This window comes from Arvicanthis niloticus, chromosome 4, assembly GCF_011762505.2.
Source record: "Arvicanthis niloticus isolate mArvNil1 chromosome 4, mArvNil1.pat.X, whole genome shotgun sequence".
Classification (NCBI taxonomy): Eukaryota; Metazoa; Chordata; class Mammalia; order Rodentia; family Muridae; genus Arvicanthis; species Arvicanthis niloticus.
In genome coordinates, this window is record NC_047661.1 from 20,480,750 (window position 1) to 20,624,928 (window position 144,179).

Consider the following 144,179-nt stretch of genomic DNA (forward strand, 5'->3'; position numbering starts at 1 on the left):
AGAAACAGCAACAGAATGGGGAAATCAAGCCAGCTATGCGTCAAGTGAGAATTCTAAATCTAGAATTCAGTTTCTAACCACCCCCCAAAGCATTTTCTTCCAAAATAAATCATTCAATCAATGCTTTAAGGGACTTAGTGGACAGTTCTTAAAAGAAAACCTAATAGCCAATAAATACTTTTAAAGGTTTCCAAAGTTAGAGAAATGCAAATTAAACCAGTAAGTTCTCATCTTTCTCTCAGAAAGGCTATCACAAAGAAAACAAAGACAGCAAATACAGATTCAGAAACAGAGGAAACTTTATTCTCTGTGGGTGGGAATGTAAACCAGTGCTGCCACTCAGGAGACCAGTATGGAAGCATCTTATCAAGTGAAAACAGAAGCATCCTACTACCACTGTGTATCCCAAAGCACTGAATGTCCTACCACAGAGACACTTGCACATCACATTTATTCACAACAGCCAAGAAATGGAACCAGCGTAAATCATCACAACACAGCCCATCAATAGAGGCGTGCCTGAAGAAAATGCAGCACACGTATGCAGAAGAATTTTATTCATATGCAAAGAAAGATGAAATTGTGACATTTTCAGAGAAATGAACAGAGGTAAAGATCTGGAAGTCACTATGTCAAGCTGTGGTAGTTAGAATAGGATTTGTTCCCCAAAGATTGGCTCATAGGGATTGGCACTTTTAGAAAACCTAGCCTTGTTGGAGTAGGTATGGTCTTGTTGGAGGAAGTGTGTCACTGTGGGGGTGGGCTTTGAGGTCTCTGATGCTCAATCTATGTCTTGTGTGGCATACAGTCTCTTTCTACTACCTGCGGATCAAGATGTAGAACTCTCAGCTCCTTCTCCAGCACCTGCGTGTGGCTATGCTTCTCACCATGACCAAACCTCTGAAACTTTAAGCCAACCTCTATTAAATCTTTTCCTTTATATGAGTTGCTGTGGTCATGGGGGTCTCTTCACAGTAATAGAAACCCTAAGACATAAGTTAAACAAATCAAATTTATAAAGACCAATGCTACATGTTTCTTTATATGCTGAAGCTAGGTTAAAATTCATTTGTATATATGATGAAATTAGAAGGGGACCATGAAAGGAAAGAGATCTCAGGAGAGAGAGAAAGGGACACAGTAGACACAGAATACATGAACAAAATGTTTCTCTCTAAGTTGCTTTTGTTCAGATACTTTATCCCTGCACAGACATTAATCTTGAGCATCTTGCAAGAAAAAGTTTAGTGTGATGTCAGGTCCTTGTAAGCAGAGCACTGAGGAGGGGCAAAGACAATCTGATACTCAAGGCTTGCTTCAAGCTAATCTACTTGCCTGGTGAGTCCTAAGCCAATGAAAGGCTTCATCTCAAAAAATAAGATGGGTAAAAAATAAAATTAATTAATTAAAAAGCCAGGAGTGGTGGTACAAGCCTTTAATCCCAGCACTATGGAGGCAAAAGCAGGTGGATCTCTGAGTTCAAGGATGATCTGGTCTAAAGAGTGAGTTTCAGGATAGCTAGAGCTACACAGAGAAACACTGTCTCAAAAACAGTACAAATAAATAAGTAAATAAAAATATAGTAGATGGTACTTGACAATTTTGCTTCTGACTACACACACACACACACACACACACACACACCCCACAATGAAGATCATTACTTTGTATGCAGTGTTTCAAAATTAATAAAAGTTAGTCTATGCTTTCATGAAGAATATTTATTCTGTAAGAAGTGACTGGTAAAAAAAAAATACTGTTATTAGCTGGGGAGTGGTGGTGTCATGTCAGCATTTGGGAGGCAGATGCAGGTGAGTCTTTGTAAGTTTGAAGCTAGCCAGGTCTACAAAGTGAGTTCCAGGATAACCAAAGCTACACAGAGAAATGAGTCTCTGCCATAAAAACAAATAAACAAACAAAAAAACAAAAACAAAAAAACCAAAAAGACAAAAGAAAAGAAAAGAGAGAGAGAGAGAGAGAGAGAGAGAGAGAGAGAGAGAGAGAGAAAGGAGAAAGATACAGTCATACAACCTTCCCAATGAATCATATAGGATATAAATGGCCAACCTGATATATAGGATATCTGATATGCAATCCCTGTGAAAAGCTTATTTATCCCCCAAAGGGTTCAGAACCCACAGGTTAAGAGCTACTTCTGTGGATGATTCAGATTAGGACTTTTGACAAGGGTGGAGGGATGTATCAAGGAAGTAGAGTGAAAGGACACACACACATATGCACACACACACTCACACACACACAAAAGAATTAAATCAATAAAAATTCAACAAGAAATAAAGAACCAATTTCAAAAATATCCACACACTAAACTAGCAAAATACCTTGGGGATACACCTTCCTGAATATTCCACTAGATGACAAAGATGTGCATATGTCATTCTCACCGATACAACGTTTGGCATTAAATAAAAACTTAGCAATCTAAAAGTCAGTTAAAAATAAGGTTACAATGTGCTGATACAGAACAGTTAACCACCAGGAGCTGTGACAATCGGCTACTGTGCAAACTGACTCCTCCCCCTTGTCCTCTGCCCTCCTCATGAACACTGAAACATGTGCTCTCATGTAAACACACATGAGCAGGAAATAAATACATTCAAAATCAAAACTCTACATAAGTAGATTCAACAGAACTTCTTCCGATTTCAGAATCTCCACGTGCATTTCTGGGAAGCACTCTGTCATAGCCACATAGACAGAATACTAACAGGTAAGCAACAACACTCTGGCTCCTGGAACTGAAAAAGAAACAAAGGGTTTGTCCCACATCTGATCCCAGAGCCAAGACATGAAGGCTACAGTTTGGCGCACCTGTCCTCGCTAGCAGCCGTGCAATATGTTCACAGGGCTATTGCACGAGTGTGAAGAGTTAAGTCAGAAGGAAACAGGTGTGGGGAGTGGAATGAGAGACACTGAGACCTATGGGGACACCAACATTGTTTCTCAGCCCCTGCACTGCTCAGGATACTTGCATACTTGCACACATACAGGACTCTGCGGTAAAAGCAAAGACAGTTTCTTTCTTTTTTTCCTCTCAAGGCTAAATGGTAAAGTGGAAAACTAATTTAATGTTGCCTTTGTATTACCTTCAAAATAAAATTAAACTTTCCCTTTTATAGAAATGTTTTCGCTTTTCCAAGGTTAAGAAATAATGAACAGAAATCCTATGAAATTATTTTCTTTCTCTGTGGTTTTCCTCTCTTTTGTTCTTCTATAGTTAGAAAGCTTATTGACTTGTAAGTGACTCTTCATGCTAATATGCACAATATTTATACATCTATAAGCAATACCCACTTGCCCAGTGCCATTCCACACAGGAAAAATAGAATTTTATGTATCATTAAGCAGTTTCCAAGGTGTTGGTAATCTCACTCGAGGCATGAATATAATGGCTAGTAGCATGCCTACAGCCAGCGTGTTGTTCGGGAGTGTGGCTTAAACCACTGCAATGGGTACCCCTGAACTCCCGAGCTCAGTGAGGTTCCTCCATATCAGCCAACCGTTCAGAGCCCTAGCCAGGGCTTCTTTATATGGCAAAGGGCCTGGGCAGGGGGATATGTCTGGGATTCCACCATTCCAAGTGGCTCTCAGCAGAGAGGTTCTGGCAGAGTCTAAGGCAAGCAGCACTCTTGCAGGGGGAAAGGAAATGTGTAGGTTCCCTTGGTTAAGAAAAATGAAGAAAAATATGCAGTTCAAAGTGTTTTAGGAAAGGAAAGGAAAGGGAAGGGAAGGGAAGGGAAGGAAAGGGAAGGGAAGGGAAGGGAAGGAAAGGAAAGGAAAAAGAAAAAGGAAAAAGGAAAAAGGAAAAAGGAAAGGAAAAGAAAAAGCATTCCCTCTTTTCCCCATGTTTCCTCTTGACTTGCTAGAGTGACTTGTATTTGCTATCTAACATCTTTATAGAGCCGGGGTGATAGCTTGTCAGTAAAGTACTTGCCATCCAAGTAAGAAAACTTTAGTTGGATCCCCAGAACTCACATTAAAAAGCAAGGTGTGGGGCATGCACTTGCAGTCCCAGGGGAGTGGAGAGTGGTGGGTCTCTTGGGCCAGTGAGAGACCCTGTTTCAAATTAAGCGTGTATGGCACCTTAGGTGATCTCTTACACACAAACACACACACACATTCTTTATAAATTATGAACAAAATTTAAACGATAAGGATTGCCATTCATCTCTGTCTTACGCAAAGTGAGTTTTATTAAATGACATTGCACTACTACAGTGTCATTGTCAAGACACAGTTTAGCATTTGAAGCTCATACATGGGCTTTCTTCTCTAGAACAGAAGCTGGTTTCCATTGTTTTTAATTTGTTTTGTCGTGTGTGAACTTTCTGCTACTTCCTTTGGCCAGCTGATGAGCAAGGATGAATAGGAAGGAAAGGGGACACTGGGTCACCCCATCTTTTCCTTTTTTTCCTGCTCTCCCCTCAGCCGGACTGCATACCACTGAGGACCTTGGGGGAACACTTTGATTCTGTGTGGTTCACCAAAGGAGGAGCCCTTTATTTGGTATTTTGGATTCTTTTTCTGTCTCACTGAGCCCCCTCACCCAAGGGATCCCCAAGATGTCAGTACTTCAAGAACCTCAGAAATTCTTGAAAGTGGGGAGAGAAGGCACTGTAGGTAGCATGCCCATATGTACAAGCTCAAGTCTCATCACCCCTTGCATTTAACTTAGCAAACGTAAGTTCAAAGATAAACGTGAGAACCCAAGAAGAGTGGCAGTAAGCAAAGAGGCCTTCTGTGGGGTGGGTGGGGTGGGTGAGGGGAGATATCCACTGGAAACTTATCCTACCCAGCTCATTCACTGATTACTATCTAGAAGCAAAGGGCCCTTTGAGGAAGTGCCCGTGGAAACATGTCGTACCAAAAAGAACTGGACAGTTATACACAAAGTGTTGTTCTGCTTTATGTTCTTCTTGTTCTAACTAAGTGGTTGAGGGAAGTTTGTTAGAACATTCAAAATGACTAGAGCCCATCAGAAAATCATAGCTTGTTGCCATGCCATTTATAGTTTGTGTATGTGTGTGTGTGTGTGTGTGTGTGTGTGTGTGTGTGTGTGTGTGTGTGTGTGTGTGTTCACGCAAATGCTATGTGCTCAGACACAGCAAAACATTCAGTTCTGTTACAAGTAAGTGAGTGGTGGCAATATTCATCCATGGCTGATCTAACAAGTCACAGTAAAATGCTAAATGTTTACATGAGAATCCTAGCATAAAACTCCCAAATTAGAGGAAGCAGGAACATTTGAACATGACCCTGGGTATTCCACGATCCTGAAGTTACTGCTGTTAGACAATTAAACAGACATTAGTAGGATTGATTAGAGGACACTGGGATAGAGCCCCCTCCCTCATAGTCATCAGTCTGTGAAACTGAGGTCTGGCACTTAAAACTCTAATTATTGGTCAAGGGAATGGGGCCTGAGTCACATCTCTGGCTCTGGGAGGAGATATGTCATCCTGAACGGCCCAGAAGGTCATTCATTGATAACTATCTAGACCTGACTCCAGGAGCCCTGAACCTTATAAGATTACTATCTAGCAGGAAACTCTGTGACGCAGAACAATGACATCCTGTTGTCTCTTCTGTAAGAGGTCCTTCAAATGGGCCTGTCAATCACCTGACAGGAAATCCATCCTGGGAAGGCTGTTTGTTCCAAATACTTTTCAAGAGTGTGAAGCTGCTAAAGGGTCTCTTTGGCCATTGTCTACTCTCATCCATGAGATGTCCCACCTCCCTCTGTCACGAACTTTGCCTGTCCTCTCCATGATGCCTGCATCTGACCTGACCTCCTTCAGCAAATACCACAGGGTAGGAAGCCAAGAAAGGCAACACAAAACTACATAACACTGTCTTTGCTTCATTCACTGAACGTCTATTCTATTCCTGATTTATTGGGTATTGTTGCATAGAGAAGAAACTTCACTGACAATTACTTCTTTGGAGTTACTATGTTAAGTAATGAGTAGAAAAAGAAAGAAATGCAATCTACTTCCACAAAAAAAGTGCACAAATCATTTGATTAAATTTGTGATTCAGAAAGACTGCTAACTTGTGCATATCTTCGACTGACTATCCAATATTGGTGAGTATGAAGTTTTCATGATCCCAGAACTCCATGTTCCATGCCCATCTGAACTACAGTGTTTCCCAGCCACAGTCAGGGTAGAATGTTCACTATTGAAGGGACTTCATGTCTTTGTTTGGGGTGAGACCTTTGACCCTGTGTCAGTCCTGACTAACACTGTTCACTTTCTTGTTCCTTTTTATTAACTTAGTATGTTCACTTTTAATTAAGTCCGAGAAAATCTGATAAGAATCACTTGGAATGGTACAGAGAGCATAATATCACAGACTGTTCACGCCTTCATACACACCTTAATCAAGCAACTGTTTTCTTGGCACAGTGGCAGGTACGAAGGATGAGTCAATGAAGAAGCAATATGGGGCACTTTGCAAGTAGCTTAGGGACTGATACAGAGGCAAGCATTAAACAGTGCACGATGGACAGAAGTAATTTTCCAAAAGCGTACAGGTATGTGTGTGATATGTGTGCGTTATATGTGTAGTATATGATATGTATTCATAGATATGCATGTGTATGTTATGTGTATGAAGTATATGTGTACTACATGTAACATATATGGTGATGGGCATTTATATAGATGGGTGTGATATGCATACATGTGAGACAGATGCATTTATAAAATGAATGTGTGGATATATATGAGTATAATGGTATGTGTAGAACACATGTATATAATTTGTATTACATGATACATATATGACACATTTGTGATATGCATGGATTTATGTATTTTATAATAGGCATATGTGTGTGATGTATATGGTATGTGTGATACATACATTGTGACATAAATGCATATATTTGTGCATGATGATATGTGTGTGGTATGCATATGGTAATATAAATGTGTGAAATATTATACCTGTGCTATGTTTGTGTCAGATATGTACCTGATATGCATAGGTTATATACATATTTACAATATCTGTATGGTGATATATATATATGATATGTATATTATATGTGTATATATGGTATGCATGTGAGTGATATATCTGCACGTGATACATATATGTATGTGTGTGTATGTCATAAGTATGATGAATTAAGGGAAACAAATGGTGTCAAGAGAGATGCCCATGGAAGGCCTGGGAAAAGAAGAGAGGCACAAAGAGAAAGTAGAGAATGGGCAATTGATGCTCAGCTTGAAAGCCCAAGGCTAGATGCGGGAGGTAAGTGTGGGCACATTGAAGTCTCCCAAAGCAGTCTGTGCTGCTGTGATGGGCGGAGAGCCTTACAAAACCATATTCAGAATATTGCACCTCACCGACAATGGGGACTCAGAAAGCGAAGGTACCACTGACACAACAGACCTGAGGAATGCTGAAAGACAATAACACTTCACTCAACTTAAGTCAGGCATGTCTCCTAGTAGAGAGTTAGTCTAAGGCAACCTGTGCATTGCAACCCCTTTGGGGATCAAACAACCCTTTCACAGGGGTGACCTAAGACTATCAGGAAACAGACATTTTTGTTATAACTCATAACTGTAGCAAAATTACCGTTCTTAAGTAGCAAAGAAAATAATGTTATGGTTGGGGTCACCATAGCATGAGGATCTGTATTAAATGTGGCAGCATTAGGAAGAGTGAAGCCACTGGTGTAAGGCTTTTGCCCATTGGCAGATTGACTTCTCTTTATCCAAAATGGTGCAAGAATCAAGTACTTTTTTTTGTCCTGAGAACACTTTGCTGTTACTGATCTGATCTATTACAGGAGAGAAAACACTACAGATATAAACACCAACTTAGCTGTTAATATTTTCCAAATAATGTGTATTCAAATTAGCTTAATTATGGCCAAACTGTGAGCCACAGCTTTTATTTCTTAATACAGACATAATGGGAGTACATTTTAGCAACTGGCAACAAAGATTGTCTATGTCTTCTAAATTAAACTCATCTGCTCTTGGCTTCTTAGATTACAGAGGCCTCTTTTATAATGCTAGATTTAAAAAAAAAATGGTGAAGAAAGTGGAATCTCTGGCTCTACGTGGAGACCTAATATTCTACTTAGGCAGGGTTAATCACTTCGTCCATCCCTGACCCCGCATTCAGGAAGGCAGGTCACACTAAACCATGCTAAAATTAGGCAGAATACTTAGTTCTTTAATGAGATACTGAACTTGTTCCTTCCCAGAATCCCTGCTCCCAAAGCAGCAGCTTAGAGCCGTGTAGGATTGTAAGTCTGCCCACTTGTGACTCTTCCTTTTCTTTTTACTATCTCTTAGGAAAGCATTCTAAGCACTTGGGGCTTTCCCTCCAACATTTTGGGCTTCCTTACTCTCTCTAAAACCTCCCTTCCTGCTGGAGTGGCTGCTTGTGTGTCACATGTCACATGTCTGTCCCCATGTCAACCTCTACATGCTATTTTCCCTTCTGTCCTCCATTCCCCTCCTTTGGGCACTCTGAGATTTACAACCTGTCTGCTCTGGACATTTTCTTTTTCAGCTCTAATTTTTCAGCTCTCTTTTCAGCTCTTAGTTTTACAGAACAAAAAATACACAAATCAAGACAAGTTTACATTGATAGCTACACCAGAGAGGTGGGTGCCTTTCTATGTTTCCAACACTTCCTGATACCATCCTTAGCTTTTGGGTTGTGGGAGCTAGTGGTCTTCTACATCAATAGCTTCTAGAAGGTTTTTTATCTGTTAGTCACAAGTTGTTAGTTTTGACAGGAGGTGGACAAGGAATGGCTATTTATGGGGCTAAAACTAGCCCGAGGTAAGGCACATAGCCTCCAGACAGTCCCCCTTCTTGAAAGCATGGCAGTTCTAACCAGTCATTAGTCCCAGTGGGCACAGTTTCTTCTCTGAAGTTCTCCTTCATAGGACTTTGTAGTGTCTCTGCCATTTATCCACTATTTTATCCAGGTATTGGTGGCAGGTAACAGAAGAAAGAAGGCTGCCCGAGCTCCAGGATATAACAGGAGGTCATTTCCAGGGAGAAACCATTCCTCATTGCTTTTCATTCCTAAACAGACCACATTCCTAACTGCTAGATGCCTGGAAAACCTTTCAGTCCACAGTGATCCTGATAGAATCATTCGCAGCCTACCTGATGTGGTCAGCCACTGAGCCCTGACCAAAGGCTGTTTGTTCAGCATCCTGGTCACATGATCACAAAAGGCAAGAAAAATTGGATCAGGCTGGATATTTCCAAGTCCAAGTGATATGCCAAAGGGTCCAGTGTGCTGATGACACCAGTTCTGAATCTGCAAAGTTCAATTTCTGCAGTAAACTCTGGTATAGTCTTTCTTTCCATAACATTTGGCTTTTGATGAAATTTCATAGGGGAAAAATGATTACTAAAGGCCGTCCTTTCTTACAGCTCCAACAAGCGCACAGTAGATTCAGATACAAAGCTGTGGAGTTAAAGAGTTGTGCATTTCACTCTGGGTGGGCCACTAGCTCAGCATTTTGCTTAGAGAAGAAAGCGTATTTAAATAATGTCTTGCCAAGGAGTGTCTATTCGAAAAGGACAGCTCACGCCTTTGCTAATTGTTTCACTTCTCTTATAGGCTTTGGTTTTATTTATAGCAATCAGGGAGGAAAAAAGCCTCCTTTCTGTATTTTCCTGCAGAATGTCCACTGAAAATTTTCAAAAATGACGTATTTTATAAGCATAGTCTAAGCCATTTCTCTGAATGATGAAAAATAAACAGAGAGAGAGAGAGAGAAAGAGAGAGAGAGAAAGGAAGGAAGAAAAGAGAAGAAAAGAAAAGAAAGGAAAAGTAAAGAAAAGGGCTAGGAATGGTGGTACTTAACTGTAATCCCAGACTCATGAGGCTGAGGCAGGAAGATCACAAATTCAAGTTCAGCCTGGGCTACAAACCGACTTTGTCTTTAAAACATAGAAAAAGACAGTGTTAGCATCAGGTGCATCCATGGACAGCTAGAAGCATCTTTACAACCAGCTCTCAGACCCAGAGACAGGACATATCATCTCTAGATGACAGTGCTGCTCCTGTATCCATTACCATAGCACCTGCTGCATGTCCCTTTGCACATGCATCACATACATCATGCTCGGGATAAAAAAAAAAAAAACACCTCATATCCCAAGCCCCCACTTGCCTCCTCCTCTTCTTCTTTCTTCTTTCTCTTCTTCTTCCTTTTTTCTTCCTCCTCCCCTTCTCTCTTCCTCTTTCTTCTCTTCTCACCCCTTCCCACTTCACGGAGGCCACGTCTGCCAATAAAACCTCTCATGTGATTTGTCCAGGACTGCGCAACATATTCTAATAGACAGTATGGGGAGAATTCTGTGGTCAGAGAAGTTGGGAAAAGTCTGCAAATTACATCTGTCTTCTGTTCCCAGCAACAGACATTAACAGGAGAGAATGCTGGGAAGTCCCACAGGGGGGGAGCTCATGTGCTTTCGGCTCCCAGACTCCCCAAAACCAGGAGAAAAAAAAAACATTCAGCTAAGCCTTATTTTCAGGTCATGCCTTCCAACAACCTGTGGTATGTTGGCTGCAGACTGTCCTACAGAAAGGCTGCATTAAAGCCAGAAGATGCTCTCCAGAGCCTGGATCCGTCCCCAGTTTTCCTAAATAAATGTCTCATTCCCACTGTATCTGTTCAGGTTATTAAATATGAACTCACTTGTAAAGTGCATTTTTAACATCCGCTGTGTTGTGGTCGGGTTCTAGGCTTACCCACACAGAATTGTCCTTGTGGGAGTCACTAGCAATTCTAGAAAGAAAAGAAATAGCTCTTTTAAAGGTGGCTGCATAGGAGAGCTAATGTAAAATTGGGTGCTTGTACGGGAGCTCCCCCGGGATTAAGGGGGCCAGCCAAGCAGTGCTCACTGACACTTAAGAGGCAGTGGCAAACTGTTGCATAACCTTTGTTCCTCTCTGCCTTTGTTCCTTTCTGTCATGATTTCCCCCTTTCTCAGAGACACCCAGAATACAAAAATGTGTTATTTGTTCTGTGCTGTAGAAACAGTTTGGGCAGACTGGAACCCCTACATTATTAAGCCAAAGTGTATTCAATATTGGAATTTTCTGTCAGAAAGTCATAGATCTTAAAGCCATAGATAAAGGAGAACCCTTGTTCCCCTGTGAGCCCCTGCCTGGCCCTGAAGCTCTTCCAGCTTTATCCTGGGTCCCCTCTGGCAGGTTCCCATACTGATTCTTTTCAGATGTAAATTTGAGTGGCTTCCCACAATTAATATAAACCCAACTACTTTCTACCCTTACTGAACTCTCTACCTGTGCCTCCTACTTTCCTCCAGCCACAAGCCTCCCTCCTTCAGAGAGCCCAGTGCTGTAGCATCAGGCTTGTGGCACTGGTGACCCTTCCTGTGTCATTTCTCTTAACGTCCCCAGATCTCATTTAAAATAACCATCTCCTTCCCGGCTCACTCTTGTTGTTCCTTCTGCTCCCTGTCTCCCATTTCTGTACGTTAATAAGCTTGTTTTAATTTTAAAAGTATTTGTCTGTTTACCTGTACACCTCTATGAGGGCTGGACATGATTCTTCCCTATCCAGCTCTGAAACTGTGGTGCTCGACAAAGGTTGGTCACTCTGTAAACGGTTATTGCATGAACGAGACAGTGGATGGATGGACAATAAGATGGATGAATGAATGTTCAGTAGAACAAACCTGCACATCATGAAAGACAGGAACTAGAAAGTGAATGGTTTCAGGCAAAGACGTTGAAAAAGAGTACTGAACTATCAAGAGCCAAAACAACACAGAGTAGCAGCCTATCCCAATTTTGAGGGCCAAGTTCTCTGTTATTTATCCACTCTTGTTTTGGTTATCTTCCTTGTTTCTTAGCCAGGAGAGAGCTACATGAAAAGCTAAAAGTAATAAGGTACTCTGATTTTATAATAGTTTAAGTATCCCAAAAGTTGTTGTAACACACACACACACACACACACACACACACACACACACACACACACATATATATATATATATATATATATATATATATATATATATATATATATATAAAATGTAACCTCCATTCACCAACCTCATATTCACCAAGGATACTGAACTTGGCCATTGTCTGTGTCAGAACCAGGAATTAACAGGGCATTCCTATTAACTCAAATAAAACACTTATTCAAATATATATAAAGGACTGATTTTTATTCAAGAGTTAAGAGTTAATTGGGATAATATCTTTATTCCATTCATCAGGCCAATAAGACCCACTTGTATATTAACCTAGAAAGTAGTATATTAAGCAACTGTCTATATTTTCAACGCATTTTAAGATAAAAGAAACTAATAGTTCCAATCCACCCACAACTGGTCTTACTTTTGTGGGAAAACAGAACACAAAGCCACCCCACCCCCCACCCCCGCCCCAATTTCAAGGGAGTAGGGACAGAAGAATCTTTGCTATTAATCCCTAAAACCAAAGCTCCTCTTGCCCTCCTGTTGCCTCCTTTCCTGTTAGTTTTGTGACTGTGTTAGTGTCCTGCTGAGAGTTGATACAGAATTCAAGGAGAACCTCAGCAGTGCTAGGCAAGGATCCGGCTCAGCCCATCAGAGACTGATGTCATGGACATAAGGTAGCTCTAGTTTCCCCAGGTCCCCACTGGTGCCCCTCAGCCTCTGCAGGTGCCAGAGCCACGTGCAGCCATAAGTCACATAAGCCTGCTGTCTCCCCCAAACCACAGTCCCTTTGCCCCACAGCCTTTACCCACTGCTTCTGCCTGCTTGATCAAGACAAACTAGTGTTCAGTGACATTAGTTAATTGGATGGAACAAAATGATGTACGAAGATGCTCTTTAAGAGGAGAAAATCTAACATTACACAGACAACATTGGCTGCAGCAAGCTGTGGACAGCTTTTGTTCTGTTAACTAAATGCATCCAGCTTTCCTCTTTTGAGCAGCCCAGCTATCCTGAAGAGCAATTTTTTAAATATGATGGCCCTGTGGCCTTGAGTGTCTCAGCTGTAGAAGACCCACGAGTGTGGCTTGAAGCACAATATGGCTAATATAGGGGCCTCAGAAACACCCCAAGGATTCAAGATGGCCCATTATTGAAAGGGGGGAGTGAGAAGGCTAGGCTGATTTTATGATGGGCTTCAGATTGGGAGTTAAGGAGAATATGCCTAAATCTCTGTTTTCAAGAACTGAGAAATTCCAGGCAAGTCCAGGCCTCAGAAGCTGCCCCACCATCTGGCCTGAGGCAAGAACAACGGGTCAGCAGCAGTTTCCAGACTTCCTCAGCTACTTCCTCAACAACAGTTCCCAGACATCCCCAGCAAATTGCCAGCCCCCACACCCAGGTAAAGAAATGTCCATAGAGATGGACCCAACAGATTAACAGAGAGGTCACCTACCCCAGAATCCTCTAATGTGCTTTAAATTATGCCTGCAAGCTCACTTGGGTGTCTGAATCTTGGTAATGGCAGATCCCAGCATGCTGGACTTCTGCAGAATAAAACACTCTTTGAGTTTACATACTATTTAAGTCTGGGGTGTTATTCTTCATCGAATCGTGGACCCTTACAGTATATACCCTAACTACATGGCTTCCTCTTTCTTTTCTTCCCCCTTTCTTCTTTTCTCTTCTTTTGACAAGACTAAAGGAGTGTTTAGAGAAGGAATGGATGAGAAAGAAAGCTATTTTTCTTACTAGAGTTAACAAAATGTGTTATTTTATCTCTGTAAATATTCTCCACTGAAGGCAGTAAACCATATGCAGATTTATGTGTAGAATCTAGCCAATAATGCATGTATCTATGTAAGCAAAGACCACAAAGAGAAAAAGAAAGGCTAAGTATAAGGGAATGAGGAAGGAGTGAATGTAGACAATGGATTCTAGTATATAAAAAATATATAGTATATATGTTTTATATATAATATATATATATAAGATTGAAAGTGTACAATCTAATGTAATACTTTTGTTTTGAATGCCAATCAAACTGCATACAAGTTCATTAAGTTAAGTAGCCTTTGACTCTGGTTAATTTTGGAATGAAATGTTTTTATCTACTTCCAATTCTTTAAAATAATAAAGCAAAATTAAAAAAAAAATTCTCCACATAGTTGTGCTTTCCCCACTGCCGCTGTAAAAAAAAAAAAAAAATCATGAAGGACAAGCTTGAAGCCAGACAGAGAACATTTTCCCAAGTCTTCCTGGTAATGAGAAAAAACAACTACAAGTTGGTGAGCTAAATTAATTAAATTTACATGACTGTCATTTACCCTGTGATTTCGTCCTTCTTGCGATAGTTGGTGGAACAATCCCCTTTCTCTTCCGTGGTGACTTAATAGGGGATGACACTTGTTTTGTTTGCATTCAATGGTCTTCCTCTGTGTCAGGCCCCAATTATGTTTTGAGATTGGACTGGCAGGTGACATGGACGTCTGCGGGACCTGCAGGTCTGGAAGGCTGATGGGAGGTAGCTAGGAGGCAGCTGGGAGCTGGTGTTTCTGGGGCTAAGTTCTGTCTGTTCTCATCAGGCCCATAGCATTCTGCATCCTGTACCCTACCTTTCAGTCCCCCTCCACCTCCCCCGTGCACCTCTCCGCCATACTGGCTCCACACCCCGGCCTCCGTGCCCCACGGCACCACAGGCTGGCGTCGCTACTCTAGATGCAGCTCCCTGAGTTTGCCATGTGCAGTGACCCGGTGCTGACCCAGGGCCATGATACAAACTGTGGGACTGTAATGAATCTCTAATTGCCCACGGTACCTCATTGAGATGTCGGGCCCGGGGCTGAGCTGTTGAGCTATTTTCCATCCCGGTGTGGCTCGCACTCCTTCCTGCACCTTTATGCTGGAAGCAACCTTTGCCTTGGCCAGAGCAGGTTGAGCTCCTCCACAGCCAGGAAGACCAGAAAGCAAGAGCGATGAGTCTTTCTGCTGTTCATAGGGACCTTGCTATTGGTTTCCCCAACTCCAGCGGGCTTGGCTTGGCTGAGCAGTGCTCGGATCTGGGATCTGGGGGATAACCTGGGGTGGGGGTGGGGGTGGGATTGGATATGGAAGTGAGATGTTAAGTATTTTACTTTCAGGAGATAATTCTAAATCTCGAATTGGTATTCTTAAGTAAAGTAACTAGTAACAGATTTTGATTTTTCCAGCAACCAACAGGGTTGGTAAGACTGACAGGGACTCCTCCTAGTGTGGTAGGGATCGGGTTCTCAACATCTCTAATCTTGACTAGGTCAGCAACAGCACTGCATAAGAATGAAGACACACTTTAGACAGGGAAACTGAGGCTGGAAGGAGTTAAGATACCTAGCCATCCTACACATTGCAAAAAGTGTCCTGGGCCCAGGACACCTGCTCTCCTGGAGTTCCACAGCCAAAGCTGGTGTGCAAGCAAGCACACAGGCAATCCTTGTTCATGCCAGACTTCAGGCGAGGAATCGCTTTAGATCTCAAAATAGCACATAGGGCTTTATATTTTAAAAATAAATTAGGTAATTAATGTGAAAATATCGACTCGAGATTGAGTTAAACACCCAGGAAAGGACTCAGCTAACGCAGGAAAAATGTGAGCCCAGTGTTCCCTTGCTTGCATGTGGCAGACACAGAGGTATCGGAGTCGAGCATGCTGTTTGGAGGGTTGCAGAGCCCCTTCCTTCTCCCTGTTCTCCCATGTGCCCTCTAAGTTACTTTTAAAGTGCCAAATTTGAATTTTCCCCAACACATTACTAAATTCTTCTGGCTTTCCAGATCTAAGGCTTGCTATGGCATGAACTGTGCCCTCCTGACCATCTGTGAGGTAGACATTTCCTGTTGCTAGCCAAGACCCCGATTTTCCCCTCCCCCTACAATCTGAGAAAGATTGACAAGGAGGAAAGACTTCTCCAGTAGCTGAGTGTTGAAAAGAAAATTAGTGAGCCACTGCCAATGGCCACATAACTGACTCTTTTCTTTTTGTTTTTCTTTTCTTGTTTTTTTTTTTTTTTTTTTTTTTTTTTTTTTTTTTTTTTTTTTTTTTTTTTTTTCCATTTTTGGTTTTGAGACACAGTTCTCTAGCTCAGGATTTCCTTAAACTCATAGCAATCCCACTGCCTCAGTCTCCCAAAAAGTGAGATTACAGTTGTGAGCCACCACAGCTAGCTTTACATTTCCTAGCTTTAGAACATGTTTTCAGATCAGAGGCACCTTTAGAGGCCCTGCATTCTTTGAATATGTAAGTATTTTGTACTTTCTCACAGAGTCTCCTGTTGAAGATTCTACTTCCTACTACATGGAACAGGCAACGGGAAGGATTTGCTTCTGAGAAGATGGTAGGTTTCCAGCCGAAATTTCCAGTTTCTAAAACCCAGGACCTGAATCTTGTCATCCTTGTAAACAAAGTGAGATTTTAGCTGGTAGGAAATGTGAAGATGAGCTAACAGGTTGGTGCTATGATGCACAAAGACAGGGCTTCAAAGACACCATGAAAATCTAGCTAGAGCTGGGCATGTGACTCGGTTGGGAGAGTACTTGCCAAGTGTGAGAAGCCTTGAGTTCCACACCCCGCATAAACCAGGCATGGAGGCATGCACCACCCAGCAGGAGAAAGGCTGAGGGAGGAAGGAGATTCAGGAGTTCAAGGTCATTTTCAAGTACATATCATGTTCAAGGCCAGACTGAGATACATGGAGATGCTGTCTCAAAAAAGAAAAAAAAATCTGACATGCAAAAGAAACACATTCTTTCTGGGACAAGAAGTGAGAAGTCTGCATCTCTTTACTTTCAGAGATGTATTCTTGCCTTGTGTATGTCCCTATAAAGGTTGATAGTGGTTTCAAACATGTCTCAGGAAGAGTGTGTTAGTCCAGGTCCACTAGAGTGGCAAAACTTCTAGACTAAATCTCTCTCTTGCTCATGTATGTCTATGTGGACTGTATATGTATGTGTATGGTATATGGAATTACAGTCCAACTAATCCCACAATGGTAGGCTATGAATGGAAAGTCCAAGAGTCCAGAAGTTGTTCAGTCCACAAGGCTGGATGTCTCAGCTGTTCTTCAGTAGACACTGGAATTCCAAAGAAGAAGGCTCTAATGCCAATGAAGGAATGGACTTGATAGCAAGGTGAAGGCAAGCAGGTGAAGAACAAAAGCTTCCTTCTATGTCCTTATTCAGGCTACTAGCCAAAGCAGTGGCCCAGATTAAAGGTGTGTCTTCCTATCTCAGGATCCAGATCAAAAGCGTGTGTCTTCATACCTCAAAGGTCCAGACTAGAAGTGGATTCATCCACTTCTGTCCAAGCAAAAATAATTTTGACAAGTGCACCCTTCATTCCTGGATTGTAGTTCATTCTGTAGGTATCAAGTTGACAACCAAGAACAGTTACCACAAAGAGCTACTTCTTAAGAAGTCTGATAGCATTAATTAGGTGGTTCCTACAATTGCCACTTACCCAGCGTCTTGTAAACGTGGTCATATGCATCACTTGTCACAATGCAGAAACTGTTACAGTGGCCACTCTGCAAATAGAAAGATAAGTAGCGTGCTGAGAGCCACAGACTTGAAAATGTAGTCAGCTTTGCATTGGAATTCATTCTAAGAAATGCACCATCAGGTAATTTGGTTGTTGTGCGAGCATAAATGAGTGCACTTATATGAACTTGCTGTGATCTGGATTACACAAAGTGAACTCAAAGTGAACCGAGGCTGTGGACTCTCAAAACCTGCTCCAGTGGCACCTGCCCCAGTGGCACCTGCCCCAGTGGCATCTGCTCCAGTGGCACCTGCCCCAGTGGCACCTGCCCCAGTGGCACCTGCTCCAGTGGCACCTGCCCCAGTGGCACCTACTCCAGTAGCTCCTGCTCCAGTGGCACCTGCCCCAGTTGTATGTTTCCCTCAGCACATCTCTATGTCCTAAAAGTTCCATCATCTCCCACGCAGCACCATCATCTGTGGACCGAGTGTTCACAAATATGAGTTTTGTGGAGGATATCTTTCATTCAAATCAGCATACTCTACTCTCTTTCCTCACAGGCCCATGGCTATCTCATGATTTTAAAAAATGCAGCTAGTCAAACCTTAATTGTGAATTTCAACAATGTTTTCAGTGCCAAGGTCCAAACTCTCTTTGGAGACACAAGGTAATTCTTTTTATTTATTCTTTAATCTTTTTTTACAGTACAGACTTTATCCTCATCCTGGTCCACCCACACCCCTTTCCTCCTCCCCCCGTCTTCCAAGAAGAGGTCCCCACCTTCCCACTCCCACCCCACCAGACCTCAGCACTCCCTGGGGCCCCAAGTCTTTTAAGGGTTAGGTACATCTTCTCTGACTGAGGCCAGAACAGGCAATCCTCTGATACATATGTGTCGGGGGCCTCATATCAGCTGGTGTATGCTGCCTGGTTGGTGGCTCAGTGTCTGAGATATCCCGAGAGTCCAGGTTAGTTGAGACTGTTGGTCTTCTTATAAAGTTGCCCTCCTAAGCTTCATGGGGCAGTCATGATAGGCCCCTGTTTGTAAGCACTCCATAGCATCAGTAATAGTGTCAGGCCTTGGAGCCTCCCCCTGAGCTGGATCTCAATTTGGGCCTGTCACTGGACCTCCTTTCCCTCAGGCTCTTCTCCATTTTTGTTCCTACAGTTCTTTCAGACAGGAACAATTCTGAGTCAGAGTTTTAACTGTGGGATGGCAACCCCATCCCTCCACTTGATGCCCTGTCTTTCTATTGGAGGTGAACTCTACAAGTTCCCTCTTCCCACTATAGAGCATTTCATCTAAGGTCCCTCCCTTTGAGTCCTGAGAAGTCTCTTGCCTCTTAGGACTCTGGTACATTCTAAAGGGTCCTCCAACTCCTACTGGTTTTGATTTTAAAGAGGGAGTATATTTAAGAATTACCTTGATTCAATTCTTTCTGTTGTTCCCTTCCATCTGTTCCAGTGTAGAGCAGGTAACCTTGACAACCTTTGTTTTTGTTGTTGTTTGCTTGTTTGTTTTTGTTTTTTTAATGAATATTTTGCTTGTATGTATGTATGTACACTACATGAGTGCCTGGTGTTTGTGACAATCAGGAAAGGATGCTGAACTCCCTGAAACTGAAGCCATAGATGTCTGTGAGCCATCATGTGGGTGCTGGGAACTAATGAACATGGGTCCTCTGTAAGCAGGACGTTTCCTTGACCACTGAGCCATCTTTCTGTTCTCTTTAGGAATCAGCCTCACTTTAGGCAAACTTTTGGCTGTAATGTTAAGGTTCTTGGTATTTTTCTCTCCCTCCAAACCATACATTTGGTATTTCTTTCTTCCCTGCTTGCTGTTTTTCCACTGTAGGACTGCATAAGTATGATCAGTAAAAACCATGCTACAGACTCAATGCGATGTTGTCTTCAAATCACCTCCACTAAGGAAATCAGTTCATTTCTTAGGAAAACTTCTGAGGATGAGGGCAGAAAGTAGCCAGAGTCTTTGCCAAAGCAGCACATGAATAGCCTCCAGCACAGTTTCTAAGGAAATCTATGTCCCCTCTGAAACTCTACCCTTCTCAGCCCTACCATCTCTCAGGATCCTACTAGAATAGCCCAGTAAGCTCTGCTTTTCTAGTTCAAGCTTTTCCACATTTGTCCTAAAAATAATATAGTTGGGTTCTTCCTACTCCTACCCAACTCCTCAGTGCCAGTTTGTGTCCTAGTTTGATTTCTGTTGCTGTGATAAATCTTTTGACCAAAGGCAGAGAGGAAAAAAAAGGAAGTCAGAGCATCTACAGTTTGGCAGGAGCTTGAAGCAGAAACCACTTAGTAACTTGCTGTGGTGGTTTGAATACGCTTGGCCCATGGGAAGTAGCACTGATAGGAGCCGTGGCCTTGTTGAAGGGAGTGTGTCCTTGTGTAGGTGGGCTCTGAGAGCTTCTGTGCTCAAGCTCCACACAGTGAGAAAGAGGGAGCCTCCTTTTGGCTGCCCGTAAAAGCCAGTCTCCTCCTGGTTGCCTTCAGATCAAGATGTAGAACTCTCAGCTTCTCCAGCACACTGCCATGCTTCCTGCCATGATAATGAACTGACCTTCTGAACCTGTAAGCCATCCCCAATTAAGTGTTGTCTTTATAAGAGTTACCTTGGTCATGGTGTCTGTTCACAGCAGTAAAACCTTAAAATAGAAGTACCTTAACTAAGATTCTTGCTATGTCTGAGTTGCTTAGTTATCTGCATAGCCCAGGCTTATCTACCTAGGGATGACACTACTCACGGTGAGTTGGTACCTCGTATGTCAATAAACAATCAAGAAGTTGCACCATGGATGCATCCTGAGGCTAATCTGATCTAGGCAATGCTTTGGTTGAGTTTCCTTTTTCCCAGGTGACTCTATATTTGTATTTGATAGCTGAAGCTAACTATGACATCAAGGCAGGAAGCAAAGGGTACAGGGGTGCTGTTCTAAGGTAGATGGTGGAGGGGTTTCTTTTCGGGGGGGATAACACCCAAATGTAGGTCTGAATGTAGTAAACAAGCTAAGGGGACATGAGACCAGTGTTCAGATTCAGAAAGGAGTCTGGGCAACAAGCCTGGGAAACAGAGATGAGACCAATATGATCAGCTGCCCACGGACAAGGGAGAAGGGAGGAGAGCGGTCAAAAGAAATGGAGGAAGAGATCAGGGGCCAGATGACAACGGGCCTTAGAAGCAGTGAGGCTATAATAGGAGTTTGGAGTCTCATTCTGATTTGATATAAAGTATAGGGACAGACATCATTTGCCTTTGATAAAAATTGCTCAAGTTATAAAGTACCAAGAAGGACAGAAAAACAAACAAACAAACAAACAAAAAACCCATCATCTTCCAACACCGTGGAAAACAGCAACAATATCAATTCAAGATGAATCGTACACACAAATGTAACAGCCAATATTACAACTCTAGCAGGACATAGCGGAGGATGTATTTACTGTCTTGGAATGGAAAAAGTTTCTTAAGACACAAAAAGCTCTAATATAAGAAATTTCATAAATTGTGCAGCAGCAAAATTAAAAAACTTGTACACATCCAAAGGCATAATTAAGAAAGTTAAAAAAAAAGTCATGAGCCAAATAATAAGAGTGACATAAATATTTCTAACCAGCGAGATACATACATAAAATACAAAGAACTAAAATCACGTTAAAATGGGTAAAAGGTCAATAGATATGCCTTAAAAGATAAGCAGATGATAAGAGAGTGTGCTCAGTAAAGTCACTGATCATCAGGGACACTCTTAGTTTGCTTCTGTTGCCATAGAAACAAACAAACAAACAACTTGGAAGGGAAAGGGTTTATTTGGCTTATAGGTTATAGTCTATCATCGAAGGAAGCCAGGCCAAGAGCTCAAGGCAGGAACTTGGAGGCAGGAACTGAAGCACTGGCCATGGTACAATGCTGTTTCCTGGCTTGCTCACCTGCTTTCTTACTCAACTCAGGACCACCTGCCAAGGGGAGCACTGTCCATCATGGGTGGACCCTCCCACATCAATTATTAATTAAGAAAATGCACCACACACATGCCCACAAGACAATTTGATGGAGGCAATTTCTCAGGTGAGATTCTCTCCTCCCAGGTGACTAGTTGGCATCGAGCTGACAAAGAAGACTAACCGGCACAGAAACACAAGTTGGTATCACAAATAGACATGCTATTTGCAGCTGGAACTGAAAAACATGATGATTCCAGACAGACCCGCAGCTGAGAACAGAGTGATGCACTCACTTATTAATTGCTTACAGAACCCAGAGATTTCTGATGAAGTGTAAAATAGTAAAAACTGGTTTGGAGAATTTTACAAGCACCTTTTACTAAGTTTATTTCTCACCTACTCCACAACCCACCAATTCTGCATTCAGCTCTTTGTCCATTAAAAATGACATATGCACACAGAGACTTGTTTAAAAGAAAAACTATTCGTGGCAACTCTGTTTGTAGCTGCCAGAAAATCACTGTAAAGGGTTGAGGCCTCTTGTGCCTCCCCCATCCAGGTTATAAGGCCTCCTGTCACCCTTGTCCAGGCCATGTCTAGGCAGTCTTGTTGGTGAGACTTTATGGGTATTGCCTCTGACGTTACTAGGAGACACAATCTCATTACAAACTTCTTTTTCCTCTGGCTCTTACAAGCTATCTGTTTTTTCTTCCACAATGTCTAAGATGCAGAAGTTGCAATAGAGATATACCAGTTGGGATTGGATGCCACAACTCTGAATTTTGATTGGTTGTGGTCTTCTGAAATGGTCTTTATCTGTTACCAAAAAAAATTTTTAATGGGGGATTAGCACATCAATTGGTTTTATACATACATACATACATACATACATACATACATACATACGTATTAAGAAACAAAAACATGGCACAGTAAACCAAAACAGAATATTCTAGAATACACATACTACAGAGTACTACTTAGCAACAAAACTATTGATAAGTACAACAATATAGAGAAATATCAAAAATAATTAAGAATCCACACTTGAAGGAGTACATACTGCATAATTCCACTTATATTAAACCAAAGCTTAGCAAGGCTATGGAGAGCAGTAATAGGAGAGTGGACAAAGGCTCTCAGAGGTCAAGGGCTGGGCCTCGTCAGGAGAACTCTCTGAAGTCAGGAGATGTTCTGTCTTTATGAATGTTTTCTACACAGGTCATATAGTTGTTTAAAAATTTCAGACTAAATGTGCATTCACTATCAAGAAACAGGGCACCCACCCCCAAAATGATCCAAATTGATGCAGTAGTTATTGACCTTTTAAATGGGTCTTAACAATAGCCAAAAATGAATCAATTGTTAATAATCTCAAAAACCAATTACCACGTCCTGTCAGAAAAAGAGGACAGGCTTCTCTGTTAAGTAAAAAGATCTTGACATGAAGAGAAATGACAAGGACAATAAGAAAAAGCTAAATTACAGGCCAAGTTTATCTTCAGACTTCAATGTAAAAAAGAAAAAAAAAAAATCCCAAATGCAGTGCTGTGAACTCAAGTCTATCAGGATCTTTTCTTTTTAAAAGATCTTGCTTCCTAACAAGTCAGATGCAATGTGAGTTAAGCAGGAGACTGCATAAAGGGGAATCCGTTCCACAGGCTCAAATAAAAAGCCTCTTTCCCTAGAAACAGATGAAAAGACAATATGTCAAAAATTGTGGAAATAAAGTCAAAAGCATGTAGTATGGGCTTGTAAACATTAAGTAATCAAAAACACAAGTATATGGGGGACTTGCTTCAGTCATGGCATTAAAAATAAAAGAATGAAATAAGCTAATGTTGGTTCTGTCTACCCACACGCTATTACTTAATTGTAGTCTATCAATATGCTGAGTTTATCTATATGGACCCATGGGATGGAGATGCTGGCTTTAATTTGATAGCTTGCACACTTAAGGTGCCAGTACTTTGTCAGTTGGTTGGCAGAGCATGTGTTATAAGGCCTACGGGGAAATAATGCCTGGTCTCCCTTGGCTTCGTGTTGATGGAGGGATTTAAGGCTCAGGGAAATTGTGATGCTAGAGTGGAAGACAGGGCCATGCCTGAGCACCGCATGACACAAAACGGAGAGAGGGGCACTGGCACATTTGAGAGCCTTGCCATTGCTCTTCCCAACTCACCAACAGGGTCGGAGACACTGCTGCTGAGTTAGATGAACTAAACATGACGTGCAAAAGGCCCCCAAAGTAGGCAACACTGAATTGCTAAAGGCAAGGTGAGTGAAGCTTTCATACATAGCACAGGCAAAAAACAGTGTCTATAATGGACGAACCCATAATGGGCAGCACAGGAAAAAGTGATTTTTACGATGACATGACTGATAAGGACCACTGGCACTGGCTAATCAGTCATGACATTCCCAATAATTAAGTACATAAGAAACCCATTGTGGTTTTGTTTGATTTGAAAACAGAAAATTCTCAAACAAATGAAGAAAATAATGGTTGCATTGAGTTGTAGCAATAGGAAATCTTGACCCCTGAACCAATTTCTCAGTGAGCTAGTTTGCAGACTCAGAACCCTTTGAAAGAAGGGAAGGCCAGGTCTCCCAGAGAAAGGATCTTGCTACAACACCAAAGTTTTACTGTTATCCTTTTGGCATTCTCAGGAGAAACTGTACACTGGGGGAAAGGAAACAATCAGAATTTTGGGGCAGTGCTATTGGATACTAGTTCTAACTTGACACTGATTTCACAAGACTCCCCAAATCACTGTGAGCCCCAGTTAAAGTAGAGGTTTATGGAGGTCAAGGACTGAAATCTGACTCCTAGTGGTCCACCAAGTCCCTGAATTTATCCTGTGGTTATTTCTACAATTCTAAACATAGTTTGGGATGTGTACTCTTAGAAATGGACAAGACATAGGTTGTGTGGATTGAGGGGTATTATGATTGGAAAAGCCAAATGGAAGCTATTGCAGTTATCTTTGTAAGGGAAAAGGTGAACCAAGACCAATATCAAATCCAGGGAAGATTTACAGAAATTAGTGCCAAGAACTTTCAAGTACTTGAAAGATGTGGGGGCAGTGGCTCCCATATAACCATTTCATTCTCCTATCACAAACTTAAACAAGTACTATCTGTAGCTGCTGTACTAGGTGTGGTGTCCATATATGAGCAGATTCTAACATCTCCTCATACATGGCATGTTCCTATTTATCTAGCAAAGCCTTTTCTTGATATCTGCCTATCAGGAGCACCAGAAGCAATTTCCTCTCAGTTGGTGTGGCCACCTTTACCTTAAGGATAGAGTAACTCTCAAGCCCTGGGTCATAAGTTACTTAGTTCAAAGGGAACTTGGTCATATAAATCATCTGCAATATTCTTCTATTATATTAATCCACTATATTCATGAGATTATGCTGATTGAACAAACTAGCAGGAGGTAGCAACCATGTTAGACTTGTTAGCAATGCATATGACCATATGATGGAAAATAAATAAATTCAACCAAAATACGCAGACATTTCTAGGAGTCAGTGGTGTGGGGCATGCAGAGATATTCTTTCTAAGTTAAAGGTTATGTTATTGTTCCTGTCCCCCCACCACCACTACCACTAAGAAACACAAAGCTTAGTGTGAATATACGGACTCTGGAGCTAACTTGGGTGTGTTACTCCAGCACACATACCAAGTGACTTGGAAAGCTGCCAGCTTTGAGTGGGTCCTGGAATAGGAGAAAGCTCTTCAACAGGCTCAGGATGCTCTACCATTTGGACCATATGATCCAACAGACCCAATTGCACTTGAGGTGTCTGTCAGTGACAGATAGGGATGCTGTTTGGAGCTTTTGACAGGCCCCAGTAGGTGACTCACAGAGGAGACCTTTGGGATTTTGAGAAAGGTTTTACCATCACCAGCAGACATCTGTTATCTCTTTGACAGACAGCTATTGAGACTGAGTGAAAAATGAATGTTAGAGAATGGGCCATCAGGGTACCATGTGATTTAAATTGCTCATCATGAGGTAGGTATTATATATATATATAACCAAGCCATAAAGTAGGACAAGCACAGCAGTAATCCATTATCAAATGGAAGAGGTATATAAGTGATTGGGCCTGAGCAGGTCCTGAGGTACAAGCAAGAGGTTTCCCAAATGCCTATGACTTCCCTTCCATTACAATGTCTTGCAACTGTAGCATCATGGGGTGTGCCTCATGATCAGTTGACAGAAGAAAAGATGACTAGGGCCTGGCTTACTGATGGTTCTGCTTGCTGTAAAGAAATGGACAACTGCAACATCGCAGCACTCTTCTTGACAACCATGAAAAACACTGGGGAAAGGGGAATCTTCAAGTGGGCAGAACTTAGCCTAGTACACATGATAACACATTTTGCCTGAAAGGAGAAGAGGCCAGATGTGTGACTGTTGCTGGTTAACGGGCTGCAGCAAATGTACTAGCTGGATGGTCAGAGGGTTAAAAAGAACATAATTGGCAAAATGATGAGAAAGGTGCCTGAGGAAGAAGCATGTACATCTCTCTCTTTGAATGAGCAAAGGCAATGAAGATGCTTGTGTGCCATGTTAAATGCTCATCAGAATGTAAGTTCATCAGAAGAGGCGTTCAGTCATCAAGTATAGAAGATCCCCGTTCTCTGGTCAGCTACCTCTTTCTCCAGCCATTTCTCTCATTGCCCATTGGACCCATGAACAAAGTAATCACTGGAGAGAATGGATTTTTTTTTTTTTAGCAAGTAATTATCAATTGAAGACAGCACTGCAGCCCCAACTGGCTTGAGCCCAAGAAGGTCCTGTGCATGCCACCATAGTCTCTGTGAGTTTATATTACATCAGTCCTGTTGTGTCTGGAAGACACTGTTCCTTGGAGTCATCCATCACCTATGTTTGTTAAAATCTTTCTGCATCCCCTTCTGCATAGTTCTCTGAGCCCTGAGGAGAAGGGTTTGATATCCCATTTAAGACTTAGTGTACTTCTATCTCTCAGTCTGAATATTGTTTAGTTGTTGGTCTCTGTTTATTTCCCACATACTGTAAGAGGAAGTTTCACTAATGATGGCTGAGCTATCATCACTTATCTATGGAAATAGCAGACTGTCATTAGGAATCATTCTATTACTGTGCTCTTGTGGCAGAACAATGGCATTTAATTTTGCCCCTGGGAGCATGCCTGTGCAGTCTCAAGTTCTTAGTCATCCAAGCAGTGACAGGCATGAGTTTCATCTCAACCATGGGCCTTAAATCCAATCAAAGAGTGGTTGGTTATCTCAACAGCGTTACTGCCACTATTAAACCAGCATATCACGTAGGCAGGTCACCACTGAGTTTGTAGCTGGGTTGGTGGTTGCCATGTTTAATGAGGTTAGTGTTGTCTTCAGCAATAGGCCTTACTATGAGTTTATGGAGAGCAACCAATAGCATTGACAATAGCCTTAGATGTTTGGGGTTTCCACGGGGTACCTTTGGCCAATAACTCAACCAGTTGTAACTCATTCCTGGCATTGGAGGGATCACTTTATGGCAGTAGATATTTAGCTGAGGCTTTTTCTCCTCATTATTTGGGGCTTCCATTTAGATTTCTTTCACATATGTATATGCTTGAAAAACTTCTACAGAAGTAGGCTTCCATATAACCTAACAAATGACCTTAGTGCTAGTAATCCCTCCCTGTATTCCTTACCATCCCCAACTTTTCCATTCTTCTACCTGTTTAATCCACCCCCAGTCTAATCTCCCTGTCTCTCATCTACTACTGATCCATAAGCTTGGGAGATCTTTCCATGTTCCGATATCTTATTCAGTATCTTTCTTCATTGACTTGCTTGGTTAGAGATACCCCAGGATTTTTCTTTCTGAGGCTGTTCTGAAGGGTGTAGTTTCCCTGATTTCTTTCTCAGAATTTTTGTTACTTTTATGTGGGGAGGCTACTAATTTGTGTGTGTTGATTTTGTATCCTGCTACTTTGTTGAAGATGTTCACTAGCGCTGGGGTCTTTTATGTATAAAATCATATGATCTGCAAATTAAGATATTTTTACTTGTTTCATTCTTGAGGTCTTCATTTGTCTTATTGCTCTAGTTATGACTTCAGGTACTGTACTGAGTAGGTATAAAGAGAGTGGACGTCACTGTCTTGTTCCTCATTTTAGTGGAAATGAGTTGAGTTTCTCTTCATTTAGGTTGATGATGCTATAAGCTTGCTGTAAATTGCCTTTATTATGCAGAGGCATGTCCATTGCATCCCTAGACTCCCCAGGACCCTTATCATGAAGGGATGCTGATTTTTTATAAGCTTTTTCTACATCTAATAAGTTGATCATAAGATTTTTTTGTCTTCCAGTCTTCTTCTGTGATAGATTATGTTTACCTATTTATATATGTTGGTTGAACCATTGCTGCATCTCTGGGATATAGATTATTTATTTGTTCATGGTGAATAATTTCTTGATGTGTTCTTGAATACAGTTTGTATATATTTCATTGAGAATTTTTGCATATGTCTTATTTAGGGATATTGGTCTGAAATTTTCATTTTTCTTTTTTTGTTGGGTTTTTATTTGGTTTCGGTATCAGGGTGATTATGGCTTTATAAAGAGAATTAGAAAATGTTTCTTCAGTTTCTATTTTGTAGAATAAATTGAATGGGTATTGATGGTCATTGTTATCTCAAGGTTCAGTAAGATTCTCTGCTTGCCCCTGTAGTTTTTACTTTTATACTTATTTATTTTCTGCTTCCATTTCACACAGGGTTATTCGTCTGTTTAAATTGCTTATTTGATATTGATTTAACTTTGGTATGCTGTGTTTATCAAGAGGTTCTATTTCTTTTAGATTTTTCCAGTTTAGTGGAGTATAGATTTTTAAAGTATGTCCTTATGAGTCTTTGAGATTCTTCCATGTCTGTTGTAAAGTCTCCCACATTCATTTGTAATTTTATTAATTTAGATTTTCTCCCTCCATCTTTCAGTTAATTTGGCAAGATATTTGTCAATCTTAAAGATTTTCTAAAAGAAACAACTCTTTATTTATTTTTTGTTCATGCTGTTTCTGTTTCATTAATTTCAGCTGGGGGTTTGAGTGTTTATTACTATCTGCTCTTTTTTTGGTATTGTTTTTTTTTCCTGTTGCACTAAAGCTTTCAGGAGTACATATCCTGTTAATATGAGATCTTGACTTTTTTTTTTTTTTTTTTATGCAGGTACTTACTGCTATGAACTTGCTTCTTGAAATTGCCTTCATTGTGTCCCATAGGTTTGGGTATGTTGTATTTTCCTTTCCAGTCAATTCTAAAAAGTTTTTAATTTCCTTCTTAATTTCTGTCTTGAACCATTTCTTGCTCAGTAGTGAGTTAAGCAGTTTTTATGAGTTTGTATACTTCTGTTGTTGCTGACATTCAACTTTTATATATGGTTTAATAATAGGACGCAGGAGGTATTTAAATTTTCATGTATCTGTTGAGATTTGCTTTGTGTCCGAGTACACAATTTTGGAGAAAGATCCATGAGTTGCCAAGAAGAAAGTATATTCTTTTGTATTTGAGAGAATATTTCTCTCAAATACGTTTTTCCATCCTTTTACCCTGGAGTGACTATACTTGACAGTGTGATTTTTGGATGCAGCTGAAAAATGGATTTGTTTCTAATTCGTTTTGTTTAATCTGTCTCTTTTTACTGGAGGATTGTGATTATTAATATTGAGAGTTATTGATGAGCAATATTTATTAAGTCCTGTTATTACTCATTATTGTATGGGTCCCATCCACCCCACCTCATCTTTTGATTTATTTATTCTTTGTGTTTTCTTGGGTGTGATTAACCTCTTCAGACTGAAGTTTTCCTTCCAGAGACTTCTGTAGAGCTGGATCCGTAGATAGAAATTGCTTTAATTTGGTTTTATCATGGAATGTTTTTCTTTCTCTTTTAATTGTTAGTTTTGGTGGGTATAGTAGTCTTCAGTGATACCTCTAGTCTCTTTCAGAATTTACAGAACATCTGTCCATGCTCTTCTGGCTTTTAGTCCATTGAAAAGTCAGGTGTTATTGTAATGGCTCTGCCTTTATACGTTATTTGATCTTTTTTCCTCTGCAGCTTTTAATATTCTTTCTTTGTTCTTTACATTTACTGTTTTGATTTTATGAATATATAATCAGTTCTGTTTCTTTAGAGAATTTTGACTAGTACAGAATGGCAATAGCCAATTTAAGACATAATTTTATCATGTATGTATGTGTGTATGTGTGTATGTATGTATGTATGTATGTGTGTATGTATGTATGTTTGTATTATGAGCAAACTGTGACTCCTTCAGTTCTTCTTTGTCTCAGCCAGGGCTTATCTAGAACTCAAAATAATGATCTGGCTGGGAACATTCTGAGAATGATCTCTCTATCTGAGAGTTACATGCTTTTGGTGAGCTGTCTGAGAGAAGGTCTGCACAGGACCACTAGGAAACTTTTGACATAACATTAGACTAGCTCCCATTAGCTTCCACTAAGCTTCACCCAGATAAGTAAAAATCTAATTCTAACATTTTTTGTCATAGTTAATTTTTTAATCCACGACAATTCTCTCATATACTGACTTTTAAACAAAAGAGAAAGAAGGATGGAGAGAGAGGAGGAAGGTGAGAAGGAGAAAAGGAATGGAAGCAGGAGACAGAGACTGAGAAAGACTGATTAAACCAATGTATATTTTATGTGGTAATGGTTTCCATTGTTTCAAAAATTACTGGTTCTGCAATGCCTGACACTGTTAATGATATTCTCTTATGCTTGCAAATAGGAACCTAGCATAACTATCCTCTGAGAGGCTCCACCCAGTAGTCAAAGCATTTTGATTCCAAATAAATAATTAAATAAAATTATATAATTATATCCAATGGAAGGGATGCAGAGACTCACACCCAAACATTAGATGGAGCTCAGGGAGTCTTACCCAACACTTGAGAGCAGGATTGAGGTCCCTAAGTAGACAAGGTCTCCACAGGAAGACCAACAGCGTCTACTAACTAGGACCCAAGGGGCTCCCAGAGACTGAACACCAACCAACGAGCAAGCACGGGCTGGACCTAGGCCCCCTGGACATATGTAGCAGATGAGCAGCTTGGTCTTCATGAGGGTCCCACAACAATCGGAGCAGGGGCTGTCCCTGAGCCTGTTGCCTGCCTGCCTGTGGATCCCTAAATGGATTGCCTTGTCTGAGCTCAGTGGGAAAAGATGTGCCTAGTTCCACAGTGTATGAGGGGTGGGGGTAGTGTGCATGCGGACACCCAGAGGGGCACTTCCCCTTCTCAAAAGAGAAGAGGAAGGTGGAATGGGAGAGGACTTGAATAATCAAGTACTGGGAGGAGAGGAAGGGCTGATATTGAGCTGTAAAGTGAAAAAGTAAATAAAATTTAAAAGACAAAAATAATTTTTAAAAAAATTACTGGCTCTGAAAAGAAATTTTAAAATGGCACTGTAGGAAAATTAATACCTTCCAAAAGACTCAGAGAATTAAAAGGCAAAATGCAAGACAGTAGTCCATATCTAAAATACTACATATGACATAAACCTAGCACATATAAAGAACTTACCTAATCCAACAACAATAACAACACCATCAAAAATCTAATAGGAATGTAGATAAAAACTCAAACAAAATTTTTACCAAAATAATTTTGCCAAATAGATAATAATGCATGAGAAAATGGTCTTTAGTCACCAGCAAAACATAAAACTTTAAACCAGTATAGTCAGAGATCAGACTATGGATACAGCTAAGTTTCCAAAGCAATTTGCTCATGGGCGGGGCCAGGGTACAAGTTAGAACGAGCATTCTGAAAACCTGGCAGTATCAGTCACGTTGGCACACACAGCCTCATCGGCCTAATGTTACTGACGCTCACACATGTATCAGGTTGATGCTCACACATGCATCAGGTTGTTAGAGTATCAGGGTGGTACTGTCGTTGACAGCACTGTCAATCTGAATCGACAGCAACAGCTTTATTCTGCTGGGGGACACTAACGAGGGGAGTTTGATTCATCAGTAAAACCGAATGAATGTGAGGTGTACTGGGGCAGGTACAGGAGGCAGTGAGTAGAAGAAACTGAAACTGAGCAACAGATGAAAAGTTGGGGCAGCTTTGTCAATCAGACAGAGAAGCTGTAGTGAGCAGCAGGGGACACGGTTTGGTTTTGTATGCCTCATTTCTGGGAGTGCTCAGTTTCTTGGTGTTTCTAGAGCTCCACAGATATACTCACTTAGGGAGAATTCACTGAGGTACACATGGACAACACATGTTCTTTTGGCGTAATGTACATATGCATAGTGAAAAATGATTTACTGAGTAGAAGATTGAGAACATGCAAATAAATACATAAAGTTAACAAGTGGGAAATAGTTATCCAATTTAAGAAAAAGTTTTAAAATGGGACAACCCAGTGCAAAAACATTTCCAGGCTCAGTTAAACATATTTTCTAGAAAAATACAACTTACTCTAATAGAGGCCAAAAAACAAAACAAACAAACAAACAAACAAAAAAAAACCCTAAAGCATCTTGATTCTAAATAAATAATTAAATGGAAATTATATAACTATATACTTGGGGAAATGCAAAAGAACAAATGAAAAAGAGTTTTAGTACAATAACAAAATTTAGTAAAGTATCAGGTCACCAGATTGTCATGCAGAGATCAACAAACTTCATGGGAGCAAACACAACAGGTGGGCTGCAGAAAGAAAGGTTTGTAGACGGCCACAGAGAAAGAAAATGGACCTCAAAAAATGAGTGAATTATTTTACTCTAATCAGACAGGTGGAACAGTGAGATAGGACACAGCAGAGTCCCAATTCTGATAGGTCAGAGACAGACAGTGTCTGCCAGACCTGCAGAGACAAGGCACACTGGCCTGCCCATGGGTTTGGGATCAGTAGACAGCCTCATGGGAAAGGATAACATTGGATTCACTCTTCATATCTCACTCAAAAAAAAAAAAATCAGACATACGACATTTGAATATTACTGTTCAGTGATCCACACAAGCCCTAGAAGTGAGATTTAGAAACTGGAGAAATGTCTCTTTGGTTTTAGGGTGGGATCCCGTCTCCAAATGAATCTTGATATCCAGAAGAAAACAGGGGGAAATGACACACTTAAGCATACACAGTTTTCAATAGAGATATCTCAAATGGCTGAGAAAAAAAGAAATGTTCAACATCCTTAGCCATCAGGGAAATGCAAATTAAAACTACTTTGAGACTCAACTTTGCACCTGTCAGAATGGCTAAGGTCAGTAACACAAGTGCCCGCTCATGCTAGCAAGGACAGGATCTACCTCTAAATCCATCTATACCACTCTTGGGCATTATCCAAAGGATAGCCCATCTTACCCCAAGGACACTTGCTCAACCACATTCATTGTGGCTTTATTCATAATAGAAACTGGAAACAATCTAGATGTCCCTCAATAAAAAAGGATTAAAAAACACACAGTACATGTACACAACAAAGTGTCACTCAGCTATTTTTTTTTTAAATGGCATCATGAAATGTGTAGGCAAATGGATGGAACTAGAAAAAAAAAAAACATTCTGAGTGAGGCAAGATAAATTCAGACCCAGGAAGATAAATATGGTATGTGTTCCATATAAGTAAATATTAGCTGTTAAATAAATGAGAACCAAGCTACAATCTGAAAATCCAAAAAGGTTAGATAAAGAGGAAGGTGAGACACATGGATCTCCAAAGGAAGGTGGAATAAAACAGATTTTGATGTTACACTGGGGGTGGGTGGGGACAGGAGTGGAAGGGATCAGGTGAAGGGGGAAGATGGGACAGAGAGAGTACAGAGAGAGACAGCTAGAATTGGGGAGCTTTGGGAGGTCACTGTGAAAACCTAACGTACTGGAAACTTCTGGAATCTATGAAGATGATCCTAGTGAGGATTCCTAGTAATGGGGGATACACAGTCTCAACTGACTATCTCTTGTACCCAGGCCAAGGCTACCAAAGGCAGGACTGGGTTGCATCCAATTGAAGTATTGGTCATGGGGGTCTGGTGGAGATCCCCAAACAACCCAGGCTGATTCTAAGACAGAGGGTTGCTTTCCAAAACCGTTGTCAAGGACAACATCGCACACACTTCACTGAATGTAGGGAGGTTACCCCGGTGTCATGGCACCTTTATCCCTATGTTCTAATCCCCTTGGTGCAGGAAGGTACTCTGCCGGCCACTGAAAGAGGAATGTGGACACCAACCAAGCCACAATCCTTTGCCCTATGATCTATCCTACCTGCAAGATATGCAGTGGTGGTACAGAACTTTTGGGAGTGGCTAATCAAAGTCTGATTTAACTTGAGGCCATCACTGAGAAGGAGCCTATAGCCCTACACTGCCGGGATGGGAAGAGACCAGAGACTGGATCCCCAGAGACCTAGCATAGAACCAAGTATGATTAGTCTAAAAGGAAATCAATGAAATGATTCATAACATTCTGCTAGAATCATAGATTGGTGCCTTGTCCAATCATCAGAGAGTCTCTTCTGTCAGCAGACGAGAGTGGGTGCAAAGACTCACAGCGAGAAAGAGAGAGAGAGAAAAAGGGAGAGAGAGAGAAAGAGAGAAAGGGAGGGAGGGAGGGAGGGAGAGAGAGGAGAGAGAGAGAGAGAGAGAGAGAGAGAGAGAGAGAGAGAGAGAGAGAGTCTAAATTGGAGGTCTCTATCAGGTCCCTCCCCCCAGAGCTTGAGGAATCCCACAGAAGAGGGGGAAGAAAGAGTGTAGGAGTCAGAGGGGGTAGAGAACACCAGAAGAACATTGCCTTCTGACTCAACTAAGCAGGGCTCACAGAGACTGAAGTGGCAAGCATGGGGCCCGCAAGGGTCTGCATCAGGTCCTCTGTGTATATGTTATGTCTGTTAGCTTGGCGGTTTTTGCGGGACTCCTACCTGTGGGAGCAGATGTGTGCCTGACTCTTTTGTCTCATCTTGAGACCCTACCACATGTTGGGTTGCCTTGTCCAGCATCAGTGTGAGGGCTTTTTGCCTTGTTTTATATTTTGTTTTGTCATATTTGGTTGTTGTCTCTTGGAGGCCTGCTCTTTTCTGAAGGGAAACGGAGGGGAAATGGATCTGAAAGAGAGGGGAGGTGGGGGGGGCAGCTGGGAAGAGCTGGGAGGAATGGAGGGAGGGAAAACTGTGGTCAGGATGTGTTGTATGGGAGAAGAGTCTATTATCAACTCAAAAATACACAAATTTTAAATTTTCTATAGCAAAACAAACACTTTACAAAAAGGAAAACATCTAGGGCTGGAGACCTGAATTGGCTTCTGGTGTCCTTGCTCAGCATCTGTAGTGGCCCTGACCTCCCATCCCCACCCACACCCCATCCACTCTCTTTTGGGTACCTGCATTCAAGTGTCTGTTCAAACTCACACAAACACGCACATACACACTTTTACAAAAAAAAAATCTTCTAAAAGACAAAAATAGGTAATAAAACAAACAGCAACAACCAAGCAGAGCTTATAGATACAACCCTATAACATCAGTAATTGAGAAGTGGACAAGGGAGGGTCAGAAGCTCAAAGTCATCCTTAGCTACATAGCCAGTTCAAGGCCAGGCTAGGCTACATGAGACCCTGTCTGAGAAAAAAAATACTAAAAAAAGAAAAATAAAATCTCCAATAACCAACTGAGTATAATAGTTGCCACTCAGCCTAACAAGGAGTCTGTAACCCGATATGTAAAGTACTTCTAACCCTTGAAAAGTTGGAAGCTCAGTCTCTGATGGAAGAACAGACTAGAGGTAAGTGGATGGGCTTCTAAGCACAACATAATTGGTCCCAAGTTGTATGAAAATATGTTCAGCCTCCTTCATTAGAAAAAAAGCCGGTTAAATCTGCTCGGAGTGGTTGGACAACATAATCTTTGGCTGCTTTAGTTATCAGAAAGAGAAAGGTGCAGATGGCAGGCGAGTATCTCAGGATACATTCCAGTGCATTTATTCTTTGACACAATCCCCCCTCCATAAAAGTGCACATGAGCAAAATATGAAGACATTCACACACACAGAAAGCCATTCATTAACTTGGTTTGTACAAGCATTAAAAAAAAAAAAAAAGCAAACTACTGACAATAGCCAGGGCAAACCTGAAAGAGAGAAATAAAGTTTGACACATCTACACAGTGGAGTAGCAGAAGGGGATGTGAAGGATGGTATAGAGACTGGGGTTTTGTTCCCTGCACAGTCCTGTGTACAAGGTCAACATGGGGAGAAGATGTATAGTAATAGTGTGTGTGTGTGTGTGTGTGTGTGTGTGTGAGAGAGAGAGAGAGAGAGAGAGAGAGAGAGAGAGAGAGAGAGAGAGAGAGAGAGACTACTACTGGGTATCTATTGCAGAAGAGAAATATAGAAATATTGCTGGCAGGTTTAAAATGCAGTATTTTGAATGTTCGTTTTTTCTAGAATATACTAGAAGAATCAAGAAAACTACTACAAAGAGCAAGAATTTTTTTAGTTTGATTTTATTTGTGTGAAACAAGGAGGAGAATTCAAGAAAAACAAATGAACCCTTGCCATCCTAGCTTTGCACTGTGCGAACAGTATAACACTAGGGGGAATAAGGAATAAACCTTATTCCTCATTTCATTCACTGAAAATCAGTGGCCAGTTCCAAAGTACAGGCCACCCCTACCTCCAGAGGGTGGCTCTTGGGTGTCACTGCCAGAAGTAGAGAAGCAACACAGGAATATGTGGGATGGATTGAAAATTGCCAGATGTGCTTAAGCTTCCAGCCAATAAGGACAGTTTAAGAACTCATCAGCTCCCTTTGGAGAACAAGAGAGATTGGGCTCATTATTCTGGAGACTGGTTAAAAAAAGGAAGCGCTAACATGTAGTCGTCCATAATTACAGGGGATACCCCCAAGTAAATACGGAGTTGATGAGGGATGCTTCTTTAGAGATGTATTCAAGCTGGTAAATGAAGAAGGAAAAATAAGACAGTAGAGTCTGATGCTTTTAATGAATTAATGGGTCCCAGCAAGGATCATTAATAGCTGTTAGCATCTCAAAAAGAGAGACAACCAGGCATTACATGTCTCCTGATGGATGCTCACAGTACCACTTAGGAAATAGTCTCACTGAGGAGAGTCAAACCTGGTTCTGATCAAGCCTGTCTGTCAAACTCTCAATTTACAGGAAACCAGGGACCAAGAAAAAAAAAAAAAACATCCTAGATAACACCTCAGACACACAAACAGCTATATCTGTGCTCAAAAACCTCTACAGGAAAAATCTTAACAAACACACCTGAAAGGGAAAGAGTCAAGGGGGGCGGGGGTGTGGATTGAATGATTCTCCAGAATTGCTTTAGTCAGTGGCAGCTTGTGGACTCTACCGGAATTCTAACACACACCACAGCTATGACAGCCTTCAACAAGATTGAGAGTGTCATTGTGCTGTTATCATTGTGACTTAGAGAAGGTCTTTATTTTTTTCTGAGACATATATTCAAATATTTACAGCTAAAATAATAGAATGTTTGGACTTACTTTAACAGAATAACCAAGGGAACCAGATGAGTCAGTGTAAAACAAGATTAGTTATAGACTGTGTAGTGGTTAATCTTTCTTGCCATATTGCCTGGATTGAGAACTTATCAGATTACTTGTGGGGGGCTATGGGAGGTATGTCCAGTAAGGTTTAACTCAGGTGGAAAGACCTACCTTAACTGTAGGTGTCACCATCTTTTGGGCTGTGATCCCAGGGTGAAGAAAAAGGATGTTGAATACCATAATTCATCTCTCTTTCCTTCCTGACTACGAGTAATGAGAACAGCTGTCTCATGCCTTCCCTGCTGCTGATGGACTGTTATCTTCTCAACGCAAGAACCAAAATGTATCCTTCCTAAGTTTCTCTTACAAGTTATTTTGTCATGCCAACTGGGAAAGGAACTGATACAATGACTAGATGTTGAATCCAAGCAATTGGTGCATTAGGAAACCATTGTTATAGTCTCTTATCATGTTTGAAATTACTTTTTAAATGAAATTATAATTTAAATTAAGTTTTAAAAGTTTGAAACATCATTATTCATTTTTATTTGTTAACTCATTCAAAATGTATCGAACAGAAAAAGAACAGAAAAATGAGTTTGCATAGATCTGAAGAATTTATTTTGCCTTTTTCTTAATTTAATTTTTATATATTTTTAACATGTCCCCTCCCTTCACCAACTCCCAGATTCCTCCCACCTTCTTGCTAACCCAACTTTCTTCTCTCTGTCTCTGCCAAAACAAAACAAAACTCACAAGAACACAAATACCAAAACAAGTAAGCAAAAGACCAATAAGACAAAATGTGCCAAAATGAACCTAAAGTCCACAACAAAATGTGTATTTTGTTTTCTGTAACCACCTAGTCCTGGGCATGTGGCCTGCCCTGAAATTTGGTTGTTAGCACAGCCTGGGTAAAACTTTGCCAGCAGGTATCAATGGCAAATAGCTTCTTTGTCAGGGGTAGGAGCTTTCTGAGTGGTAACTACGTCCCATTCAGTGCTGGTATCCTGTCTGGCTTGAACTTGTGTAAGTCTTGTGCATGCTGCCTCAGTCTTTCTGGGATCATATATGTATCCGCCGTGCTGTGCCAGAGAGCCATTTTCTTGGATTCATTCATTACTTCTGGTGCTTACTCTTTTTCCACTTCTCTTAGCATTTCCTCTAGGCTCCACCCAACAGTTACCTAGCAGCAGCCAGGTAGGACCCTGGCTCACATATAAAAGGACTCTCTTTCCCTCCTCCCTCCCTCTCCCTCCCCACCTCTCCTTCCCTCTCCCTCCCTTCCTCTCCCCTCTCCCTCTGTTGTTCTTCCTCCGTTCCTCTCCTTCTCTTCCTCTCCCTCTTCCCCTCGTGTCCCCAGCGGCCTCTTCCTCTTTTCTTCCCTTCCTCTCTTCTCTCTTTCTGTCCCTCTCTGTCCCACTTCCTCTGACTCTACCCCCCTTTTCAGGTCCCAAATAAACTTCCTTTTACAGAAGGCCTGTCACATGGCTTGGCAGAAGGATACCTTGACAAGGCCTGTCAAGCCTCCCCCTTCTGCTCACCTCCATCTTATAAAACACAATAACTCCCTCTTCCACACAGATCCCTGAGCCTTGAAGGGAGTAGTTTGACGAAGACTTAGGACTCAGAGCCCCACAATCGTTTACTCTCTACGTTATTCAATCGTGGGTCCCTGTGCCCTTACGTGAGGTGTATAAATGTTTAGAATTTGAACATTTTATGAATTTTTTATTTAATGACTATGTAGTATTCTTCCATATCTCTGGTTTTAGTTTGAAGTCTATTTTGTCAGATATTACAAAAGCTACTACATTTGCTTCTTAGTTCTGTTTACTTGGAACATCTTTCCATTCTTTTCCCCAGAGGGAACAGCTATCCTTGATGGTAATGGGGGTTTTCTGGAGACAGGTGAAACATTGATCCTCTTGTCTAATCTAATCTGTTAGTCTGTGTCTTTTTTGGGGGGGGGCACTGAGATCATGAATATTGAGAGTTATTAATGAGTAGTTTTTATTGATTCCTATTATTTTTTGTTATGATATGGGATTTCCCCCACCCTTTTGATTTATCGGGCTGGGATTATTTATTCCTGGTGTCTTCTTGGGTGTGTTAGTCTTCTCATAGTTCTCATACTTAAGAGAGGGAGAAGAGGAGAGGAGAGAGAGAGAGAGAGAGAGAGAGAGAGAGAGAGAGAGAGAGAGAGAGAGAGAGAGAGAGAGAGAGACATAGTGCCTTCTGTAGAGCTGGAGAGAAATTGCTTAAATTTGGGTTAATCATAGAATGTGGAATACCTTTCCATCTCTGTTCATTGTAACTGATGGTTTTGGTTTTGATGGGTGCTGTAGTCAGGGTGGCATCTGTGGTCTCTCTGAGTTTGTAGAACATCCAGCCACACAAATTTCTAGCTTTCAGTTTCCATTGAAATATTAGACATTATTATAATGCATCTGTCTTTATATGCTACTTGATAATTTTTCCTTGCATTTTTAAATTTCCTATCTTTGTTCTGTATGTTTTGATTATTATGTATTATGTGGAATTTCCTTTCTGCTCCTGTTTATTTGGTCCTCTGAAGACCTCTGGTATCTTTGATATGCATCTCTTTCTTTAGGTTGGGGAAATTTTTTTCCATGACTTTGTTAGAAATATTTTCTGTGATTTTTGATCTGAGTTTCTACATATACACATACATACACATTTTATATATATATAATATATGTATAATGGTATATATATATATAATTATATATATATATATATATATATATATATATATATATATATATATATATATATAATTTGTATGTTTGGTTTTCATAGTGTCCCAGATCTGGATATTTTGTGCCTGTATGTTTTTAGATGTAACATTTTCTTTGAGTACGCTAGCCATTTCTTCTACCTTGCCTTCATGACATGAAATTCTCTTCTGAGGTTTTGTTTTTTTTTTTTTTTAGTTTTTAGTTTTTAGTTTTTATTTATTTCAATTTGGATTTTCTTTAGTAGGTAAGTCTGTTTCTTTGTTACCTTCTATTTTCAGGTTCCTTTGATTTCATTATTTTGTTCAGTTATTTGTGTTTTTCCAGTCTTCATCCAGGAATTTATTCGAATTGCCTTTAAGATCCTTAAACATATTTGTAAGTGATATTTTGATTTCCTAGTTTTGTGTCTCAGCTGAATTGTTTTTCGCAGGGTATGATACAATATGGTCACTGGCTTCTAGAGGGGCATATTGTCTTGGTTTTTCATGTTTATGTTTTTACACCAGGATCTAGGCATCTGGAGTCATGTGGTGCTTGATGTATTTCTTGGTATAGATATCTTTCTCGGTGGGTGATGTGTTTTTTGTTTGCTGTTGCCCACTGAGTGTCCCAAGCAAGCATGCCGGCTGGGGGCACCCTAGAAGGGAGTGTCTTCTGCGGGTCCATGGGTGGAGAAAAGGAATGGAAACTGGCTGTGAGGAAAGACTGAGAAAGCCCTCAGGAAAGTGCTGGGGAACCTGGGTCCACAGCAAGAGGAGTCCCCAGGGGATGGAGGGGAGAAGGAGCTCCTGCAGGTAAACTGCAGCAGGATGCAGACTTTAGAGAGACCGGAAGGAAGGACAGAAAGAAGAGTGAAAATCACCCACCTGTGCCCCAGCCCAGGGTGGCCAATGGGGAGTTCCTGGTAGAAAGTGTTCTTGTAGCTGGGAGTGGCTGGCAGGGCAGTGTGAGCAAGCTCTGGGTCTGCACCAAGAAGCAGGGGCCTCAGGGAATCTGAAGGAAAGCTTGAGTGTAATGAAATAGAAAACCAAGCATGGCTTCTTTTCCAGTAGAGACCTTCTTCTCTTATTTAGCCAGGTCACATTAAAAACATTAAATACTATCAGAGCCAGAACTAATCCCCTTTAGATTATCATTTTCTATCCCTCAGCTTAGGAAAGCCAAGGGCTGGCGAAATGGCTCAGTAAGAGGGGTAGCTGTGTAAGCACGAGGATCTGAGTTTGTATCCCCAGCACCCACATAAAGAGCCAACTCTCTGTGCACATCTATAATCCTAGTGTAGGCCGGGTGGAGACAAGCAGCCAGTGTAGTCAAGAGGGTAAGCTTCGAACGCAGTGAGCTGTCCTACCTTAAAGGAATACGGTGGAGATCAGTAAGGGGAGATACCAGATATCATACACTGGCTTCCACATGGGCATCTGCTCCTGTGTAATCACATGAGAGTACACAGACTCACTCACACACACACACACACACACACACACACACACACACACACGGGTAGAATATGACCCCATCCATTTCTAAGTGAGCTCATTTCCAGGAGCCTTGGCATTCAGCCTTTGATGAACCTTGCACAAACACTCTCTGTTCCCACAGCCTGACCTCCTCTTTGGTGAATTTATTCACCATTGTACTGTACTCCATCTGCAGGGCTATGTTATTTGGTTAACATACTGCACACTATGTTCAAAAGCGCTGTTAAGTATTTAGTATGTATATTTTGTTATTTTGTCTTTTTTTTTTTTTTTCAGAACTGAGGATCGAACCCAGGGCCTTGCGCTTGCTAGGCAAGCGCTCTCTACCACTGAGCTAAATCCCCAACCCCGTATGTGTATTTTGAATATCAAAATTATTGTGGTTTTTAAATTGAAATTATTTCTGTCATATCAGTTTATAATTATAGATCTTGTCTGACATTAATTAATCCTGGTTATGGCTTATCGTTCATCGTATATTAGACAGAATTCAATTTTTCTCTAGAGAATTCAGAGAATTCCCTAAAGAATTCTCTAAATTTTTTTCTCTAAAAATAAATTAATCATTTATCTCTCACCCACTCTTTTTTCTTGTTGTTGTTTTTGAGACAACATCTCCTGTTGCTCAGGCTGCCCTTGAACTTGTGCTCCTGCCTCTGCCTGCCATCTTGTGACTACAGCCCTCCTACACTGCTTTACCCCACTCATTAGCTCATTCTTAATAGTGTTTTTTTTATTATTATTAAAAGGTAACTAAGCATGGATTCAGGAAAACAAGGGGGCACACTCAAGTTTGGTTTGAAATACAGCTTTAGATGAATAAAAGAAGATAATAAGACCTAAGTCAAGTTTCATAAAGAAAAAGTCATAATGGTTCTTTCCTGAATAAAAGGTATTGTTATGCAGTTCAAGCATAAGAATCAAATTATGAGTCAGCAAAAGTCTTGTAGAAGGTTCAAAAAGGTATGAAATGTGTGAGAGCCAAATTGTTTATTTTTAAAGTATTAAATTTATCACACACACATAAATACATTAATACACACATGCTTATACATATACAAATGCAGAAGCATGGAGATCATCTATAGTGGTTTCTGTGATCATATTGCATAAAGAAAGCAATATGTATATTATAAGTGTATAGCTGCATAGATGTGCCGGCCTATGCCAATAGAAACAAACATACAAGTAGAACTTTGCATGCAGTCATGGAGCTAATCAGAGAGGCAGGCGGGAATACTAGCTACGGCCACTGGACAAGTCCTTGGTACCGTGGAGCAGAACGCATGACAAAACTCCAGCGGAAACACAACAGAGCAGAAGGAAGATTCGGTGTAGCTGTTTCAGATGCATGTGTGAGACTTTCATGGTAAATGATAAAATATTTACTGTAGTTGATTCTAGATTTCCGGATCTTGGAGACATGTAAGAAAATGTTTTAAAGAGTAGTGGTGACAAAGGGTTACCACGTTTCTCTTTTCCCAAGTAAATGTACTTTAAATTACTATCTGCTATCTTTGTCATCGTATTCAAAATGATATCTTAATGAAAGAAAGAAAGATAATTTCCAAAAGAGAAAGAAAACAGCCCCTCTTCCATCATACAGACAGTCTAATGATAGCTATCACTCTGGTTACCATCTTCACAGAGCTGGAATTTCTTTTATTAAACACTCTTAAAATTCAGGTTTTATAAATAACCTGTGTGCACCATAAGAAAATTTGAAAAAAGAATATCAGTAAGAAAAAAGTAATTTGAATCTCTCATCTAAAGATAGCCACAGCTTATCACATATGCAATGTGCCATTTTTAAAGGATAATTAATAACTTTTATTAGCAAAATTATTATTCTATAATTAACAAATTTATCTATTAGCACTGTATCAAAAATACTTCTCAAAATATTATATATATATTTCTACAATATAATTTTAATAAGTATATAGTAATACAATATTTGGGGGTTATTGAAAAATATATATATAACATATTCTGAACAGTTTCCCCTTTCAAAATTCCTACCAGATCCATTGTAGATGGAAGAGTTTGTAGCTGGGTTGATGATACATCTTTCTTGTCTGGTAGCTTGCAGAGTACCTTTCAGTACCATGAACACTAGTCAGTAGGGAAAGGGTTCAAGTTAGGCACAAGTTCAACCAGTCCGTGTTTAATGAGATATGTTAGTGTTGGCTTAGATTTTTCAAAACTTACTTTTAATAACGTTCCTTAAATGCTTTAATCTCCCGTCTAGCCTACCACCCACCAGAGGTAATGAAAAAGAAAGGTTATTAGGATACAGGTAAAGTGGACCTGTTTAGAAATTGTTCTTTGGAGCAAAGCCAATCTGTGTTGTCAGGAAATCAGCAGTTCAGTTTACACAAATCAGCAGCAGGAGCTCGATCCACTCACAAACACCATTCACAAATCAGCGGCAGCAGGGTTAATCCAGAAGAAACAAAGCTCTGCTGTATGCTGTTTAAAAGTAGTTCCTTGGGGGCGATTTCAATTTCCAATTGTCAGGATACCAGCAGTCCAGTTCAGTAGTGTCAGGATAGCAAACACGAGTCACCAGCAGTGCCACAACCCAGCAGAAACAGCCAGGCCTCCACTGAATTAGCATGAGTCAGAAGGAGTGACCAAGACCAGCTGGGATGCCAGGAGAAGTTCTCTGTAGTGTCTCTCTCAAAGAAGTGAAGATCAGCAGAGACGAAGACGTGAGACCAACGAAGCATTACAAAGCTAACTATTCAAGCCAGTCATCTCTGTCCCTTAAGTCCCATTTATATTCCCTCCAAACATGAAGTGTTCTTCCATGGGTCTTGCCTCAGCAAAATACTACGTGAATCTGTCTTAGCAAAACTCTATGTGAGTCTGTACCAGCTGACATATCCAGAAACTTCCACTTCACTCTGTTACTAGACCTGAGTCCAAGGAAGTGGCAAAAGCCCCCAGAACACCCCCAGAAGTTTTTTGGTGTGTTTCTATGAAGTCACGACAAACAATGACCATTAAGGGATGGCGAGGGGTACCAATACCATCTCTTGGGTTATATTTTTATCACTTCTTAGCATCATGCATCCTTTCATGTGTCTACATCACGAAAACATTCTTTCACATGTCTACTGTAGCAAGACATCCTTTCTTCTGTGTGCCTCAACAAAACATCATTTGACATACTGTCTTTCTAAGGAAATTAGAAATTTCCACTTCATATTAGTATTGTTTTCAGCAATAAGGACTTACCATCAGTTTGTGGAGAAGAAAATAATTAGCTTTGGCAATAGCCTGAGATGTTTGGGGTTTCCATGGCGTCCATTTGGCCAACAACTTAGTTGTTGTTGTAACCCATTCTTGGCACTGGAGGTGTCATTTGGTGGGAAAAAAATGTTTAGTTGGGACTTTGTCTCCCCATTACTTAGTGATTCCATTTACACTTCTTTCACATGTGTATATATCTTAAGATGCTTCTACTGTAGTAGATTTCCATATAAGTCCTCACAGGGCCTTTGATATTGCCCCTCCCATATTCTCTTTCTTCCTTTCTTCCTTCCTCCCTTCTTTCTATCCTTCCTTCAATTTTTCCTTCCTTCCCTCCTTCCTTCCTTCCTTCCTTCTTCCTCCCTCTCTACTCTGATTTCTCTCTTCTTCCCTTCCTTTTCTTTCCCAATTTAATTCTCCCATTCCAGTTTCCCTCCTGTTTCTCTGAAACTATACATTTTATTTCCTCTTGCATGGGAGACCCGCCCCTCCTTCCCTAGTTCCTTACTTTATAGTAACCTTTATGGTTGCACGCATTATGGGATGTAGCAATGACCATGAATGAGCAAGTATCTCTGTAGAACGCAGTGTCCTTTGGATGCACATATAAGAGTGGTTTAGCTGGATCTTGAGGCAGATCTATTCCCAGATTCCTGAAAAACTACCACACAGGTTTCCATAGTAGTTGTGCAAGTTTATAGTCCCACCAGGAATGCATAAAAGTTCCCCTGACACAACATCCTTGCCAGTCTATTTGTTTTGTAGACCCTGCCATTATGACTGGTGTAAGACAAAATCTCGAAGTACTTTTGATTTGCATTTCCCTGATGACTAAAGATGTTGAACATTTTAAACATGTTTCTCAGCCATTGTTCTTTCATCCTTTGAGAAGCCTTTATTTAGGTCTATACCCTATGTTTCCTGGTGGGTCATTTGTTTCCTTGGAGTCCAGTTTTTCTTAGTTCTTAATTGGTAAAGATCTTTATGCATTCTGTAGGCTGCTGCTTTGCCCAAATGGTGGTGTTTTCTACCACACAGAAGCTTTTCAGTTTTATGAGGTCCCATTTATTAACTATTGATTTTAGTGCCTGTGCTAATAACGCTCTCTTCAAAAAGTCTTTTCCTGTGCCAGTGTGTTCAAGACTATTCTTTGCTTTCTTTTCTAACAGACTCAGGGTAGCTGGCCTTATGTTAAGGTCTTTAACTTTTTTGCAGGTTAATAACTATGGGTCTATCTACATTCTTCTACATGCAGCCATCTGGTTTGATGAGTGCCATTTGTAGAAGATGCTGTTTTTGTTCCAGTGTGTCTTTTTGGATTCTTTGTCAAAAACCATGTGTCTCATGATGTGTGGACTTATACCTTGGTCTTCAGTGTGATTAGATTTGTCAAAGTATCTGCCTTAATGCCAACACCATTCAGTTTTTATTAGGCCAACTCTGTAGTACAACTTGAAATTAAGGGTGGTGACACAGGTGCTCCTTCATTATTCACAGGGTTTTGTTTTGTTTTGTGATTTTTTAACTATTCTAAGCTTTTTAAGTTTCCATATGAAACTGAAAAGTGTCCTTTCAAGTTCTGTGAAGTATAATGAAGTATGAATCTATGGAATCATGTATGTATTGATTCTATACATTACTTTTGGTAGGATGGTCATTTTCACTGTTACTAATAGATATTAATGCTACTGATCTATGAGCATAGGAAATCACTCTATCTCTTGGTGTTCTTTTTAATCTCTTTATTCATTGTCTTGGAGCACAGAGAGACACAACATAGAGAATTACAAACCAGTATCTCTCATAAACATAAATACAGACATGTTCAAGAAAATACTTGCATAGCAAATGTAAGAACACACTGAGAAGACCATCCACCATGATCAAGTAGGCTTTCTCCCACAGATGCAGGAATGGTTCAACACACACAAATCAATAAATGTAATTTACCACATAAACAAACTGAAAGACAAAAAGCACTTGATTTTCTCATTAGATGCAAGAAAAGGCCTTTGACAAAATCAACATCTCTTCGCGATAAAAGTACTGGAGAGACTAGGGACACAATAGGCATGCCTCTACATAATAAAGGCACTTTATAGCAAGCCCACAGCAAACATTAATATAAATGGAGAGAAACTCAAAGCACTTCCACTAAGATGAGGAAACAGACAAGGGTGTCCACTCTCTTCATACCTATTCAATATAGAACTTGAAGCCTTGACTGGATCAATAAGACAACTGAAGGAGATCAAGCGAACACAAATTGGAAAGGAAGAAGTCAATGTATCTTGATTTGCAGATGACACAATTTTATATATAAATGACCCAAAATTTTCCATCAGGAAATTTCTAACTTTTATAGCTGACGAGCACTTTTAGCAAAGTAGCAGGACACAAAATTGTCACACACACACACAAGTCAGTATCCTATCCATATACAAATGCAGACTAAAAAGACATCAGGGAAACAACACATTTCACAGTAACTTCAAAAAATATCTTGGAATAACTCTAACCAAGCAAGTGAAAGACCTATACAGTAAAAACCTTAAGACTACTAGTATTATTTTTGTAAAGAATAGAATACTTGTCCTAAATCTATCCCCTAATTCTTGACCATTAGGTTGTTTTGCATGAGTTTCTTTTTGTTTTGTTTGTGTGTGTGTGTTTGTTTTTCTATTTTCCAATGCAAAAAATACTTGAATTCCCTGGGGCCTCTAGTCTGTGGTATAGACAAGGGCTCTGGCTTAAGGCATAGACAAGGTTAAGAGCAGTAATGTCCTTTTTGTCAAGTCTTTCACATTGATGCTGAATTTCAACCTCTAACCATCACAGGGCTAGATACTTCCCACAATCCACTACTGACTTGGCTCTGGTTGGGAATCACAGTTCTTCTCACCAGTTTTCTCTGAGCACGATGATGTCTTCTGGAAACTGGCAGTGTCTCTAATAAGCATTCCACACTCTCTTTTATATTTGGAAGAATCCTAACATGTGTCTTATCTTTTGTGTTACTTTGTTTTGTAGATTCAGGCATCTTGCTTCTTAACCCGCAAGCTTCATACCATGAGAATGTCCTTCAGTCTTTGCCAAAAGCCCTTTTCCCCAGTCTGAGCATACAGATAGTGTGGTCCAGAGAATTCACTTTTCCTCACATTATGCTTCATAGGCTCAGACAGGGTTGCCATGCTAAGAGGTGATTATCACATCTGTTTACCTGGGATACATCCCAGACATGACTATATGCATTTTTAGTTTTTAATGTTCAAATATCAAGCTCCAATATTTCAGAATGGCAATGTTTGGAGATAGTTCCATCAAGAGGTGGTTAAGTTAAAGAGAAGATTAAAATGGCTCCTAACACAATCTGAGGGTACTTGCATAAGAAGAAGTCTGGACCAAGATGGAGAACATGGTATCTGTAAGCTATAGAAAGGAACTATAACACTGCCTCTGGGTCTCAGATAGCCAGCCTCTAGACCACTAGAAACAATTTCCTTTGCATAAGGCACATGTCAAACTTTGTTAAGTCAGCCTTGGAGAAATGATGCATACTCCCAAATTGGGCAAATCACTGTCCATGTCTCAGAATCCGCTCTCCCTTCATTTCATCAGAGTATCACAAAGCGCACATCGAAGGGGTCTAGAGATTTGTGAGCACCAACTTCAAGCAGTAAAGGTGGTCATTCATTCCCAAGTTTTCAAACATAAAAATGCTGAGCCTTAGGCTGGAGACAGCAAAGAGATTGATTAAAACGCAGGGACCTCAGATCCATCCCCAGAGACCACATGTGACACTTCATATTGATTTTCCACTTGAGGGGATTTAGAAAACTAGGAAAACAAATATGGACAAGTCCATTAGGGAGTTTGTAGATTAGCTTCACTGAGGTGGGAAGATCCACACTAAGTGTAAGCAGCATCAGTCCATGGCTTGGGCTTTCAGATCTGATCAAAAGAAATTAACTAGCTGAATAGGAGTATCCGTCTCTGTGTGCTTTGGTAATAAGACTAGCTGCCTCACTTACTCAGCCACGATGAACTGTGAGTGAAAATAGGCCCATGCTTCTGTAAGTTACTCTTGTTAGATATTTAGACACAGAAATAAAAACAAATCTAACTAATATACCACAGGGAAAAAAGCCAGGTATGGCGTGTGTTCTTGTAACCCTAGCAAGGGGAGATGGGGGAAAATAGACTTCTGGGCTTACTAATTTGCCAATTATTTAGTGACTTTCAAGCCAATGAGAGATACCTAAGAAATGACAGCTGAGACTGACTTCTACCCTCTATATGTATGTGCACACACATGAACATATGGTTATATGTATGCACAAACACAGACACTCAGAAAGACAGACAGACAGACACACACACACACACATTGGGAGGAAAAGAGCTAGCAAGTGAGCAGGCAACCCAGTGCAGGCCTATTGAACATTGAGCTTCACCCGCTTCTGTAAGCACAGCACCTGCTCCAGGCAGGGTCGATGGAGAACAGGATGGCAGTGGCATGTCTCCACTCCTCCCCTCGGGCTTTCCTTGTCTTGATGTGATGGTTCTGATGATGAACATGATGACAGTGACAATGAGAGGAGCTGCCCTATGTCCAACAGCTTCATGCTAATCCCTGAAGGATTAGTGTAAATTAACCCATACCACCCTGTCAACAACCCTGATTTCATACTGGTCTTTTTCTTTTCAGATGAGTAAATGAAGCCTTAGAATTAGGTTTACAAATTAGCACCAGAAACCAATGTACTTTTCCTAAGCTGTGATCATTGAGGCCGAACCACTACATATATATTGCACACACACACACACACACACACACACATATATATATATATATATATATATATATATATATATATGACTCAAAGAGGACATCTTAGGTTTTTTAGGGGACTTTTGAGAGAGGAAGATGATATAAAACCTGGATAGGCGTGTTTGTTGTCTTCATGTGAAATTAGCTTGACTGAGGAGACTAAGTAGGTTTGGAGACACCTCCAGGAGAGGGTGTATACCAAGAACAGGCCTTTTCAGGTGGTTCAGGCTATCAGGACTATATTCTACCCAAGGTGCTTGGCACAGAGGTCAGATGATCACTTGTGTAAGCTTGGGTGTGACACCTCCCGGAAGCAAGGAGGAACCTGTACAGGTCCAGAGAGTCTGATGTGATGCTTGGAAATCTGTTAGCCACATGTCTTGGGTAAAGAATTGTGGGACTACAAAAAAGGGAAAAGATTTGAGATGGAATTTTATCCTGTCTTCATCAAATCTTTCCCCTTTCTTGTAGTCCCACGATTCTTTACCCAGGCTCTCTGGACTCGTACAAGTTTCTCCTTGGCTTTGCATATGTCCTACAGCTTGCTCCACTGAATCTGGGATTCCTCCTTTGTGGATGAGAATAACAACCTTGTAGGTGGTGGGGACAATTGGCGGCAATATAAATAAAGGGCTTTGCCCTGAGGAGAGAAACAAAGAGGAGAATGCTCATTGCTCTGAGGGTGGGGCTGGCCAAAGCCGTGCAGATGCTCATTCTGGACAGATGGGTTGTTGACACAGGATTTCATGCAGAGAAGGAAACAGGAGTTCAGAGGTCACCAGAAAGGCACTGGCTCAATAGACTGGCTCCCACAGATGGCCAGTTGTGGTCATTGAATGCCTGGAGGAGAATAGCCTTGAGGTGAGGGTCTGAGTACCTCAGGCATTGGGGCCTCTGATAAAAGCACGAGAGGAATGGGAATTTCTGTGTTCTTCCCCATTTTCATCGGGCCCAGTCAGATACTCAAGAGCCCTGACACCGGCACCCACAGTTCTTCCCCTGGAATCAGATGGAGCCAACTCTACTCACCCTGTCAGAATGGAACCCCCATTCCCGCCCATGTCTTCCCTCCCCGAGGCTTTGGCTTGTCAGCTGTTCTTTAGTCCAGTGATACGTGTGTGCATTTCCACTACATGAGTATGTTTCTAAACTCTGGAGTCTGCTAAACTTCAGTTTCAACTTTCACCCTAATACACAATTCAATTTTCTTCCTGACTGAGAATATTCATTCTGTGTATTACCAGATTTTTAGAGTTTTTCTTCGTCGTAGGAACCCCTATGGCATGATGAACACTCAGGAGAGAAGTCACAAACAAATCAATTTATGGTAAGATGCATGCAATATCAAATGCTCTCCCTGCGTGGATCCTCCAGGGAAGGTCCTATCTACTTCCTCTACTCTTAATGTCCTGAAATCTAGGTTCCTAAGCTCTGGACCCATAGGAATACCCTCTGTCCATTTTCTGACCACTCTCTCTTCATGGGTGTTTTTCACGCTTGCATTTCTACTTCTCATTTAAATAGAAGATGTCCACCTTTGGAAGGAATTCCCCATATAATAGTCCAAAAAGAAATCATTTACAGGATTGTAAGTCTAAAGTAGAGAAAGCCTGGCTGCTATTGGGATGAAATGAGTGTGTTCTCTGTTCCTCATTTTCCAGTTGAGACAGAAACGGGGAGCAGTAGCAAGGGCTCTCCTTGGAGACTCTGTTCCCCTGGAAGCTCAGCCCCAGCTTTCTCAAAATGCCTTTCCAGTCAAATTCTCAACATCAAGGTGCCTGGCAACCAGATCTGGCTTCATACAGTTCTTCAGACAGTCTCTATTCCTGTCTGTCACACACTTGGGTGAGAAGCCAGGCAAATGCCATAAACCGTGCAGAAGCCTTTCAGTCTACCCCCCTCCCCAGGGTGACCAACAAATATGCTCCTACTGGGATTCCTGTTAAACCCTTATAAATACTGCTCGGTCCTCCATGGCCATTTATGAGACTTCTACTTGGTTTTCAAAATGCTCTCTAGCCTTCTTGCTTTTATCGTTTCTTCCCTCTTATTGATTTTTCTCCTTAAGACTTTAATTCACTCTTCTGTAGTTGCTGCAGTCAAGAGCAAAATTCTGCAGATCACATAGAGATAACATTCTCACCCAGGCTGGGTCACACACATCTCACACACAAGAATACCAGCATCCTGCAGATAACTGGTCCTTTCCTGCTTTCCAAACCCTTTGGCCTCTCTTTTCATTTTTTCCCCTCTCCTTTACTATTTGAGACTTAATCTTACTTCAGTCTTATTCTTCATGCTGAGCTCATCTGAAATGTGCCAATAATTGCTACCAGCTAAATCTGGCCTCATCATTCTGAAAATTCCTCATTGAAATAAGTCCTGTGGAATTGGGGAGCTGGCCATTTCTGCAGGTTAAATGACATCTGGGTTGCAGCTCCCCTGGTAGAGAGTATAATGCATGTGTGGATCATTCTTGTGGGAGTTCATTTATATTTCCAGAGATAAAAGCATATAGAACTTAGTGAAATGAGCTAGTTACTTAACTTGGTGAAAATGTTATGTGGGTAGCAACTAAACCAGTGTAGAGGATAAGGGTAGGTAGAATGAGCCTGGACACAGTAGAACAACTTACTCCATTTTCCAGATACACATTTAATAAATTCAACAAATATTTCCTGAGGTCTTCGAGCTTAGTCTCTGTCAAGATCAACATCTTGGTCACAGTAAATACGTGTGTGTTATAAATGTTCAAACAAAGGAGAGAAATTCTGATTGGCTCTATGTAGGTGGTTGAGGGAATTTCCAGAGAGAGCTGCCATTTGATAGTTCAGAGAAGTCAATTGCTTTTGCTTTTTCAGTGTCTAGCTTCATCCCCTAAGCTAAGTCATCAATGTAATTGTCACATTAAATCACCAGTATTCCTGTCATTTACAAGGCACTGGCAACATTTCACAACTTATTTTAATTTTCCTCCAAATATACTGAGGATTAGAGACAAGAGAAGTGCAAATCACACTCACAAATAAGTTAAGAGAGACCCCTAGGTCCACCTTCATATCCTGTTTCCCTTCTTAGTGCACAGGCATCAACCCTGTGCTCAAATCCAGTCTCTCCTGATAGATCTTAGGTAAAGCATGAGCTTCCAGTTTGAGGAGATGCCTCAGAAGACTAGGAAGAGCCCTTGGTGTGTAACATGAAGGTCAGAGTTTGAAACTGAGCACCCACTTCAAAAGCCACGTATGAATGTACAGTTGCCTATAACCAAAGCACTGTGGGGACTAGAGACAGAAGACATAACTCCTTTTATATTATTGATGTCTGAAGACCCCACCCACCTCTGGGAGAGTGGCTTCTTCAACCATATCCACAGAGCACAGAGGAGGAGCTGAGCCCAGACAGAGGGAACACCCATTTGATTGGCAGAGAAGCAAGTGGCTGTCAATAATCTATCTCTTCTATGTTCTGAGCTCTTAAACCTTACACAAGCTCCTGGATTTCATTATTTGTTCACCTTGCTAGTTAAAATAATTAAATTAATAATTTATATGTGCATGAACTCGTAATTTAGACAACTGCTCTTTGGCAATTTCATTTAACCTACAAAACAACAATGTTCCAAAGCTCAGGGACCGAGGCTGATAGAGACTTATCCATGATGTCAGAGCTGGTACTAAGATCCATGCCAGTCCCTCAGTCACTCCAAGGTCTAAATCATAGTCACTGCTGCTCTGCCAGTGGGGTAGTGCTCCCCTTGTCTGGGCCCAGCTCCTACCTCTGTCCACTATGAACGTGGTTGACGAAGCCATTCTCCCACAGAAGGAGGCCCTTCTATGGTAAATGGTATAAGAGTTGTGTGGCAAGGCCAGCATTTCCCCCAAGACCTCTCATGGTTCATTCAGAGACCAATACAGCATCTCAATAGCCTACATATCTCTCTCCACTTTTATTTTTGCATTCATTTTCTGGGCTTAGAATGAGTTCAGACAACATTGATTGTTTATGGTTCCCAAATAACAAATGAGCCATGCCTGCTTCATCCAGTCATGTCTAAGATGCAAGCTCCACCGGGCATGTGTCCAGTGCTTACATTGCCATCCCTCTATGAATGGATGTCCTGTATGGTTCTTAGGTAGAGTCAGGGACGGGATCAGAGCTGGCATCTCACGCTGTTTCAGAGATGCCATCAATCTATGAGCATGGCCTATGATGTCACATGATTGGAGAAGGGAGGAGCTGAAGACAGGAAGAGGAAAAGAAAGAGGAGAAGGGAGAGGTAGAAGAGGAGAAGCAGGAGGGGGTGCAGAAGGAAGAAGAGCAGGAGGAGGGGAAGAGCGAGAGATAGAGGAGGAGGAGCAGGAAAGCAGGAGCAGGACAAGGAAGGAGGTTAAGAAAAAACACCCACAGGAGGCAAAGGAAGAGAGGAGAGGAGGTGTGGGACGAGCAGAAGGAGGAGGGGCCAGAGGAGGTAGAGGATGAGGAAGGAGCTATTGGCAGAATTCCAGGTTCTGGGGCTCTACCTCCATGGAACTTGGGGGAATAAAATTCAGGCTTTGGGCTGTGCAGGTTCCAAGTCACAGGGCCTTCGTGGCTGGCAGACATCAAGCCGGAAACTCTGCTGAATAGAGCCCTAAATGTTTTTTTGTTTGACATTCATGCTTAACAGAAAATGATGAATCCATTAGCAACCCCTTCCGTTGCCAAAAGAAACAGACTCACACTCTGCGATTGCTTTCACTGCGCTATCAAGCCACCACATGCTCGGCTCACAAAGCTGACAGTCATCCATCACTTTCAAATGGGTTTAGAGGTACAGTTGTCTTTGTCTCAAGTGTGTGGAAGAGTCAGCATGAATGAAGCTCATTAAAACAGACTGACCCAAACAGTTTAAATGGGATTCACAGTAGGGGGAGAACGTTTTATTTGAGGCTTGTTTGGAATTATTTTGAAGTTTGTCACTAATTTTAAAAAACAATGGGCTCACTTTCCTAACTCCTTTTCATCCCTAAGATGTGTTCAAGAGAACAAATAGCTATATTATACACTGACTCAAAAACATGCTCTTTGGGAAATGAATAAAAAGATCCTATGATTATGAAATTTCAAGAGTTCCCTTGTGCTCTAGAACAGGGCACATTGAAATGACTCCACAAAGCACCGCCAAGTTTCTCTCTCTCTCTTCAGCCCCTTTCTGCCAATCCATAAATGGCATCTTTGAATATCATTTTTGGACCTGTTTTTTTATCATCTCAGATGGCCTCTCAAGGAATGCATTCCAAAGTCAGTGATTCCAAAGACGGATTAAATCCTCTATAAAATGGGATTAAATATTGCAAGGAAGGCACCTGGCTGTACACATCTGGGCCTTACAGAACACCACTGGATTCTGAACACTTCAAGATGTTCAATAAGGTGGAATGCGTTGAATCTAACCAAATGTGTCTTTAATGTAAGCCTGTGGGATCTTCTCTCTCTCTTTCTCTCTCTCTCTCTCTCTCTCTCTCTCTCTCTCTCTGTGTGTGTGTGTGTGTGTGTGTGTCTGTCTCTCTCTCCCTACCCCCTCTCTCCCTCTCTCTCCATCCCTCCTTTTCCATCTCCCACCTCCCTCCCTCCCTTCCTCACTCCTCCTTTCCATTCTAAATTTCTATTAAATTTATATAGAAATGTAAATAGGAGAAACTCTGACCCAAGAAGATTATGCGTTTCAAGAAAAGACAAAAGTAATGTCTTCAATGTGGCAAATGTGGCCACTTTTCCAAGGACCATGACCTCTTTGCTACATCAATTATAACCTTAGTTTACTAAGTAGATTGAAGGAGCCTAGTTGAGCTTTAAGGAGGACCAGGTGTGTGCACAGGAGTTTAGTAAGACCTAAGAGAACTCACTGCTTTTCAACCATCAGAAAAATGTTTCAATATTTGAATGTAAAGTTGTGCTGGTATATACTGGCTGGATCCTAGCATTATTTCCGAAATCTTATTCACTGTAAATGTCAAGGACTCAGGAAACCACCTGGGCTTCAGGCTGGCTCTCCGGGGATCCCCCTATTCCCATGTATTCCCAAAGCACCCCAGCTGAGTTCCGCCAAAGCCTTTGGCACAACAATGGATAGTTGTTAAAAGTGAGAAGTAAATTAAGCCATGAAGATGAAATCTCATTAATTAAGGTATTATAAATGTTCCATAATAAGGATAATTTCTTAGTCTTAACACCTAATACTTCCCAAGACTTTGAACATTCTAAACCCTGTCAGCACATTTACTGCATAAAATGTGTATGTAGTATGTACACTTGCTAGTATCACATCTCTACGGTAAGAAGCTAAAGTGAGTTCTCACAATGGTTTGACTAAATTAACCAGTGTAGTCATTGCTTGCCACCAGGAGTCCCCCCCTCAAGAATGTTCAAGGCAGATATTAAAATGCACATTTGTATTTGAGATGTAAAGTAAAATGAAGGAAATTCTTATGACCCTGTGGCTCTAAACCACTGACTGTCCATTCAAATCAAGACTCTTGTCTCCAAGACTCTCTTTTCTTTTCTCATTTTTATTGGATATTTTATTTATTTACATTTCAAATGTTATCCCCTTTCCCAGTCCCCCAACCCCCATCCCATCCTGCTCCCCTGCTTCTATGAGGTTACTCCCATCTCCCTGCTCTTGAATTTTCCTACACTGGAACATTAAGCCTTCACAGGACCAAGGGCCTCTCCTCCCATTGGTGCTCGACAAGGCCATCTTCTTCTACATATGCAGCTGGAGCCTCGGGTTTCTCCATGTGTACTCCTTCATTGGTGGTTTAGTTACTGGGAGCTCTGGGGGTGTCTGGTTGGTTGATTTTGTTGTTCTTCCCATGGGGTTGCAAACCCCTTCAGCTCCTTTAGTCCTTTCTTTAACTCCTCCATTGGGGACCCCATTGTGGACTCTGTGCTCAGTTCAATGGTTGGCTGTGAGCATCTGCCTCTGTATTTGTCAGGCTCTGGTAGAACCTCTCAGGTATATCAGGATCTACCAGTATATCAGTATATCAGGATCCTGTCAGCATGCACTTCTTGGCATCAACAATAGTGTCTGGGTTTGGTGAGTATATATGGGATGGATCCCCAGGTGGGGTAGTCTTTGAATAGCCTTTCCTTCAGTCTCTGCTCCACACTTTGTCTCCATATTTGTTCCCATGAGTATTTTGCTCCCCTTTCTTAGAAGGACCGAAGCATCCACACTTTGGTCTTCCTTCTTGCGCTTCGTGTGGTCTGTGAATTGTATCTTCGGTATTCTGAGCATGTGGGCTAATATCCACTTATCTGTGAGTGCATACCATGTGTGTTCTTTTGTGATTGGGTTACTTCACTGAGGATGATATTTTCTAATTCCATCTATTTGCCTAAGGATTTCATGAATTCATTGTTTTTAATAGCTGAGTAATAGTCCATTGTGTAAATGTACCACATTTTCTGTATCCATTTCTCTGTTGAAGGACATCTGGGTTCTTTCTAGCTTCTGGCTATTAAAAATAAGGCTGCAATGAACATGGTGGAGCACATGTCCTTGTTATATGTTGGAACATCTTTTGGATATATGCCCAGGAGTTGGTATGGCTAGGTCCTCAGGGAATGCTATGTCCAATTTTCTGAGGAACTGTCAGACTGATTTCCAGAATGGTTGTATCAGCTTGCAATCCCACCAACAATGAAGGAGTGGTCTTCTTTCTCTACATCCTCTCCAGCATCTGCTATCACCTGAGTTTTTGATCTTAGCCATTGTGACCGGTGTGAGGTAGAATCTCAGGATTGTTTTGATTTGCATTTCCTTGGTGACTAAGAATGTTGAACATTTCTTTAGGTGCTTCTTGGCCATTCAGTATTCCTCAGTTGAGAATTCTTTGTTTAACTCTGTGCCCCAGTTTTAATAGGGTTATTTGATTCTCTGGAGTCTAACTTCTTGAGTTCTTTGTATATATTGGATATTAGCCCTCTATCTATGTAGGCTTGGTAAAGATCTTTTCCCAATCTATTGGTTGCTGTTTTGTCCTAGGTTTAGTGCAGAATTCTATCAGACCTTCAAAGAAGACCTAATACCAATTCTCTTCAAACTGTTCTACAAGATAGAAACAGAAGGAACACTACCCAATTTGTTTTATAAAGCCACAATTACGCTTATACCTAACCACACAAAGACCCAACAAAGAAAGAAAACTTCAGACCAATTTCCCTGATGAACATCGATGCAAAAAAACACTCAATAAAATTCTCGCAAACCGAATCCAAGAACACATCAAAATGATCATCCACCATGATCAAGTAGGCTTCATCCCAGAAATGCAGGGTTGGTTCAATATTCAGAAATCCATCAATGTAATCCACTATATAAACAAACTCAAAAGAAAAAAACACATAATCATCTCATTAGATGCTGAGAAAGCATTTGACAAAATTCAACATCCCTTCATGCCAAAAGTCTTGGAAAGATCATGAATGTAAGGCCCATACCTAAACATAGTAAAAGCAATACACAGCAAACCAGTAGCCAACATCAAACTAGATGGAGAGAAACATGAAGCAATCCCATTAAAATCAGTGTCTCCAAGACTCTTGATCAGGTTGCTAAGTGGCCTGACGAGCAACAATCCCACAGGAGGAAGGAAGAGGAACAGGAAGAGTCCAGAGCCTCATTCTCTCTAGAAACAAGTGGACATCTCATGTCTCAGGACACATCCAGGGTCAGAGTCAATAACTATAAAATGGAAAGGACTGCAGAATAAATGGCTTTTATAGGGGGCGAGGCCAAATGCAGTTTCCACTGGAAACATTTTAGAAGAGTTGGAAAAGTACCTGGGAAATGGTTAATCTCTGGGAACCATGTTAAACAAAGCTCCATGTGGTGGCATGTGCTTTGTATTCCAGTGTTGGAGAGGCCAAGACAATCCTTTGGGCTCACTGGCCAACCAGGTAAGCCTACTTCCCAAATTCCAGGACACTGAGAAGCAATGTCTTAACAAAACAAAACAACAACAACCCAAAAATCAAAGCCAAACAAACAAACAAACAAGGTGGTCAGAATCTGCATGGAGCCCCAAGAGGGATGGTACTTGAGATTTTCCTAAGCTTCTGTGACCAGCAACAAGCACACACACACACACACACACACACACACACACACACACACACACACACAGACACACACAGACACACCTCACCACATACACATGGAAACACAAACATGCATTATACACATACACAGACACACACAAATATGCACACACACTTAAGATACACTCTCTGGAGAATGAATGAGTAGGTAGACAGGAAGGAACAGAAAGTTTCTAAAGGTGCCGTGAACTGAAATGCAGCCACCCACTGGTACAGAGGCCTACATTTCCCATCAAAACTTCCACACCAAGTAAAACTTTTGCATGTAAGCAATTCAGTTTTGTCTTACTTACAATTACTTGCTCAGTGCTCAGGTGAACAGATAATGTCATGGGTGTTTAGTGACTGACACCATAGCCTTCTGCCCTCACAAAGAAGGGAAAATTCAGGCTTCAGAATCTGACTGTGGATTGGTATCTTGGCACTATTGCTGAGATCTCAGACAAATTAGCATCCTGACCAACTTACAAAATGACATCCAGTAAGATGGTGGAGAATAAATGAGATGTATTTACAATAAATGTTCAAGAGTAGAAACTTATACAAAAGTGACCTCTTGTTGCCTGGACCCCTTTCTCAGGGGTCCCATTCCGTTGTCAACTAAAGATACTAATGGCTGGATTTCTGGGCTGTGTGTTGCCACAAGACTGGACTTAAGTCAGAATGGTGGCCTGGCAACTTCAGGCTTGCTGGTGCCCTCTGTTCTTAACTGCATAGGGTCTGTGACATCTTGCACGTGCCTGCTTCCTCCCATGGTATCTTCTGAGGTTCCTAGAATGTAAGCAGCCAATCCCCAGCCTACTGCTGCCACCTGCTATCATTTGAGTTCTCTTTCAGGTAGGAGAGAGGGCCAATAATAGAGCAAGCTACCAAATCTCCTTGACTCGTAGCTTGCAATGAAAATAAATAAATAACAAAAACAAGCAAACAAATGAACAAACAAACAACAACAAAAAACACCTTTAGTGTTTGCAGTGAATAACTACAAAGAAAGACAGGAGAAAAAATATAATCCAATAAGAGAAAATTTCATAAATCATTTATAAAATTGGACTCACTAAGAGCCCATTGTAACTCCAATGTGGTGACACACAGCTATGATCCCAATCCTGGGGAAGCTGAGGCAGGCAGATCACTAGTTCCAGGAGCCAGCCTGCATTACATAGCTAGACACTAGTTAAAAATTAATAAAATGAGTGTCAGTTCTGCTATGAAGTAGTTACAGGTGAGATTAAGGCTTTGTTGGCTTCTTACACCTTTTCTTTGCAATTTTCTTTACTGGGCCCTCAGCTCCGCCTCAGCAATGCCTTGGACAACAGTAAAGCTGTTTTTGTGGATTGTGAGTATGTTACACCAAGCAGCGGCTGGTGTTCAAATGTGATGGGGGGGGAGTGTGCAGAGGGGAGATGCCTCAAAGAGATTGCACTGACACAAGTACAGAGAAGTAAGCGTTGGTTCTATGGTACATCGACGCCAACACACGGAGGGCAAACCTGGGAGGTTTAAGAAACAGTTTGTGTCCCTACAGAATAATGAACTGTCTTTGCATCCATTCTGATCCCCCAGACTTTGGTTTCACAGCTCTCTGTACAATCAAAACAGCCCACCTTTCTAGATTTTTCTTTAAATCTCAAGTTTGAAGCACATAATAAGTTACCTCAATGGCACTTAACAAATTTTCACCTTATTTTTTTTCATGAAGCATTTGAGGACTTACAATTTTACAGAATTTTAAGGTACTAACTATTGAATCAAAAATTAGGGGGACGCATTATTGTGCAAGGAAGCTACAGAGACATTGTTTCTGATATTGAACACTAAGATTTCCAGGAGGCTCCCAGAAGTCAATGCAACAAGAAACATGTGAGTTTGCTCTGTCTGGTAAAGGCAAGCCTGTATTTTATGGCAGTTGCTACATTACTACTAGGGCCCGCATGTCCCACAAAGCACAGACTGTACCTGGAGTCTGCTTGCCCATCCACAGCTCTTGCCTGATGACTTGGCAAATGGCTTTTTGACTTACTCTGAGAACAGTCTTTCTACTTTTTATTTTTTTAAAAAAGCTTACTTTTGTTTGCTAAAATTAACAGAACACAGTGATGCACCCATTCACTCTGATTGCTTGACCCAGGAGAACACCAACTCGGCGCTTCCTGTTGGCTCACTTTGTTGCTATATTAGTCTGTACAATCTGTAAGCCTTGTATTTTAATTCCCCCTTGGTGTCAAGCACAAGGCTGGAAGAATCACTTGCCCACCTATATTGTTCAGACTGCATCACAGCCTGAAAAGAAAACAAGACTGGTAAAACCCTCTTGAAATTGAAAGCATTTCAGGGTGTTATATTCTTAAGGCTTAAGACGCTATACTAAGATATATAAGCAAACTCTAATAAGCTTACACACAACCCATCTGGCAAGGGAAGAGGAGCATGAATAGCCCTTTGTTTTCACTCCCAAAATGTGTGCAGGTTTATGCAGAACTCAGATTGATTCTAACAACTATTTAACATTCCTCAGAAATACCTTAAGTCTTACATCTTCATGTCTGAGAGGGGGCAATGCCAAACTGCCAACAGCTGAGCAATTTGAATTAAAGGCAGCATCTTCTCTTGTCAGAGACGAGGCACAGACACAGGCAAAAGCAGTTCAAATAACTTAGGCACAGCTTGGGCCTCATCACGAGCCCCAGCAACGATCCTACCGTTGGTCAGCAGAAGATACTAGTCGGGGCCTAAGTCTCTGATCTAAAGCCAGTTCTCTGAACCATGGCATTCTTGGTGGGCTTCTATTATCAGTGGGGCAAGGCCAGATATCAATTCTGCCATATCTTTTAGTTATAACTATAGCAACAGACTGTCTTGTACAAACCTAAGTGTCTATGTTTTAAAGGACACTGCTCACATGTACAGAGTCAACTTCTACAATTGCGGCTGGTGATGAGCTGTGGTCTGAATATTTCACATCTCTTCACAGTTAGTCATGAACTGGGTGGGTCCAGGGATATGAAAATAGCCCCATAGTTTGAGTCAACTTTTATACTTGAAAGTGCAGAAGCTGCAACTAGCTGCAGGTGCTAGCACTCCTCTACAGAAAACTGGATATGTTCATAATTTATTGATCATAGGTATTTCTCTCAAAAGCATGGTTAAGCTTGGATGGTACTTGTATCATCATGTGTCATCTTTTATGGTTTGGGTGTGAAAGGCCCAATCCTACCCCCAACAAGTTTCTATGTTTGCTTGGTGCCCAGATAATGGTGATGTGCTAGCAGGCTGTGGAGTTGTATGTTCATGGGGCCCAAGTGGCAGAATCAAGATGACAAGAGGTTGAGGGTCACAAGTTGGCTCTGCACGCCCTGCTCAGTGGTGGCCTGCATTCCTGATATGACACACAATACTTCCACCATGGTGGACTGTATAAACATCTTCTTTCTTAACTTGCTTCCGTCAGGTACCTGTCCCAGTGACAAGAAACATCATTAGTACACCTTCCTCCCCTAGATCCTCCTAGTGGTGTGGGTTTAATCCTATAGGGGATTTAACACAATCTATGATGTGGATCCTACAGGAAATGTAACACGATCCAGTGTCATAACTATCTAACCCAGAGATGCTTAGCCTCCTGTCCCCAGCTCTGGCCAGTGCCCATTCAGCTTCCTCTCAAGAGCACTCAGCAATAGAGCAAGGAAACCGTGCTTTTAAAAAAGGGCACGTGGGCATGTACAGGAACAATGATTAACTGGCTGTTTAGTGGGGAAGCTGTGGCAGCTTGTCTCCTGGGTGGTATTTTATTGCACAAGTTACTACTCAAGTTTATTGCAGCCCATCAAAAAATGTGACAGTGTGTGTGTGTGTCGGGGGGGTGGGGGGGGGGACGATTGCTACTGTGCTTTATCCAGGAACATTTCGTGCCTAGAAGTGAACTCTCAACTCACTGGCATACATGCATGCTAAGACTCCTCAAAGAGTGGGTAAGGCTGAAGAACTTCATAAGAGAGGGACGAGCAGGGAAGGAGTCTGGAGAAGAGGCACACAGCTGATCCTGTGCCACACCTTGTGGTATTGTTCCTGCCCACTCAGTGTTTTCTCTCATCTCCATGGTGCCAAGACCTCCCTCCTCACTCAAACTACTCAGAATAAATATATATTGAGCTATAACGAACTTTTTCAAGAAAACATTGACGAACAATAGCAACAACCATCGCTGCAAAGGGCTGTCTCATTTTTAAAGCTAATTGCAGTATATCTTATCTCTCTCCCTTTACTCAATTAGTATCCAGGAAATAACATTCATATTATTAATTAGGGTTTTTATAAATGACAGAAAAAAAAGTGCGGAACTTTTCTCAAAATTAAAAGTTAATGTGCCTTCCAAAGGTTCAGTGCCCCTGAACACATGTAGGATTCCAAAATGCTTGAATTAAAACTCTTCCATTCAGAAATGACGAGTTATAATGTACATTAGTACTGGAAGAAATATGCTACATGGCCTGTGTGACACTCTAACTCACTGGGACCGAACCAAGCATCATTTTGTAACTGGAACACAGACATGTTCAAAAGCAAACACATAACAGAAAAGGCAGCAATGCTCCCGTTTTCAAGGTCTAAATGAGTCGTGGGGCCGCACATGTGGCTCCACTGTGGATGTCACGTCCTGTGTGGATTTCATAGACCCTGAATATGTCTAAAGCTAGAGAATATTTGTAAGCTGTATCTGTGAAGGTGTCCTGGTGGCTTTTATAAGAACAGTATGGGTGCACGCTCATCTGGTTGCCGTCCTAGATTTTATAGGCAACCCTTTCTTGAAACAACTTGAAGACACTCTTTCTGACGTGCTTTAAGGTCAATCAATACAAAGCAGGCAAAATGGGAAAAGAACCAGGTCATATGCCCACCGTTAAGTCTGGAGTTGATCTGTTTTATACTCTGCCTGTCATTCAGCTCTGGAGATGGATAATAACAATTTAATAACAACTAATAACACGGCTCAAAAGAGAGAGAAGAACCAGCCAACAGCACTGCAGAGATGCTGAATCCTACAGAATCCCAGAACACAAGCAGGTACGCTTGGTCATGAAAATTATCCGATTCCCCTTCTCCCCCCCCCAAACGTAAAATTACCATATCTCGTGTAGAGTTGATTAGAACCCAGTGGTCCCCGATCAGCCAGTATCCTAAGAATAGATTCTGGAGGACTTGAGAACTCAACAAGTTCACATGTATGATGTAATTTATAACTTCATTTCCCCCCTGAGCCCTGGAGCAAAATGTCACCTTCTGCCAGCGTGGTAATTTAAAATAAGAGGGGGGTCATTGTCCCTATAGTAACAGAGTCTCGTTTTACACATCGGCCATTCCCAACCTGCTACTAAATTACTAAGCGTTTGAGGACACATGGCAGAGCACCGGCCAGATGCTGCTCAAGAGGGAACCAAACACCAGCCACTTAAAATACGCTGCGTCAGCTTGAAAATAAGACTGAAATAAGCCCCTTACTTGCCCGCCCCCACCCCTTTAAGTCACTATCTAGCAACTGTTAAGGTCTCTAGGACCAAACACCACATCCTCAGTTTACACAGCAAAAATTACTTCTGCGAAGCACAGTGGACTTTCTAGCATGATTATGGTCTGGTCTCAGGAGTATTCTTCATTATGCTAAAAATTACATGACTTTTTCACATCTTCTTCGTTCTCTGTATTACGCACCCAGACAGATTCTCTAAGCAGCAATTGTCTGTTAGCTACACGCAACATTTCTTCAGACCATCAAAGAGTCCAGGAGGCTGGGAACGATTTTTTTTTCTCTCCATCAACATTTTCAAAGGGGCGTCTGAGAGAATTGGGACAGACTGTATTCCCAACTAGCAGGGAATCGCTTTTCAGTGTCCTGCCAGGAGGAATCGAGTCCTTAGAAATTTAAAGTTTCACCTGACAGAACCCAGGCCTGCAGGAGCCTCAATTTATCTGCTGTAGAGGAAGAGCGTGGAAACACAATCTGAAGGCTCCAGTCCTTTGTTTCCATGGTGAGGTTTCCAAAGAGCTACAGAACATTCAATTCTGCCACCGCAGCTATGGGGTGTGGGTATATTTAAGGACCTTCCTTACGTTATCACAAAGGCACACGAAGCACTGGTTGTTCCTGTAACTAGGAACAAGGTCATCCTGGGATGACATTGTAGACACTTACCTTAAAAGGTATTGGGTTGTAGGTATGATAAGCTCACTAATGTGAAAAGTGAAGGGGTTGAGCCAGACAATTTTGGGGGGGGGTCTGTCTTAGGGTAGCTAAGTCTGTGACCCTGATTAACCCACTTGGTTTCATTAACGGGTGGGCTTCTTTCCAATTCTCAAACCAATCTCTGCATCACTATGCAATTTCAAGGAGTACTTCTTTCCTTAAAATTAATATTCCTTTAATGATTTGTTGATTTTTACATTTTATGTGTGAATGTTTGCCTAAAGGTACTGATGTACGCAAAGTGCATACCTGCTGCTCTCAGAAGGCAGAAGAAAAAGTCAGATTCTCCAGAGCAGGCATTACAGACAATTGTGGGTTACCATATGCGTTCAGGGAACCAAATTCTGATCCACTGAAAGCAGCAGGTGCTCTTAATCTGTGAGCTGCTTTATCAGACCCCTAGTATAGTTCTAGAAATAAGATAAAATTAGGCATTTTTGTTCTGTACTTGGTCTGGGATGGGGTTTTGGAGGAAGTAAATCATTGTATGAGTTCTCAGTTTTATGGGGCAGTCAGACACACCAATAACTAACTGAAGTTTCAAGTGGGCAAAGGTGCTTACAAATGCAGAATTCTGACAATGAAATTAAAAACATAGATTACAGAGAACATTGCTTTTGAACCTGGTAGGTTTTCACCTGCTTACCTATTGAATGTCAAGAGTCTTTCCCAGCACTTGTAAATTCTTCAGTGAGTATACACAAGGGGTTTCAAGAGTCATTCCTGGAATGTCTCCTACACAGTGCAAATAGACTTAGGTGCAGTATAATTTTTCTCTACAGTCTTACAGACACATAAGTAGATTGGCAGTCCACACAGTAAAACCAAAGCAAGGCAGGGTGAGGTCATGGAAGACGGAGGGATTTGTTCCAGATATACAGCTGCAACCTTTTCCACATGCATTTCTTCTTATACAAGCCCAGGTTAAAAACATGTACCACAGGAATGCAAGTCAAACACGTTTAGATAAAACACCCTAAACAATCATATTTTAAAGTTCCTTGATATATATGGAATTTTACCATTTATCAAAAAATGAAAATCTAATTTTAATACGGATGAGATGGGTCTATTTGTTTATTTTCCCACAAAGAACTAAATCTCAGCTGAGTATTTGATGCTGTAGACAGCAGAACACCTTCAATACTTTTCTGAATCAACCAGCATTTTAATTTGATAATCATCAATGCTAAGAATGCCACTTTGCATTAATATTTAGTAAAAGACAGCAGGAGTACATTTAGGGCCACTTCAGAAATTATTGGAAATTATGTCCCAATTCTCAAATTAATCTAAAGACTTTTGAATACATCTCAAAGCAGCAATGTTAAGAACCAAACAGTCTAATGTAATATAATACAAAGATGTACTAATTTAATACTCATATGCTGAAGAATGCCAGGAAAATATTAAAAACCTTTATTTTATATAAATCAGCCATTATGTTTCTATAAGAGCAGAGGACTTTGTATGTAAAAAGCCCCACAGTTTATAACAGGCAGTCATCTTAAATCCGGTGTTTCAGGCAGTGTTCATTGGTGTGCTGTATCGTGATGGTGTATGCCATAGGTACAGAGCAAGTTCTGAAGAGAATGGAGAAATAGGAAAGGCTGCTGACTCCTGTCTCAAGGTGTAGCCTCTGAGGGAGGAAGGAACTTCAGAACCATGAACTCCTCACGGGAAACAGCAGTGCCTCAGTGGATCAGCTGAGAGTCACAGGCAGGTTTTCTACTCTATGTGGAAGAGCTGTGGCCTACCAGCCTCAGGACTCTGTAAGAAGGTGAAGCGTGTAACTTCTAAGAAGATACATCAATGACTCTGAGAGCAAACAGTCAACATCTCCTTCAGGGCTTCCCCCTAGTAATTAATGATTAGTGATCTAAACCTCCCACCAGACTGCCTACAGAGTCCCCACCACCTCCCGGTAGCACTAAGCTGTATAATCCATGCGGGCTGGAGAGATGGCTCAGTGGTTAGGAGCCTAAGCACTAACTGCTCTTTCAGGGGACTTGGGGTCACTTCCCAGCACCCACATAGAAGCTCACAACTATCTATAATGCCAGTTCTGACTTCATCGCACAGACCAGTGCACATAAAATAAAAATAAATAAGTTATTAAAAATAATGTTATTTGGGTGGGGGGGGAAACTTACTTTGAATTGCAGATATATGCACAGATACGTTGACCACTTATTGTACCAAATGGGGCTTAAAGTTTCACCAAAGTGGTGGCCAAGGCCCAAGTGTCTTCTAGCCTCTTTACCTCAGCAATCTAGATGTGTAAGAGATACAAAACCACAGAGCCCTTGGGAAAAAGGAATATTGGCTGGCGGTAACCGCTCTTTCCTTTCACTTTTAGGGTCTAATTTAAGAGTGTTAATTTATTTAAAGATGTCATTAAAACATTGTGATTTGAACTTACTTTAACTTAACAATATGTCTTGTATCCTTGAGCTGAGGTGATTTATATGAAGGGAGGCTTTGAGTTTCTCTGTAGCATGAAAACATTTTGTTTTAAATAGAAAATTTTTTGATGGCTTTTTTTTTTTTTTTTTTAAAGAACCCAGCTGCCGGGCAGTGGTGGTGCACGCCTTTAATCCCAGCACTTGGGAGGCAGAGGCAGGTGGATTTCTGAGTTCAAGGCCAGCCTGGTCTACAGAGTGAGTTCCAGGACAGCCAGGGCTAGACAGAGAAACCCTGTCTCGAAAAACCAAAAAAAAAAAGAACCCAGCTACCTAAAAGTATCAGGAGATGAGACCAAAGAGGAAATCCTGTTGATTTATTAACATATTTATATCAAGGTCCTTCCTATAATGAGACAGAAACTTAGGTTTTTAAATGAAAAATACTTCCCCACCATCCCTGCCCTCTAACTTGCTTTGTTATTTTTTCAAGCAAACTTTCAGCTCATCCTTATTTTAAAGTTAACCTACAAACCCTTATTCTATAATTCCAATTCATTTGTGATTTTTTTTTCAAAACAAATGGGATTGAGTAGATAGCTCGGTTAGTAAAATGCTTGCTACCCAGTGTAAGGACTTACATTCTATTCCCCAAATCCATGCAGAAATCAGAGCATGTGCTTATAAACGCAGTGCTGGGGGGATGAAGACACACGTGGCTGCCTGGAGCTCATTCCCTGTCTGCCTAGCACAAGCATCAAATTCCAGTCCAAGTGAGAGATCCCGTCTCCAAAATGTGGGAGGCCTGAGGATGACATTGGAGGTTGACACATGTCTGTCAACCAAGTTTCACATGCAGGCACATACTCAGTGGCAAGCTTTACCTTTGCTTCTGTAAAAGACCAGGACAGAGAGAAGACAAGCATAAGCTCTGTGTTTCAAAGACAGAATGTGTCACACATAACTTCCAGGTGGCACTGCTGGATCAGATGCATGTGCCCCAGATGCAGGCTGTAGAATGCCGAGCCACATGGCAGAGCTAGGCTTACTTAAAGGCTTAAAAATGTCACCGCTGAAATTCACAATTGCAGAGCACATCTTTTAGATTAAAAAGTCCTGCTATGTCGGTAATAACTATGTCTGTTGAAGGTCTGTTTCCGTTCAACTCAGAATTCCAGTCTTTGATACATGGCTATAGGAGCTTCCATAGTTATCCAGAAAAAGATACATAAAAGACTCAAAAATAATGCTGTGGTTGAAAATCACAAACTGTATATATATCCATCATTCAAAAATGGGATGGCTGTGTCAGTTTGCATTCATTTGAGTAATCCAGTTGATGAACCAGAGCTGTGCAACTCAACATACAGACCATATAGACAGTATACGTTATAGTGAAAGAAGTAATACCTGTTCAAGCTAAGCTTTCTTTTTCAGTTCTTTTCTTTGTGGTTTGGGTATTAACCCCCAGAGATTTACATATGCCAAGTAAGTGTTCAGCTGCTGAGCTACACTCCCATCTTTCTTTGCACATTTTGAGGCAAGACCCAGGCTGTTCTTGGATTCCCAAGGTAGTCCAAGCAGGCCTTGAACTTTTGTCAACACAGGAGTAGCTGGGATGACAGGCCTGCATCCTCGACCCAGCTAAAGCTGTATTTCTTCAAAATGCCACCATGTAGCAGTTGCAGTCTACATGTCTGTCTTGGCAGCACCAGGAGGCTGAGGCAGGAGGATCCTGAGTTTGAAGCTAGTCTTGGTCACAGGATAATTTCCTGTCTCAAAACGACAGCAGAGAAGCATACAAGGGAAGCAAAAAGGTAAGCCACAGAGAAGGCTTGTCTGCAGAGCTTGTACTTCCCTGTAAGATTATAGGGCATCACGTAAGAATGAGACATGGTAATAAAAGCCCGTGAGCGGCAATGGAGTTTTTTTTTGTAAGCTTAGAAACTTTATGATCTATATTTCTTTCCATCTTTCTTTTTCTTTGACTTTTGACTTTTCTACGAGACAGTCCATGGCCCGAAGAAAAAGATTCAATAACAATTCTTCAAAGAAATTGTCAAGTTGTAAGGCACAAACAGGAGACTTTTTACAGTATCAGCCAATTATTTTTCTCTGGGCCAAAGTTTTTACCTGAGAGGTGACTTGTCACAGACAGTGACACTGGGGCATTTGTAACCTCTCCAAAAGATTCAAGGTCAGGATCTTCTGAGACAGGTCTAAGCACCCGAAGGTGGGTGTCTGTTCTCTCCCCAGCCCTCCCTACGGCTTTACCTTCTTTGTGAGTGTGTTGGGGGTGGGGAGTGCATTCACACATTCCTGTGCACTCTGCTGCCACACGCATGCTCATGGTAGTGGTCAGACCTCAGCTTCAGGTTTCAATTTTTTAGGCATCATTCACGTTGTTTTTTTGACATGCTATCTTTTACTGGGACCTGGGATTTATTGATCGAGCTAGGCTGTTCAGCCAAGTGAATCCCAGGGACCTACTAATCTCTGCCTGTCCAACTGCTAAGATTATAAATACTTACCACTGCACACAGCCTTTTCCATGTGTTCTAGGGAATGGAACTCAGGTCCTTGTGCCTGGGTCGCAAACATGTTTTCCTCAGCCTGTTTTCTCTACTTAAGAATGACTAAACTCAAGCCAGAGTCACATCCCTATTGGCACCACCTGAGAATAACACACTGTTCTCTTTGGGGACATGCATACTGGGCTTGTTTTGTTTCTATTATTATTATTACACTTGCTCTTAAGAGGTTTCAACAGTCACCCTTGAGGCTCTATGGTCGTTTGTCATTTTCTGTGGCAGTATGACCTATAGAAAATACTGAGTCCAAACGAAATAACCAATGACTTCTCTAGCGCCATAAAGTTTCCATTGGCAAGTGAAGGTCTCATATGTAATCACCATAAACATAGTGACAATCACCAAAAGGTGCCAGCAATCTAGAGATTTGTCTTATTAAACATGTTTTTCCATGGTTACCTCCTTCTGTTATCTTAGTTGCATTTCTGAGGCACTCAGGGTCATGCAATCTTGACTAGAAAACTTTTTCAGTTCTTTTCTTTGTGGTTTGGGTATTGGGAAACCAATATTTGGTTTTTGGTATTTGGGAAAACTCTCCAACCAGCAATAATCCAGGAAGACATCAAAAACACTCAGGCAGAATCAGGCTAATATTTCCTCACCAGGTGTCTAGCTTCTTAATCTAGTGCTAATATCGCATTCCAAAGAAAGGCACGGAGACCCTCCCTACCAGAGCTCTAAGCTCTTGCCTCTCCACCTGGGATTACCAGCTTGCCTCAGCAAACATTCTCACCTGCATGGAGCAGGGGCTGGTCTCCAATTGCTAAGAACTGTCGCTGCTGGGGAGAGTGGGTAACAGCCCAGAGAAAACTTTTCTTTAGGAGACTAGACCCAGAGGATGCATGTGCATATGTGCATATATGTGGAGCTGCCTGGGATTTCATTTACATTTCCTGAGCTAGGCTCATCTTTAGAATCAAGAAATGAAAAGGCAGGCTTCCCAGAAAGGCATCTTTTAAAGGCTGCCTCTTAGTAGGTGTCTGTTTGAAAGATAATAGAGACACATGTAAAGGGTGAAGCTGGAAAAACTTGTGTGGGATTTGGCTGCGTGGAATCAAGGTCTTATTTGATAGAAGGCAGAGAAGTGAGACAGACACATCACAGACTTTTGGCTCTGAGGTGCCATCCTGGTGACATGAATTTACCTTAGTCACATCCCTTTTCTTTCTGGGATTTGACCAAAGGCATGCTGGGGAGTCACTGGAGATTGTTGCATGGGGAGGGTTGGGGGGCTGGAGACAGCTGGACACAGTGTAGGCACTCAACTGCTACTGATAACACTTAGTGTAGCCAGCACTGAGAATAGGGCCTGTGCCTGTGTCAGGGATGTCTTTCTCCAGTTTCTCCACTAGGAATGGTTTAGGAGGTAAATAACAATAAGAACAATGCCCTGCCGGGTCCCTCCCCAACCAAAAGCAGTAAAATCACAGTCCTGGGAAGTGGACCTTGCATTCATTAATATGTGAATAATTAAAATTCTAAAGATGGCGGAGCCAGAAGATAGTTCAAATGGTAAACTGCTTACTGGGCAAACACCAGGTACTGAGTTTGGTCCTGAGTACCCATCTGAACAAGAAAATGGTAGTATATGTTTGTCATCCCAGTTTAGACAACACCAACCAGGCAGAGAAGAACATCCTGGAGTTCACAGTCCAGCCAACCTAGTCTCATTGATAATTTCTAGGTTCCCAAATGAGACCCTACTACAAAGAACAAGGTAGTTAGAGTCTCAGGAACAACTCCTGAGATTGGCTTCTGACCTCTCTCTATATGCATGTGAACACATGACTGTGGACATGCATGCGCACGCACCCACACAAACCTATGTTATGATCCTGAAGTAGAGTTGGGTTGAAAATTACCTTAGTGCTGCTTACCCTTTCACACACAAGTGTGTTTCCTGGGGGGTTTCAGGGGGGGTAATGGGATACATGTGTCAGTTACACGTGTCAGAGAGGAAGTGCTAGTGAGCCCTCTGCAATGAGATGTCTCTGGTCCACAGAGTCACACTCGAAGGAGCAGAAGTTTTCCCTACAATGACTCTGAGTGCACACAGGACACTGAGGTCATATAGATAATGAATCTCTTATATACAAACAAAGCCCTGGTATCATCCTTTCATGCTGCCTTGTGGAAACGCCCTTCTACTTTGTAGAAAATACATAATACATACACATACATACATACATACATACATACATACAAGGGTGAGCTGTAGGCAAACGACCCTTCACGGATCACATTAAAGAGTAGGAGAAAGCTTCTCAAGTGCTTTGCCCAGGAACATGGAGTTTCACAGAGAACTTCCCATGTCTTCTTGAGTAATGGACCCTGGACCCCAGCACATTTATTAGGGAATGTTGCAGAATGCCGCTATTTGGTGCGAGTGAATGAGAGCAGTTATTCCAATTCTTTTTTGTTTGTTTGTTTTGTTTGTTTTTTTTTGTTTTTTGGGGGTTTTTTGGGGTTTTTTTGTTTGTTTGTTTTGTTTTTTTTCAAGACAGGGTTTCTCTGTGTAGTTCTGGCTGTCCTGGAACTCACTCTGAAGACCAGGCTGGCCTCGAACTCAGAAATCCGCCTGCCTCTGCCTCCCAAGTGCTGGGATTAAAGCGTGCCACCACTGACCCGCCCATTTATTCCAATTCTAAGAAACTCTCCTGCAGATACCCAGAGGCCAGTCACTGTCACTTTTTTTTTTAAAAAAAACAAAACAAAACAAAACAAAAAAACAAGCAGAAAATGTCAACCAACTGGGTACTTCCTGGTACATCCATATTATGGAACAATGTGTGCTATTAGACACGACCTCAACGATCTGCATGTATTCATGTGGAGAAGTCCTCAGACACCCATAAAATGAAAGTGTAGCTTATACAATATGGGATCCATTATGGAAAAATAACATAATCTGTGTTTGTATTATACACATGTATTTAGCGTAATAGAAAAAAAGGTCGTGTGGCTCAGTTGGTGGTGCTTATCTGGCATGGATGAGGCTCTGGTGTGCTCAGGCAGAAGTATTTGAAGTTCAAAGGGGTCCTTCGATACATAGAGAGTTCAAGGCTAACCTGAACTACATGAGACACTATCTGAAAGAATAAAGAATAAATTGTTGTTTAAAGGTGTCATGTCTCACTTCCTTTAAGAAAAGGAATGGAAGACCCCAGGAAACTCTCACTCCATAAGCTTTTTGTTTAGAATGTTTACAAAGGGAGAGAATTGTGGCTTGGTTTTTGTTGTTGTTGTTTTGTTTTTGTTTTTTCTTTTTCTTTTTTTTTTTTTGTGAAACAGAAAAAAAAATGAATTGCAACCTTGCAATTAAGTTTCTCCACTAGTAGCATGAGTTTTTGCTTTGTCTCTAGGTCATTATTTTCAGTTTTAATTTCTAAGTTTCTAAGAATCATCTCCTGGGACTCTAAAATGGGAAGTTTCTTCTCCCTTCAGAGCCGTGTTCTTGTCCCTCACTTCATTTTCCTGTGTCCCTCACTAACCTGTTCCCCAGCCCCGGATAACTCAGTGTAGCATCTGAGCAGTGGGAAATAATTGACAAGATTAAGTAGCAAACGGAAATCAGCCGGGATTGAAAAGGAAAGTTTTCCTCTGTGCTGTTCTAAGCTCTGAGAATTTTTGTGCTGCCTCCCTTTCTAGAAAGATCCTGTGAAAACAATCCAGGCCCCCCACAGCTGCTCTTGGATCCAGTATAACCAATTCACTGGGCACCGAAGAGAAAGTTATAAATTGCTTCTAGGCAGAGGTAACAAAAGCGAGCAGCCAGCCTGGCTTTTGTTGGGGTAAATCTCGGCCCCCCATCCTGTGAAAATGCTTTGAAAGCAGCGACAAAATGATCTGTAAGGGGGAAACAGTGGGTGTCATTTCTTTAAATAATCAAAACCTTTTGATTGGGGGGAAATACACAAAAGGCTGAGGAAGGTTAGAATCCTCAGGATGAAAGGGAACTTTCCTTTATCAATTAAAAAACAGTTATGGAAAAAATGGGGACCAGCAGCTTAATTTTCTCAATGAGGATAGATTTAAATGATGACATCTTCCACGATTTATTATAATCGTCTGTATGCCTTAAGGGGACTCACCTGCTTAAAGAAATCAACTGTTTAAAATATGTCTTTACAAATAAAATATAAAAACAATAAAAGCAACAATGGGAACTTTAATTTCTATTGTGACACACATTCTTTGACCCAGGGTCTAAGGAGCATTCACCAGCACAGACAGTATTTCCAGTTAACCCTGGGCATCTTTTCATCAGAATCCTCGATTTTTCTTGTAAGTCATCTTTGAAATGCTCTGGGAACTGTGTGATATTTAACCTGTATCGCTCTTGCTGTTTAACTGAGTTCAAAGTCAATAGGTGCAGATCTAAATTCAGTACAAAAACAACAGTAGTACTAAGCTGGATGATAACATTTGTAATTTTTTTTTCAGGAGGAAAAAAAAAAAAAAACCTCTTTAAAGACCCTTGTCATTTAATGGTCATGAAACAGGAGTGGCATGTGGTACAGCACATGTCTGGCAGAGTGTGTGCCAACCTGAGTTAATCTTGCTCTGTCTAGTAAACCCTTCAATCCACCAAGCACTCATCATCCATCTGCGAGACTGCATTTGCGGAAAAAAAAACAAAAAAAAAAAACGTAACATTATTTGCCTGATGGAGAAGACCAGAGAAAGAAGATGCCAACCTTACACATACCATGCATGTGGTCTTCATTCACAATGATGGTCACAGCAACATGCCTCACCTATCAGCTTGCTCCAGCATGTGAAGGGAGCTCATTACAGCCAGCTCACTGGAGGCCAAGGACCCCCAGATGATGAATAAGCACAACACTGCTTTACATTCCAGGTCCAGCAATAAAGCTAGGAGTAAGGCAGCACAAACATACAGAGGGATGAGCGCCTTGTCATGGGGGATGTCGCACTGTGCAGGGAAAAGATGGCACAGGCGGCTCATGTTTGTTCGTTGTTTGTTTATAGTGCAGTGAGCACCTCTAAAGGAATCCAGAAACCCAAGCCTGGTCAGAACTGGGCTACTGACTTGGCACTTACTGGTTTCCTTTTGCAGCCACACCCACACAGATTCCTAACACCAGGCCCAGCCCAGTGCCCTTCTCAGTCCCAGCTTTCATACCTGCCTGGTAAAAGTTGAAGAACACAGGCCGTGAAGGGAGGATTTCTTTAAAATAAGCTACATTTATTCAAAGTGTTGACATTTTCAAATTCTCTTATTTTGATAACCATGGCTATAGGAGGGTGGTACAAGTAGTTGTATTCAGTGCATTATTGATAAAACAAACAAACAGACAAACATGAGTGAGCCTATGTTTTAGCCATTAAGAAATGTATCAGTATGCTAAATCCAAACATCTAGTCATACTGGAGGCTTAGCTCGGTGGCACAGTACATGCTTAGCACACATGGCATCCTGTATTCAATCCCCAACAAACAAATTAAATATGCATGGATATGTGAGGAGCTTCTGGAACAGTAATTAACAGGTGGCTGAAGTCAGTTAGGACAGCATGTGTCTGTAGTCCCCATTCCCCAAGTCTGAGACTGGAAGAGTTCTTTTTTTTTTTTTTTTTTTTTTTTTTTTCGAGACAGGGTTTCTCTGTGTAGCCCTGGCTGTCCTGGAACTCTGTAGACCAGGCTGGCCTCGAACTCAGAAATCCGCCTGCCTCTGCCTCCCAAGTGCTGGGATTAAAGGCGTGTGCCATCACCGCCCGGCTGGAAGAGTTCTTAAACCTAAAATTTTGAAACCAGGCTGACAACCAAGCACAATCCATCTCAAAGAAAAGAAAACCCTGACCCGTCTGAAAGCATGGAGACTCTTTTAAATCCTAATTCCATCATGGCTGGTAGTGTGAGTCCTGCACTCTGTTTTGTAGCTTATTCAGAGGTGATGGCGGTACCATGGAAAAATGGCCATGAGTGTGTGTCATGAATAATGCCGAGAAATGACAGATGTCCTTGCTGTGTGTGATCATGCATAAGTGCTAAATTCGGGGGGGGGGGGGGGTGTGGCAGCGGGGAGAGAGAAACAAGAAAGAGAACCGTGGCACCTTATTCCACTCTGTGGCTTGACATGATGGCTGTTTCTCCAACATGTGGCCACCACAGTGACGTTGTGGGAGATGGGATGTCTAAGAGGTGTCAAAGTCAGGGCTCCACACAGGAGTGTTAAGAACAGCTCTGTGGTAGAAACCACACTCCCTGTGTCTGCATGATTCTCTCCAGCACAGGTGAACACAGAGAGTCTTTGCCATCCCATCACTCACCTATGCTCCCAACCTGCAGAACCAAAAGAAATGTTTGCATACAGGTGGCACACCTGGTCTTGTCTCACAGTGTCAGAAAGTGACCAAGGCTTGGTCCTGTCACCACCTAGGTCTTCAATCTACGCCGGCCATAGGTTCCAGTTAAGTAATAAGCCACTGGCTAGCTTCTGTATTACTGAGTGGAGAACACGAGGTTACAACCCAGTTATTAGCAATATGATTCAATTTGTGTAAAAAGAAATCCATACAAGCAGTGACTTTTACCCATCCTCCTAAACAGGAGAGATGCCGCAGTGTCAACCATATGTGGCGTCACATTCAGAGAAATGGGTGAAATTCATTTTATTGGTATATTTCATTTAATATAAACAAAATATTCATGTTTCTCTATGCAGCCATGAAAGGATTAATAGCGTGAAGCATGCCATACTGTCTCTACATATCAAGTCTTGACAATCTAGTGTACAACTTACATTTCAGTGCATTCTCATACAGACCTCCCAAGAACTCAGGACTCATATGATTGATAACTGCTGTCTCAGAGTCTGCAGTGGAACATCAGATGGAAGGGAGATTTTTTTTTCTCCTATTTACTTTATATTCCTATTGCCTAAAGAAACTCCCAACCCCCATTCTGGGTATTTTCAGAAGATTTTGAATGAATATGAATGATCAGTGTGTAGGGAAGCCTTGCATGTCTAAGCAGCCCATTGATTAAGTATGGGTGGGTCTTGGCTTAAGAAAGAGCAGGAGAATGGGGGTGGGGTGGGAGGCAGGCGAGTCTTCCCATAGTTACACCTCACAAGCTGCCTCACCCTTAGTCTAGGAGTAGAACCATCCATCCGGGAATAAAAGACACTCGTGTGCATCAACCACAGAGCATGCGACAGATGTATGGTGACAGATGCATGATGTGGGAAAGCCAGGCTGAGGGAAAAAAAAAAAGTGAAACTGTAGCAAATGTCCTGAGTAACTTACATCTGTAGTCTGGAATTCTCACTAAAATCTACAAGATGCAAGGATAACGGGGCAGAGGTCAAAAAAGGGTTGGCTGTAAAGTTATTAGAAACAAATGCCCTCTGGATTTGAATCTTGTCTCTGTCCATTTCCAGATTGGTGATCTAAGTTAATGTTAATCTCTCTGAGCCTCGGTTTTCTTATTTGAGAAAAATCAGGCATTAAGATGTCCACCTTTGACTATTTTGAGGATTCTATTGTCTGACAGATTACAAACTCCTGATAAGTGGCAGCTAATAGAATCATGGCGTCTCAATTAAAATGGAAGTACTTGGTATTTTCCTTCATGGGTCTACAGGGTTTGAAGGAACTTAAGACCCTCGTGTCATGCAGCTAATACACAGAGGAGCCACTCGGTCCACGGTGCAAGCTTTTCACCACGCCATGCCTGGGAAGGGCTCACAGCAGGGTTTCGGTGCAGGAAACATGTGACAAGGGCTCCCACACAGCAGAGGACATAGGGAGACAGACAGCTCATGACTGAACCAGGAGGAGCTGAACTAGTATCAGCACTGGGCTTTACTGTCAGGGAGGCCTTGGGCCTGTTTTAAGAGTGGAATCTTGATCACCCCTAAGTCCTGACATAAATCTGGGCGACAGTTAACCAACCTCTGGGCGATGATGAAGCCGTTTATTTTTTAAAACCTAATTCTTTAGACTGATAGGAGCATTGCTTCACTCAGGCAAAGACTCCATTCTTCACATCCTTGCCCCAATCCATCTTAATCCATTGAGTCTGCGTGAGGAGAGCTGTTCACATGCCCATATATTACCTGAGTTGTGAAAGAAAAACCAAGCCGCGTCTTATCTGTTGTCGGAACCTTGCTCCAGCCTTACTCAAGTCCGACCGCTGCACAGGCCACTAAACCAACACAGCTGTTCTCCATCCGCTCGCCTTCCTCAGTTGGCTTCGTGCCCGAGTCACTCATCAACAAAGTATGAGCCACCACACCTGGCCTCCAGTGTTTGAGCCCAGTCATGTCAAGGACTTTATCAAATATTCTTTTCAAGAAAACTGAACAAAGTACTTGTGCACATGGTAGAGAATGTGTGTTCGCGTGCGTTACCTACTTGCATATGGTAAAAAATATTGGTATTTAAGAGACATATGGAAGTAGGAATAGAAATGGAAAATATTATTTACGAAAAAGGCATTCCTTCAATTCTATTTTTTTTAATGAACTCTTTTTTAAAGTGTATTTTTTTCCTTCAAATTATTTATTTCGGAAAATATTATTTATCAAATGAATAATGAAGCAGGAAATCTGTTATTAGAAAGGAAAGAGGGTGAAATTTCAGTGGATTGTGTGTAACATAAATAAGTAGATAGCCATTGATAAACACATAGGCTATTATTCTCCACACATTCCTAAAACTCTGTGTGTGTGTGTGTACATGTGTGTGTACTACGTGTGTGTGTGTGTGTGTGTGTGTGTGTGTATGAAAGACATCGTACAGAAGATTAAAAACTGCCACCATGGAAATCTTTGGAAACTTTGCAGGCTTCTCAACCAGAGAACAAACGAGGCATCATTGGTAAAGTGAGCCATCAACTGAAACCTGCCAAGTGTTGTAATCACTCAGGGCCTTCCCTCTTTCCCCAGCCTGCCAGGGTCCTGGTGGCTTCATTATGACTCTCTCCAGCACTTTCAGCTGGCTTGTGGCACCCCCCCCCCCACCCAAAGAAATCGGAACAGTAATTTTCAAAAGGAACTTTTATTTTTAATATGGATTGATTTTTTTTTAAAAGGCAGCTCTAAGCAGCTCAGTATATCAAACAGGGCCCGTCACACCAATCCCAACACATCAAGGGGCAGTTTTAACACGTGACGCTTGTTGTTTCTAGCAGGTATCCGTGTGGCGAGAGGTCACCACTCAGCGAGGTGCTTTCTTTCTGGTGTATAAGAAAAGAAATCACCAGGAATACAGGGGGAAATGGGCTTGGGAAACAGGAGGGGACCTTGTCAATCTCCAAGATGCTAGAAAATGATCGTGGAAGTCTTTTGTTAGTGAATCCTATAATGGTGTTGCCGCTCATCTCTTGTGGACACGGACAGCAACTAGCCTGCAATCGTAAGGGCGACAGAGGATTAGACAAACTGTGAAAAGGCCTGGGGAAGGGACATCTCTGCTGTTCGGCATCACAAAGGCCAAAATCGTATCATTATGGACAGGATTTCTGGGGGGAGGGGTGAAAAAAAAACCAAAGGCACAGGTGAAATGTTTGGCAGGAATGTGTATGTATAAATGACCTCACGGATAGGCAGAGGTTCTTAGAGCTCTTCCTGGTCCTTCCTTAGGTCCACACAATTCTTATGCTAAGAATGTATTCTACTCTCAAGAGAACGATGTATAGCTTGCTGCTCAGGACTGGGAATGTAAGCATCATGCTGGAAAATAGTTTTGATTCCTATAATAAAATCATAAACCACAACAACAGGGGGACTGTAGTCAGACAGCAAGGTCCTTGGCTTTATCCATGTGGAGCTCCAGAATATGCTTCCATCTGGAATTTCAAAGACATGCCTGGTAAAGACCTTATGCTTACAGACTGACTTAAGTTGGCCCCTGCATACGTCTTCGCCAGTGTTCCTGCAGCCCCCAGATACTGCATTAGAAAGAAGAATCTGTTGCTGATATTTTCACAGGAGTCAGAAGACAAGAGTCCTGTTTAGTAAAAGTAAGTTTGTGCTTAGTAAGACTAAATAACATTATGATATATTTTTTTGCATGGTTATTTGGAAGTCATTTAAAATTCCCGACTTGCCAATGAATTGGATATTTTCTTTCCTACAGATGGTAAGCACAGAGTCATGGTTTGTGTTACTATACAGTAATAACCCTGAGTGATGATCCAGGCAGTCGCCTGGCCTCTGCTTGGCCAGGGGAAGAGCGTGAGGAGAGCAGAAAGCAGTCAGTTGGTGGAGGAAAGGAAGCTCAGAATATAAATAACCCTGAAACAGTCGTGGAGGTGGACATTGGGTCTCTTTTGACCAGGAATATAAATGTGTGGAAAATAAGAGTTTATTGAAGGAGCAGACCACCATTCTTTATCTGGCCAGCACACAGGATCGTGCCTTCCATTTCTTGATTGAACTTCATTTATACTTATCTGACCTGGTTCTGGCCAGATCTGGGACCAGTTCCCCAGATTTATCTAATCCTGGCTACTAATGCCCACCATGTCGAAGTACCCAGGATCTCTTTGCCAGAACAGGTCCAGAAGAAAGCTGTGCCTAGCAACAAGTAAACAGTTTTTTAAAAACATGGGAACTATTTCGCTGGCCTCATGGAAGAGAACAAGGATGTGGGATGGTGAGCTGGATCAGCGGGCCAGCACATGATGAGTCCAGGCTAGCTTAGCAACCTCTGCTTCCAACTTACACCATAGTTCTACCCAGCTGCGCTAGAACCTTTTTGTTTTATGTGTATGGTAAGAAGTTACCAGGTGGACTCCTGAGCCTTTGTTATGGCGGTGGCCTCAACAGCTAGATTTCCCAGAGGTATAACTCACAAAGAATTATGGGACCTTCTTCCCCAACACAAGCAGAACTGCATTTTAAAGTTAATCACAAACATTAAATGTATAGGGATTACCAGAAAGGACACACAACATACAGCAAGGGTTTGAGGGATAAAATATGAGTTTTGAGGGGTTGTGAAGTTTCTTTTTTTCTAACTGAGCTCCAATGTTGTGGTTCAAAGTGGCTAAAGGGCTGCTCTGTGGGGGCAGAGAGGGGCCGCAAGTGGGCTCCCTATTCACAGACATTAGTGTCTGCTTACTAGAAGCCTCTCACAACTCCGGTTACTGACTACAGTCCACTTATCAGGGCCTTGTATGTCAAGTAAGATAATCAAGTGCTTCCTGCCATCCACTTTGAAAGTCTTCACTCCGTGTGAACACATTCTGTGAACACGTGAGATTGTTCAACATCCGTGTGACTCGGCCCTAGATGTTAACTAAGATCCAGGTCTAGCACGCTATGTGTCTCCATGAAACACCACTGATGCCCACAGAGCCCCGTGCTCTTATTCTGTGTTTTATTATAGTGCTGCAGGAAAAAAAAAACATATTAAATAAAGATAGGTCTAGGAGGATGACTTGTCAGTAAAGAATACATGGTGCTCTTACAGAGGTTTTATGCAGTTTCCTAGCACCTGCCAGGAGGCTCATAACCTTCTGAAACTCCAGACCCAGGGTATCTGATGCCCTCACTTGGACTCTATAGGTAACTGCACTCAGGTGCACACTCCCCAACATAGACACACAGACACACATAATACACATAATTAAAAGTAAAATAAAATATTTTTTAAAATATGTAAGTAAAGAGATACGTTTCATGATACTTATTCACACAATTATAATTGTCAAGTGAAAAGGAAGGTTTTCTATTTTTTCATCTAGATTAGTATTCACCAATAAAAACTTCATATTCCTTTTACTCCCTGGGGAAGAGCTTGAATGCAGTCCTCCTCAGTACTGCATAGTATACTGTCAAGTTTCCAGAGCCGGGGTAAACGTCTTGGCTAGGCATGTCCCTATAGCACTGCATGGGCTTTTCCCTGAGAAAGCTGTCTTCTGGATCCTGTAACATCCCTGCAATGTAAGACTGACCTTGTTGTTGTCTGTCTGAGAGCGAGTCTCACTATGTTTGGTAGAGGCAGGGTCATACTATATAACATCTGTGCTACATAGTAGCTGGGTTGGCTCTGGGCTGGCTGCAGAACCACAGTCTGCTTACATCAGCCTCCTGCGTATTGGGGTTATCAACAGGCAACTCTGAGCCCAGCTCAAAATTTTTATCTGGTTGTTTTCTTACTGTTTTAAAATATAAATATATTGCTTATGTTTTTTTTCTTCTAGCCTGGAAGAGAATCAACTATATCAAGAAGTCACCTATGCTAGGCAGGGGTTGGGGCTCCTGGATATGTGGATACCATACCACACCTACCTCATGGATTCCAGGACTCCACAAATAAACGATCAAACATGTACTTACTTCTGTGTGGTTCTAAGTAGGAAAAGGAAAATAGCCAGGGCCTGCAAGGAGGGGGTGTTCTGATTCAGACTGAAATAGGAGAGCACTGTCATTTCTTTCCTGTGATTTCTTGACAAAACCCATTCCTAATGAACCAGTATGCATTTTCCCAGAATAAAGTTTTTGGCAAAACAAACATAAACTCATTTCTTCATCCTGCTTCGCCTTTCTCTTCTGTATCCATGATGCCTTACACAATGTAGGTACTTAGTGCGTGAAATAAGTCCCAGGGGAAAGCATTTCCTACAATCTACATATTACTTAAATCAACTCGAATAGAATTGCCATTTAAGTGCAGTTTTCCTTAAAGGTAACGAGAATAGCTCTCCTCCATGCAGAAACATCCTGACGACAGCCAGGAACTTAAAATTCACTTCTCCTTACAAGTTTTGACTGCACCACAAGTTGCCCACTTTCTCAAGATATAACAAGACCTGGGATTTTCACATGAGCCAACAAATATGCCCCTGTTGGTTCCTGTACCAGCATTACAGAAGCTGCCTTTAAATTAGCCCCACAGTAATCAAGGCCTCTCAGGCAGTCAAATCCCTCCAGCGATGTGCTCAGAGGTGCTGCGTGTGGAAGCCTGCTGCTTTTTTACATCCTGTTAAACACCTGTTCTGGGCTTGGGCCATGCCTCTGGTTTCTCCTCAGGTGGGAGAGTCTTGCTTAAGGGGACAGGCAGGTATTTTTGCTGTCACCAAAGACAGCTAATTTGGGAAGCCTAATCTCGTAAAGGGGCCAAATTTCAGTTCTCAGAGTGTTGGGTTTAGGGTAAAAAGACTCTGCCCAGAACTGCAACCTGAACACTTCCCCCTCTGCCCTCCTCTTGTCTTTGCCGAGGATCTCCAGAAGAACTGATACGTGTTTTTTTTTTTTTTCTTTTTTTCTTTTTCAGATTTCAGGCCACTGGGTATGCGGTGCATGGCTCCCGTTCTTGCCTGTCACCTGACTAATTTAATACTTTCCCCTGCAGATGGATATAGTGCTTATGACCAGTGGATGCCTCTCAGTTGACTTCAGTTAACTCAAACACAATAAGAAGTTGAGAAATTAGTTATGGGGATTGAGGGGAGGGGGAATTTTACAGGTGCACATTCTTAGTCATTTGTGGTTCAAATTAAAAAGAGATCACATGCCCTGTAAGTCCTATTTCCCACCTCTCCAGGTCCCTGCGTCTTATCATGAAAAAAAAAAAAGAGGTAATTCTACAACCCATCTTTTTGCAGTGACTTTATTGGTAGTTTCGGTATGGGTACTCTGTACGATGTATGTGCCCTCTGTGAGCCTCTCCCACTCCCCTTTGCTGTCATTTCCCCTCCTCATTTGTCCTCTTTGTTCTTCAAGACAATTGGTCTTCATTTTATGCCTGCACACATGATTTTATGTGATTATAAAAATCCTGGAACCACAAAACCAAAAAAAAAAAAAAAAAGAAAGAAAGAAAGAAAAAAAAAGAACAACAACAACAAACCCACCACATATTTGTTTTTATAGGACTGGCTTAATTCACTCAATATGATTACCTATTTTTCTACCAAAAACCCCCTACAACTTCATTTTTTCTTTATTGCTGAAAAAAATTACACATGAACAAGGCTCACATTATCTTTTGTTGTTGGAGACTAGGTTGTTTCCACAGCGCAACACTGTGGACAGAACTCTCCAAACTCCTCCCTTCAACAGCACCTTAGAATAGAAGTCAAGTACTCTCTGCAGTTTTCCAGCCAACAAGAGCTGGTGATGACCATGACTTCATTTGACACCCCTTAGACTGGTCAGAAACAAGAGAAGCTGCGGTCTCCTAGCTTTGCAACATTGTAGCGTTCTGCACACAACACATGAGTTGGGAGGATTTTTATCATTAAGATTTTTAACAAAGAGGAGGTCATTTCTCCAGCACTTTCTCACCTGATCACAAAACCTGCTTCGCAAAATTAACAGGGAAGCTAAGGGTCAAAAGGTCACACATGGGTTTTTTACAATCTCAAAGAAGTTGGCCTGGAGGATTAGGCTTGAGAATAATCAACAGTTGAGAGCATCTCTAGACTCCAGGAGTTGGATTACCTAGGCAACGTTTACTGCACAACCTATTGTGTTCAGGAATACTGCATCATCTATGAGAGGGCTGCATTTTGTGTTTTTCAGGAAAAAAAAAAATGTCTGTGCATTTGGCTCGCTGTCTCTAGTACGTGTTCTGATCTGGTTAGTTTCAGTTTTCCTAAAGAGAAAACCAACTCACCTGCAATGGAAAGAAAGCATTCACATCGCACAGATGGAGGCCTGAGCCTGTTCACAGGAACGGAAATAAAACTACAATTAGCAAGGTCCCCCATCCCCCACCCCCAGAGCTTCAGGAAAAGCCACTTACCTGGGCAGCCTTCTGCCTTCACTTTAAGAAAGAGATGCCAGGCAAGATGGGAAGGAAAGAAAAGCCTGTCTCCAGTCAGGAATGGAAGAGGAAACACACAGAGATTGGACATAGAATTCATCTCAGAGGTGAATGTTGTGTGTGAGTGAGGCCAGCATGTAAAAACAATAGTGTCTGTATCGACACAAACTTTACAGGAGGAGCAGAACCTGGAATAGAGTACTGATACACTATTGGATGGCAGATACAGGATGACTTTTATATGAAGACATTTCAGGGTGTTGTGTCCAAACAAACAACAACAGTGTAGTTTCTAAAAGAATAGCCTCAAGTAAAGCCATGGAATAAGTAAGACCTATGACAATTTAAAGAGACAGAGACAGGGTGGTTTGAAGCCAGCCTGGACAATATCTTTTTTAAAAAATCAAAACAAACATATGAATAATCGTCTCAAAAAGGGTTAACACAGCTCTGCCATCTCCTCCTGCCTCTTCTCTGGCAGCAAGAATCCGTCCTTGATCACTTCTCTCCACTGGTTAAGTTAAAAAGTTTTAATGTGCAATTCAATTATTTAAGAATACAATAAATGAGTTATAAGATCACTTTAAAAGATGCTTTTATAACATGATACAATTTATTTGGGGCAATGTCACCAGCCAGCTCACTGGGGTTCATGGGGTTCACTTTATAAGTGGTATTTTGTGGAGTGCACCCAAGAGCCTGAAACTAATCCTATGATAGCAAGAAGGTAACTGAGAAAGTAGAAGAAGAAAGGACTAAGAGGGAAACCTGTTCAAATAAGAACAACCCCTCCCTAACAAGTATCCATTTCTTCTCCCAGGCCCTATGCAGACCATCCTTGGAGCCTCTCTGTATCCCAGAAGCCCTAGATTCTGAGGCAGAGATGTGGAAGGCCAGCTCTATGATGGAGCTTCCCACACCAGAGCTTCCCACCACAAAAAGGATGGAAAGATCAACTTGTGTAGAGTCTTCTGTCAGCAAGCAGGACTGGAGGATTCAAAGCCAAGAGTCAGTTGCCTGTTACACTGGCTTTCTTCACCTCCGATTATATTAATATCTGTGGAACAAAACACAAGGTGGGGCATTCCTGGTGTAGATTTCATTTATAACAACAGTGTTAAACCAGAACCTGGCGTGGAGGAATATTTATTCTAAAAATACATGCAATGTCCTTCTTCCCTCCTGACAGTCTACTAAGTGTTACAAGGGTGTTCTCTGAGTTGTAGAAATACTCAAATCTATACAGAATATTCAGAAAGGCTTCAGCTCCACAGACCTGGACTGTCAACTGGAATTCTAGATTATTTTCTAAGACAAGTGAGCTATGGAGTGTTTATGAAGGAAGAACTTTTGTAACTACTCCCCCCACGGACTCCCTGCCATTCCAACCTCTCAAAAAGCTGGACAGTGTGCCAAGTGAAATATAGCTATATTTTTTACACAGATTCACTCCCTGGGTGAGTTTTCAAGAGAAAGGATAGTGTTAACACAATACCTATCCACGTGTGAAACTCAATTCTGGACACTTAAAAATAATATTGTTTGGCCCAAACCCTCTAATATTTGTGATGAAAACAACTTGCTGTTACCAAGTGAGAGCCTGGAGTCTTGTTCAGATATTTGTATAGAAAGATCTGGAAAGCATATTAATTATGCCCCCCTTCTTGCCCAAATATTTAACTAAGTCCTAATTTATAGTGAGGTAGCCCTGTCTCAGGAGCAGGCTCCTTGTTGAAGCATCCTCAGGAGCACGGCTCTCCTCAAGGTGCAGAAGGGACTTCATGTTTACAAAGGAGTCTTCTCTCACAATCAGCAGAAAGCAAGGCCACAATGAGTAGCTATTGTCATAGCTACTGGGTCAAACCCTTCAAGAAACTGAGGGAAAAACTGATCCTGTAGGCTCACAAGGAGTTTTCATACCACCTAATGGAGACCCACTTTCCTGGTGGCAGGGAGAGGAGGTCAGAGAAAGGGTCCCTCATGGGAATCCAGCCAGGACACCACGAGTTGTTAGCTCCTTCTCAGGCTACATGTTCCCACCAATGAGTTTCTTTACTGAGTTTGTTTTAAGCAGGGCTTCCTACTTCTTAAGGCAAAACTGAAGAAACATAACCAAAGACCTACTAAATACTTCAGACTTTTAGAAAACAACTATTATATGGTTACATGTAAATTAAATAATGAAACATATGGGTTGAATTTTCCTTAAAACACACAGGGATTTTTACAATTAAGTGGAAAATTCTCCTATAAAATGCATTTTGAATTTGAGCTTTTGCCATGATCCCAATACTTGAAACACAGCAAAGATCTTGAAAATGTAGCTTAGAATTTTCAAGAAACTCAAAATGGCACTTGAGTCTGGCCTTCTACTAGACTTTTGACCCATAGAATGGAAGCCACATCCAGAAGAGCCTTGCAGTAATTTGACATGGAATTTAACTCTTTTGTGTATTCATTTCACAAGCTTTTTTCATCACTACCGTGAGCAGGTGCTGTTCTAGACTTTTTTTCTATCGGGATCAGTAAGGTAACATTACCTTCTAACAATATTTTGATATTGGAATGAGTCAATCAATAGAAGTGTAGCAGTGTGTGTTCCCGTGCTAATTATGTTACCCAAAAACTTGTTCTCAGTGTCCCATAGTAGGACTAAAGGAAGCCTGTCCCCAGTTGGTTTTTGACTCATCAATAAAGTTATTGGCAGCCAATGGCTTGGTAGGGAGACAGAGGTGGAACTTTTATGATTCCTGGGAAGGAACCAAGGAAGGAGGAAGAGGGGATTCTGCCATAATGAGGGCATAGGAGATGGATCACGTTGGAAAGGTGCAGGAGGGAGAGACAGCTGACATGTAGGTACAGGAGAAAGCAGCCCCAGCTGCTCAACAAGGTCCAGGGCAGCAAAAAAAAAAAATGAAATATAGAGTTAGTAAGTATTAACTCAGGAATATCAGAGGGAACTGTGTGTAAGCCCACGTGGAGTTAGGAAGTGGACCAACCATTGAGCTGCTTGGGGCATATTAAAAATAAAGCTCTCTCTCTCTCTCTCTCTCTCTCTCTCTCTGTGTGTGTGTGTGTGTGTGTGTGTGTGTGTGTGTGTGTATGTGTGTGTGTGATGCATTTACAGGCATTTGTAGATATGTATGCATGAATATACAGGCAGGTATATATGCATACATGTGCATATGGAAGCCAAAGGACAATGTTGCACGTGTTCCTTAGGATCCATCCACATTGGTTTTTGAAACAGGGTCTTTCACTGGCTCGAAACTCACCAAGTAGGCTAAGCTGCCTGGCCAGTGATCTGCTTGTTCCTGCCTCTGTGCATTTTACATTACAAACACAACCCCTTGACTAGGTTTTTTAAAATTATATTATTATAGACTGCAATTGCCCATGTGAGTTCTACATGCTAATACCATGAAAGTGTACCTCTCAGAACCCCATTTCAGAAATGCTCAGTACTCAGCTGCAAGGACTGTGGTGAGCTACAGGTTTCTTCAAGAACACCCTCAGAGTTGGGTCAAAGTAACTCCTCATGCTGGGCTCTGCTGACCATTGGCCAACCGAGGCTGTGACACAGGATTGAGCCAGGGATAACGTGTGGCTCTCTTTCTCTTCTCCAGAGTGCCTGAGAGGTTGGGTGCTACGCTGTCAGTCCTGCATCACAAGCTGTCGGCTCCCAGCCACATACACTTCTCACTGTCCCTGCTGAGATCCAGGTGCCTATAGAACCCAATCGAAAGCCCTGCTGGTAGCCAGGGTACTGACACATCCAGCTAAACCGGCAATAAAACTCCATTGATGTCACCTTGCAAAGTGTGAGTACTACTTTTTGTGTTGGAAGCTAGTAATAAGAATTGCAGACATTGGGGCTGGAGATATGGCTCAGTGGTTAAGAGCACTGATTGCTCTTCCAAAGGTCCTGAGTTCAATTCTCAGCAACCACATGGTGGCTCACAACCATCTGTAATGGGATCTGATGCCCTCTCCTGGTGTGTCTGAAGACAGCGACAGTGTACTCACATACATGAAAATAAATAAATAAATCTTAAAAAAATATTGCAGACATCTTTCAGGTTTCTTTGGCATAGTCATTTCAGGACAGGCATTCCAAAAAATTCAACACTACAGGAAACTGACCATGATCACAGGATCTTTGTAATAGAAGAGGAGAACCCCTCCCCTCCCCCCGCCACAGTCTACCTGTAAAGCAATGTAACAGAGAGGGAATAGGGGAGGTAAGGGGAAGAATGAGAAGGAAGGAGGGAAGAAGGAAGGAAGAGAAATGGGGAAGGGAAAGGAGGAAGAAGGGAGAGAAAAGGGAGAGAGGGAGGGAGTTCACAGATGGCAGGGGACACTAGTAGCTTGCATTTTCTTCAGAATTCAACAGCACTTCAATTCCATTACCATCTTTTGATGATTATAGTATCTAAAAAAAAATTGTACTCTAATTTTAAAAAATTATCAAAAGCTAACCTTTTAGGCTAGCTTCCCTGGGCCAGGTGTTTCACGCATAAGGACACTGTATTTTAATACTAATTACAAATTCAGTCTTTCAAGTTACCTCTTAACCCCTCCTTGAGTTTCTGACACATAACTGGATCACAGTCTCTTGTCTGTGAAAAGATCTTTTGGCAATACTGAACGCAACGCTCACTCGCAAATGCGCAAACAGCAGAGGCCATCAGCACCATGTGTGCGGTTCTGGATGCTCTGCACCTTCCCTGCCACCACTGACTCCTCTCCAAACAAAACACATAAACTACAGGTGCTGAGAAGGGTCTTGATTAAACATTCTGCAGCACAGATGGTAATACACAGCCGAGAAGCAGAAGAGACAGCTAGCACTAACAATGTCGCTTACCGTGATCCAGGCCACAGACAACCTCCATGGCACACCCAACAGAATGCCAATGATTTCAAAAAGAACAGCTCCTACAGAACACAGATGACTCTCTGGCCTGGCACTGATGGGGAATGACCTGGATCTGTGTTGCGGAAGAACATCTGGCAGTGGCTTAAAAAGTTAAACACAGAGCTACCACCTGATCTTAATTGCACTGCTAGGTATATAATCAAAGGAGTTAAAAAGATTTAAGGGGCGGGCAGTGGTGGCACACGCCTTTAATCCCAGCACTTGGGAGGCAGAGGCAGGCAGATTTCTGAGTTCGAGGCCAGCCTGGTCTACAGAGTGAGTTCCAGGACAGCCAGGGCTACACAGAGAAACCCTGTCTCAAAAACCAAAAAAAAAAAAAAAAAAAAAAAAAAAAAAAAAAAGATTTAAAGAACAGATACAAGTATGAGTGTGTGCACGCAGCGTTATCAGTGATGGTCAAGAGATGGAAGAGCCAAATGCCCGATCAACAGATGTGTGGATTAGCAAATTAGTATGATCTGTAGACTGTGTGTTATCCGACAGGAAAAAGGAATAACGTAACAAGCTACGATGAATTGCAACGAATCTCAAGAATACTGTAAAGCAATCACCTCAGCCTTCCTAATGCTGCATGGTGTGGCGAACCGTAACACAAGACTATTTGCATTGCTACCTCATGACTGTAATGTTGCTACTGTTACGAATTGTAATGTAAAGATATGATATGCAGGATATCTGATGTGTCTCCTGTGAAAGGGTCATGTGACGCCCCCACCCAAAGAAAGGGATCATGACCCATGGATTGAGAACCACTGCTGTAAAGTGAAAAAGGGAAGATATAAAGCCACTTTACACATGACTCCAGTCACGAGGCTGTCTAAAATAGGCAAACGCAGAGAGACAGAATGTGTATGGCGGGGCTCTGGGGTAGAGTTCTGACAATCGACACTCCTGCTGTTCTGATGATCTTATTACACAGCAGACTCAAAATGGTCACCTGCTTGTATCTTCATGAAGATGTCCAAGCTAAATATTCAAAATGTAGTCTTTCAGATAAATGCTGGATTTTTGTTCAAGATATGACTTGGATTTTGAAAGTCGCTTCCTGAGCACATTGGTTGAAACCCTAACACAGTTCTTAATACACCACTGGGCCGTGGAGAGATGCTCGTACCGGAGGCAAAACAACTGGGCTCAGGAGCCCCGAATCATCACATGGGCTTTACCAGATACTAAGCACCCGAGGAGCTCCAGGACATACAGACCCTTCATAGAACCAGGAGGCGGGAGGGGGGGGAAGGGGAGGGACATCCTATGATTTTATGGGATACAACATCTGTGAAAAGACAAAGTGTGGCTCAATCAGTCATGTTCAAACCCATGTATGAACTAGAATTCTGAGGACCTAGACTTAAAGAGGATCCTATCAAAACCGAGGGGTCAGACAAGTCCACATGGTGCAGAAGCCTCAGGGAAAACAGTCTCTATGGTGGGACAATTCCTACCTCTAATGAGTTTACAGATTCCATGAGCTCCTGTCTGTAAAGCCCTGGCTGGCACTGTTGGTGCTCCGTGTAAGCACCTGAGGAATGGGCCTTTCATTCTTTACTTTTGCCAATCCCGTCATTCTTTCCCAGGCAGGATGGACTTTGACTCGATGGCTGTCAACTCTCATCCTGGTAGTCAGTGTCCCTAGAGCTGACTCCTCAACCCACCCATTCATTTTCCCCAGCACAGCCCAATGCTATTGTTCTCTCCTATTGTTCTCTCCAAATCCTAATTTCTCAGAGACTTAAAAACATTTTTAACTAGCAGAATTTACTGGCACAATTCGATCATAAATCCAGCTGACATAGGAAGCAAAGAAATGCATCTTTCGTACGGATAAACAAGCTAATTCAAGTCTCATTTCATTCACTCTCATGAACACACTTTTTTTTGATAATGTAAATAGATGAAATTTACTGTAAGACTGAAAATTTTTATTTCCTTATTAGAGGTTTTTTTTTTTTTTTTTTTTTTTTTTTTTAGAGATGTTCGAAAGGACATATTCCAAGAAGCAGGAGTGTAATTATAGATTTAGCATCTCCTGGATGACCTGACAGAAGCCTACCGTCACTTAGGGAGCCATTGCAGTATATACTTACTGTCAGCTTGACTGAGAAAAACACTTTCCTAGGTTCCCTTTGATTGACACATTTGAAATGACATCAGTTGCCAGCTTTAAAACCTACTGTTATTAGGTCTCTGTTGCTATTTATGTTAGAAATATGTGCACGTGTGTCAAAACAATGTATCAACTTTGCTGATTGGCTGCATCTAGATTCTGTTGCCAATGGTAACAGAACAATTGCTTTTAATCTTTCCTAAATTGCTTCTCTCTCTCTTCCTTTCTCTCTCTCTTTTTTTGATACTTGGTGTTTGGGGGATTTTTTTCACCTTAGAGCAAAAAATAAAGGAAGTTATCTAGAAAGAAAACAAATACATATTGTCTATGGGTGTTAAGAAAGAAAATTAAACACAATAGCTGTAGTTGGTATATGTTTCGCCTGGAGAGCAATCTACCATAGTGCCGAGATGCCCTATCCTCCTCAGGCTGTGTAGTAAGGAAAAGACCATCTTCATCTCACATGGGACAGCACACAGGCATTTGCCCTTCAGGACCAAGGTTTTCTTTTTTTTGTTCAAAATCCAGCTTTATTCGTTCTTCACTGAAAGGTGGGAATGGCTGGGGGGAAACAACATATTCAAAACATCATTTGTCATCTCTCCTACCTCCCTGACAATTTAGAGGGTTACTGATCATGAATCCCAGCGCTAACCCTCACACTCTGAAAAGCCTGACAAAATTGTTCCCCGCACTGGCACTGACATATGGATGTGGTAACGGTGCCTGTAAGTTAACCAGACTTCCTACATTATCTGCTTACCCTGTCTTGTCAACAGCTTTCAGATTTCACTGGTGTTCACTATCAAAGTCCTTGACATCAACCATAGAAACATGGATTTATTGGGCCTGCTGGGGGACAGGGAATTTTTACCTTAACCCATGATTCTAAGATAGTCAGTCCAAGTCCACACATGAAAAAAAAAATTGTTATCCAACTTCTTCTTGGTTTCACAGGTCATCAAACAAAAAGTCTTATACCAGGTGTGGGATGCTTTCCTGGGAGTTGTTGGTCAGAAGTGTTCTGTGGACAATAGAGATTATTGCCACTTTGCTTAGGTATCCACTGGAATTTGAAGGTAAGGTCCTATTGCTGAAGATACCACACTTGGGTCAAAGGTCACAGAGCCATCAAACTCCCACTGACATGGAATCTTCATTCATAGTGTTAGAAGGTACTGTGCAGGCTGCTAAGGGAGACAAGTTATCAGCAGTTCTATCTAGCCATAAATCCTGTGACTGAAATAACAACTCACCTGGAAAGGTATTTCCACAGGTGCCATACTGACATGAGCTGTGAGAAAACTCCAAAAAAAAAAAAAAAAAAAAAAAAAAACCCCAAAAACAAACAATAATAAACATACAAACAAAAACAAACGACATAAACAAACAAACAAAAGGACAAGGTAAGAGTCTTGTGACCTCAGTTTCTTCAAAAAAACAAACGCAGAATTATTGTTGGAATTTTATTTCCTGCTCCTCCCAGGTGTATCAGTTAGGAGTGAGTTTATTTCAGAATATTCATTATGACTGGCTATTGTTATTTGTTTATATGCATCTGAGAAAAAATGTTTTTGTCACAGCTTGCCCTTTTGATTGGACACTTTACTCATGTGACTTTTAATCCTCAGAGTATAAATTGTCTGATGGCTCTAAATGAAGTTGGCTGTTGCCTGAGACTACTTCATTTCCAGGCTCCACTGTCCTAGGCTCATACCACCAGCTAGAGCAGTAAACAATTAACACTACATTATATTACATTACTTTGACTTATTAATAAATTAATTAACATTACAAGATTATCTGTTGCCTAATTGGATTTAAGGTTCTACCTCACAAGACAGAGCTCATGCCTGGTTCTGTAAGCATCATCAAGAACCTGCCCTGGGAGGTCATTGGTCCTAAGAGAGAATCTATTACCATTATTTTACTAAACGGACAGTATAAAAATACCTACTAAATTCCAGTCTATGAACTCACAGATCAGTGCTGCTCTCAGCCTGCAACAGAGAGGCTTCTTTTTGCAGTGGACAGCAATTAATTCAGAGATCTGCAGCTGTCCAGAGTGCAGAGTATTGATAACAACTGTGGATGTTCTGGCATAAATGGGACATATTTTTTCACACATCATCTCTACAAGGTTTGGAGAACAGTGCAGAAGGAGGAGTAGAAAGATTGTAAGAGCCATAGATTGTGGAGAATGTTACAGAGCGACATTTCTTGAATGTGACAGAGCCTTTGTGCTCATGAACTCAGAGCCGCCGTGGATATCTGCACAAGACCAGTCAATGTTGGGAGCCGACTTTAGCAGAAAGCAGCTAGATCAACTTTGCAGCCATCTGGAACCATATACCCTGACGAAAGATTTGGTTTTCAATAGCCTACAACAGCTAAAGCACACTCTGATATCCCACATATTTTGTGTTGCTGTTTACTGCCCCCAGCTGCAAGGTGCACGTGGTGGCCACGCCTGCAAGGTATTGCAGTTCACGTGCTGTCCACGTGCTATCTACGCCATACATGCCTGTAAGGCACACGTGCTATCCACGCCTGCAAGGCATTGCGGTGCACGTGCTGTCCACGCTATAGATGCCTGTAAGGCTTACGTCATATCAACACCTGCAAGGCACGTGGTATCCACGCGCCTACAAGGCACGTGGCAAAAGCCTATAAATAGCTCCGAATTCCCTTCAATAAACGAGACTTGATCAGAATCTCTGTCTTGTCTCCATTCTTTGCGTCTCTTCCCCTTTATCCCCACTCTCTCTCTCTCTCTCTCGCTAGACCCTGACCCTCGGACCGGAACGGGCAGTACAGGCTGCAACAGTTTGGCGCTCAACGAGAGGCAGCGGGAACGAGAGACCCAGTGAGGGACGTTACTGGAAGAAGGTGATCACGAATCTGCCGAGTTGAGAAAGAGCACTTAGCCCCAAAAGTGTTGAGGCAAAGTGTTGAGGCAGAATGTGGGCCTCAACAAGTCAACACTCCAGCAAAGATGATACAGGAGTGTTCGTAAAGCAGCTAACCTTTCCTGCCTGAGAACCCTTGATAGCTAAAGACTGCTGGAGCAGGCAGAACCTATCTTCTTCAGAGAAATGTCCACGCTCCAGTTGATGGCCCTATACCCATCTACACATGGCCAGCACTAACTGGACTTGGTAGGGCATAAAAAGAGGGGGTTGTCGTATCCGATCTGGAAAGAGTTGGAAGGGAATTGGGGAAATGGTGGGTTCATGTGATCAAATACACACACACACACACACACACACACACACACGATGAGAGAGAGAGAGAGAGAGAGAGAGAGAGAGAGATAGAGAGAGAAGAGTTCTCAAAAAAGGGTAAGTTTTTTCAAAACTTATTATCCAAACTATCGCATTGTTCCACAGAACCGTGAGAAGCACATCATCTCTTAGATAAAACATGCAAAAACGCACAATTTCTCATGGATGATACCATGTCTGCCAGCCTTGACATCTTCTCTCTTTTTTGTAAAATTAAAGATTAAGCATTTAATTAAAATTTTTTTTTAAAAAAGCGTACTCACGAAGCTCAGTAGCTTCATGTTTCAATTTACTCAAACTTAATGTTTTAATGTAGTTAAATTGACCTTGGATGTACAAAACTTCAAGTTCCAATCCATCATCGTTCCTTGAATGCATTCTGTGTTGGAGTTTTTGCAGTTGGAAGAAGTGGTGGAGACAGAAAAGTGGTTATCTAAAGAAATGGGTTGAATTGTATTCCCTCAAAGTTCATACTGAAGCTCTAACCCCAGGTCCCAAAATTTGCCATCTTACTGGGAAACAGGATGCCTGTAAGTAGAATCAGGGAAGAGGAAAACTTTTAGCATGCACCCTAATCCAATCAATTGGTGCCTTTGTAAAAGGGAGGCATTTGGACAGACAGGCCAAGGGTAGATATGGGGAGGGTATCACCCACAGCCCAGGAAGGGGGGCACAGGGAGTATATATCCTTCCCTTAAGCCCCAAGAAGATTCCACACTGTGGGGGTTGACTCTGGGCTTGTTAAAACCAGGAGAGAATCAGGTTTTGCTCAGTCACTCAGTTCTTGCCACTTAGCAAACAAATACACCCGAAATGGAAACAGAGATAGCTAAGCTGTTTTCCTATGTGTGAGTTCCAACTGCACTGTGTAGTTTAACTGCTTTCTGAGTCAGTACTCTGTCGGTTGTATTCCCAGAACCCTAGACGCTGGGTCCTTCAAACCCCAAACCGAACTCTGGTGAGCTGGGCCCTTCCTGGGAAGTGATAAAGCCTGTGCTTCATATCCACAGCAGTATGTCCGTAGACAGGATTGAATACACAATAAAATAACCTGTTTAAAGATGGTGGGGGTATGTACTTTGTAAAAGAGAAACAATGATAGACCCTGGGGTGGCGAGCAGTGTCATGGTGGTTATTCTGCTGGAGCGGTAGTGAAAGGACTCATTTGGAGCTTCCCAGGGCAGCGCTGCAGGAATCAGATTGGTCGGAAATTGTTTTTGTGCTGCCAGATATGTCTTTTATGTTGTCTCAAAGCCCCTTCTACCCCCTTCCCAGAGGTGTCTTTCTCGCAGCGCAACACTGGTCCAGGGCTGACAATCTTAATGTCAAGCTCAAATGCAGACAGTTTCAAAGAAGTCTTCTGATAGGAGACAGGGGTCAAGAAAGCAGGGGATTGAGTTATAAATTTAAAGACAAAAGAGGGCCATCACCAGTGAGGTAGTCCATGTGGAGGGCTGGAAAGAAGAAAGAGGAAAGACTGTGGCTCCTGCCTTCCTAAGGCCTAGGCCAAACGAGGCAATGGAATCAGAGTGACGGTTAAGCATAGTAATCACAGGCCTTTAAATGACAATGTGAGGGATTGCACAAAGTGAAGAACACTTACATATTCAATAGAGGTGGAAAAAGAAATGTTAAGCTTGGAAGAAAAAGAGCTGTGCAGTGGGCACAGACCTTACACATCTCCAGATATGGTTTTGGTGTATTTGATGGTGTATGGCGCCATCGTATATCCAGGTGGCACAGTGTCCCCATGCCAACAGGACAGTGGCAAAGTTGCACACTCAATGTTGACATTTATGACTGAAATGTAAACAAGTAAAAGGAATTGACTTAACATTACTCCCTCCCCCCCAGAAAAAACCTTGATCCTAGACAGGTCATAGACTGTATGTACCCGTCTCCCATTTGCAGATGACAAATAACCAAAGCCCAGCCCCTGGAGGCCTTTTTTCAAATCTGTTTTCTTTTGTTACTTGTTATAGCTCATGGGGGTGGGGGGGAGAGAGACAGAGACAAAGACAGAGAGAGACTGGACAGAGAGACACAGAGAGATCTCAGCTATATTTTAAGAAGGAAGAGGAGGAAGAAGAGAAGAAAAAGAAGGAAGAGGAAGAGGAAGAGAAGGAAGAGGGGAAGCCAACTCCATTTGGTTCCAGTTTCTTGACTTCATTTCCTTTCCTGGTTGTCAGTCATATTCAGTCTCCCTCTCCATACCCTCTCCTGCCGTCCTCTCCCCAACAACCCTTACCATTCATTTCCAGGCCCACAACCCCACACAGGATAGCTTAACCAGCCTCTGTCTTTTGACCGAGGGACACCATACACACAGTGACATGGTCCAGGGTTCCTATGAGGACTGGAGTCAGTGCACACCTAAGGCTGCAGCAGAGTTCCAGCGTCACAGGCAGGAACCATTCCAGTATGGGAAGCCAGTTTTACAGCTCACAGGAGATCTTACCTCTGTTCTCCAGCTCACTTTTCTCCAAATACGTGTTTTCTGGAGCCATCTGTGCTGAGCACAGGGTTCTGGGCTTATCTTCATGACCCACTAGATGTCCATCCTGTGCCTCAAGGGTGTCCCACAGGCACAGAGCTAATCCTGCAGGGTGGAGTTCTACCCCTGGCAGAGAAAGGCAAAGTCCCAAACTGACACCCCTGTCACCTGGATGTCTTCCCTAGGAAGGTCTTCACCAGAGCCTTTTCTTTATTAAATTCTCACTGTCTGCTACTACCTGGGTGGCAGGTGAACAAATGTCCCTGGGGTCCACTTAATAGCTCTTCCTCTCTTCCTCTACCTGTTCTGCCTTCTTGAGACAAACACTAACATGAGCCCCCAAGCCTTTCAGCTCAGCCAAAGGACTAATAAGTCAGCCTCCCTGGAGTCTTGAGAGAAAGGCAGTATCTTCAAAGGCAACAGTAGCCATTTTGCTTCAAATCCTAGATCCACTTCTAGGACCTCCCTATGTTATCTGCTTCTTTGATGATAAAATGGAGTAACACCTTCCAAGGCGTTATTGTTTTAAGGGCTAAAAGGATGCAACTATTCCTAATGCAGCTGCAGAAACATTGCTCACAGTAAGCGTAACTCCTCTTCCCCTCTGTTAACAAGTTTCATCTTTTATCTCTCTACTATAGAGATTGCATATTAGAAAATACAAGGACAGATGGGAAATATTAAAACCCACACATTTCGTCACAGAGCCTATGAAGGGTGAAATGATAAACCAAAGAAAACACATCAGGGTATCAAAGATCATATAATTCTGTGGGTATAAACAGACTTTCTCAGGCAAGGCAGGCACAGACCAAAAATCAAAACAGCCACTGGTCCGGGGCAGTAAAACCACCCAACAGGTGAGTTACAAATGAGTCTAGACACTTGAATGAGTTAGTTGCTATTGAGTTGCTTTGATCAAAATACCTACCTAACAACTTAAGGGTGAGAAATTTGTGACTTGGAGCTCATGTTTCCTTCCATGAACAGGAAAGGGATCTCATCAGGAGCTTGTGAGGGTACTCCTCACATCACAGTGGATGAAGGGGTAACAAACATCGCAGAACCAACACCAGGTAACAACTTTCAAAGGCTACCCCTGGAGACCAACTTCCAGCAGTGGCCCCAATGCCTACAGCTTCCACAGCCTCCAAAAATAGCATCACCAGCTGGGACCAAGAGTTCAATCCACGAGCCCGCAGGGAACAGCTCACATTCAACCACAAGACTATATTTCTGCTTTTCACAAAGTGGGTCACAGAACAAAATGTAGAATAACAAAAACGGCGGTGACTTCTCTAGAAAAAAAAATCGCCAAAGAGAAAAATCCAGGTGGCCCTGGGTAAAGCAAGGAATCTTGAAGAACACTACTACAGAGAATGTGAGAATGAGGGAAACCAAACCTGACAATTCTGATAGTGTTAAAGGCTTCTGCTCTGATTGACACATAAGTAAGGGATAATGAAAACCACAGAGTGAGAGAAGGTATTTGCAAAGAAGAAGACAACTCAATAAAAGGTAGGTTGGAGATCTGGACAAATGTTTCAATGAAGATATGTAGACAGTAAATAAAAACATAAAAAGGAATATGTACACTCTGTGAATTAAAGAGGCAGCGCCACATGCCCAGGAAAACAGGCAGCTTCCAGACAATGCTGTCAATGCTGTCAATGCTGTCTGAGATATCGAGGCTTGTTTTCAGCCACAGGGAGTCTCATTCCCTTTTGATTAACTCCAGAGACTTTGGAAGACAGCTTGGCAAAAGTAACCTATGAAGTTAATTGTTCAATTGTTTTTCCATAACTTTAGTGATCTTAGATAGGGGATATGGTTCACATATGGATAGTTAACATGAAACGCACTCAGGAAGTTGCCCAAGAGACAGCCAGGCCACCCACCACTCCCCATGCTAAAGCAGCATGACTTGGTCCTGCTGAGTGGAAGCAAAGGGCTGGTTGGTCCAGAACCAACTGCACAGAGTTGTTTCGAAGTGGTGGTAGCAACCCTGCCTGAGTCAGAGAGAAAACAGAAGGTAGAGAGCTGAGCTGTCTCGGATTTTCTGAGGAGGCCCCTGGAGGATAGCTTGCTGGAAAAGTAGGCCTGAGATGGGCAAAAACTAGTCTTGACAGAGCAGGCGTGGTCACTTTGAGGGTCTGCTGCTGAGGCACCTCTGCAAGTCTTTGTTATCCCTATGGGTCTGGGCCAACCTGCAGTCAATATAGCACAAGGGATGGGGAGGCAATACTGCATAGTGTTTCTCTGAGGCCAAAACCCTTGAGCTTGCTGCTGCCATGGCGACCACTTCTGTCAATACACTTCCCCCTCAAGGCTCCATCCTAAGCCCTCTGTTTTCTTCAATACAACTCTCCACCTAACCACATAGGCTTCCCCTTGCCTTGCCTTTTGCCTCTGCTTCACATTTGAAAGTCCTTTTAAGCCCCCCTCTCCTACACATCTGGAGGCCTTTTGATTTTTTTCTTTGAGAATGCTAATTAGATGACTTTCTAGTTTTCTCAAACTATTATGCCATCAACAAAATCACTGTGACCCTTCAAGAGCAAGGAGGCTGGAGAAGGGAGGAAAGCTGGTACAGTGACATCAAGCAGGGAGGGTTATCTGACAATCCTGTTCCTGGATGGCGATGCAGCCCCAGATCAAAAGATGCTATGGAGTTACCAAGTCCAGGTGAAGGGGCTAGCTGCCCTTCCTCATCCTATTCTTCACACTGAGACCAAGTGACGCAGGAGAACCAGAGAATGGGAAGTGAGATTTTAGTCACAGGTCCCCATGCCAACCCCTTTCTCCCCTCCACTGGAGGTACTGAAGAGAGGGAGAATTCCGTAATGACAGCTTTTCATGTGGCAGGAAACAGGCCTTTGAGACAACCTATTACAAAAGGCTTCACAGGAAGCCATCCTTCTGTTTGGTCTTCTCCTGTCCTAAGATTACCGGTTGCATTCCAGTAATGTGATGGGAAGGGGCTGCGCTCACAGAAAGGGCTTCTGCCTCCACCATGATTTCCTCACCATCTACGATGCCTGCACCCTCTTCCTCAGCTGCCTTAATTCCTTCACAGTCTTTGCTCAGGCTGAGTCACATCTACGCAGATCTTCCCTCAACCTTCTTTATCTCCACACACCCGTCCTCTCCTCATGCCTTCCTTCTCATCTCTCACCGTAAGCCACGTAAAGGCAAAACATGTTGGCTCCCCACCCCTCACATCCAGCACAGTATAGAAATATCCAGCTTTCCTGTTATATCACTATGAGTGACAGGGCACTGGGCTAGGCAAACAGCCTTGCATCCTAGCTGCATACGTTTGGGTCCTAACTCTGTATATCTGTTAGTCACCTCTATCTTCTATCCATCACCTACCAGGCACCTATCTATGTTCACTAGTCATCACTTACTCTGAACTTAGGGGCTGGACTTAGTGTTATGGTTTCTGGGTCTTCTCAGGTACGATGCGAAGATGAGAACACCAAGCTGGTTTGCTGTGGATTTGAATAAAGAGATATGAGGAAGACAGACGGGGGGGGGGGGAATACATAATATATGACAGACAGTTGGGAAGATAGAAACATAGGTAATAGATAAATTAATTAATAGATGATACATAAATGATTGGTTATAGATGATATAAACATAGATGATAGATGACAGATAGGTAACAGATAATAGATAGATAGATAGATAGATGACAGGAGGATGATTCAAATGATACCTGGCATTAAATTTTCGGTGAGTGCTAACTACCAAATCGTCACCACCATCATCATCTAACTGGCTATCCTGAAAGAAGCTTCATGGTTCCCTAGGATACTGTCCTCACCTTCACCATAACCAAAGGCTTCCATTACCTGGCTTACAGATTATTCATCCAGATTACGCATCTGACACTGACTCCTCCTTCCAAACTGGGGTACACATGCTAATCAGAGGGTGGAAGTGACTATATCAGGTAGAACAACTTTTCAAGAGAAGCCGAAAAGCCCCAAACTCTTCTCTCAGCTAGTGTTCATTGTTAAAGAAGAGCTAGGTGCCCAGGATAAACCAATTAGGCAAAAGCAGACAGAAGAGAAGGAAAGAAAAGGAAGCTGAGGTATCTATCAGTAATGACCTTGGGAAGACAAGAAATGTTTCTTAAGAAGAGAATTGCAGTTGCTTCCATTCAGGATATTGTGTTCATTTACTTAATTTCTTTAAAAAAAAAAAAAAAAGTTGTTGAGAAGAAAATTACTAAGATGAGGAAAAAGAAAACTTTTTTAAAAGCCAAAGAATTGCAAGAAACAAGCCAATATGTAGCTTGCATCTGCCAGCAATACCCTCATCAAAGAAGGAAATAAGATACAAAATTGAAATTGCTATTCAAAGAAACTTGATAAACAAAATAATCCATTCAATATAACAGATGTCTGTACAATAGTGTGAACCATGACTAAAATATCTGACCCCTCACCTACCACTGGCAGTGCTGCCAATCACAGAAATCTTAACTAGAAAACCTGAAGTGTGTGGAATAAAACCGGCTGTACTACAATGTCAGCAAAATACATTCAGACGGACAAGAATGGGAGTATTCTAAAGGCCTCATCAAAAAAAGTGTACTTTGAAATGCTGCATCCTCTCAAGCACGGATTCTGTGACTATCATGTTTTCACCTTTAACTCGTGCAATCCGTTCTGTAGTTCTAAACCACTGGACGGGTAGCCAGGTGATCCACATGATGGAAGATTATGTCCCAAGCGCTTGGACTCCCATCTTAAATGAGGAACAATCAGATTGCCTCGTTTAAGGTCACCACTTTGCCCAGCTCCAAAAAAAACAAACAAACAAAACAAAAAAACAAAAAAACAAAAAACAAAAAACAAACAAACAAACAAAAACAACCCCAAAACCTTGTTCTAAGGTGAGAGAGATGTTATCACTTCGAAACCCTGATTCAGGAAAGTTACTGGTTATTTTTACTGCATTCACATTCAAACCCAAATAGGTGAATAATGGCTTTTTATGCTCTCTGTGTCTTTCATGGACACTGTGAAAGTTACCAGAAACATTATCATATGTTAGGAATGGGGGGGGGGACAAAAGCTAATACACAAATAAAGACTGTCAAAAATATTAATCCTCAAGTTTCTTTGTTGCCCCATTTCCTGGTTCATTTCTGATGGGCTTCCAATGAATTGAAATGCTCAAACAGACAGGCCTTAAAGGGAGGTGACTTTTCATTTCTAAGTCTGTCCCTAAGCAGAGCAACTGGTGTCCCTAGGGACTCATTCAACATTCATTCAAATCATGGAGAAAGAGACCCAGTTTGGAAGATATTTTTCTAGAGTACAGAGGGGGCCTTTGATCCTAGCTCAGATAACAGCTGCCCAGCCTCAGAGGGTTTTCTGCTAGCTGTGTCCCTCAGGCCAGGTAAGCCTCCAGGGAGGTGTCTAGTTGACCTCAAAGCTCAGCCAAGCAACTGACACCTGAGGAAGGGTCTTTGAGTGGGCAAGAGAGGCTGGCATCGAGTGTTATCGCTCTGTCAGTCTCTCTCCTGGCTGGAGACAGCCCACAGGAAACAGACTCCAGAAGGGAGTCCTGTCTCCCCTGGATTCTCCCCCACTGTAAATGCAGAGGAAGGCAGAGAGCCAGGAACTGCCTTAGGCTTTAGTCTCTCCTTGTGCTTTCTCACTGTTTTGCATTTTCAACAAAGTGTCACATTGGAAGTCTTTGACCCTAAGTTCTTAAACACAGAAGCAAAGGAGAATATGCCTGACAGTCCCAGGAGGAAACAAACATGTTGCCCGCCTGAGAAAATAGACCTGGAAGGAAACCATTTTTCTTTTGAGAACTAGGTAGATTTGTAAACGAACTGGAATAACTCCTGGAGAACTCAAGCGATTCAGCTACATAGTAGCTGGGAGTGGCTGAACTACAGCTTCCATTGCTGTGCCTCTGATGTGGGCCATAAGGGAATCACCCAAGTTACAAAGACATAAAAATTACTTTAATATAATTGAGAATATCAAACAGATCACCAGCAACATCAAGATTATCTGCTATTCCTAATCTGATAAGCTTGTATTCGTCTTTCCTTCACCTGTTTGTATAATAAATACTCATAAATAGTTATTGTGGGAAGGCGTTGTTTTACCTTATTTCTCACAATGCTGAGACTCAGCCTCAGGGTCTCACATTTGCCAGACACATACTCTGTCACTCAGTTACACTTTCAGACCCATGGCATTATTTTCAATTTTATAGGAAATAGAGAAATGCAGATACCGTTATAGATGACTGTTAATATATGCAGTCCATGTATAGAATGAAGAAATTATGAGGGTATTGTATAGGAGTAGTAACTATCAGAGAAGTGTCATCAGCCAGAGTATTCAAATCTTGTAGTGACTATCAATCTTATCACAAGTTTTAGTTCCAATTACTGAGTTAATTACAATGGAATTTAGAGGATTTTGCCATCTAGGCAATCTCTTCCCATATCACAAAGAGGAAAACCGCTACCATGCACAGTGGGATCTCACAATCACTGGAAAATGATGAAGGGGTTTGATGTTGCTCACTTGCTCACTTCCAAACTCCATTCTTACCATAAAACACTACATCGCTGCAGTAACAGAACCTAGACAAGCAAACAAGAAATCCTCCAATCTTCTGCTAGTCTGCATTTTTGGATAACGCTTGCTGGCTCCCCTAGGAAGACGAATTGTCATTAGAAGGGAAGAGTGCCGTACTCAGGGGATCTTTGCTTACCTTTAGTGTTGAGCCAGAGCATTGACAAGGCAGGAAGAAGAGATATATCTTTATTACTGTGAAGAGACACCAAGATTATAGCAACCCTTATAAAAGAAAGTATTCAATTGGGGCTGGCTTAGAGTTTCAGAGGGTTAGTCCATTCTTACCATGGCAGGAAGCATGGCAGCATTCAGACACACGTGGTGCTAGAGAAGGAGCTGAGAGTTCTACATTTGGATTCACAGACAGCAAGAAGAGAGAAAAACACTGAGCCTACCTGGAACATTTGGAACCTCAAAGCCCACCCTCCCCACCCCCAGTGAAGGCCACACTTCCTAACAGTGCCACTGCCTATGGTCCAAGTATTCAAACACATGAGTCAGCACATTCTACTCCCTGGCCCCCACAGACTTGTAACCATACCAAAGTATAGAAATGCCTCAGTCCAACTTCAGAAGTTCCGTAGTCTATAATAGCCTCAACATATTTTAAAAGTTCAAAGCTCAAAGTCTCTTATGAGATTCGTGTAATCTCTTAGCTGTAATCCTCTATAAAAACAAAATGAAAAAAAAAAAAAACACCCCAAAACCCAAAACAGATCACATACTTCCAGCATACAATGGCACAGGCTATACCTTACCTTTCCAAAAGAGAGGCGAGTGAGCACAGGGAGGAGATTCTGAACCAAAGCAAGGCCGAAAATCAGCTGAGCAAACTCCAAACTCTGAATCTCCAAGTATGATGCCAAAGAGCTCTTCAGATCTTCAACTCTTTTCTGATGTGTTGACTGCAACACATTCCCTTAGGCCGGCTCGGCTCCACTCCCTGTTACCAGTTCTCCTCGGCAGTATTCCAAGGCTCTGATACCTCCAACATCTTCAAGTTTCCAAGGCAATCTAGGCTTTGCCTTTACAACGTCACACAATGGCCTCTCTGGGCCTCCTTGCAGGGACACCCCTGCCACATGCCTAGCCTCAGAGGATTTCTTTAGTTATGAAGGGAGATTCCATAACTCTTTTCTTCTATCCTTGACTTTATAACCAAAACTGCCAAGTTCTGCTGCTTGCTGAAACATGGTCCCCTGTTCAATCACATCTTCATCAGCTCTCTGTTTCATGGTTTCCTTCACTGTCTAACCCTGGCTGTCCTGGAACTCACTCTGTAGACCAGGCTGACCTTGAATCTAAAGATTTCTCTGCCTCAGCTCTCAGCTCTCGGCTCTCGGCTCTCGGCTCTCGGCTCTCGGCCCTCGGCCCTCGGCCCTCGGCTCTCAGCTCTCAACTCTCAGCTTTTCTTTAATTCCTTTTTACAAGTGAGATCTTGCCTTGAAGTCACCACTTCCTTTATTCCATTTAATATCAGGGTTTTCTTTAATTTATCTCCTTGAACAAAAAGACTTATCTTCATTCCACTTCCTAATGTTGCGGCCCTCTCCACTCCACTCTTGGCAGCCACTGTTTCCTGGCCCAAGCTGCCGCTCAGGTCGCTCCGGTAAGAGACTCGAAGAATGGAGACAAGACAGAGGTTCTGATCAAGTCTCAAGTCTCCTTTATTGAAGGGAATTCTGAGGTATTTATACGCTTTTGCCACGTGTCTTGTAGGCGCGTGGATACCACGTGCCTTGCAGGTGTTGATATGACGTAAGCCTTACAGGCGTGGATACCATGTGCACCTTACAGGCATGTATGGCATGGATAGCACGTGGACAGCACGTGAACTGCAATGTCTTGCAGGCGTGGCTACCACGTGCACCTTGCAGCTGGGGGCAGTAAACAGCAAAACAAAATATGTTGGATATCAGAGTGTGATTCAGCTGTTGTAGGCTGTTGAAAAACAAGTCTCACGTCAGGGTATATGGCTCAAGATGGCTGCAAAGCTAATAGCCGCTTTCTGCTAAAAGTCGGCTCCCGACACCTAATGCCTCCTTTCTCCTTAAATTGTACATTTTGTATTTTTTTCTTGCTTTCAGCTTGCTCCTTTTCATTGTAGACCATCACAAGGGAAATGCTAGTAACAACCAAACAGAGTCTATACTAGGCTATTTTGAGATTTCCTCTGCCAAGGCAATTAATCCAAAACTCTTCAATTTAACCTCTGGCAGATTTTTTTGGACAGGATGCAGAAAGCAGCCACAGTCTTCACTAAAATATCACAAGAACAAGCTCTAGACTACATATTAACATTCTTCTCCTCTGAAATCTCTTGACCAAGGCCTCCACAGTTCAAATCACCCTTAGCACCAATGTCTTCCATGCTCCTAATTATATGACTGATTAAGCTCCACTGAAGATTATTTTCTAATCCAAAGTCCCAAAGTCCAGATTCCTACAAACAAAATCATGCTCAGGCCTATTACAGCAATAACCCAGTTTCTGGTACCAACTTCTATTTTAGTTAGGGTTTTATTGCTGTGAAGAGACACCATGACTATAGCAACTCTTGTAAAAAAAAAAAAAAAAAAACATTTAATTGGGGCTGGCTTACAATTTCAGAGGTTCGGCCGCTTATCATTATGGTGGGGAGTAACTCATCATGCAGGCAGACTTGGTGCTGAAGGAGTTGAAAGTTCTACATCTTGATCCACGGGCATCAGGAAGTGCTCTGACTGGAACTTCTGAGACCTCAAAGCCCATCCCCTAGTAACACATTTCCTCCAACAAGGCCACACCTACTCCAACAAGGTCACAACTCCTAATAGTGCCACTCCCTATGGGCCAAGCATTCAAACACATGAGTCTATGGGGGCTATCCCTATTCAAATCACCACAAGATATATTTTGTTTGTTTCAGAGACGGCTCTTCCCTGGAGTCCTCTGAGATGAAGATGTTGTCTTTAGTTAGGAGAAGGCAGCATGGCAGGATGTGGGATGTGTGTACAACACACTCAGACATGTAGAGACACATCCATGTGAGACCCACCTCTTTTTTTTGCAAGACACAGAAGATGCTTTGATGTCTATCCCTCTCCTATCTTCTTCCACCTGCCATTAAAGCACCCTCTTGGCTGCAGAACGAGGCTTTCTCTGTATTCTCCATGGTTTTATTTTGCTATGTAGCCAACAGAGAAGACCCTTTTAATTTGCTACTTTGTTTTATTAGTTTTTTTCCGCATTATTACCACTGTCAAATTCAATTGACCAAAAACTCCTCCCATGCTATACCTGAAGAAGCTAACAATTTTTCAGCTAACCCTAGGTAATAAGTCAGTGTGCAGGCATCTTGATTGCCTTTCCTCTTCATAAAATAACACACCTGTCTAAACTAAAGACATTACACTGGACCCAAAGAGCAGACGAAGCAACTACTCAGGATTCACTGAGATGATACTGTGCTATATGATACTGTGTATATATATATATATATATATATATATATATATATATAAAATATATGATATATAATATGATATGTGCTATATTCAGAATCTGTTTGAAATTCAGGGACGTTATGTTAGTGAAATTTCTAGAGTCTAGTGGAGTATGAATCATTGAAATGGACCGTTGAAAATGTCCTCCTACAACCAAGAAACAGATTTTAATTTTTGGAGGCAACATATTCTCCATTTGAGTGTATCACTCCAGTCCATTTATCAAGTGATCCAAAAAGCTGCTGCTTTTTCATGAATAGCAGAAGAATGTATATATGTGTGTAGTACCTGGATGTCTGTGTATTTATATATGTGTACATGGGTATAGGTGTATATTATGTGTATGTCTGTTTATATGTATATGTGTATTGTGTATATGTGTATATGTATTTATGTGTATGTGTGTGCATGCATATGTGTATATGTATATATATGTATGTACATATGCGTATATACACATGTATATGCATATACACATGTAGTATCTATGCATGTATATATAAATATTTATGTAGGTATATTTTACATGTATGTACATGCATGTATATGTGTAGGAGTATAGGTGTGTTTACATGAGTATATGAGGCTCCATCTCTTAAAGGTTCCACTCCTACAAATGACACTGCCTGCTGGGGACCAGGTGAACACAGGAGCCTATGAGAGACATGGTACCTATAAATCATCATAATGACCATGTCTCATGTCTCTTTGTGATGTGATTTTTTTTAACTTCCTGTAATATCTCTTTCTCATCTCTTTGCTTCTGGGTTGCCCAAGCAGTTGGCTTTGACCAATTCAATACAACAGAGGTGCCTCTGAAGGCTTCCAAGCCTCTCAGAAGCCTCATGAGTCCTCTCCTCTTTTTCTTGGAGCACTGTAACTGAGAAGAATCGGAGTAAATGATCACATGGCAGGAGAAGCCAATTGCTAGTCACAGGAACCATTGCACATTACACTGTAGATACGTGAGTGGCAGTCCTCCTAGACCATCTCTGCCAACAGAGCTCCTGACACAACCAAACACAAGATAATGAGCCAGGAAACAAGCTTGTCAGCCATAGAATAGGGAAAAATGAACTTCTGTTGTGTTAAAATATTTACTACTTATTGCTCAACAACCGAGGTAGCTGAAGCACCTGGTAAGGTACCTGGTACCCAACTGTCTCACACTGGGTACTCAAAATGCAGGATGGGAAATGCATGTACCAAACAGATCAAGACAGTACATTTAACCATACCTTTTGATTGAATCTTTTAATATGTACACTAAATTGCAAATACATCAGAAACAATAAAAATTTTACATTCTATAAAATATGTTTATATAATCAGTAATATAAGACATACTATGTTATATAAGCACAAAATATACAATCATATAGTACATAATCATATATATGCATCTTACATCTATAAAATAAGTCCCAGTTTTCAACATTAAGGTACACAAGTACTGTCCTTATAAGAAATCTTATAAATTTAAAACAATGGAAAACGAATAAGTGACCGCGACGGAACTCCTGTCGTGGTCTCTCGCTACGCTCTCCTCTCCAGACAAGATGACCTTCACCACCTGCTCTACCACCTTCTCCACCAACTACCGGTCCCTGGGCTCAGTGCGGACTCCCAGCCAGCGGGTCTGGCCTGCCAGCCCCACAGCCAGTGTCTATGCAGGTGCTGAGGGCTCTGGTCCCGGATATCCGTGTCCTGCTTTGTCTTGGGTGGCTCTGTGGGGTCTGCAGGCCTAGCGGATATGGGTAGAATCCAGACGGAGAAGGAGACCATGCAAGTCTTGAACGACCACCTGGCCAGCTGCCTAGTCAAGGTGAAGAGCCTGAAGACTGAGAAAAGGAGATGGAGATCGAAATCCAGTAACATCTGGAGAAGAAGGGGCCCCAGGGCATCAGAGGCTGAGCCACTACTTCAAGACCATCGAAGACCTGAGGGCTCAGATCTTTGCGAATGCTGTGGATAATGCCCGCATCGTCCTGCAGATCGACAATGCCCGTCTTGCCGCTGACGACTTTAGAGTCAAGTATGAGACAGAACTGGCCATGCGCCAGTCTGTGGAGAACGACATCCATGGATTCCGCAAGGTGATAGATGACACCAACATCACAAGGCTGCAGCTGGAGACAGAAATCGAAGCGCTCAAGGAGGAACTGCTGTTCATGAAAAAGAATCATGAGGAGGGAGTCCAAGGTCTGGAAACCCAGATCGCCAGTTCTGGCTTGACTGTGGAAGTCGATGCTTCCAAATTTCAGGACCTCAGCAAGACCATGGAGGACATCTGCACCCAAGTATGAAGAGCTGGCTCAGAAGAACCTCGAGGAACTGGACAAGTACTGGTCTTAGCAGATTGAGGAGGGTGCCACAGTAGTCACCACCAAGTCTGTCGAAATCAGGGATGCTGAGACCACATTCACGGAGCTGAGACGCACTCTCCAGACTTTGGAGATTGACCTGGACTCCATGAAAAACCAGAACATCTTGGAGAACAGCCTCAGGGACGTGGAGGCCCGATACAAGGCACAGATAGAGCAGCTCAATGGGGTCCTTCTGCACCTGGAGTCAGAGCTGACACAAACTGGGGCAGAGGGGCAGCGCCAGACCCAGGAATATGAAGCCCTGTTGAACATCAAGGTCAAGCTTGAGGCAGAGATTGTCACCTACTGCCGCTTGCTGGAGGATGGGCAAGATTTCAGTCTCAACGATGCCCTGGACTCCAGCAACTCCATGCAAACTGTGCAGAAGACAACTCCCTGTAAGATTGTGGATGGCAAAGTGGTATTTGAGACCAATGACACCAGAGTTCTGAGGCACTGAGGCTGAGAAGGAGGGAACCCCTGGGGGCTGAGAAACCAATAAAAGTTGAGAGTTCACTGGAAAAAAAAAAGAAAGAAAGAAAATGAGTAAGTACTGATATATGAAAATTTTAGTGGAGAACAACAGGACCACAAAGAAAGGAGCGATTTGTCCTGACTAAGGCATTGGGAGTGCCAGAAAAGACCTGAGAGGCATGACCCTAAATGCTGTAACTAGTGCAGACTGTGATACAGCAGAAGCTCAAAGCAAGTCCAGCACAGGGAGAATGTAGCCTATTGCCGGTCCCTACAGCCTCTGCCATCAGGCACTGGTCCCTACAGCCTCTGCCATCAGGCACTGGTCCCTACAGCCTCTGCCATCAGGCACTGGTCCCTACAGCCTCTGCCATCAGGCACTGGAGCTGAACCACTCTAAGAATAAATTCCCTTGAACTTTCCCAAATGACAGAGCTCGGACCTCCCTTTCCTTGTTTACTTCAAATCTCATTCCTAGAAGCTTCTTAGCTCTCTATGTTTTGCTTCCAACTCTAACAAATGAGTCTTGGTATTGGTTTGCTGTGCACTTGAATGCCAAATTTCTATAATATAATATAATATAATATAATATAATATAATATAGATTCATCTATCTGTTCATTGTACTGCCTACATACTACATAAGTCAGTAAATTGAACCTCATATTCAACATGTCCCAGACTCAATTTACTGTCCCCTCAACAGTGATCAGCACAGATACTCAACCCGTCACTTGGCTGTCAACCTGGAGTTGCCCCTGAGTCTCCTACACCCAAGTTTTCTCATAGGTTCATACTGTCCTCAACTTACCTCTGACACCTAACCCTTCACCCAGTCTTATTGACCCCTAGTGCAGCCACATGCTCCACTTCCTGAGCTCAGTGTCTACAGCTGTTGTCATGCTTCATTGCCGTCACCCCATCATATGTTACTGTGTTTCCAATCTTCCTACATGCGCTCCCCATGCTACTACCAGATGTGCCTTTAGGAAATGCAGGTGTGGATCCTACTGAGTTCCCTGGACATAGCCTTTCCATGACGTCCCAGCTCTAAGCACAGAACCGAGATTATCTCCTGACCAGTCTGCCTATAGTCCCATTTCTGTACTCTCCCAGCTCAGCATGCCTGCTGCCCTCTAGCCATGGGATTCTCTTTGCTTCCTGAGCAGGTGTCCAAAGCTTCCCTTTAGCTGCTGCATGATGTCATTTATAGCCTGATCTGACTCGAGAACATTATTAGTTCATAACTTGGGTGCAGCCTGTCTCTATCTTTGCCCCTCTCTCCCTGAATCTAGAATACAGAATGGACTACCTACCTTGCTTCTGTGACCCCAACTATATTCTGCATCATCTTGTATCATCTCTTGTATCATAGCTCTCCTGTGCTGTAACAAATGTGTTTGTTGTTGTCTGTGTTCATTCCTGCCAATAGACTGACCTCTACAGATGCAAAGGACTTTTTAATCCATATGACATTTATGTCATTTCACACACACTTAAGTAGGGATTTTATAATGAAGATGAATCTCTTCTCAGTAATTTGTACACAGTTAATTCAGTAAAACTAAACAGGCTATCAGCTATCGCCCATGGTTTTCTTGGCTTGTGATTTTGTCTTATTCAGTAATTCAGTCAAAAGTGTTAAAATTTTCAATGTGTAAGGATGTCTTGTGCTCCTTTCCTAGTTGGCATGGTGAAGCACTGAAAAATAAGAAGCACTTTACTGTGTCTGGGCAGAATCTGATTTGCAAGCCACTAGTCTGTAGAAGCCGGTGATCTTGTACTGTTTGAGCCACTGGTCAGTGAAAACAAAATGTTTTCGTATTCTTACACTAAAGCATATTCCTTGGAAGTTGGCTGTTAGAAATGCAATAGATTGCAAGTAGAAACTACATAGATGGAGAAACTGATGCCGGCAAGCCTGCAAACATGGCAAGAAATGGCAGCCACTAGCTGGGGAAAGATGGAAAACCAAGAAAAGCAGGACTAAGAATTCAAAAGAGCAGCTACCCAGGGACAGCTAGGAGAAATCACACGGACTCCTGGTGAGCCTTGCTGGGTTATTCTACACAGTAGCTCCCTGTATGTACCGTGTACACTTGATCTCACTGATGACATTAGTGACCACACTTTTCAAGTAGAATTACGTTCCATATGTTCTGTACAAAAGAAAGAAAAATCATATAAAACATTTTTAAATTTACTTAAAATTTATTAATTCTAAAACTGTTTAAATTTTGTTCATCAGAGTTGCCAATTTTTTTAGGATTTATTTTATTATTTTCATTTATGTGTGTTCTATGTGTTCGTGTGGGTGAACGCCACCTGTGTACAGATGCCTACAAGGGCCAGAAGAGGGTCAGATGCTTCTAGAGTCACAGGCAGTTGTAAGCTCTCACACAGGAGTGCTAGGGGCTGAATTTGAGTCCCCTGAAGAGGAATGTCTCCTAACCACTGAGCTGTCCCTTTGTTGGAAGCCGACTCCTAGCAGAAAGCAGCTATCAGCTTTGCAGCCATCTCGAGCCATATACCCTGACTAGAGACTTGTTTTCAACAGCCTACAACAGCTGAGCACACTCTGATAAATATCTTGTTTTTCCCCCATATCTTGTTTTTCTGTTAGTGCCCCCAACTGCAAGGCGCACGTGCTATCCACACCCACAAGGCATGTGGTGCACGTGCTATCCAAGCTATACATACCTGTAAGGCACGTGGCAAAGCATATAAATACCTTGGATTTCCCTTCAATAAACGAGACTTGAGACTTGATCAGAACCTCTGTCTTGTCTCCATTCTTCACGTCTCTTCCCCTTCATCCCCACTCTCTCTTTTGCTAGACTCTGGCCCGCGGACCAGAGTAGCAGCTCAAGCAAGGACATCCCTTCAGAATTGTCAACTTATTAACATTTGATATGAATGCCAAGTAAGGGTATTGAACCCAATGCTGCACTCTGACCACACCAGAGTCCACAGGAGAAGTGCCAGCATCATCCCCACGTCACAAAGCAGGCTCTACTCTCACCCTGCTCAAGATGAGGAAGCCAGTGTTCACAAAGAGGAAACAAAATCTCCCAGGGTCTCATAGGTAGTCAGCCGCTGAACAGGGTTACTGTGAGACACTTTTCATCATCACTGAAATCTGAATGACTAAGAGTTCATAAGATTGTCACTAACTTGATCCATATGGCTCAAGGGATGGGTAAAGGGCTTGCTATTTAAACGTGAGGAACTGAGCGCAGATCCATAGCAACCACATAAAAGGGAAGAAGAGCAGTGAGCTTCCGTCCGTAATCCCATCACTGGAGAAGGGAAGCCAGGGATTCCTGGGGACTGCTGGCTGCCAGTCTGAGTCAATGAGTTCTAGGTTCAGTGAGAGATCCCATCTCAAACAGTGAGGTAGATACTTGAAGTGGACTCCCGAACTCCTCACAAGCACACATGAGTGCACACACATACTTACAAACACATGTAAATAAATATATGAATTGATCTGTACAAGCTCAAATGTTAAGCCTCAATTCATAAATCTGGACCACAATATCGTAGCATCCCCTCCACAGTAAAAAGGAACTTGAAATAATTCCTTCAGCAAGATGACATCTGTGGAGAGACAGATCTCATCCACCCCCTAGCCTCTGCCATGCCCCTTAGATAATGATAGAAGCAATGATTATTGTAATAAACTGTTACCGGAGACCCCATGGGGGTATTGCTAGTTCTCATACCTATCTAGAGCAGTGGTTCTCAACTGTGGTAGCATGTCAGACATCTTGTATATCAGGTATTTATATTATAATTCACAACAGTAGAAAATTACAGTTAAGGAATAAAGTTTATTTTGTTGTAGTTTTAGTCTATAGACTGTGTATATAGACTGTTTATATAGATTGTGTGTGTTTAGATATATAGACATATTTATGGTTATAGTCTCCACAACATGAAGAACTGTATTAAAGGACCGCATTAAGAAGGTTGAGAACCACTGATCTAGAGTCTTAGAACACCCACAGATAGTAGTTCTCCTAAGTGGGGAGACAGAAAGTTCACTAGCAAGAAAGTTAAAAATCAAAACAGTTTCCAAAACTCACAACCTTAATGAAAAAACTAGGGAACGGCACTCTACCTTTTAAAAAAATAGATTGGTATTAATGTTTCAAACTGTTAGCATAATGTTAAATGCTAGAAATTAAACTAGAAATGTCCCTGAGGATTATTTATTTAAGGGCTTTGTTCTGGTGAGCCATTACATTATTTCAATAAAGATGAAAGGGTTTATTTTCTTTAAATTATTTAGGTGAAAGAGTTAGCCTTCAGGCAGGTGTTCTGTTTATGCAGATGGAAAAATAAATTATTTAGAAGCAAAGACAGGTAAAACAGATGGAAAAGCAGTGTAAACCAAGAAAGCCATGGGCAGCTGCCTGACAGGGTTCAGTAAAACCACCAGCTGTATACCTGCCACACAAGTTACCTCCTTAGCAGGACTTCTAGATTTAAACATGGCTATCCACTTCTCTCCACAGTGCCTGTGGGGACCTGGCACCAGCTTCAGTGATACAGCATTTAGAGACCATCAACTAAAATTCTTGATGGAAACTTAATTTTAAATGTCATCACAGAGCCTTGTGAAATCTTCCTAGGGGCATTTTTCCTAACAGATCCAAGAGCAAACTGTACTCTCAAATCACCTGAAGCCTTAAAAAAAAAAATACTACTCTATATAACATCTGGTTTCCTCCTAGCACCTCCCACAAATTGACGAATTTGCATGTTAAGGCTTTCTGTAACATGTAAATCTCTCCTTAGAATGAATTCAGTTGAGGGGTCCTGACAGGCCCCCACCATTGGTCTGTTCTCTGTACTGACCTGCCATGCGGTTGAACACCTGTTTCAGAATTCTCCATTTGGGGAAATAGTAGTTACAACTCTAAACAGTCTACCTTTGTTCATCTCATGTAAGCATGCAAACAAATTACATTGTCCCCTAAAGGAAGGGACAGCTCAGGCCCTGGAACATCAGGGACAGAGAGGGAAGAATGGTAAAGGGACAACAGGAGATCTCTGAAGGGCCTCAAGACTGAGTCCCAGGAAGAAGCTTAGACTCAAGGCCTCACCAGCAAGTCATTAAAACCACTGTGTTAACCTAGCTCAGCTCCCCTGCCCACTGTCACTGACTGACAGGATTGGACACCACCAAGGCCCTTGAACTCCACAGGCCCATATCAATATGACAAAGAGCATTTATCCACAAATAAAAAGTGTTTAGAAATTTGTCTTGCATTTTCTTTTTCTAAATTGTAGAATTTAGTGCTTTCATTTTTTATCTAATTTACAGAGTTTGATGTAATTATCTCAAGAGACAACATTTTTATTTGAAAACACCCAAGTGTGCAGTACCTACTTAGTGTCCAATAGAAATACAGACGATACAAGGAAGCTTTTGATTTATTAAGATTATGAAGGCTGCATAGTTTCATGACTCAAGTATCTGCATGATTTCTATCATTGGTTAAAAAAATTGATTGTTCAAATAACAGACTGATGTTTTTATGCTTTGCATTGAAACCTTATGACATTATGACAATATAGCTTTGAACCCCATTTTTGAACCAGGTTTTTGTAATTCATGTTTGTATGCTCACTGACAATCTTCAGAGGGTGGGTGTTGAAGAAGCTCTTATTGACATGGTGGTTTTGTCTAAACACCATCCCAGCAACTAATGTTTGCCCAGGACCTTCTCTGAGATATGGCCAAAATGAACTTGACTCAGTCGCCCTTGAATTATTTTACTTTGGCCAAATGCTAACATCATGGAAGAACTGAGGAGAGATGAATAAATGCATGAGACAACTCTAAGGAATGGGCCTGCCTTCCCGCTACTGTCCTTTGCTTGATATCCCTTTTCTAAAAGAATTTGCTACTATATCCTACAGTGTTTAATTTGTAAACACATTTCATGTCATTGTTATATGTATAAAATCAATAACTTTCCCAGTCATCAGTAGCAATTGATAAAAGTATGTGATCACGGAAGAAAATACATTTTTTAAGCAAAAATATTCCCTCAATTTCATTTGCATAGACTTCTCTTAAGGCAGCATTTCTCAATTTCCCTAACCCTTTAAAGGATGCAACCCTTTAACACAGTTCCTCCGGTTGTGATGACTCCCAGCCAAAAAATTGTTTTTGTTGCTACTCCCTAACTATGATTTTGCTACTGTTATGAACTGTAATGTAAGTATCTGTGCTTTCTTATGGTCTTAGGTGAACCCTATGAAAAGGTCATTCAATCCCCAAAGGGGTCATGACTTACAGGTTAAGAACTGCTGTCTTAGAGGATTTGTTCTTTCTTTCATTTAAGCAGTGTTAGTGGATGCCTCAATTTGCTGGGCACTATTCTTCTATGGCGACAATAACCTTCTTAGGGACTTTTCTACTTTAGAAAGTTTGGCTACTGATTTGGTTAGCTTAAAGGACAGGGTGACTAAGATATCAGAGGTGAAGTGTCTACTACAAGTCCAGACAAGATAAAAACCTAAGAGAGATGAAGTGATAGTTACCATGAAATCACCATCTAGTGCCTGTCGGAGGTAAAGTCATTGGGAGCAGGGGACTGCACAGCTGTGGGGATGAGAGAGAGAAAGGTCAAGGTGCTAACACCATGAATAACTTGCACTCAGTCTGGTCTCAGATTCCTGATTTACCTGGACCACTAGAGATCATTTTCTGAGATCCTGTGGTGTTGATCTCACTGTTCCCCAGGGAAGGTGAATATACCAAAGTAATCACACCAACATTAGTGGCTTAGTGAGATAAACCGATCAATTGCCTTCAGACATGATGGAGACCTCACGTGGTACCGTGTCTCTCTGAAAATTAAATTTTGTTAAAATTCTTTGAACACATGTGGCCTCTGATGGCTGCAGATTCACAAGTAAGATCACTTGACCATAAGAAATCAAATCCTAAGAGTGAAAAATAATGTGGTTCTTAATAATTGTCTTTTAATTTACAAATGATCCAGAAGAGATGTCAAAATTGTCAGCACTTCAGATAGCATCCCTGAAGGACACGCTAATCCCTTAGGCATGGCCCCATTCCTGCTGCTTCAGTCAAGAACAGATACTGCTGGTGATAACAAAAGATCAAAAACACCATGTCATTTGTGGAGAGGTACTGGGCAGCACAATGAATACATGCATGAGCACATTGACTTTGGGCAGCAGAAATAGGTCATGTTACAGTCACTTTTTGGTGCATAAACCACTAGGTTACTCAGTTATTCTTGTGTCTGGTTTATTTAGTCATTTTTGTGTATGCATATGTGTGTGAGCACGTGTGTGCTACTATATGTGTGCATGTGTGCACATACATTGAAAGGGGCCAGAGGATAAGTTCTGCTGGGTTGGGTATTGTTCCTCAGGCTATGGTGTTTGTTCCTCAGGTACTAACAACCTTTTCTTCTTCAATCAATGTCTCTCAATGGTCCAACATTCGCCAAGTCAGGTAAGTTGGCTAGCCAGTAAGCTCAAAGGATCTACTTGTCTCTACCTCCCAGGCACTGGAATTAAAAGAGAATGCCACCAACCTAGTGTGGGTCCTGAGGCTAGAACTCGGGTTCTCATGCTTACAAAGTAAACATGCCAAGGCAGATGGTAGTAGTATTACCTTCTTTCTCTGGTGAGATTCCGAGGAGGTGCTTTAATGTGCTGTTCACGTCTCCAAATGTATGTAGCACATTAACTTTTTCACAGAATCAAATTGATTAGTTTATCTCAGTAACCCACTGATGTTGATATAATTACTTTGGTATATTCACCTTTCTGGAGTGAGCAATGAGACGAATACCACAGTATCTCAGCAAATCTCTAAGATACAGATAATGGCCGCTAATGGTCCAAATAAAGCAGGAATCTGAGACCAGACTGTATGCTGTTATCAAGGCAGGAATAGAGTTAACATCCTAACACCTTCCTTTCCCCCATCCTTAGTCCTATGTAGTCATTTTCAGCATGCAAAACAAAATGAAACAAAACAAAACAATGATCACTTTCAATAGACTTGCATGTGAACTAGGTATATCTTTGTATACTTTTAAGACAGTTAGTTTGATCATTATCAAACCATCTATTACCTTCTGGGCCAGGCTTATAGAAGGTTGGAGTGGAAAATAGAGACCACAAATGCTAAGGCTGCTTGGTATTTAGGAAATTGACATTTTTACATGCTTTCTCTGAAAAGATGAGGTCCAGAGAGAATAATTAACGGTATTGTCAGGATGTAACAGAACTGGAGGTAAGGTAAGCCTCTGACACACTGGTATCTAATGTATTCCACACGAGCAAGAGCTATTTTCTAATACCTCCCACACATGTGCCCAGCTTTTAGCAATAAAAGTCCAAACACTCATCTCCTCTCTAGGACAACCAGAACCTGAATGTATAGCCAGGCTGCCACCTCTCACATGTGGCTTCAATAGTATTGCTTGGGAAATATCCTTAAATGCTAAGACATTGAGGCAGGAACCCAGAGCATTTTTGAATAGGATACACAGTACTGACTTCTTAAATCCACCCATTAATTTCTCCATGGGGTTCTTAAATTTTCATCATAACAGAAATCTATAAGTCACTATCGATAAAACAATGACTTTCAATCAAATCTTTGTCCCGGAAAAATAATTTCAATTCTATGAAGAAGCTAGTGTGTGTATATATATCCATATATGAATGTAATATTAAAGTACTTTCTAGGAATCTCACTAGAGAAAGGGGCCAATAAAAACTAACCAGAAGTTAGTTTCCTCACACAGAATTACTGAAGATAGAAAGCTGAACCCAGACATCACCAGGTTTTCTTGCTAACAAAAATCAGAATCTCTTCTGCTAGGTTTCTAGTACCCAAGACTGAGGATCAGGGATTACAAAATCAGTCACTGGGATACTTGTATGAACAAAAATGCAAAACAACACATTCAACCGGATATTTTCATTCTTGAAAAATTAATTACATAATTAATGTACACTGCTTGATATATTTATGTCATGTAAAGCCTGCAATATATATATATATATATATATATATATATATATATATCCCACACTGAACACCACAGTCCTTAATTTAGATCACAATCAAGGTGCACTATGTTTGTTTCTTCTGTGTGATAAAATTATAGCTGTAATAGGAGCCAACCTTGGACTCAGCATGCCAGATAAACAGCACTGTCATTGTATCCCAATGACTTTATAATATAATGGAAAGGCATAATGTGAAAAAAGTAGCAGAAAATGATGTGGGATGCAGAAGATCCACAGCTGGCCTGGAGTCATGTTGGGGGTACCTAACTTGATACAGGATGTAAAAGGAAGCACTGATAAACCTCTCCTGTGGTTTACTAGTTCATTTGTTCAGTCAGTTCATTGTTTGTTGAACAAATATCTATTGAAGAGCAACTACATGAATAAAGCTGTTTTTGGCCCACAAAACTTCATTCTAGCAAAAGAAGAGAGATAATAACTAAAACAAAAGAAATTAAAATAACAAAATTAACAAGTGGTGTTTCTCTCCCTAACCCCAGTCTGGTGACAGCAGTGTAGAGAAAAAAACAATAGAAGAAACATGACAGACTGCACAAGAGTGTCAAAAAGACCTCAAAACTTGAGCTTCAAGGAGAGGGCATTCGACACAGGGAACAGTCAACACAACCAGCACAAAGGCCCAGAGTCAGACCAGCCGGACCTGGTTGGCTGCATCCAAGGAAGCAGAAAGCAAAGTGCTAGAATATGAAATTAGAAAACAGAACTAGGTGTGATGACTCTCTCAGAGAGTCGCTTGTTGAATCTTAGTCCACACATCATTGTATTACTCTACTCTGTGTGTGTGTGTGTGTGTGTGTGTGGAGTATACTGACAATATTGGAATTTTGGTGTCTTTAAAAAAACACAGAAATAATATAGGAATATGTTTTAATCTCAGGTGTGGGGATATGGGACTGCTTTGAAGCAGGTGACTATGATTTATCTCATGCTCTAGCAGAGGCGTGGTTTTGCCAGCTACAGATAGTGTCTGTGACTGTGTGACATGTGGCTGGTTTTGGTTGGTTGTTGGTCTTTTGGGGTGTTGTTGGTTTTCGTTTCTTAAGTAGTTATTCCTGAAGAAGAAACAAGAAGAAGCAAAATTTAGGTACCCTGACAGGGAAGATCGAACTTGCCCAAGGAACTAGACTTTCCTCATCAGCAAGAAGTAGTCTAATGATATTGTTGCCCCCTGTCTGACCCCTGAGTTTATACAGGGATCTCTTTCCTTTCCTCTCTATCCTTTTTTCTCTCTTATCTTGTGTTAGGGGGTTAAATGGTGAAAAAGGAGAAGAGAAGGGTGGAAGAAAAAAGAACTCACAGAGTAGCAAAGACCAGCTACAGATGAGATCCGAATGTGTGAGAGGAAAAGTGAGCTAAACATTTTACATCTGACAATCTGCTCAAAATATACAAGAGTTGACTAGTAACAATCACAATGGGGGAGGGTAAATAAAATGTGGTGCCAACTTTCAGGAGACTCATTGCCCAGCAGATTGTTTCAGCCTCCAGAGCTAAAGTAGCACGATCCTTTGTTGGCCTGAGGGAGCAGCAGATGTCAGCAAAACCCTCTGAGAAAAATGCCACAACCTCTCCCTCCATCTTTCATCTCCTCTGTTATACATTTTTCTTCTACAAATTCGGCTTACCTGTCTTCCTCATGGCACACTCTACCTTTGTAGACACTGATTTAGGGAGCTCAACTTTAAAAGTCATGTAAAATAGAACTATTCACTAAGAGTAGTTCAGTGTTTTACAGAAGAGCAACAACTGGAGGTAGAATAATATTCTCTGCCTGTGAGATCTCAGTTGTTTTCAGTTTGATATTGTAATTTAAAAGTCTCCAAATTACATTCGAAAGTACTTACAGTGTATTACAGAGAATTTCATTTGGATTTGTGGTATAATAAGGCAGAAAGCTGAAAAATGCCTAGTGCAAAGAAATTCTCTTTGGTAGAACAATTTATATAAAGGTATCCCACTTTTAAAAGTTAAATAAAAAGCAGCAGTTCATTTTTAAATTAGCTTCAAAACTGATAAAAAAAATTTATATGTAAAGACAACATTCAATAATTCTCCTTTACTCTCTGGTGCTGTCCCACAGAGGACGTGGTGAGAAGCCTTCAGAGGAAAATAGATGCATTGAGATTGATACCTGAGATGGTTCATTAGGTTGGTCTCCTATACTCAGCATCAGTTCAGGACTAAAACACACTATGAAGTTAAAATCCACCTGTCTCCATGTATGCATCTTCTTCTTGTCCTGTGATGCAGCCTTGGTACCTTACAGAGAAGATAGGGAATTAAATTTCTTGAAATTAAAAGAACCTCATATTTGCAACTATTGACAGCTGTTATGTGACCAACTACTTCTCAGAAGGGCTGAAATTTCCCTCAAGTTAAAACACTCGCCTTCTTTATCAGACTTTGTAATCCAATGAAGAAGATCCCAGCCTGGGGCTATCTCAGGCTGAGCAAAAGGCATCCTTCCTGAAAAATTAACACAGACAAATCCCCCTAATTGGCCCTGACTGTTGAGCTCAGGGAATGGTGCCAATTATACAACCACATGGCTTTCAGGGCTTAGAGATACATGAGAGAGACAGTTTGTTTTCTGATTGACTTTTAAAGATCTATACCTTTAAGCAATAAAACTTCTTAGATTATTTTTATTAAAGGATCATTGGCACATTTAAAGTTTGGAGTTCAGAATAAACACACACACACACACACACACACACACACAATTAAAGTACAGGCTAAGCAGGCTAGCTGAGACAGAAAATATTCACATTTTTTATTCATTCACTGTGGGTTGGTGATGGACTTGTGTTTTTGACCTTTTCCAGGTCTGAAACCTCAAAACACATGGCAGCCCTGGATGTATACCTTATCCAGCATTGAGAAGTGCATTTCACTTGTAGTCTTGACACTAAACCACATTCAATTGGTTGACTCAATTCCTGTTTCAATGAGTCTAAGAAACATTCCAGTTAGATAGTATGATTGCTGCTCTGGATTGTCAACTTACTACATGTAGAATTAAGTAAAACGCAAGCATCTGGGTACACCTGTGAGGGATTTTTCTTGGTTGAATCATCTGAGGTGAGAAGACCTCAGATCCTCTCTGGACAACACCTCCCAGTAGCAGCCTATATAAAGGACACAGAAGGAGGAAGTGTTTGCTCTTTGTCTACTTGCCCTTACTCTCACTGGCAATTTATTTCTTCACTAATATTAGAGTTGACTTCTTCAGGATTCCAATGTATACTAAATACTACCTGTAACCAGCCTTGTAGACCCAACAACTATTGGATGCTCAGACCTTCTACTGAGAGACAGCCATTGTTGGAATAGTCAAATCACAGTCTCTATGCTACCCAATAAACCCTGTTTAGATAGATGGTTAGATAGATAGATAGATAGATAGATAGATAGATAGATAGATAGATAGATACATACATACATACATACATAGACAGACAGACATATTCATTATACCAGGTCTGTTTCTCTAGAGAACCCCAACTACTACAGGTGGCACTGCTATCTATCAGGGCAAAGACACAGTGAATTTTGGTCATGTAGATAGAGTCTTCTTTTTCATTCAAGTTAACTTGTAAGATGGGCATGTGCTTTGTGATATGTATGAATAAACTTTGGCTTTTTTGGTGCTTAATCTCTCCAAATACAAAATAGATATATGTGTAACTTTATTTATTTGCTTTGTTTTGTTTTAGACAGGGTCTCATGAAGCCCAGGCTGGCCTCCAACTCCGTGTGTAATGGAGGATGACTTTGAACTCTTATTCTCCTGCCTCTATTTCCCACACACTGAGATTGCAAAGCATACACCATCCCGCCCAAGTTCTCCATCTCATGTTATTAAAACTTCTTATTGTACCACCAATTTAATTTTGACATGTTTGGCTTCATTTGCTTGAGATGTGAAAGAACTCCCAGTGCTCTGTGCTCTGACAATTCCCACATGTCACCAGACACAGCTGTATTGGAATGAAAGCATACGGCCAGAGGAAGGAGGAAGGAAGCCATAGGGCCCACTGGTTTTCTTAGAGCCCAGACCAATCCCAATAAAATGTTAGGTTCTTCCTATTTATTTTCTTTTAATTAATTTTGAGGAATAGTGTGTGTATCCTAAGTGGGTAGATAGATATAATGTCCTCTTTTTTTTTTCATTTTAATGTTTTGTGATCCAAGAATATGGTCTCTATAGTTTCTGCAATTAACTGGGGTATTCTTTATGTATTAGCAACACATATTGTTTTGGCTGTGTATAGCATGAATGTTTTTTAACCAAGTAAATATTAAATATGCTAATAACAATATGTAAAAGTCTAGGTTCTTTCTTTTGGGGGAGGTGTGGTTGAATTCATGAGTGTATGTGTTGTTGTTGACAGGATTACAGCCATGTCAGATGTGAATGATTTCCTGAGTGTGTGTGTTGTTGACAGGATTACAGCCATGTCAAGTCTCCAAATGCATCATTTGTATGGAAATTGAAGAGCTCTCCCTTAGTCTGTGTTTGGATATTGACAGTGTGTGTAGAAAATATCAATTACAGCCTCCTCCTCTTGTTTGATTACAGCTTAAGACTGTTCCATAAAAACCAAAATTGCCTAAACCTGACTCCTTGCTCAGTTGTATATAGTAGACTCATTGCTTCAATTCAGATGCATGGAATAAAAGTACAGTGTTTCAGGTGTGCCTTCATTAGAGCACAAGGCCACCTATCCCAGCTTTTTGTGCATGTGGTCATCCTTTCTTCATTCCCTTGTCACCCCAGTGGGGTCAGTCACAAAGCCCTAGAGATTGACAAAGTTTTTCTCTAATGTTCTGGTATTTTCCAAAAAACTGTCTTTCTCCTTGATTGAATATTCATCCTTTTCCTTTTATACTTGTAATTTTTAAAAATTATATATAATATATAACATATATATGTATGCATATATACATATATATGTTATGTTTTATTTATTTATTTATTTATTTATTTATTTACATAACTTCTAGTGTATCTGTGTGTCTGTGCATATGTCTATCTTTCACCATGGTGATCAGGTCTGGCAGCAAGTAATTTTACCCAATGAGTCTTATAACTGGCCTGTCTTTCTTTCTTTCTTTCTTTCTTTCTTTCTTTCTTTCTTTCTTTATTTCTTTATTTCTTTATTTCTTTATTTCTTTATTTCTTTGTTCTTTCCTTCCTTCCTTTCTTTTCTATTCTAAATTTTTTGTGCTTATTGTAAATCTATGCTGTTAAAAACAAAATATTCATGGTTGCTTCATGTTTTTATGGGTCTTCCCATGCCTTTTTGGCATGTAATTATAATGTTCCTTCTCTGCCCCTTTCAACATTTTATCTTGGACTTTATTTGTCTGAGAGGCCAAGAAGTTTCTGAGATTTCAGGGGTAGCAGAGTCAAAATTTTTTTTTGTGTTTCTTCAAACAAAATTATTTTTGAAAAATAATAAACATGTGATTTACTGTTTATGTTTTCTCTTGCCCTTTTATTTTTATTTGTTTATTTCTTTTAACTTGGAGTCTCATGTTGCCCATGCTGGACTCCTTCAAACTGTCTACATATAGTAAAGGCTAACCTTAAACTCTGACCCTCTGCCTCCTGAGTGTGGGGATTCCAAGCCTGTGTCTCCAGAGCAGGTTATGTGATTGGCTCTTGACTCTCCTTCTCTCCTAGCTTCACGTTGGAGTTCCCCAGAGGCTACACACACCATCAGTGACTCCACAACAGGTTAGACGCAGAGCAGATGTGAACACACAGCTGTCTCCTGTGAAACTCAACACTGAAGAGCTTATTATGAAAAATAAACTTATTGCTAATTGATATATTAACAATAGATTTTTGTTATTTAGATGAATTAATGCACAAAGCTTTAGGTTGTTGATTCTGTTTCTAATATACTAAATGCAGATACATAGAATCTGCATAAGCAAAATCTCTTTAGATTTCTTTGTAGCTTTAAGAAAGTACAAAAGATTTGAGCCCCAAAAGTTTTAGAATGCATTACTTAAATCACTCAGAATGCATTTAATCACTCAGATATTAAAAGAAATTTAATTAGAATAATGGAAATTTAAACGTTAATAAAGGAAAAGACTGTCCTATAGTCAAGCCACTCAGTGAAGGCCATCGTTAGTCTGCTGGCACACAGACGTCTGTTGTTTAGTCTGTGATGCATAAAGAATTAAAGCTGGATGCTCTGGTACATGTTATTTTGAAATTAATTTTTCTTTCACTTAAAATATATCAGAAGAGCCATGGATGTGATTGGCTGATCTTACAGTGCCCATTATAACTGCTGCACTGTCATGCCTTTAGGCAAACTCCTGTAGGAGTTTCATGTATACTCTTCTGTTTCTATATTTAGACCACATTACACTTGACATCTTTTTCACATACATATATTAGTAAGTTCTTCGAAAAAATTGCTTAAAACAGAACTGCTGTCTCAAGGATATGAGTATTCCAGGGCTCCTAATATCCCTTACCCAACTTCTTTTCATAAATGTGGCAACAGCACCATCTTTTCACATTGAGTGGGTATCTTTGCTTCATGTCACCTCTTTCTAAGCTTTAGAATTTAAAATGGTACCTTATGATCTACATTCCTTTGAGTATTAGCATGTTTAACTATTTTTATCCACAATCACTTGCATCTAATAATTAGGGCTAAGTTAACAGATGGTTCCAATTAAAAAATTATATTCATAAGTAAAACTAATTGCTTTCATTGGCACAGGAAGATGTTCTGAGCAGGATACTGATGGCACAGGCACTAAGACTAGCAATTAATAAACAGGACCCCATGAAAGTGAAAAGCTTCTGAATGGCAAAGGACACCATTCAGACAAAGCAGCTGCCTACAGAATGGGAAAAGATCTTTATAAATTACACATCTGATAGTGGATTAGCATTTAAAATATATAAGGAACTTGAAAACCAGACATGAAGAAAACAAATAATTCAATTAATGGGGTACAGAACTAAACAGAGTTCTCAAAAGTTAAAACACAAATGTCTGAGAAACAATTAAAGAAATGTTCAACGTCCTTAGTTATCAGTTAAATGCAAATCAAAACTAAAACAAAACAAAACAAAATTCTTGAGAGAAATAACCCAGATCCCAAAAGACAAAGTATGTGTTTGTCTTATATGAGGATGCTAGTATAGAGTAAAGGAGTAGGGAGAAGGGAACAGTTCCCAAGGAAATTGAAATAGGATATATAATTATGAAGAAACAGGGAGGAGACTAGAATGAGAGAATTAAACAGGGAAAGAGGGAAGGAAAAAAGGGAGAAAATGTAGGGAGAGACAACTAATACTAAGGGCCATTGAGGGGTCATATGGAAGCCTACTATAACAGAAGCTTCTTAATATATATACATATATGAAAGGATTTTAAATGGAGTCACCAAGTGTTGGCACTAATTTGTTTAGGTCTATTTTACTGGGTTCTTATTCTTCTACCTCCTTTCCAATTTTTATTCCACCCTAATTCCTTCCAAACCCCCAACACTAGGTAGGAGAGAAAGAAGGTAAGAAGAAAAGGGAGTGTAAACTTACTTAGACTACTTCCTGCAGATTAGGGATGTTGTGTTCCTTGGGATCAGTCCACTCTTCATCATCAGGATCTCTCCAGCTTCTTCCCATCTCTTTGCTCATGAACAGTTGACAAACCACAACAACACGAGCCAGGAGCAGCAGGGGGAGCAGCAGCCTGCTCAGAACCCTGCTCGGGGCTCATCCATTTATACCCTCGTCAGAGTCCCCAAAATCAAACTGTCTGCCACTGGCATAACACCCCTCCTAGTGCACGAGGCAAATCATAATCACCTGCTGTGAAGCAGCCTCTTATCCACACTTGGAATTAAAACAAAAACATACTCACATAACATAACTGGATTTTTAAAGAAGCCAAAACTCTCACTACAACCAAGTAATGGGGAGACACAGCCCCAATCTTTCACCACCAAGTGAAACTTCCACTGCCCAGAATGGGTTATGTCTCACCCATTGAGTTGCTGGCCAAAGTGCCCCTACCAGTGGAAACTCCTAAACCATTTAGTCTACTGCCAAAGCTCTTAGTTGCTCTCCACAAATGGATGGTAAGGCCCTACTGTGGAAGACAACACCTCCATAACTCATTGAATATGGAACAATCAAGCTGGTGCTTCTCTAGAGACTTCACTCCTACTGACTAGTGTGCGTGGTACCGGAATGTACTCTTCAAGCTACCAGAAGAGAAAGTTAATCATTAACCCAGCTACAAAACCTGCACTATACAATGGTGACCTGCCTGTAAGACACACTAGTGTAATAGTGGCACAAACATTGTGAGAGTAACCAATCGATCTTTGGATTTGAGACCCATTACATGAGATGAAATCTACGACTGGCCATGCTTGGGTAGCTAAGATCCTAAGACTAGAAAGGCCATGGATCCAGGCAAAACCAAACATAACTGTTCTCCTAAAGGAACATACCAATAGAGTGACTCTGAATGACATTCTGCTCTACCCATCCATCAGTTTCTTGCTTAGCCATTATCAGAGAAATTTCCTCTTGAAGTAAATGGGAATTGATACAGAGATCCACAATGGACAATGTTCAGAGAGTGAGAGAGTTTAGAATACTTAGTTCTAAATGGGATGTCTTCATCATTCCCCTCCACTCAGGATTCAGGGACCTATGTAGAAGAGAGGCAAAAAGGTTGTATGAGCCAGAGAGGGTGGCTGGTACCAAGGAAAGTGTCTTCTGACACAACAGGTCAGAGATTGTGGCAGCATGCTTAGGGTCTGTACAGCTCCAAGCCCAGAGAGGATGAAGTAGATATGAGTTCCCACCCCTATCAAAGATGTTATTTCCAACTGACAACCACTTAACAAAGGAAAAATTCATTTTCTCCAAAGGAGTATCACTGGATTATACAAACTATACTTAACGGAAGGCACCATGTCCAGTCATAGATGGCCAGCACAAAATGAACTCAATGGTATATTTGCTTGTGATTTTATGGGTTCTGGTGGCATGCGCGAGCGCTTGTACATACATACATACACACACACACACACACACACACACACACACACACACACTTCTTGTTTTCCTTTTTAAGTTCTGGTTTGTTTCTTTTCTAAGGAGAGGAAATTGGGTGAGTGGGGTTATGGGGAAGATCTGGGAGGAGATGGGGAAAGGAAAACCATAATCAGAATATGTTGTGTGATTAAAAAATATTTCTTTTCAATAAAATTCATTTTAGCCTTTAATTTTTTTTAAAGTGTTATTTGAGTGGATTGTATCAAAGCTAATGCCCTACATCTATCAAAGTATCCAAGTCAGAAAAAATTCTTAGTAATATAGGCTAAGGAAAGGAACGAGGCCTGGATGACATAGAAAAGAGAGCTATGGGGGTACAAATGGCTTTCTACAGGACAGTACTGCCTGTGACTGGACTGGCAATGGAATCCAGAGTGCTGGGGAGGTCTTGGGTGAGCAACAGCACTAGGTAGTTCATCACCCTAGGGTCAGCTGGCTCTAGCCTCCAGTATGCATAACTTCTCCATCTCCTCAACATCTTAGCACATATCTAGAAACAAAATAAACCAGAAAGATGAAGAGAGAGGCTGGGAGCAACTCACCACAGAAGCAGGCCTTGAGCAGCCAGCAAAGACTTCTGTAGAGCCAGACTACGTTCCACAGTATACCGACAGCTCGGAGTTCCTCCCTGTCCTTGTAAGGAGGTCTAAACAAGCAGGCTAGACCAAGGTTGTAGCTGAAGGTTGGTGAGGAAGACGCCAGCCAATTGAATGATTCAGTCTCAGACTCCAGCGCCAGAATTGAATTCTGCCCCTAAAACCCCATGCAGAATTCTGCAATCACTAGAGAGTATGGATCTTTGCCTGATGAAATGGCAGTAAATAGGTGAAAAGATGACATTCGCAAAAATCCATGAAATAAGGAACAAGTAATCACTAACCTCAAGCAGGTTTAAACAAACAAAAAGACAAAGGAGGAAGTTAGCAAATTAGCGCTTTACCACACGAGTGCGCACGGAGTCTTCCACGCGTATCCTAGTGAACATCCTAGTGAAGATTTAAGCCACTGAACACTGAACCCATCTTGCCAGTTGGTGCTTAGCGGAAATTAAGCTGTGGATTACAAGGCCGGCTTCTCACAAGGCTTTGAAGTCTACTGTGTTAGTCTATATGATCACAGGACCGTCTCGCCCACTTCCCTTCCTCCTTTCTTTCTTAATCTTTTGTGTGGTATGCAGTGGGGGGAGCTGCAAACCAACCTGTGTTGTGGTAATGGTTTTCTTAGTGAACACTTTAGTTAACATATAGACTTTTATTATAATTTATCCCACCTTGTCGTCAAGTGTTTTGGTTTTCATTTTGTGTCACACCATTATTCAGGCAAAATCCTTCCAGGCTTTATTTTCTTGTTCAGATACACTTTAAATTTATATCTCTTGTCTTTAGAAGCAAATGAACATATGAAATTCAAAGTTTGGGAAGGGTTGTCTTAGGTAGGGTTACCATTGCTGTGATGAAACACCATGAACAAAAGCAAGTTGGGGAGGAAAGGGTTTATTTGACTTACACATGCACACCATCGTTCATCATCAATGGAAGTTATGGCAGGAACTCAAGCAGGGCAGAACCTGAAGGCAAGAGCTGATGCAGAGGCCATGTAGGGATGTTGTGTACTGGCTTGGTCCTCATGTCTTGCTCAGTCTGCTTTCTTTATAGAACCCAGGACCACCAGCCTAGGGATGGTGCCACCCATAATGGGCAGGGCCCTCACCATCAATCACTAATTAAGAATATGCCCTGTAGGCTTGCCTATAGCTGGATCTTAGGAAGGCATTCTCTCAGCTGAGGTTCCTGCCTCTCAAATGATGTTAGCTTATGTTAAGTGACATAAAACTCTCCTGCACACAGGGAATTACCTAAGAATCAAAATAGTACTGGAGAACAATCAGGAGATGTCTAAGGTCCAAACAGTATAGGCCTATTGACTGAACCTATTCTGATGGTGTGAAACTTTCTAAATATTTGGGGCCTGGGGACCAGCCCACTGATAGGCACATGTCCATTATTACACTCTCCTACTTCAATGATCAATAGCATTAATGGTGCAATTTTCCTAGGCTGAAAGTAGCTTTTGTGTACAGATAATAAATAATATTGGTGGTTTCATTCATCATAGTTAAAAGAAAAGAATCAAAGATAGTCGGGCGTGTCAGTGCATGCATTTAATCCCAGCTCGGAGGAGGCAGGGGCAGATGGATTTCCAGTTCTACTCTAATCTGACAGGGAGCAAGTTCTGGGGCATCATAGAGAAATGCTGTCTCTAAAGACAAAAAAAATAAAATAAAAATAAAAATAAAAAAAGCTTCAGTGGGGTCTACTGACTCCTATCTCGAATCTTCAGTGGTCAAAAGGCTGAGTCAAGAAGGCAGCTAATTTGAGGCCAGCATGGATGCAGTAAGAGCTTTAGGATAGCTTAGGATGTAAGCAACACTTTGTCTCAATAAAAAAAAAAAAAACACCATAACTTCTTTAAGCTTTTAAATTAGTAACATACACTACTTAAGCTTAACACATTTTAACAATCAGTTGTAAAAAGCCATGGATTAATATTTGGTCAATTTTATGGATATGCTCAAATAAATGCCTTAAATATCATTCATGGTAGTATATAAATTCACTATTTTTTAACTCCCTGCAGGTACAGCAGTGACCCAAACTTTCCAATTTAATACATTAAAATTTTATTTACTGATTCCACATTTAAAAATCTGTTGCTTGATGCCACATTTAAAATACGAATTATAAGTCTGACATTTACTTTAAAAAGCCAAATCTTCCTAAGCAAACTACAAATGCTTAAAGCATGAATGGTTTTGTGCCTTAACACTATGAGTTTAAATTTTATAAACACTATGCTTCTCTTTCTATTGGGAAGCTAATACAGGTTGTTTTCCTGCCAAGAGTAAATATGCAATCATAAACTCATAAACTACTCCAAGAGCCAGGTCTCCCTAGAGTTCCCTGACAGTTTCCACTAGACTACCAATTCTTCTAAGACTTGTTTCTCCATTTCTCTCTCCTGAGTTTGAGGGCTTGCCTATTGTCGCCCAGATTACCCATAATTCCTTCTAACTTCTTAATGCAGATACAACTTTGTGACAAAAAAAAAAAAAAAAAAAAGGCAAATGGTGGCTGAAGAAAGACACATTCTCAGGGTCTCTACACATGCATGTCTAGCTGTGCACACATCGACACACACACACACACACTCCAGGGGTCCAGGCAGATAATCAAGGGTAAGTTCTCCCTACTATCAGCTTTAATCCTACCTGTAACCTTAGCTCCCCTTGCCACATGACTTCACTCATTGATAGGTTCTAAGGATTAAGATATAAGCATCGTGGGGACTGAGAATACCTTTCTGCTGACCTGATTATTATAGTTAAAAAAAATGCTTAAGAATTTTCTTTTAAATTTATTCTCAAGTTTACTCTAGACCCAAACATTTCATTTTATTTTGCTCAACTTTAGTCTCTTTGCCATACTTATATTGACAAATAACCTTTGATTACATCTGCCCAGTGAGTCCATGTATAGCTATAAGTGAACAGAACAGGCTATGGAAAAGCAAAATCCAGGAAGGAAAGGTCAAGGGTGAGGGAGAGAGAAAGGTCGATTTTACCTTCATCAAGAGCACATGGCTAGCCAGGATCCCTGGTTGGAGAAGCCTATTTCTGAGGAATGCCACATCTGCTTGGTAGCAGAAAGCTTTTTTTCACTCTTAACCTGCAGGGCAGAGATTTTTACCACCACAGCTAATCTGAGTCCGTGATGACTCAGACACAAGCACTGATGTTGGCTGTTAGCACTGTAAATGATTTGCACGTTGTATTTTCAGCTTGATTTTTTTTTTTTTTAAATATCCTACTGCAGTTGGGAGCTGTGTTCTTGGTCTGTGGTGTTGCCAGAAACCACGTGGAAAACCAAGACCAGTCCTCCTGAGGACTATAAAGGGCAAGGAAGCTACTTTGGCAGAGAGATCGATGACAGCAGATGCACGGCTGAGAAAGAGGGATATGGAAGACTTCTGTGACAACTCCTATCCCACCCCTCAAAGAAGTAACAGCTTAGACAGAAAGCTACTGAAGAGAACTCTTAAAAAGTCTGATAAGGATGCTGAAGGGTAGCTCTCCACTGCTGATGGCTTCTGGCAGGGGTGCAGAGGGGAAAGACTCAGTTTTATTTAAGGGGCAGGCCACTGAGTTTGACCATGCTCTTGTGAGTATATAGGTAACACAAATTGGACTTCTAAGAAAATTTTGTTATTGGAGGTTGGGGGTGGGGTAGACATGGAAGGACTATGAAGTGAATCTGAACAGGTATATAATGTGAAATTTTCCCCCAAAATCAATAAAAATATTATGATTAACAGCAATAATAACAGCAAGAACAAAACAAGCAGCCAAACAAACACAATTAGTATATTTATTGAATTAGTGTGTGTGTGTGTGTGTGTGTGTGTGTGTGTATGTGTGTATGCATGCGAGAGTGTGCACCTGAGTAGGTTCACATGTGCATGCCACAGTGCACATGTGGAAGAGAAGGAACAATTTATGGGAGTCAGTTCTCCCCTTCCATCATGTGTATCCTGCAGGAACTCAGGTCGTCAGTCTGAGTCATCTCACCAGCCCTTTGCTTAACTTTTTTTTTTTTTTTTAAATGAAATGCAAGAAACCAACTCAAACAGCATTTTAAAAAAATCAAACATTCTAACATAATTTAAGGCTGTCCTAACTTGATACTTACATGCTGAGGATTGATGTCAAGAAAATATAAAAGTCTGTGTTGTAGGACAGGCATGGTGGCACACACCTTTCATTCCAGTGTGCAGGAGGCAGAGGCAGGCATATCTCTGTGACTTTGAGGTCAGCCTGGTCAACAAAGGAGTTCCAGACCAGCCAGGGCTGCTTAGTGGGTATCTGTCTCACAAAGAGAGCATTGTTGAATTGTTATATCTATGTAAGGGCAAAAAGTTGTTGGCTCCCACATGTTATTACCATTCACAACACACACACACCAACCTCACCCCAGAGCCTCAGGTCTCAGACACCATTTGTTAGCTTTTCATACTTTGGTGGGTTGAGAGCTGGAAAGTGCTCATGCTGTGTGCTCAGAACCAAGGTTGCAATCATGTCACAGGACAAAACACAGACAAGCACTGACAGAGACTCCCGGGGTTCATTGTGTGTTTGGTTTTTAACAATTTTGGTTTTTATATTCAGAAACTTATTACTGTGGCCAATATTTTCATACAAAAATCCCACAATCATTTACAGGAGCTCCTATGGGGTTGTAACCCACCATTTAAGAAGGTGTGACAAAAGACAAAAGACAATTAGAACTACAGTAACCCCAAAAGCTTCATTTGATATTACCATGCCACCACTACACTCAGCTCTGTCAAGATTTCGCTCCAATGACAAACCACAAAAGAACTTTCTAATACTGTGTTCGAGGCTGTGTAAGCAGGGACAGAACATGTTTCACCACATGCACAGTACTGTACCAGACATCAGCCTAAATCTTCTTATGGTGAATCACGCAGATATTAGAAGGATTATCAGTAGAAAAGAGACCCATGGAAAGCCAATCACATGACTTAATGCAATTCTATAGTGATTTACACTAATCAGGACTGAACATGCCTGGTGCATAGACCGATCAATTTCAGACTGAAAAAAAAAAATCTCTAAGCATTGCTTTGTAGAAGACTGGGACAGCAGGCCATTACAAGCCTTGCATTTTATTTCCTGTGAATTAATAGACCCAATTCTTGATGTCAGATATCCCCATAGTATATGCTGTAGGCACAACAGCCCCATAGCCAGCCACAATGCTGACATCCTTCCTCCCTGGAGGGTATACCAGGGACCTCTCTAAGAAGTTCTAAGGACTTTAATTGGCCTCACTGGTGAAGGCCACTGAGACATCCCAAAGGCTAAACTTGAGCCTGATTGAGTTGGAGATACTAGGGTCAACACTGGTCCATGTCTACATGAAAGGGAAGAGAGAAAGACCAGGGCAGATACCCTGGCTTCAGCTGCCAGTGAGCATGTTTGGAGAAATCCCCATCCTCAGGGTGTGTCTGTTTGTTACTCTATGCCTCTGGGATGCAACACTCAAAATACCAATAGCCTGTGAAGATTAGCTGACATGTACCAAAACCCTGATACAGCAGACTGTAGAGCGTCTTCCTTCCTCCTGCACTCCTTGATTCCATGTCTCTATATAAAGGGCTCTCCTCTGTCTCCTGGGTGACAGCATCTAAAGGCTTTCATGAAAGAACCTGTCATTTAAAGCTTGTCCTCCTCAACCTCAACATTTGGCTCCACATCCGTTGTGCGGTTTACCTTGAGAAGGGGTTCCAAACAGGGCAGTAAGAACTGCTAACTGTCCCTGTCTCTCTTTTTTTGTGGGGCCCCACAGCCACTGTGAGCAGGCCTGAGGAGGCTTTTTCCCACTAGTGGTGAAATAAATGATCCTTTAAATTGGGCACAGGCCACCTTCAGGTAAAGAGAGTGGTCTGGTCCAGGGGAGGCAGCCTTTCTTAGAGTGTGTTTTCAACTGCATTTTTCTTTCCACTTTAAATAGGGCAGGTGAAAAGTACTTTCTGAGTGTATCCCCATGAACCAGCCAAGCTGCAGTGTCACTTTTCTGCCACAGGGAAAGAAGGGAGGGAGGGCTGTGCGTGTGAGTTTGCCTCTAGACATTCCTCTCTCCCGTGCTCCCTCCTCTTTTGCAAAGACAGGAAATCAAGTACAAGGAAGGAAAGCACTCCTATTTCACCCAAACTTCAAAAGACAACAAGTCCAGGTCTCTAGGTTAGTTTCTAGAACATTCCGGTAATGTCTGGTTACAATTTTAATTAGGATACCTTCTGCAAAAGTAAGTTCTGCTGTGGTCGTATCATAGAGACAGTTACTTATTGTGTACATCTGAAGAGGACCAAGGAGAGATTTTAAGAAGATGTGAGGGTCGGTTTTTCCAAAGGGTCAAAGGGAAAATGATGTTACAATAAAGGGCAGAGAGGTTCGACCCTCAAGGTTGTGGGAGAAAACCTGCTATCTGATCAGATGCAAATTGCTCCAAAGTTTGGCTGTCAATCACAGCAGAATAAGGAGACCATTATATTTAACTGTCTGATGCATACAGAGACTAAACCAGAGCATTTTACATAATTTTGATCACTTTCTTATTATTTTGTGATCTTAAAAAAATGGTTATGATACATATTCAGATGCAAAGAATATGGATAGAATACATTTATTTTTCCTTCTTTTAAAATTTGAGATAGAGTCTCACTGTGTGACTCAGGCTGGCCTTGAACTTTAAATAACCTTGCATCATTGTCTTGAGTTTATAGTCACACACTACCATGTTTCGCTTGGATACTATTTAAAATAATTGTTTAGAATGTTTTCTTTAGATGTGCAAATGGTAAAGATCAGAATTTTTAGAACTATATACTAAATAATATGGGACCAAGCCATAAAATATGGATATCGACTATTATAAAGTTTGTACCCTTCATATAAATGGCAAAACAGGTTTGGGGTTTTTTTCATTGTTTTTGTATATTGGGGTGCATTTGAGTGTAGGCCATGAGACAGCCTTCCAAGTGCTGTTTCTCAGTGGTAGCTACCTCTTTTTGAAATAGGTCCTTCACTGTCCTGGAACTTACCAACAAGGCTAGCCTGGCTGGCCACCAAGCCCCACAGATCTGCCTCTTTCCAGCTCTCCAGCACTGGAATTACAGGGGCATGCCACTATATCAAGCATTTGAGGGGAGGGAATTTTGGTCTTCATGATACAAGGGAACCATCTTATTGACTGAGTCATCTCCTTAGCCCCAGAGCAGAGTTTAAACTTAGAAGGGTCTCTAATCCCGATCCACATCAATTAAGGGCAACAAAGTGCAAAGCCAGTGTGCAGCATTGCCTCAGACTTAAGCCAACAGCACACACTCACCGGCATGTTCCTGCCTGTCCCTGTGCCCACCTCACCCCACACTGCACAAGACGTTATACCAGCCGTCCAAGTGGCAGGAGAGCAGCAGTTGCTCCACCAGCAGCAAATAGAAATGCCACAAGGGACAAAGGAAGGGCTCTAGAGGCTGGAAGGCGTGGTTTTAAGGTATGCCTCTAAGCAGCAGGGTGAGGAGATGCAGGGCCATCCAGAGATCCACTGAATGAACAAGGAAGGGCAGTAGTAGTTGGTGGCAGTTTGGAAATCTTACCATGTCAGGAATGCTTACCCTTTAATAACCGCCTGACTTTTGTCCTTCCTCCTGCAGAACATCATGGGTAAAACGATGCTTCTAAACTCCTTGCTTCCTGCTTGTCTTGAAGACTATGACATTTTCCTATTTGTTTGGGGTTTTTTTTTTTCCCCTTCAAAAATGACTCACAAATGCTATATTATTTTACCCTACACAAATTGCTTTCCATAAATCCATGGTTGGGGGAGGAGTCTTGAAGCCATATCATAAACATGACACATCTGTTTCTAATAATCAAAGAAGTATAATAAAACCTTTACTTTGGAGGAATGGCCAAAGTTTCATCCTAAAGGCAAATTATATCCATCTGCTCCCAAGAGAGCTGGCTTTTGCATTAAGGAATATTTGTTGCTTGGGTGATTGAAGAGTGGGAGTCAGGGAGAGGGGAAGTTGTTAGTTCCAACACTTAGCGCTAAGTGGAGTTCATTTCTAAAATTGAAGCTTCCAGAAACTGGTGAGTAATCCTCCTCCATGGCGTGATATTATGTCACCAGATCTGCTGAGCTGAAAGCACAATAAAAGTAATCCTCCCTTCTGCAAATGCTGGTGATGTGGCCCTCACAGATGCGCTGAAGGGAAACTGCTCCTGCCGGGTCGAGTTCAGGAGCCGGGCCGCGGCAGCTGGTGAATTTTTGGTCCACATATCACTCCAAGTCTCCGTGATATGCAGAGGCCTAGACTGGCCTTCCAGCTCTGACTGCCCTTACTCCGGTCATTAGTGAGCATTTCTGCACATATCTCAATATTTCCAGCCAATCTGGCAACTTACTGACTACTCAGACAACAACAGACAGGGAGGAAGGCAGCAGAAGTATTGGGTAAGAAAAAGGGCTGGTGTTTGGAAAAGACATGTGTCCTGTGAGATTTCAGTCTTGCAGACACTGCCTGCAGGTATAAAAGGAGCCACTTGAGTCTAATACCCAAACCCTCAAAATTCCAGAACAGAGATTCTGATTGGCCAAGCTTCAGTACCAAGCATCCTGGCTAGAGAAGGCATGATGCTGTGGCCAGTATGAGCTAGAACGCCAGGAAAGATTGGGTTACTGTCACAAAAACAACTCAAAGCTATTCACTGGGATGCTACTTTCAGAAACCTGTTACCATGTTTATTTGGAAATGCTTAGCATTTGTCCCTCCAAGAAGTGAGCCCCTCCCCTGAGACAGCAGGGAGCACGGCCATAGCTACTCACCCTCTAGCTCCTGTGTGAATGGACCAGTCAGGACCCTCGTGTTACTGTGAAGCTCTGGTATGAGAAGCTAAGTGAGCAGAGCCTGCGGCTTATTAAATCTCATATTGCAGAGACTCCACCAAAGTTCACTCTTACGTCAGTGGAATCTCAGAGTTGAACAGGAGCCCTGGGAGGCCCAGCAGCAGCAGAAAGGTAAGGATGGCCAATCAGCCCACGATACAGGGGTTTCACTGAAAACCATTAAACAGACTTTAGTTTTAAATAGCTCAGTTAGCTTCCTATACAATCATCGACGAAGTCTTCAGCGTGGGTCTGAATGCCACAGAGGAAAATCTCTTTTTCCTTGACATGTTCTCTGTGTGTGCATGTGTGTCTGTGTCTATGTGTGCCTGTGTGTGCCTGTGTGTGTGTGTGTGTCTGTGTCTATGTGTGCCTGTGTGTGTGTGTCTGTGTCTATGTGTGCCTGTGTGTGTCTGTGTGTGTGTCTGTGTGTGTGTGTCTGTGTGTGTGTGAGCCTAGATTCTCTTGTATGTTGGGCCATATTTTAACACTGAGGTGTAGGCTCAGCCCAGGTGACACATGTTAAAATGAAAGGCAGGGATCTGGGATTTCCAACTTCGTTTTTACCTGCCCTCTACTGCTTACAAATGCCCATTTCTGTGTTTTCTTGCTATTGGGCATTTCTCTAAATCCCTTTGCTGTGAGGGACCGCGGCCACCTCATTTCCTGTTACTGTTCTATCCCTACCTTCCAATGCCTCCCCACAGTAAATAACAAATGCATCATTCTTTAAAATCAGTGCTTCTTCTTTGACTCAGTTGTAACTAAATGTGACTAATTGCTGACCGTGGGAATCAACAGGTAATATAAGTTTAATGTTCTTTTCAAGGTATATAATTTTTGCCCCTTTTCTTTTCTTATCTCAGTTTTTTGTTTTGTTTTTCCACAAATTCTCATCACCAATAAGATCTACAGAGAAAAGGCAGTAGTGAGGAAAACAGGCTATCTAGTGGGGGTCACTTAACTAGTTTAGTCGGCCCTCCTGTACCATTTGGTAAAAAGCCTCCTGCATCAGGGCCACATGACAACGTTTGGGGACCCAGGCACTGTTTCAGCATCACTCCTCTAGAACTATTTAAAGCCTCTATTTTATAACTGCACTGGTATAAAAGTGAATGTAAACTAGGCCAAACTCAGTATCATACATTCACTGTGAGTGGATTCACTGGCATGACTTTAAAAGGAATTAAAGCTAAAACATTCAAAATGCTGTGTGCTTCCAGGATATGGAGCCCGCAGAGCCTCATGGAGAAGCTGGCCTTGCTTTGGGGCCACTGGTACAGGATATCTCCCCATCCAGACAAGACCTCCCTCTGTCTTTCTCCAGAGCGAAGTGCCAGCTGGCTGTTCCGTGTTTTCTGGTTTAATGCCTCACCAGGAGACCTCTCTTTCCTGGTCTGATATAAACTAACACACTGAGACCCAAAGGGAAGAAATTCCCACCTACATCCGCAGGGCCATTCCCAGCCAGGAATCACCAGTACCTTTTCTGTGGCTAAGCTCTAGGACAGTTATGCCCCTCAACACATCATAACTCTCCTCTTGTTTATGTAAAGACCCCAATTAGGCCAGAAATAGGATTTAGCACCACAAACATTGTTTAAAAAAATCTTAAGACATTTAGTTAGACCTGTGTTCCCATTCATTGTTCTCTTTTGAAACCTAATATTAGTAACAGCATGTGCCGAAGACCTGGACCATGAATTAATAATAAAACAGTTGTGCTGGAAAACATGTGAGCACCTAGTTACTCCATTTGGCAGACACCTGTCAGGATGGGAGTTTGCTCTGACTTACACGGCACTTTCTATGATCATTTTATTTCCATGGGATTTCCTGCAGGGAGAGAGACAACAGAGCATGTGTCTCCCACTCACGCCCAGCTGCCATAGAACAGATGCAGGTTCCTGGGGAATGCTCCAGCCCCAACCGTTTCTTCTCTGAAGGTCTGACTCTTCCCCAAAGAGTTTGCATAGATATTTTAGTATGCAATCAACTATTTCTCCATCTGATTTGTTTTAGCATGGGCCTGTAACAGTCTTTAAAGACCACGAAAAACTTATATCCTTGAACCATCTCCAGCTAGCAGTGGAGAACCTTTGAGAACAGAGTTTGCAGGTTCTATCAGACACGGGGCGGCATCCAGTCACTAGGGCCCTCGAATAATGGGTGTGTGGTCTTGAGCACATTACATCTCTTTTCTGAACCTCAGTCTGTTCACCTGAAATGGAGCATGGGGTAGCCATCTCTCTGGCCCACAGGGATGAGCACAGATATGGTAGGGCAGCTCCCTCAATACTGGATAAATGGAGCCACCATTGTCACAACCCAATGCCCCCTCATCCTCAACTTTGTGCTTCTGCCTCATAGCATAATCATTAGCACATACTAAAGTTTGTTGTGTAAACCACGGGATGTATTTTGCATGCAGTCCTTTCATCAACGAGTCCACTTTGTTTTCCTTGGCCTGGTTTTTAACAAGAACGGTTTGCACCCAATTTTCCTCTTTCCGTGGAACCTGACAACTGACTTTCCAGCTTCTCCTTCCTGATGGGTTCTCCTCTCCTGAGAACTCTGGACAAATTCTTAGCACCAATGCTCCCCACACTTCTGGTAGCAATCAAGACAAATGTCAACCCATATGGGATGGGTATCCTGAGGGGTTCTATGTGTGGAACTGCAGTTTTAAGGATGAAATGGCTTATTCACTCACCTGTCTCTTAAAGACTGGGCTTTCTGTGGCTTCCTGCACACTTTTTTTTTTTTTTTAAGCCTTTCTACATCTGCACAAAACAAGCAGTTGTTGTCATCACCATTCTTGTCCTGTGAAACCTTAGCCAGGTGATAGAGTTACAAAATTCCGTTTCTCTGAGCAGAGAGTCCCGACTCTCAGCCCCACACTGGGAAGGTGTGACCAGTGGTCCACAAACCTTGCTTTGGAGTTTCATAAATTTAGACATTCTCATCTGTATCTTTTAAAAAAAAAAAAAAAAAAAAAGCAACCCCTAAAGTTATTCACAACCAATCAAGCAAGATAAAAGAAAAGGAACATGTTAGAATCCCCAGTTCTGCCCTTGAAAACCAGTCGATCGCAACGGACCAGTTTTTGTTTTGGTTTGTTTTCTTAGTTATTGCGTAACGGGCTGCAGTGTGGAGTACAGGAAATAATTTAGCCCACGCACCTGCACAAAAAAACCCACATCAACGAGTTTGCTTCGGCAGTCAGGCTGGGGAACCAAACGCTAAGCCTGAAAGCAAACGTGAAATCAAATACGAAAATTGCACAGCAGCCCGGCAGGAGTCAGCTATCCAGAGGCCCGGCTGAAACCCCATCTGTCAGGTAGAGTTTCAGACACATTTTGATGTTTTGGTCACCTGACCCAAGCTCTTCAGCCCAATTGGCCCCCAAATTCCCAGGGCAGGTAATGAGGTAACCAGAGTGTGTGGGAACGAGAGGATGAGGCAGATACAACTTTCCCGTCATTCATTAGACTGTCTACTAATTCTGCTTGTTTCTTGGTTTGACGTCTGCTTATCAGGAAATTTGAACTTCTTAAAGAAACGGAATGACTTTATCTACACCTGGGACAGAATTTAGTAACATTTGTGTAAAATTAAACCATTGTAACAGAAAATAGTAATTTGGGAGATTAAATTATTTATATGTTGATTTAACAGTCAATATGTTTTAATGTATTTGCATTTTGTTTTTCTCTACTGTCTTATTAAATATCATTTGGAATATCATGCCATCATCCTTGGGTTGCCTAAAAAGTCAACGAAATTAATGTGCTGACTTAGCCACGATTTTTCTAATCCTTTTCTTAATCTCACAGGGCTTTTGTCCAAACAAAATAAATGTTTATACACATGGCATTTGTCACTATGGGAACTTTTGGCCTTTAAAATGCTGACTCTGGTAGCAGAGACAACCAAGAGGAGAAATTTGTCTTGTTTAACAAGAATAAACAAAACCAGTTTGGCTGGCAACCCTTGGTATAACCTGGCCTAATGGGGGAGGGACAGAGCGCATGTGCTTACTGTTCGGCCAGACTCCTGTCAGGAAAACAAGCAGATTTGGGGTTCCTGGCAAAACCGGGAGCTCAAACGTCACAGAAAAACTTGAGTGGATTTATCCTTAATTTCATGTAACTAATTCCAAACATGAACAACATTATCTAATGTGTTAGCATACATGTATAACAACTTTTACAACTAATAATGCCACTCTTTATATTCCTGAGTTGTGCCTGACAGGCCGCACTGACAGCTTGACAACTGACAGGAAATAGACTGGTCTGCAAACTTCAGAATAAACTCAGAGTGATTTTTTTTTCTTTTAAGTCAGTTGACGTGATGCTGCGGCACTCCCTGAGTTGTCGAAAGTATTTCCCTCTCTCAAAATACATCCCATAATTATCAAACGCACCTCTGGAAGGCAGGGGCTGGGGGGGGGAGTGTAACAACTTTATCATTGCCCCCACCAAAGTATATAAAGTACCAAACACATGCAAAGATAATGGTGCCTGAGATCGCCTAAACCAGTTGGGGATTGTATCAAACGTGAATGGGGATCCGTGTGAGAACTGGTGTAAGCTATCTGTGGAAAGCACGCAGCTACATTCACATATGTTATTTGGGAGGCAGTCCTGGAGATGGTGTTCTGTAGTAACTGATGAGAAATAAATCCACCTTGGATATATTATTTCATGACCCCAGTGTGTGTGTGTGTGTGCGCCCTGACTGCTGCCCTTAAGCTCCCCTCAAGACAGGGGTCCAGTTCAAGATAAGCAATTTCAATATGAAAAGCTTCTAAAATACAGATAAAAATGATTTAGGTCTTCCAGGTGTGCCATAATTCTTGGCAGGAAAAAAAAGTTCACTCTGGGTGTGTAATCTCTTAAAGAAATTTGTTGTCAGAGCTGGATAAAACCATCACATTAGAAAAATAGAAGCTCAGCTCCAAACAAAGTGTTAGGTGCGACAGTGGAAACTCTCTGCTTCGTGCTGAAGTTACAGCATAAAAGTAAAACTCCCTTTTACTTATGTAAACACTGCTGGATTTGGGCATTCTTTCAAAAGAGGTACAGCTGAGCATGTAAGAGCCTATAGAAATACGACAGACTCTTGGTGGGAGGTTTGGGGTGGGGTTCTAGTACCAAGCCAGACTCTAATGCCCAGACAAAGGAAGAAAGAAGATGCATTTTATAACTTACAGATTTTTTTCTTTCTGTCTTTCTCTCTCTCTCTCTCTCTCTCTCTCTCTCTCTCTCTCTCTCTCTTAAGGCAGCAGACCAACCAAATAACTCAATCAACAACAACAAAACTGAGATGGGCCATGCAGTGGAAAATGTTAAAACAACTTGAATAACCAAGAGGCCTCCCCAAAGGAGTGGGAATGCAGGCAAAGGGGGAGAGGCCCATATTATGGAATATTTAAACACTGTAATTCAATGCACATTTATTAATTGGCTGCTTTTTAAGAGACCTTTATTTATGGCAGGTTCATGAACAATATAGCATGTACAGAGCTCTCATGGGTTGTTTTGCTTTCCATATGTTCGGATGAAATGAACAACATCACATCTAATAGTGGCCCTCCCTGCTCTTGAAGTGTCTGCCAGTACCACATCCCTTGGGAGCTGTTGCCACCAAATTAATATCCTGTGGGTCACTTAATTCAAAAAACCACATTATAGAGGCATTATGTGATTAGATGTACTGCTTTAACAAGGCGGTTGGGGTGTGTACTCGGCCTCTGTTCCAGAAAGGATGGTGGGGCTCATGTACATAGATAGACCTCCAAGCCAGAGTCTCTGAGAGGCCAATGACAGCACAGACACATGTCCAAAAATGTGACCTCCATTCACTGTCAGAAGCTGCCTTTACAAGATCAATCAGGGTGACTTGCTTAGTGAGAAACAGACCTGAACAGCTGGTGGGGATTAGCTGCTCTGAAGGGAGGTGTTTTCTATCCCTATCGGGCCAGCTTGTCACCAAATGCTCATAGTAAACACAGGGCCATGGAATGTTCCAGTGGCTCAGTGAGTCAGCGTGGGCTGCTTATACAGAGCCGTCCTGTGACAGTAGAGCCCAATCCAAACCAGGATCTACCAGCCAGAAGAGATTGGGATTGTGAATTTGAAACGTGCTCTTTGGTCTCCTCCCAGACAGCAGGAAGTATGTTTTGTTGTTGTTTGAGGTTCTGAAGTCATCTGG

General features: G+C 41.6%; 2 long non-coding RNA genes and 1 pseudogene across 5 annotated transcripts; 2 read left to right on the top strand and 1 right to left on the bottom strand.

Annotated features, from left to right (window-relative positions):
* Positions 1–4,758: 4,758 nt before the first annotated feature.
* Positions 4,759–74,706, bottom strand: LOC143441964 (uncharacterized). 4 transcript variants are annotated; one of them, XR_013109772.1, is made up of 7 exons: positions 74,419–74,706; positions 17,458–17,524; positions 14,788–17,356; positions 13,426–13,516; positions 11,562–11,720; positions 10,715–10,804; positions 4,759–10,347 (listed from the first exon to the last, which is right to left on the bottom strand). It is a non-coding gene; the product is annotated as an uncharacterized LOC143441964 (long non-coding RNA). The 4 variants fall into 4 exon arrangements; XR_013109771.1 differs by having other exon boundaries at positions 4,759–10,298; positions 13,426–17,356; XR_013109769.1 differs by having other exon boundaries at positions 13,426–17,356.
* A 34,208-nt stretch (positions 74,707–108,914) lies between these two features.
* On the top strand, positions 108,915–110,238 carry LOC117707681 (keratin, type I cytoskeletal 18 pseudogene; annotated as a pseudogene).
* Positions 110,239–137,271: 27,033 nt separating this feature from the next.
* On the top strand, positions 137,272–139,692 carry LOC143441965 (uncharacterized). The gene is made up of 3 exons (XR_013109773.1): positions 137,272–137,528; positions 138,011–138,092; positions 139,184–139,692. It is a non-coding gene; the product is annotated as an uncharacterized LOC143441965 (long non-coding RNA).
* The last annotated feature ends 4,487 nt before the right edge of the window (positions 139,693–144,179 follow it).